Source organism: Typha latifolia, chromosome 1 (assembly GCF_019914945.1).
Source record: "Typha latifolia isolate L0001 chromosome 1, TyphaL0001v2, whole genome shotgun sequence".
Classification (NCBI taxonomy): domain Eukaryota; kingdom Viridiplantae; phylum Streptophyta; class Magnoliopsida; order Poales; family Typhaceae; genus Typha; species Typha latifolia.
Genome location: NC_133086.1, coordinates 22,806,135 through 22,943,088, shown reverse-complemented (window position 1 = coordinate 22,943,088; position 136,954 = coordinate 22,806,135). Strand labels below are relative to the sequence as shown.

The following is a 136,954-nucleotide window of genomic DNA, read 5'->3' as shown; positions in this document are numbered from 1 at the left end:
GCTCGGCCCCTGTTATTTCCATTAGTCCTTTCTCAGCAGGTTTGGTAACCTGCCTTAGTATTTCCATAAGAAGATTCTTGGTCTCAAACGTCTGTGACACCGCAATGAAAGCCTGGCATTTGAAGTGTGCGCTCTTGACTCTCCGGCTTTGGCACGCTCTCCTTGCAAGTGTAGTCTTTCCCAAGCCACCAAAGCCAACAATAGAGATCACTCTGAGCTGAGGGACGCTCTTATCCTTCAACAACTTGACAATCTCTTTCACGGGCTTTTTGATTCCCACATGTTGAGAATTATCCGCGAAGAGGAAAGGCAGCCGAGGGTCAAAGTTTGAATACCCGGAAGAAGGAGCAAGCGTAGTAATAGTGCTTCGATTAGTGGCAACACCTACCGCCAGGCCGTACCTTGAATGCCTCTCGCTCGCATGTAGAGCACGGGCTTTGAGGCTCTGGATTTCGGCGGCAATCCGATGACGAGTTTGTAGGGTGCTCATCAGCCGACTTCCTCTCCTTAGCATGCCTTTTAGGCCATGACCGCAAGGTTTGCCGAGGTGATGCATGAAGTCGTCGATGCAGTCCTCGGCGTCGTACGCCATCTCCCTCACTTGTTTCATCCAGATCTTCACTTGCTTGTCATGATCCGGTACGTCGGACTCGGACAGCTCACTCAGGAAGCCGTTCATGCTCTCCAGCTCGTCTTTGATGTATTGGATCTCGTCTCGGACTCCGGTCAGAAGTGCCGCTTCTTGTGTCAGCAGCGACGCTAGCTTCCCAAGAAGAGTATTCACAGCGCCTTTGGCAGCACTCACAACGGCGAGTTCCATCTCTCTCTCTCTCTCTCTCTCTCTAGATAAAGATCGGAGAAGATGAACTGAGATTATGGCGTCTATACGCTTCGTGCTTCTGTGCGAATGTCAATGGGTCGCCTGGAGCTGGCAAAGGCTGTCTTAGTTCTAGAGTCGTTCCTTTTCTGAGGACCAATAGATTTGAGCAAAGTTGACATTAAAAAAAAAAGTGTTTCTATTCATTTCACCAATAGATTTATTGAGCATTTTTATCGTGTCAAATAGTTCCATAGGAAGTGAAAATATTTTATGTTAATTACATTTCACGACGTGTATTTCTTTAGGAATTTATGTGATCCACTCCTTATCTTTTTAATCTTTATACTTTAAACCCTCTATTATTAATTTTTGTTCTTAGAAAATATCCTAATCAATAATAAAAGAAGTATTCCGTGAGACTTTCCGAAAATATCCTCTTCTATCTCTATAAAACGTATCGGTTGTAAATCATAAATTTGTGAAATACAGTGTGTAAATTGGAAAATTTCCAACTCTTTACTGGAATTTTAGCCAGCTATGCCAAACTATTCGCATTAAAGTCGAACTGACATACGCCCTTCGTGAGAAAGCACATAACATTTTTTTTTCTTTATTTCATGAATCAAATTGTCGTCATCCCTGAGGAATATGGCATTCCCACTTAACATCTATAATTGGGCTTCAACAACCATTTGTACTAGTATTAAATAATTAAATTTTGTCTCTATAACTATTTCTTTTAATTGGTAGGCAATGCTTCGCTATCATTTATTTGGAATAGTTTTAATAGTACAATGCAATTTTGTAGTACTACGTAATAAGACTTAGACTTACTTGGTAGACATAGTCTTATATTATTTAATTTCAGCTAATCGTGGCTATCAAAGTGTTTAGAAAATAGGTTATAGAGATTTGGGAAACGACCCTAAAAAAGTTACACTGAGAGAAAACTTTCTCGGTTTGCCGCTAGTTAATGGCACAGTTTGCTTCACTAAAGACATGGGCTATTTGAACCTCTTCAAAATCCTCAAAGAAACCCACACTCTCTAACACGATGCTTCTGATACGTTAAGGGCAAATTGTTTCCTTTCAAAAAATCTGAACTATCTCAAGGGAATAGATCTCCATACCAGCCTTTGCATTTCATGCATGCCGACGAAGCGTTGGCCAAATCTGAGAGTCCATGCCTCTACCAACAATGACGAGACTGCAGGGGTTGGTTCCCATGTATTACGATGAGTGCACCGGCCTCCAACTTGAGCACTGCATCACGAGAACCCTCAGAGGAAAACACACCATTAGTAATAAGCTTACTCTAGCTTTTATCTAACAAATGCCACTTGACATGCTCTCTAGATCGCCACAACTACGATTGATCGATTTGTTTTGCTCCTGTACTCTTCTGCCATGAACCTCTCCCTCCTTGCCACTACTTGTGCAGGGTCTCCCATCCTGCCGTAGATGGCCATGTTGAGTTGCTTCTTGTGATCACCTCTTTGACGATAGACTCCTTGTGCTTGTCAGCATCCTAACTAGTGCACAGTCAATCCAATGTTAACCTTCCCAAGCAAATCCATGAGTTGGTGGGAGGATGCATCCACATGTGCCCACACTAGTTGTACCTACAAGCAAACATCAAGCAAACATAAGGCACCATCTTGAGCCTCAACATAGTTTTTTTGAAATCATTCAAGAGTTGGAAGGCTAGATATAGACTATACAAATGATCAATTCTTTTTAGATACAGAAGCACTTATAATCATCAAACTTCAGCTAATATAGCAAGCTACTTAATTAAAAATTGTCAAGCTTCATCCTTCTCCTGCAATGCCTTAAATCATTAAAAGACACGATGAGAGAGGACGAGAATATATGTATCTTCGAAGAAGTTGGTTTTCTAAGATAACTTTAAAAATGAGGCTGTTGGCAAACATTCTGGCCACCACATGTTGGAGGTTTCAATGAAAAATTTTAGAAATAATAATGACCTAACATCTGCATCATATGCCAAGGAAAAATAATAATAATATGTAATAGAAACACAGACAGACATCAATTTTCCATCTGTTGTACCTGTACACTAGGGGTGTAATTGAACCGAGCTTTGATTATGTTTGGATTGAATTTAGTTTGAGCCTAACTTATAAAATATAAATTTTGAATTGATTAGAATCAATTCAAGCCTATTTCAAACTGCTTGAAAAGAATATTCAAGCACCAAGTCTAATTCAAGCTTAAGCTTGACTTGAATCTAATTTCAGTTAAGCTTGAGCTGAATCTCGGATGATCTACACTGTCGAAAAATCGGTTACTCTATTGATTCTTATCTTTAGGTGTTAATGAGATCCTAAGGTATAAGAACCTAATATGAAAGTTGCCACTCACTGATGTTGTTAGGATTACCAGAAAGAAAGCCAGTGGATGAATAGTTCTTCCAAAAATAAATTTTGGCCCCCCATGACATTTATCCCAAGAAAAAATTATAATTTTTCTTTAGAGTATTTTAAAAGATTGCTCGGGGAAAAAATTGATAAAAAGAAAAAGTTACTCCAAGTTATAATTTTTATTTGGTAAATATCATCTCTCAAAATATATTTTCGAAATAATATTATTCAAATAATCTTTCGATTATTTTAGCTTAAATATATAGTACGTGGACTTATTTGTAAACCGACTTAAACCAACCCTCGTAACTCTTGTTACGATCCGACGTGTCTCGGACCGTTGGCTAAGTGGGCCAGGCTACCGGCTATAAAAGGCGAGGTCGAGCCGGACGTTGAGGCGCCGTTTCTTTTGGTTCTCCTTTTCTCTTTTCTCCTGCTCGCTCTCCGTACGTAGTTCAAGAAGAAAGAAACGAGAGATCAGGGAATCCGGAGGGAAAGATCGATTCTTTCTTTCGTTCTTCGTGGAATCGATCTCCTCATCGACGTTGGATTAAGGGACCTTTCTCGCGTTCTTTTCTTGATCTCCGAAGTACTCCGGAAGGAGATGGAGTTCGATAACCTTGTGGAGATGCTTCGCATCGATTCAGTGGGTGATCAATGCCTCACATCGTTCTTTTCTTGATCTCCGAAGTACTCCGGAAGGAGATGGAGTTCGATAACCTGGTGGAGATGCTTCACATCGATTCAGTGGGTGATCAATGCTTCAATTTCTCTTTCTTTATCCAATATTTTTTTAGTTTTCGGGATCCTTCTCTTCTAGGGTCCCGTTCTTGGATTCTGTTGCTCGATCTTTTTGTTACGGTTCTTTGATGGAACTTTTGCTGCAGATATTGCGGAGAGGAAGGAAGATACGATTTCCCTCTTTGGTGATCTCTTTTCTTGACGAATTCTTTTGCGTAATGAATAAAAATAAGAGAAAGCTCGTTTTAGCTTCTCACAGTTCTTGCTTTATATTGGAAGTTTTCATATGGAATCAATCGTTACAATTTGGAGGGTTCTTGATGCAAGATTGAAAGTTCTTTTGTGGAAGCGCCCTTTTCTTTTCCTTCCTCGCTCTCTCTGATCAAATAGCTCAAGAAGAAGAAATGAGAGCTCAGGGAATCTGAGTAAAGATCTATATATTCGTCTTTCTTCCTTTTTCATGGGACCGATCATCTCGTCAATGTGTCGATGTTAGATTAGGGTTTTTATGGGATATTTTCTTGTTCTTATCTTGATTTCTGAATTACTTCGGAAGACCTGGAGTTCGATATCTTTTACCTTATTGGGTGATCACAGCTTCAATCTTTCTTTCTTTCTCTAAGATCTTTATAGTTTTCCATATCCTCCTCTTTAGTATTTCTTTCTTAGATTCAATTGCACGGTCCTTTTGTTATGGTTTTTAATGGAGCTTTTTCTGCAGAGTTTTCTGGAGGGGAAGAAGAGGGGAAGAAAGATTTCGAGACGAGAGGACGTTATCTCTTTTCTTGATGAATCCTTTGCAAAAGGAGAAAAGCTTCTCACATATCTTGGTTTATTTGGAATTCTTTATCTGGAATCAGCGGTTAACGATTAGAGGGTTCTTGATGCAGGTTTGAAGGAGAAGAAGTACAACCAACTATCAGAACCGTGGACTTCCAATTAGGTTGGTACACTGTCTTCCCTTTTCTCCTCTTTCCTCTCGGAAACCATGGTTTTCGCTGGAAGTGAGCTGAATGGGCAACATGATTTACTACTGTAGTTGTCTGTATCTCAATTACTCTCTTTCTGTACATCTTGTGCCAGCATATACAAATTTGATTAGTAAGGAGTGAAGCAGTAGCTGTGTTTCTAAATCTTGTCCGAGTTATTGTCCACAAGGAAAAGAAAGAAGAAGATATGTTTATTTGGATTATTCCCTTTCTTTCTTTTCCTAATCACACAACTATCTGTCTGAATCTGATATTTCCAGCAGCTTCCAACACATATTAGATTGGATAATTAAGAGAGGAAAAGTCGGTGGAAGGAGAGGGTGGTCTTCTTGCTATTGTCTTATACATGACCTTTATTTGAAATAATGTAAGTGGTTGAATAATACAGGAAAGTTGCTTATGTGCTTGCATTGTCTCCTGAGATTTGTGTTCCTCTCTTACTTTATTTTTATTTTCATGCTGAATCCTATGAAAAATCTGACTGACAATTAAGTCTTTATAGTTCATAGTTGTTTCACTTCAGGTTTTTGGCCAGCCTCATGGCATTCTTGACCTGGCTTAGAAAAGGTAAATTTGTGTCTAAGATTCATTTTAGTTCTTAAATCAATTTTTTTATTAATCTTAGATAAAGTATATATTGGATAGATCTTGGCACAAGTTTCAGAAATTAAACAAAGTAATCTTGATGAAATAAGTAGAGCAATGTTTCTAAGAACTCTTGCTAAGATCACAACGTCCCGTGACATCTTAGAGCCAAACAGACCACTGCTTATTTTCATGGCTTGTTAGCAGTACCTTGTGGAGTCATACCTAATGGCTTATAGGTTCCTTTATTTTAAGTGCTTCTAATTTCCAAGGTTTTCAGTTTCGGCCGATTCCAATTCCAGCCGAAACCAGCCAGTTTTTGATCGATTCCAACCGAAACGAGTGGGAACGGATCAGATCCGACCCGGAGACCACCCACCTGCCTCTCTTTCTCCCGTTTCTCTCTCTCTCTCTTTCTCACTGGTCTCTTTCTCACCGGCGGCTGAGTAGATCTCCGGTGACCTCGACCTCCGGCGACGTTCTCCGACGAATATCCGACGACCTCGACCTCCGTCCTTGGGTGAGTTTTTTTTTTCAGTTTCTAATTCCTTTTTTTTTCATTGTGCACACTATACCAGCAATGGTAGCAGTATCTGCTGGTGCTGCTACTGCTGCTTATGCTGCTTAGCACCTGCAACTGCAGCAGGTGTGCTGCTGCTGCTGCAGGGTGCGCAACAAACAACAACACCTTGCTGCTGCTGAGAACTTGAGAGTTAAGAGCCTGAGAGGGGTGGAAACCGAAAATTAGAAAGAAGTAAAGAAAAAAATTGAGAGGGTTTTATTTTCATAAAATTTAAATTATTTTATTTTTTATTTTGATTTTTGTTTATATTTTTTAGTCGCAGAGTTAAAATATCAATTGCTTCAAAAGAGAAGTCATATGATACCGATATTAGGTGGCAACATTGCAACACTATTGAGCAAGATAAAATATATATTAAATGCAACTGGTGTGGAAAGGAAATGAGTGGTGGTGTCAGCCGTTTGAAAGAACATTTAGCTGGAAGAAAAAAATATAGCAGCTTGCACTCAAGTGTCCTTGGAAGTTAGAAAACAGATGTTGGCTCATTTAATTGGCAAAAAGAAGGATAAACAATCTACACAACAAAGAGAGTCAATGATTCGTAAAGAATTGATACATAATCCTGTACATATTGATGATGATAGCAGTAAGCAGAGTGAGAAGGATAAGGAGAGATAGATGAGGAGGGCAATGAAAGATAGCAGAAATATGTATAGAGAAGAGGAAGAGATGAGAAGAAGCACTGGTTGTAACTTTCAGAGATCTAGATCAGTTAATATACGAGGAGAGAATTTGTGGGCAACAGTTCTACCCATAGGACTCTTAGTACAACAGAGTCTGAAAATATTGGACCAATGAATACATATCTTCAGAAAAAAATGGGTCATACACAGACTTCCATCAAGACAGCTCTCAAAGAAATTAAAAATGCAAAGAAACATATTGGTAGGGCTATCTCTAAATTTTTCTTATATAACTATATTCCTTTTAATATAGCTAATAGTCATTACTATCACACTATGGTGAATGCTATACAATCAGTAGGGTCTGGTGTTTCGCCTCCTAGAGGTAGATGAATTTCGTTGTTATATTAAGATATTTAAACGGTTTTGGGATGAATTTGGTTGTACACTGATATAAGATGGGTGGAGTACACAAAATAGAAGAAATATAATTAATTTCTTAGTGTACTCTAGCATGGGGACAATATTTTTGAAGTCTTTGGATGCTACTACTTATTTCAAAAATGCAAATTATATTTGTCAGTTGATGGATGAGGTGGTATAAGAAATCGGTAAAAAAAGAGTAGTCCAAATGGTTACTAATAATGGGCCAAATTATAAAGCTGCTGGAAATTTACTTATGATAAAAGGACATCATTTATATTGAACATAATGTGCTGTACATTGTATTGATCTAATGTTAGAGGATATTGTAAAAGAGTCTGAAATTGACATGGTCATACAAGAAAGTCAGAAGTTAACAAATTTTATATATAGCTATAATTGGGTTCTTAATTTACTCAAGCAGATGACTGGTAGTAGAAAAATCATCAGACCCGGCGTCACTAGATTTGTCACTCACTTTTTAGCCTTAGAGAGCATCATGCACTATAAGGATGATATTATGCGGATGTTTACATCATAGGAGTGGTTTATAAAAATTAAGAATATGAAACCTAAAGATAAATCTTTAGGTGAAACTTTGAAGAATATGGCTTTTGGAAATGTATTTTGGAATAATATTACAATTACCACCGCAGTATTTGAGCCTCTTGTTAAAGTATTAAGATTTATTGACAGTAATGACAAGTCTGATATGTGTTTCTTATATGAGGCAATGGACATAGCAAAAGAATCAATAAAAAAAATATGGGCCAAAGTTATAAGAAGTGGTGGAAGATGATTGATTATAGATGGAACAAACAACTATATAGAGATATACACACTGCTGGTAGGCATGCTTTTAAGTTTTAAGTTTTAATTTACTAATTTACTTTTATTTATGAATATTTAAAAACTTGAATGCTTATAAATTTCAAATTCCTACAGAGTATTTTCTTAATCCAAGATTTCAATTCTCTATAAATGTCAATAATAATAGTAAATCTTGTTGGAGGTTAGGAAGGTAATCAGCAGGCTTGAGCCCGATATGCATAAATAAATCATTTATGATAAAGAAGTAAGTTATGATTCAATTAAATAATTTTATTATTATTTGTTTCAAGTTTTAACTTTCAACATAATTAGTATGCAATAATATATTTCTGATTTCAGATGGAGAGATATAGATTGAGAGTTGGGCAATTCAATACTGCTAAAGTTGCTGCAGCTATATCTCATAACACTCCAGCAGAATGGTGGTCTATCTATGAATAAGAGGAGGCACCAAATTTGAACCCAATAGCAAAAAAGATTTTAATTCAAACTGTATCTTTATCATAGTGTGAAAGAAATTGAACTAGTTTCTCCTTAATCCATGCAAAAATACGCAACCGATTGACAATGAAAAGATTTGAGAAGTTAGTTTTTTGTCATTATAATATGATATTGAGGGAGATAAATTTAAGAAGAAAGACAGAAAATGAACAACTGATTGATTTAAATCATGTTTTTAATGAAGAAGACCCCTTGACTCCATGGATCAGAGAAATAGAGGACAAGTTATTAGATGACAGAGATAACCCATGATTAGATGAGGTATTGAGAGAGACCACGACGAAGGTAGAGGCTGGTACGTGTTGTTCAGTAGCGAGAGATGGTATACATACTAGTACTAGTCATAGTCCTGATAATACATATGGTGGTGAGATCGTCCCATCTACATTTGTTGAGGAAAGTCAAGGAGGTATAAGGATTGAAGACAGAGAAACTAAGGATGTATATACATATCAACGATGTTGTCATGAGAATGTTGCTTCCTATGATTATAGTATATCGAATATTTATTGTTTGTAGTCATCACAAGATTTATATGCTAGTTATTATTCTCGGTATCCTCAGTATTCTCAAGCATAAGATCCAAATACTGGTTATTATCCTCCTCAGACGCAAGTCACACAAAAAGATCCATACAATATGACTAATATGATAGAATCACTTTTTAGAGCATCGGGTCCTAGACATCAATATTTACAAACTTATGGTAATTATGATGATGAAGACTATAGAAATTTACGAGAACCGGCTCGGTATTCATTAAAGTTTTAAATTTTGAATAAATTGAGGTCAATGGCGAATAAAAGCAATCATAAGAAAAGTATGAATGGTAGGTAGTCTTCTGAGATGAATGGAGTGTCGCTGCTGTCACCTTTTATAAGCCTCCGCTTCAACCAGACTTCTCAAGCACTGCCACCTTCATTTATTCATATTTTCTTTGAAATAACATTATAGGGTATAATAGTGTTATAGAAATGCTGCTTGTTGACCTCTCTCTTATTTAATTGCTATAGTTGTTTGATAGTAATTTTATGCCCTTTTCTCATTAATTAATCTGATGATTCCTATACTTAATTGCTCTATTTGCCTCTCACTGAGTATCAGAGCCAGCCCAAAACAAAGTTGGGCTATTAGTCTTATGATTCATATATTACTGGCAGCCTTGATGTTCCAAACAATGATACTAGCAATTACTTTCAGAACCTATCTGGTGGAGGTAGCCTTCTTACCTAGTTCAAGTGTCATTCTTCAGGAGGCCTACAGATGGAAAAAAGAGGATGCAGTTCATCCTGACATTCCTTATTGTTCCATTCATCTCACTTGCAGTTTCACAATATGAACTATGTCTTGCGCCGACAAGATAATTTCAATTCTTATTCTGTTGTGCAATCAAGATGCTGGAATTGGGCTGGGGCTCGATTGTTTAGGAAGTATTTGTGTAAGGTGGCCTTCTAACCTAGTTCAAGTCTCCCTCTTCAGGATTAGATTACCAAGAGCTTCTAATTCTTTCAGGACACTGCAGGAAGACGAGAGAATGCTTAAGGGTTAAAGATGGAATGAAGGGCTGCAGTTCTTCCTGGCATTCCTTATTGTAACCTTTTCATACCAAAGTGTATGAAACTATCCATTTCTGTTGATAACTCACTTTCGTTTTTTAGAGGATAAGGACTAACTGGACAGAAAATATTTGTTCCACAGCTTGGCTATGGTGCTCATATGATTGTCCATATGACTTCAACGGTGTGTTTGATTGCCAATGAGGCATGTATTGCTCTTTTATTTTATTTTGCTTTGATGCGAGTACTATAGAAAAGCTGACTGGCACTTAAGATTATTTGAAAGGTGCACAACCTACAGAACTGGGAAGTTGAAGAGAAAATAGTTGACATGTAGACTTTGTGAGTTTTGTCGAAGGAATGCTCCATAGGAAAGCAAGGTAGTGATGCTGCTGGAAAATTTAATTATGGGCAGTTCCTCCATCGTTGGAACTTCCAGTGTTATACACTTGTACTTTTATCTTCCAGCAGCTGTTAGATTAACCCTGAAACTTGTGTATATATATGTTGGTAACTGGTGTGGATGTGGCTTAGCAAATATAACTCGTGTTCCTTTTTTTGAGTATGAATGAAATAATATCGATATCTGAAGTTACTTCAGTTTTCATCAGTAAAGTGTAAAGATGTTTTGGTTTTTGTCTTAATTTTAAAGGGGTCATGTATCTTGATTCCAAACAGGTTTATTAACGCTGTATTTTGACTGCTTACCAAGCTTATTAATATTTATACTTTTTCTGCAGATGTCTGGTAAAGGCTAGCATTTTGTCTCAGCATCTTCCATCTAAATAATTAGTCAGAGTATCTTCTCTTTATGAAAATCCCTTGATTGGCTTGGGTTGCTGCCAATAGCATCATCACCTGGTCAAATTTTTGACTTAATATTTGACTATGCTTTCATCCAATTATTTGTCTATATGGCCCGCCATCTTTTTTTGTTTTTGGTACTTCTACGCTCATAAGTTTCTTTGGATCATCTTCAAGTCAGGTAAGCTCCCATCCATTATTCACTCAATTCTGATTGCTTATTTTGTCATTGCTTCTTACCGATTTTTATGTTCACTCTTCTTTCATTCTCAAAATGCTCCGGCTTGGCAGTAGATGCTCCCACAAGCCATCATGTGCAGTGCACATGCCGCCACAGGTAAGAACAGAGAAGAAAGTTATTTTATGGCACTGCCTTTTGGAGCCTTTACAATGTTTAAGAGGTTAGGGAGATGCCCAAAAGGGATCCATGTGCTGCAGCTCATGCCCCTATGCTTAGCTTCATTGGGTTTTGTTATGTTAGCTTAAACAAATGATTATATTAAATCTAGCACTCTCTCCATTTGACCATGCTGAGTTTGGCTCTTTGGAAGATCATGTTGGAGGCATCATAGTAGTCTAAGATAGCTCTTTTATTATGCTAAGTTCTGTAATAAACTGGAAAAGGATAGGGTATCACACTTCAGTATGAGCTTTGACCAATCTCCGTAAGATACCTCTAGGTGCCCATTGCCTTGACATAAATTACCATTTCAGAGAACTTGAGAACTCAAAGAGAAAAATACATAAGTGGGAATATTTGAAGATGTGCACTCGATCTCTTTGTAATTGGATATCTGGAATAATAGTCAAAAGAGAAAATTAATCCAAAAGATATTCTTGTTGAAATATTTGTTGGTATTAAAAGAAGCTGTCAAAGATGGCTACTCGGCACTTTTACTTCTGAGGAATCCAGAAGCATATTCCAAGGATAAGCTTTCAGCTTTATCGTTTCCCTTTGTGGGCAAAATTCCCATACATGATAGAGATAAATGTGCACCATAATTGTTAAGGTTCTTGTCAGCTTGGGTCCCTTTATAGATCCTTGCTGACAAAATGCAGCTTACAACAAATATAGCTAAATGCAGCTTATCAACTAGAAAAATATTTCTCACTTGCCCCTACATCAAGTACTAGTTTTGAATGCTAATATCCCCTTTGGTTTCTCTCTCCCCCTTCTTGATGGCAATAAAAGTCTCTGGCTTAAAGTGTCACAGGGGGGCCATATATGCTGATTGAGCTGAATAAGATGCAGATCTCGCAGTGCAGACCTCAGGTTTGTCGTGGCCCCACGACCGTTACATTGCACGTCTATGATTGCTTTGTATTGCTAAATAACTTTTCCTCAAAATATTTATATACAGCATCAGAAATTATCACCAGCGATTGATCACACAATGAGCAAATCAAATTCAAATTGTTGCTAGCTGTGTGCATTAATCAGTGCCCCAATTTGGGGATTCAATTAGTCATTAATTATCATTTTGTGACAAGATAACTTACCAAATTCCAACGATGGAATGCATTGGGCCATGAGATTAGCAGTAATCTTTTCTTTCTTATCACCAGAACGCATTGGGCCGTGGACGGAAGAGGGATTCGAGGGATGCTCTTGTCATTTCCAGAGGGGGTGGACATCGACATCAGTGAAGCTGTGGAGGGCATTTATGTCATTTTAGAGAAGTTTGGATCGAGGCAAGAGGCACCTATCTGCAATGACTGGCCCTTTTGCGTCGTGGACAAAACAAATAGCGAGATTGTTATAAATGTACAGGAAAGACTTGGCTTTAGCTTTAGCTTTGACCCTTCTCTTCTTTACATACACTTTGTAGTGCACTCCACAAACAATAACCAAATCCAAGACAGGAATACATGCAAACCCAACACTCCCTTAAAGCCATTCTTTTGCCCCCTCATTTGCAGTTTACTAGTTAGTATCCTCTCTTTTCCCCTGTTTCTCTTCTTTGTGGTTTGTAGGAGTTGGCCTGCAACAACTGTCTCAAAGCGTTGATCTTTGGAAAATAAGGTAATCTTTTGGCTGCCTTTTATCTTTCTCTCCCCCCCTCTTATTTTTTTCTTTGATTTTGTATGTCTATTTCTGCCTCTTTTTCTGTAAATTTTCTTCTTTTTCCCATTTTTTATGGGTTCCCCCCACTGGATCTATGTTGTATTTGCCATTGTTTTCTAGATCTACCTTGATGTTCTGCAAATAGAAATTGCATTTATGGCAATAGGAGCTCATCATGGCCTTCATGACTCTTCCTCTGCATTCTATTTCTATGTATGCTCCCAACTTTTAAAAAAAAAAATCCTTTCTTGGGTGTTGTTTTAGTTCTAAATTGGTTTTGGTTTAGAAAGATTGCATCTCCATGCATACGGCATTCCATTATTTTCTTCACTTCATAGCTTTTGCGGTGTTGGTTGTCCTGGAAAAGCGATCTGTAGAGGTGTGATGTACCGATCCAGGCTGCTTCACTTCTTTTTGAAAGAAAAGGTCCCTTATTTTAGGTGGTTTGTGCCCCCACATTCCATATTCTTATTGAAAAATTACATCTTGAGGTGGCCTTATGTGAGATTTGTTTTCGTTAGGAATTTTGTTTATACCATGCATATTTGTACCTTTATTGATCATGTAGAAATATTCTTACTATTATTGGTTTATTAATTAGCTTGAGTAATTAAGCATCCGAGTTTGGAGTTATATAACTCTCAATGCACCAGTTCTTAATCAATCTTGATGCCTCACAATTTCATAGTCGGGTTCTCTTATATTTACTTATTGAGCACTATTCCAGTCCAAAGTTTTGCTAATGGTTGTAAATTTTGTTTTCCACATGCAGAGAACCCCAATCACCCTCCACAGCTGAGTATTTCGTGATGGATAAAAATAGTAATTCTGTAGAATACTGGATAGTACGTTTGAGACCATTAAGCAAGCTGTGTGTTTTGGATTAGTCAACTACTTTTTAGACTGGCTTCAATGGCTTCAAAGGCTATATCCCAAAATTTTCCTGAACGACAGTTCAAAAGTCTTGGTAGCCAATCAGCTGAGCCAGTGTCGTATAAGTCGTCTCCTTCTCAGATTCCTAAACCAAACAAAGCAGATCCCACTACATCCAAAAGGTTGCCAAAATCAATAAACCACAGCACATCAAAGCATACTACAAGAGAAGCACTGGATGAGCAGAAGCCACATCATTGCTATAAGGAATCTGTTGATATTGTGCCAGACAAATTTCCTTTGGAGACTGGCTTTTCTTCAAAGCCTAATGATATGCTTCCCTCACTTGAAAGTTCGGAGGTGCCAATAGAACAAGGAGATTCTTTGGAATCAAACAAGACCCCAAGTTTGGAAGATAATGGAGTTCAAGAAACGAAAATATCTGAGCAGAGCAGTGTAAGTGATAGCTTTGTTTCTGCTAAAGTTAGTGATGAAATTAGCAGTCTTACAAAGACCAGTGGAAGTGGTAAGATTAGTGAGCAAGCCGACTTCATCGAAAACGGAAAGAATAGCATATGCAGGCCCAGTACAAGTAGTAACCTTAGTGACGAGAGCTCATGTAGTAGCATGAGTAGTAGCATTACTAAGCCTCATAAAGCAAATGATACGAGATGGGAAGCAATTCAGATAGTGCGGACTAGAGATGGAGTTCTGGGTTTAAGCCATTTCAGGCTGCTAAAGAGGTTGGGTTGCGGCGATATTGGTAGTGTATATCTCTCGGAGTTGAGTGGAACGAAGAGTTATTTTGCTATGAAGGTTATGGATAAGGGGTCTCTGGCAAGTCGCAAGAAACTGCTTAGAGCGCAGACTGAAAGGGAGATATTACAGTGCCTTGATCATCCATTTCTACCAACATTGTATACTCACTTTGAAACTGACAAATTCTCATGTTTGGTAATGGAGTTCTGTCCAGGAGGAGATCTGCACACACTTAGACAGAGGCAACCAGGGAAACATTTTTCAGAACAAGCAGTCAAGTATGTCACGATTCTTCTATCTCTTATTGATAGTCAAATTTGCCTTCTGATAATGATTTTTATTGTTTAAAAAGTTTACCTTTTTGTTTATCTAGAATCTATGCATACTCTAACCTAGTCTTGTCCTTACAATAATCATGCTTGAATTATACCACATCTTCTATGTATCCCAACCTTGTCTAATTAATGATTGAGATGTTTAAATCTTGATCAACTATGCTACCTTCCTGCAAGCAATACTGTCAGTCAAAAGATTCATCAGTTGTGTAGTCCTATTGTTAGAATTTAGAAACCAAAAGGTATGTAATTTCAATTGATTATCAAATATGATTCAGAGCTTATTTATCACAAATGTGGGAATTCGCAAATCCGAATCCTATTGGCTGGATATCAATCATTGATTGTAGTTCTGCATCATCATGCTTCTTTTATAAAGTTTAGGCAAGAACTATACTCTGTGCATTTCTTTACATGATCCTAAATTGCAAACAGCAAGGTAAATAATTCTACATGACAATTGGCCATAGCTTCCATGCCAAGCATCTTTCTTGTGGGCTTGTGGCTATAATTCAGCACAAGTTCTATAAGATTGATGTCAGGTTGACAGCGAATCACAATACTTAGTGTCTTTTGATAAAGTATAATCCACTTTGACTTGTATGGTTGTAACCTAGCCAACCCATATGTCCATATGTTAGGCAAGAGCGTCTAGCTTGTGTGCTGATTAGGAGGGATACTGCTTCTTGGCTATTGCAGTTAACCCTTCAAATATTATGGTAAAAAAAATCTTTGGACTTGGAAAAGGCTAGGAACCTTAAAACGGAAGGCTCTTCTTTCTACTGTTGATTAGAAAGTAAGTAGAAATTGATATGCAAAGGAAGTAGTTGTACAAAGCATTTCTATCTTGTATATCCCTTATAAGTTGCTTATTTGGTTAGATGTATGTGCCCGCATCCATAGGGTATGCCATCTAATGGAAGGATCATATACACAATTTTTGAAGTTTCAGAGAGGTGTACAACCAATTTTCACATTATATGCAAATATCAGTCATTTTCTTGATGCAATCATCAATTTTTGGAGATATTCGCACTTGAGCAACTTTAGGGAAGGATATATGTATGGCAGAAAGCAATAAAAGAATGATTCTATTCTGCAACTTTTCCAGGGCATCACTACACTGCATTTCTTTGTGGAAGTTAGAGAAAGATTGCCTCTTGTCTTCTTGAGGATATTATATTACAGATGAGCTCTTGCAAGCAAAGTGAGGGATTGGGTTATGAATTTGGAAACAGACAAATTTTGCTAAATAAGAATTAAGGATGAAATATGAAAGAACTAGCAGCTACGCTGGACTCTTCCTTAGTCTTAAAAAAATGCTATACAGCTCTAGAATTTGGATGATTCTTTTGTAATTTGTTACTTGTTACAAAGGACTGGTACTTGTAGCATATCACTTGGTTGGTATTATACTATTTTAGAAATAAGCACATGTATTATCGAGAGCTTGGTAATGACATGAATTTGGGAAGATACAAATTTTCTTTTCTATTTAGAAATTGAGGATGTATTTGAACAACTATGAGCCACTACTTCTGGACTATTCCGTAGTGTTCATAATGTGGTATATAGCTTATTATGAAGTTGGATTGATCTTAGATGGTATACTAAGTATAGCTAGAATTTAGATGTTTCTGTTTCTTTTATAATTTTTATTTCTACCAAGGACTGGTCTTGTAATGATGATTGGTAAGTCAACACTCATTTCTTTTTTCACTGCAATGTTGTGGTGGAGACCGAAGTAAACATAATTAGGATGTCCATTATTGTTAATTTGCTTCCTTTTTCACTCCATAAGGCTCTGACCTTTTCTAGAAATTGGTGAAGTTTCATTTCAAATATAAAAGGTATGATCCAATTCCATTGTCTTTTACCTGATTTAAAGATCGACTTTGATTGTGTATATATATTTTATTTGTTAAAGTTCATATAATGCTACCCTTGATTACCATTCAGCCACCAATATCTGGCTAGGGTTGTGTCTGTTTACCAAGTTGGAATTTTGTTATTTTCTTAACAATTTGAACTTTAAATGCTCTACCATGATCATTTTTACTTATAGAAGTTCATGACGTGTTAAAGCCGAGGCTTAGTGACACTAGGAATGCCTGTTCATAAATGACATACCACCCTAATTTGCCCAGTGTCACTTAGGTTGAACAGTTGAACTTTAATAGCAATCCTCGATGACCTTGACTAGTCACAAAACAACCTTGTCAAGCTACTAGTTAAATCCATGTTACTTATTATTGGCAGACAAGTTATATATCGTGTACATTATTTAGCAGTTGAATTCTTCCTCCTTTCAATGTTTTACTTGGTAGCTGTTGATGGAGAGTTCCTTGTAGATGGTCAGATTGCTGTGGGCTTCACAGTCATGCTCCAAACGGCTCCAGTAGCCAGCTGCTAGAAACTGATGAGCTGGGGTGTAGCTTTTCCGTTACTTTTTACCCTGTAAGGGGATTGTTATAATTGGGGTAGTAGGAACTAAGAGAAGCTGTTGGTAAAATTAAGAAGTGAATTACGTCAGACTTTTCAATGTTGGGAATTTGTCGTAAAATTAAGAAGTGATTGTAAAGCAGGCCTACTACCTTAGAAAAATACTACTTCCAAAGTTTTAAGGATTTCTTATTAGTCCAGGGACTTATTGTCGTATTGATATCTTTGAAAATTTGTGAAAAGTTCTAAAGGCAAGCAATTTGTTCTGCAAGATGCAGATATTTACATTGACTATTCACATCATCACGTTCTCCAAAATAGTAATCAAAGTATTTGAAACCTGTTACATGCATTCTGTCCAATGATATAGCACTTAATAGAATTGTTTTTGAGTTTCAAACTGAATTATTGACTTTCTTGTGACCCATATATAGTAGTGTTTGTTTGATGTATACTTTTCTTGTGTCTCAAATTGCAGATTCTATGTGGCTGAGGTGCTCCTAGCATTAGAATACCTACACATGCTTGGGATTATATACCGTGACCTAAAGCCAGAAAATGTGCTTGTTCGAGAGGATGGCCATATCATGCTCTCTGACTTTGACTTATCCCTTCGTTGTGCGGTGAGCCCCACACTGGTCAAGTCTTCCAATCCAGACTCTGAATCATTTCGGAAGAACAACCAGGTATACTGTGTTCAGCCTGCTTGCATCAAGCCATCCTGTATTCAGCCCTCATGTGTTGCTCCCACTACATGCTTTGGCCCCCGACTTTTCTTTTCCAAGTCCAAGAAAGAGCGGAAACCAAAACCTGAGATTGTAAATCAGGTTAGCCCATTGCCTGAGCTAGTAGCTGAGCCTACAGAAGCTCGGTCTATGTCATTTGTCGGCACCCATGAGTACTTGGCCCCAGAGATTATCAAGGGGGAGGGTCATGGTAGCGCTGTGGATTGGTGGACCTTTGGCATCTTCTTGTATGAACTTCTGTTTGGTAAGACTCCTTTTAAGGGGTCTGGTAATAGGGCTACACTTTTCAATGTTGTTGGCCAGCCCTTGCGGTTTCCAGAGTCCCCAACGGTGAGCTTTGCTGCTAGGGACTTGATAAGGGGATTGCTTGTTAAGGAACCGCAGCACCGTCTTGCATATAAGCGTGGGGCTACAGAGATAAAACAGCACCCCTTCTTTGAAGGTGTAAATTGGGCTTTGATTCGATGTGCGAGCCCTCCAGAGATACCAAAGCCAGTTGAGGTTGAACGAACCCCAAGGCCCACACCATTAGCAACCGAAAAGGTTGCCTCTACTGCCAATCCGAAAGGTTCTGATAATTATCTAGAATTTGATTTCTTTTAGTGATTTTTCGGAATTGATGCAATTTGTTGTATCAAGGAAAGATACAGAGCTTTCAAATCTCTCCTGATGGCAGGTGGTTTTCTTTTGTTAATGTTAGCTCTGCCAGGCAGCTTCAGTTGCTTGCAAGGAAACCACTTGACTGCTAATCTGTATTCCTTAATGAATGCTGAAATATTGGAACATTTTCCAATTTATGGTGGATGAAAAAATTATGTGATGATTCCAGTCCACTAATAGTAACTACTGAAGAATGCAGGTAAATTTGTTTGACATGTTAGGAGCTTAGGTAAATTGGAGATAATCACAATGAGCATGAAGTAATGAATGAAACTAATTTGGACCTTATTTAAATGGGGTAATAAGTTGGTAAAAAGAAGTGATATCACATGGACAAATCAATTATTATCTTTCTTCCATTTTGAGGCATGCTTAGCTGCTGCGTGATATCACATGAACCTCCAATTAAGCGAAGCATTTTGAAATGAGTTATGTTGACACTTACTAGAGGTATGAAACAGGTAAATTGTTATTTTTAAATCGTCTGTTCATTTCTTCTATAGTTTGTGTTATGCATTTCGATATAAAAATTGATGCTGTCCATCATGAGTGCCAGTTCTCGCCTCATCCAGTACCTTGATTTGATTCCTATATATATATACACAGACTATATTCATATTAATTGCAGGATCATTCTGGGCCAACAATGAATTCACCATATTTCTTCATATATGATCAAACAAATATGACAATCATCAAGAAGGATAAATAAAGAAAGGGAAGAAAAGAATGTTTGCGTGAGGTATTCAGAATGCAATCACAATTGATGTAAACATATGATCAAACAATAATAATTGCTACACTGGGAAGCATCTACAAAATTTTACATTGTTATTATTGTTCTTTTGTTCCTCTTCATTATCCATGATATTTGTATTGTCAGGTAATGGAGAAGATAATGGCGTCCTATCTTCATCATCTTTATTTTTGATACTCGAAGATGGAGAAGGCGGCGGCGTCCCATCGGTAACACTGATTTCTTTACCATCACATATGATTTTTACTTCACAATTATTAGGTGCTTTCTTATGTATTTGCTCTGCTTTTGTGATTCCCCTCCTCCACTTCCTGCCAGTCATCAGATAATCTCTAATTACTTGCACAGTTTCTAAACTTGATGTATAATGATTTGCTTTGAATTATTGCATAGCAATAAGATTTGTGATCATAAAACTGATTATTCTATCCAAATCTTTGCATCATGCATTGCATAGCTTACCTTAAATTAGATTTAGAGGTCCCAACAATCAATGTTCTTATGTTCACCACCGGAATAAGTTCGGCAACGGCTTTTACAATTTCGTCACTCTCAATAAGGTAAAAGTCCACCTGCACCTGAAAATGAATTGAGAAAATGAAGAAAGAAAAGCTGACTTTAAACAAATATAGCATCAACATATGTATCTAGAATCACCTTTGAATTATGGCACATATTTGAAAATTTTTGCAGCATTTCTCGCCTTTTTGCTCTCTCTTTGTTCAGATAAGACTCGACCTGCTGTTTACTTAGCTGGTTCTTTGGCATCATTCCTACTGCATTGCATGTTTTGGAGATGAAAAGATGTTAGATGAGTTCAACAATATGCTCTAGTTGCAAGTAAAAGTTTGTTCAATCTTGTAGCAATTGTTGAGTAGTGTAATGACCTGTAAAAGCACCAGATTTTGGAGCTATTCTAAAATTTTGTTCAATTTGATGGTCTCGGAACACAAAAACTGCAATAATTTAGAAGATGGTATAACTCTAGACAGCTTAGAGAAAGAAAAGACAATTGGTGCATCTCTTATTTCGCCAACCGAGAAGCAATAATTGAAAACTAAAAGTACAAATTTTCACTACGTTAAAAAAAAGAAGATAATAGTTGAAAGGAAGTCCTAAACTAAGTGAAATACGATTTACACAAAATTTTGAAACCAAATCGAGCTAACTGCAGCTCTAATAATAATGGCTAACATATGAGAGGCTCTTCAACAGTGTGCACTTTTGACACCATGAACCTAACCCTCACTAATAGGAAAAAAAAAGGAGCTACTTAATACATATCTAACAATAGGTTAGCATTCCAAACAAGTAGATCAGACATAATTAGATTCCATCATCAAGTCTGAAAGAAAAAGAAAAAGATTATAAAAAAAACTATCTGGAAGATGCTTAATTGGTTCTTATCTTCCAGCAGTGACCCAAACATATTTTTCTTCAATGTTACTTTTCAGACGTCTACCCTTGGCAATTGTCAGTCAAACAACTGGATACCAAAAGATGGCCTTCAACTCTAAATTCATGGTAGATATTGGAGAAAGAGATGCTATGAGAAAGATCAAAAGATGGACGAGACAAGTTGTCACATTTTTGTTTCTCCAAAATCCACCTTTTCCTTTGATATGAATCTTAACAGCCATAATAATTATTATAGATATGAATAAGATATTATGACAACAATATTAAATGGAATCCAATTGCCTTACCTTAGTCTTTCCTTTCCCACGAAAGCTATCATATAATAATACCAATTGCTTAGGTAGCCAAAAATGTCCCCACAAAGTATATAATACCTTATCCAACATAAACTTAGAAAGAAGACTTCTATCTCTTGCACCTTTCAAGTGAAATCAAAGATTCCTGCCGTACTTATTCAGGAAACGCCAATGCAGGGATAACTTTATTCCATCATTTTCGTGAATGATTTCTAGATTTAGGAATCAATCTTCTTAAAACATTGGGTGTGTGATATGGAGAAGAGTAGAGCCATCCTAATCTCTCAGAAACTGAGAAAAGTAAACACTACAGGAGTTATGAAGTGCAACAAAAGCCCAATTATTGATCCTTGTTTTTTAAAGCTAAAAAAAAGGACATTATGCGCTGATAAGGTGGCTTATATGGCGATAAGTGCCCCCTTATCGAGGATCCGAATAAAGTGAGGATAAGAAAGAGAGACGTACATGGAGTTGGAATGTGACGCACCACGGGGAAGACATGTACAAGATAGACGGAGCTCGACGGCTCAACAACGTGGCGGAGGGCCCACGAGAGCGCATCCATGCTCGACTTGCTATTCCCGATCGCCACGTAGACACCTTTGCCGTCTTCGCCCTCCGCCGCCGCTGAGCTAGTCGGAATGCTTGGATCGACGGGAGGCTTCTCCTTCTCCTCCTCCTCCTCTATCTCCCATGTGCTGCTACTTGCACCATGCACCATCTGATGATCATCTAAGCCTTCAAGTGAAGTCGAAGGTTGCATTCTTTCTTTATCGATTCCTTCGATCCTTGGGTGTTCTTGGGAGGAATAAGATTTAGTAGATACTTAGATTGCTTTTGGTAAAGAAGGATGGAGAGGATAAGAGAAGAGGTTGGAAGGAGGAGCAGTGCGTTGATGTAGGAAAATGGAATATTTGGGGTATATGTGTTTTGTTTGACTTTAGTAGGATAGCATATGCATAACTTTCTACAACGTAGCGACAGAATTAAGAACACTTTTTGTCTTTTTTCCATTAAAAACACCTTAGGTTATGACTTTATTATTATTAATTTACTACTAGGGGTGTTTACGAGCCAAAACTCTGTTCAAAACTAATTTCGAGCATTGTAATTCTGCTCTGGTTAAGCTTAACTCAACTTGAGCCGACGAATTAAACCTATTATTAAGCCTTATTTAAGTTGAGCCAAACCAAGCCAAATTGAGCCTGAGTCGAGAAACAAACTATTTATGCTAAAATAAACTGTAAGAAGAGGATGATGATGAGGCGATGACTTGAGGAGGACGAGAATCAGGAGGAGGTGGGTCGACGGTGGAGAAGGATGAGGCGACGAGCCAACGATGGAGAAAAAGGATCGAAGCGACTGAGCGAGTGAGAGCTAGGGAGAGTTGAGCGGCTGTATTTGAGAATTAGGACTTGAGAGTTAAGGCTAGAGTTTCTAATTTGAGAATCTCTTATGTACTGAGTTTAAGTGAGCCAGCTCCAGTTGCTCAGACTCGGCTCAAAATTAATTTCAAACTTTTTAATCTGGCTTGGGCTTGGCTATGCTCTAGCTGAGTTAATTTAATTTATTTATATGGTAAACAATTATTAAGAAAACTAACATTAATATATTTTTGAGACATTTAAAATAAAATACTATAGTAAAATATAAATTATAATAAAAATAAAACATAACATATTTTTGATAAATTTCTTAGAAATAAAGGAGAAAGATATTTGTCTCACACCTACCTTTTAATGATACTACAATTAGAACTAGACATAGTATGATTAATCTGAATGAAAGTGACAATATAACTGTTTGTAATGAATTTATTATTGCCTCCTAATTATAACAGATAAAAAGAAGACAATATCCACCTTATTATTACTATATGCAAACACTTTTCTGTGGATCTTAATTATTAGACTAATCTGGGCTTCACTGGTACCTCGAAAACTAATCAAAAAATATATAATTATTAAAGTGGAGTCAACAAACCTAACTTTGAAAAGCACAAATTAATCTAATAAGGCTAAGAGTGGACCAAGAAGGGAATATTCACACTCTCTGTGAGGGAATAGCGGGGTTATTCGTGGAGGAGAAAGTCAAAGGTCTATGAAATGGAATTAAGCTCGAAGCAAGCTTGAGAGATCCGCCAACTGAGCTGACATTGGCTGCTTAATTAATTTTTGTTTGATTAATTGTGGTCTCTTAATGCAATGGTCTCCCACTAATTCCATCATAAAGAGACAATATCATTAATTTGTATATATGAAGACTATTATTCGCATGATATCTATGAGAAACATGGCCCTCCAAATTTGACCTAAGAATGAGAGCAAAATGCTGACATTGTGCTTCTTTTTAAGACAAAATCGGGTAGAATTTTTTAAAAGAAATTTTGTAACATTTATTAATGCAATTTTGAGATGGAGAAAAGTTTACATATAAGCAAATTGTTATAACTAATGCAAATTTTAATCCAAATCCAAGTGTCTATCGACTCGAGTTGAGGCTTTTGGGCTAATAATTATGTGGGCCAAGATAGAAGATCCGTTTTTTTGTTGGGCTACCTTCTCTTTAGCTTTGGATTCGTATAGAGAACTTGTAGTCCGATAGTTTTTTTTTAAAATAAATAGGAAAAAACTTAAGTTGTGATCTCGATGAGAGACAAAGAGGTGCAACACTAGGACTCCAGTTAAGTTATCTATTAATACGGTTGTCGGTTGCTATGAATGTCACTTGAAATTACGTTTCTTGAATTTAAAATTAAAGGATTATAAATACATTTGTAGTATATACAATTTATGTAACATATTAGGATGTAAATGAGTCGAGTCTGAACGAGCTAATTTTCAGCTCTAGATCAGACTTAGCTCGAAATTAATTTAAGCTAGAGTAAGTCAGTATCCTAAAACTAAAATATTTTCAAGCCGAGGTGAATAAGCTCAAAATTCAATTTGAATCTAAAAACTTATTAAGACTCGGGTCAGCTCAAGCTGACACGGGCGTTGTTCTATTTTGACACCTCTGCTAGCTATCAACATTTCAGGGTTTATCAACTTTGGTTACTCTTAGATTTCATTTGGAGGTGGAATTAGTGGGGATAATTTATCCTCACCTTATTACTTTACATAGCTATAAGAGAGCAAGAATAGAAATAATTACGTTCAGATTAAAGAATAATTACGTTCAGATTAAAGAATAGAAATAGAAGACAAATAATTACGTTCAGATTAAAGAATAGAAAGGTTCTTTTCTTTTCTTTCCGTTTGTAAGTCTAGAATAACGTTCTTGCTTAAAATTTATTCTTCAAAAGTAATCACGTTTGGAATAACTTGAGAGCTAGTTGATCCCCTTCCAATTAAACACAAAAGCGCTAAGCTGAATAACAACTCATGGCGTGTTTAGAACTAGTAAGTTTCGAACAACTTTAGAGCCACTCTATCATTTGGGAATGCATGCAAAGTCGATCATATATAAATGCCGCAGTCCCACTCGATATTTTTCCTCCCCTCCGATCTAAACTAGAGAGAGAGAGAGAGAGAGAGATGGAAGGCGCCGTTGTGAGTGCTGCGAAAGGTACTGTGAGTACTCTTCTTGGAAAGCTAGGATCCCTCCTGGCCCAAGAAGCTGTACGGCTGACCGGAGTCCGAGACGAGATCCAATACATCAAAGACGAGCTGGAGAGCATGAACGTCTTCCTGAGTGTGCTGTCCGAGTCTAACATGGCCGACCATGACAGGCAACTCAAAATCTGGATGAAGCAAGTGCGGGAGATAGCGTACGACGCCGAGGATTGCATCGACGAGTTCATGCAATATGTCGGCAAGCCGCTCTGGTTATGAGGACGCTGAAAGCTCGCCATCGGATCGCCACCCAGATCCAAAGCATCAAAGTCCGTGCACAACATGCGAGCGAAAGACGCTCGAGGTACGGCGTGGTTGGTGCTGCTGCTACTACCACTGGAAGCAGCAGCAGCTATGGTATTAATCATGCGGCTTCCAGTTATACCAAGCTTGACCCTCGGCTGCCTTCTCTCTTCGCCGACGAATCCCAACTTGTGGGCATTGAAGGCCGCAGGGATGAACTCCTAAGTTGGGTGATGGAGCAGAACCAACAACGTCTCAGAGTGATCTCTATTGTTGGCTTTGGTGGCTTGGGCAAGACGACTCTTGCCATGATGGTCTACCGGAGTCCTCAAGTAAACAGTGTAGACTTCCAACGTCGGGCTTTCATCACCGTGTCGAAGGATCGCGACATGAAGGTGCTCCTGAGGGACATACTAACGCAGCTCGTTTAGGTTCCTCGTAAAGCCAGTAATGCAGAAATGGCGGAGAAAGATAAAACGCAGGAGCAGAGGGAATCGCCTCGAGGATTCGAAACTTGGGAAGTGGAAAAACTGATTCCAAAAGTGAAAGACCTTTTACAACATGAGAGGTATGTCATTGTTCTTGACGATATTTGGACTGTATCAGCATGGGAAAGCATCAAAGTTGCATTGCCTGAAAACAAAAATGGTAGTATAATAATAGTGACTACACGCATTGAAAATGTAGCTAACACCTGCTCTCATGACCATAAGTATATCTACAAAATACAACCTCTATCTGAGGTGGAGTCCAAAGAGTTGTTCTTCAAAACAGTGTTTGTCCCTAATCTCGAAAGTAGTCCTGAATTAGAAAAAGTACCTGATGCTATCTTGAAGAAATGTGGTGGTCTTCCGCTAGCTATAAATAGTATAGGTGGCCTTCTCGCTAGTAAGCAAAGGAAGACCATGGATGAGTGCCAGAAGGTGCACGACAATCTAAGTTCCGAGCTGGAAACAAATGCCACGCTCGAGGGAATGAAACAAGTATTGACCCTTAGCTACAATGATTTGCCTTACTATCTCAGGGCCTGTTTTCTGTACCTTTCTGTTTTTCCTGAGGACTATGAGATCAAAAGGAGTATTTTAGAGAGACGATGGATGGCCGAAGGTTTTGTAAGTGAAAAGCGCGGATTGAACATAGAGGATGTCGCCGAAACATACTTTAATGAGTTGGTCAACAGGAATATTATCCAACCCGTAGACATTGATATAGCTGCTGGTAAAGTGAGAACTTTTCGAATCCATGATATGATGCATGAGATCATCGTTTCCAAATCAATTGAGGAGAATTTCGTATGTCTACTAGGTGACCAGTTCACAGCAGCAACCCAGGACAAGGTGCGTAGGTTATCCCTCCATAACAGTTCCAGTACTATTGAACAACAGAGTCTGAAGAGCTTGAGCTTGTCTCATGTTCGTTCATTGACCATGTTTAACTATGTCCAACCAGTACTTCTAGATTCCCCTTGTTCGAGACTATTGAGGGTGTTGGATTTGCAAGGTTGCGAAGATCTAATTGATCGTCATCTAAGTAGAATATGTAAGATATTTCAATTGAGGTATTTGAGTCTCAGGAATACTTGGATTATGCACCTTCCAAGCAAAATAGGGAAGCTAGAATACCTGGAAACACTGGACATTAGTGGCACACGCATCAAAAGGTTACCCTCGGGAATAGTTAAGCTCCAACATCTGAAGTATCTGCTAGTCGGAGAACATCATACATTTTTTGGGACCATGTTAACACCAAATATGCCCAAGGGAGTTGGGAATATGAAAGCCCTGCGCACTCTTGCTCATGTAAGAGTCAAAAACTATGGCGTGTTGCAGGAGCTAGGTGAGTTGACCCAATTGAGGAAGCTGCGTATTGATTTAACCGATCTACCTGAAGGAACCGAGACAGAGTCAGTAGTACAGACTGTTGCAAAGCTGAGCATCTGCCTTCGTTCTCTATCCCTTGAGCATAGTGCCCGTCAAGTTGACATTCTGAAGTCTTTATCCTCACCTCCCCTATTTCTTCAAAAACTACAGATATTCGGCTATTTTGGTAAATTGCCTCAATGGATCTTCTTACTCACTAAACTCACTAGTTTAACTCTTAGTTGGTCTAATTTAGAGGAGGAAGACATACAGGCCCTTGGGACTATACCAAGTCTGCTCTGTCTCAGACTCTACATGAAGTCACACACAAAAAGACAGTTGTGTCTTGGGACGGATAGTTTCCCAAACCTCAAGCTGCTAGTAATTGCAGGCCATGAAGTTTGTGAGGTGGTAGTCAAGGAAGGGGCAGCACCCAAACTCGAAAAGCTTAAGTGGGAATTAGGGGGGGTTGTTAAGATGGAAGGCATGTCGGGCATTAATCATCTCCATAGCATCAAGGAAGTTGAGCTCCATTGTAAAGTCGATGATTATGTCCGAGCTAAAGTCGATGCCATGACAGCTGCCGTTGCAGATCATGAAAACCGTCCCAGAATTATCGTGTCCGCACTGTTCAAATACCCCCGAGGAGTCCCCTAAACTATCCTGGGAGGGAGCAAGGTACTAAAGGCTGCTAAAGATGCGGAAATTATGGTTACCGCTGCTATCTGTTTCTCTGGAGGAACAGGACATAGTACTTGGTTTCATTTTATTAGTCTCTTGTGATGTATTTAATGTCTGTCATTTTAGTTGTGATTCGGTATGCTTTCAATATACGTCGTCAGAAAGCATTCCAGGTAGAGATCTACCAAACTCTCATCTATTGTAAACTGTATGCTGTTCGAACTATATTATATGCTACCACCATTAGTCAGCAAAGAGACATGCGGCAGCTTCAAAATTAAGTGTAATCGCAATTGCGTGTGTGTGTGTCTGTAGGAGAGAAATTGTTATGCATGCCATTAAGAAGACACAAAAATATGAGATTCAAATGCAATCTAAATAAGAACCGTTCCTAATTGCCTGAATACATATGGACCTCCCTTGGAAAGGCGAGATAAATAATATCCCTTACCACCGAATACAGAGATTGACTATGTTTGCCTCTTGACAATCTGATTCCTGTACCATATTAAATAACCAATGTATCAAGAATCTTAAGCTATTTTATCATAAACCAACAACTTCTTGTCTCTTTTCTTAAATTCCTTTTCTTTATGTCAGTAGGACAAACTTGAATAGTTTTGACATAGACTAGTATTACAAGTCTTTGGTACTCTTCTCTTGCCTCAGGATTAAAATCTACAACACTCACCATAAGAATTTTCTGCAGTTGGGTATTTTCCAGCATCTGATTGGCTCTCAAATCATCCAGTAACTATTAGAAGTAAATAAGTTTAGAAAATTACGTTTCTTGGAAGCCAATCACCTACCCGTCGACATGAAGATAAGATAACCACCAATTCTATGGGAGAAAAACCAGCAAGCAACGAGAAAGATGAACATTATTTTCACTGTGATTACTTTATTATTTGGGCCATCTTAAGCACTGCTTAAAATGCACTAAATACAAATTTGTTAATGTCCACAGGCAATCTAAATCTTCAATCCACTAGTAGAAATACAAATACAAAAAATTTTGAAACCTCCAATCTATTCCCTACTACTCCTGATACATTGTAACATAATTGCACTATACTTCTCTTTTCTTAGCATCAATCCTTTGCTTTATGCTAGGAGAACATCCTTGAATATATAGTTAATTTTGATATAGACTAGTTATGCAAGTCTTGATATAGCCTCTAAGAATTTTCTGCAGTTGGGTATTTTCCAGCATCCGATTGGCTCTCAAATCAACAAGTAGTTACAAGTAAATAAGTTTAAAAAGTTTCAATTTTTCAGATGCCAATCTCCCACCATCCACAGGAAGATAAGATAATTATCAATTTGACAAAAACATTAGCAAACAACAAGAAAATTTAACATTATTTTCACTTTGATTACTTCATCTGGGCCATCTTAAGCATTACTTAAACATCCACAAGGTAAAAAGGTTGCTGACTTCTCTCTTCATATATTGACCAGTCAACTTTGTGGAATCGTCTCTACCAACCAATCTTCTACCTGACTTAATATTTAAGCAATCAATACTTAACTTTATAATCTTTCTTGCAACGAAACATATATATATATATATGTTTCTGCTGAATTTGTCTTGTCCCATCAATAGCATAACTGAGATTGTACTTTGATGTTTTTAGTACATGAGGTAGCCTTTGAATAATAATTTGTGAGGCCCAAAATTATCAAAACACAAATTGTGCACCATGATGCCTCGTTGGTTGATGTGATTGTTGAAACATAACCAAGAGTGAAGCGGTAGCTGCCTTTTTAATAGAAAAAAAGTTAGTTGACTATTAAAATGGATTATTTAAGAGTACTGAAACAACGAGGCCAGAGAGAAAGATTTACGTGGTTTTTTTTCTATTGAAAAAAAAAATGAACGTGAAAGAAACTAGATGAGAGAGATAGAAAACAGATTATTACGTTATGAAAAATAGCTGCCTTTTAATAGAAAATAGTAGTTGACTATCAAAAAAGATTATTTAAGAGTGAAACAACAAGATCTAGATCTGAGAGGAAGATTGATGGATCACCAAGCCCATTGAAATGTTGGCGAGAACTTAGGCGATAAGTACGAAAGCCAAACCAGATTTCCGAGCCCCCATAGGTTTGAATTTATAATCTGAAACAAAGAAGATTAAACAAGAAGATTAAACAAGCGAATCTTCCCATGGAGTACCATTTTGCAACTTACACATGGTTTTCTATGTGTAATTTATGCGGATAGTCTGAGCTAATCATGTTTCATAAACTCTTTCTTTTTTACAAATCAGGTTATAATCTTTATTTCATTAAAATTTAATTAGTGATAATCTTTCACCAAAATACACTATAAGATTATAAACAAGAAAATCTATTACAGCAAATCGACGGCAAAGAGCAGCCCTGCTACCAACTTTTAACAAAACCTAATTTAGTATTCATTGTCAATCTACCACCAAAACAAATAAAAAAAAAAAAAAAAAAAAGTTTAGCGAGCAGTAGCTCAAGCTTCACAAACTACATTACATTTAATTGTACTATTATTTTTCTGGTTGGTCCAAGTTGAGGATTAGGATGAGCGATATAAGTGAAGATATCTTTTCAGAATGGAACATATTTTAATAACAAATATAAGAACAAACCATAAAACTGCATTGTATCGCCCATGAGAAAAAAAAATGATTAGAGAAAAAGATAAGAGGGAATAGGACATGGAAAACACGAAATGGAAGAATATATTATTGAACTCCCTTGATTCCTTCAAATGGTAGTCGACCTGCAGTTAGAGGTTCTAAAGAGCAAAAGCAAACAGTTTATCCTTGATTTATTCTTTTATTTGGTCAAAGAGCAAAAACAAACAAGGGGAATAAAATAATTAGAAAAATTACATTTCACACCTTATATTTCAAAATTTTACGATTTATATACTACATTTTTATATTTATATTCTAGCTCATGTTTTGAGACTTTCTAAAACACCCTTGGTTAACAAAATTTAAGATAGAATATTCTGTCATTGCCGAACTTGATATTCTAAATATACCCTCTCATTTGTTTTTAAGACGGAGTATCTTTTATAGAGATAGAAGAATTTTCTTTCTTTTTTTCCGAAGAGTCCAATGGAACATTCTTTCATTGATACCTTTTTATTAGTGACTAGAATATTTCCTAAGAATAAAATTTCGAAATATAAAGTTTGAAACCTAAATACTAAAATGATAGGATGTGAATCATAAATTCATAAAATTACATGGGGTGAAATGTAATTGACCCAAAATATTTTCACTTCCTATATAACTCTTTCACATGACAAAAGAATATAGGACCTTTTTGTATTTTTTTCTTAGTATCAACTTTGCTCAACATCTCCTCCTCTCGCGAAAAGAAAAACTCTAGAATGAAGTAAAAAAATAAAATTCAGACAGCCTTTGGCAGGACTAGGTGGCCAATTCAACTCATTCGCACAAAAGCACGAAGAGTTACTCATGACGTGTCTTGACATCTATGGAAAAAAATTCGTGACGTGATCCTCTGTTTTTGATGCAAATTTAAGGGTAGAAATGCCGGTCTCAGTCTATTTTTTTTCATCTTCTCCAATCTTAATCTAGAGAAAGAGATGGAAGGCGCCGTTGTGAGTGCTGCGGAAGGTGCTGTGAGCACTCTTCTTGGAAAGCTAGGATCCATCCTGGCCCAAGAAGCTCTAAGGCTGGCCGGACTCCGAGACGAGATCCAATACATCAAAGACGAGCTGGAGAGCATCAACGCCTTACTCCGAAACCTTGCAAAGACGGAGGACCACGATGATCAAACCAAGGTCTGGATGAAGCAAGTGAGAGAGATGGCATATGACGCCGAGGATTGCATCGACGAGTTCATGCATCACATCGGCAAGCCGTCTGGCTACCTAAGAAGGGCCACCCGAGTGACGAGGACACTAAAAGCTCGTCATCGGATCGCCACCCAGATCCAAAGCATCAAAGCCCGTGCACAACATGCGAGCGAAAGACGCTCGAGGTACGGCGTGGTTGGTGCTGCTGCTACTACCACTGGAAGCAGCAGCAGCTATGATATTAATCATGCGGCTTCCAGTTATACCAAGCTTGACCCTCGGCTGCCTTCTCTCTTCGCCGACGAATCCCAACTTGTGGGCATTGAAGGCCGCAGGGATGAACTCCTAAGTTGGGTGATGGAGCAGAACCAACAACGTCTCAGAGTGATCTCTATTGTTGGCTTTGGTGGCTTGGGCAAGACGACTCTTGCCATGATGGTCTACCGGACCCCTAGTGTAAACAGTGTACACTTCCAATCCCGGGCTTTCATTACCGTATCGAAGGATTTCGACATCAAGGTGCTCATGAGGGACATGGTAACGCAGCTCGACGAGGTTCCTCGTAAAGCTAGTATTGCAGCATCAACCGACAAAGAGAAACATGCACGGAAGGAGTTGCTTCAACGCATCGAATCTTTGGGATCTGGACAATTTACTGAAAAGCATGGGAAAACATCGAAGCATGAGAATGCAGCAACGGCAGAGAAAGAGAGAGAGCAAGCACAGAGGGATTGTAGCATGAAAGAACTCATCGAAAAAGTGAGAAATCTTTTACAACATAAGAGGTACGTCATCGTTCTTGACGATATTTGGGCTGTATCAGCATGGGAAATCATCAAACTTGCATTGCCTGAAAACCATAATGGTAGTATAATAATAGTGACTACACGCATTGAAACTGTAGCTAACACTTGCTGCTCTCATAACCGTAATTATATCTATAACATACAGCCTCTATCTGAGGTGGAGTCCAAAGAGCTGTTCTTCAAAACAGTGTTTGGCCCTGATCTCAACAGTTGTCCTCCTGAATTAGGAGAAGTACCTGATGCTATCTTGAAGAAATGTGGTGGTCTTCCTCTAGCTATAAATAGTATAGGTGGCCTTCTCGCTAGTAAGCCAAGAAAGACCAAGGATGAATGGCAGAAGGTGCACGACAATCTAAGTTCCGAGCTGGAAACAAATCCCACGCTCGAGGGAATGAAACAAGTATTGACCCTTAGCTACAATGATTTGCCTTACTACCTCAGGGCCTGTTTTCTGTACCTTTCTGTTTTTCCTGAGGACTATGAGATCAAAAGGAGTATTTTAGAGAGACGATGGATGGCCGAAGGTTTTGTAAGTGGAAAGCGCGGATTGAACATAGAGGATGTCGCCGAAACATACTTTAATGAGTTGGTCAACAGGAATATTATCCAACCCTTAGACATTGATATAGCTGCTGGTAAAGTGAGAACTTTTCGAATCCATGATATGATGCATGAGATCATCGTTTCCAAATCAATTGAGGAGAATTTCGTATGTCTACTAGGTAACCAGTTCGCAGCAGCAACCCAGGACAAGGCGCGCAGGTTATCCCTCCATAGCTGTACCGATACTACTGTACAAGAGGTTAGGAAGAGCATGAGCTTATCTCATGTTCGTTCATTGACCATGTTTAACTATGTCCAACCAGTACTTCTAGATTCCCCTTGTTCGAGAATATTGAGGGTGTTGGATTTGCAAGGTTGCCAAAATCTAAGAAATCGTCATCTAAGTAGAATATGTAAGATATTTCAATTGAGGTATTTGAGTCTCAGGAATACTTTGATTTGGCATCTTCCAAGCAAAATAGAGAAGCTAAAATACCTGGAAACACTGGACATTAGGAAGACATTCATCTATGAGTTACCCTCGGGAATAGTTAAGCTCCAACATCTGAAGCATCTGCTACATGGATTTTACCCTGATACTATATATTGGACATGGTGGACAATAGTGATGCCCAAGGGAATTGAGAATATGAAAGCCCTGCATACACTTGCTGATGTAAGTGTCAACAAATATGGCGTGTTGAAGGAGCTAGGTGAGTTGACCCAATTGAGGAAGCTGGGTATTGATTTAACCTTGTTACCTGCAAGAACCGAGACAAAGACAGCTGTACAGAATACACTTGAAAAGCTGAGCGGCTGTCTTCGTTCTCTATCCCTTTTGAGTTTGGACGATAAATTAAAGTCTTTATCCTCACTTCCCCTATTTCTTCAAAAACTACAGATATGCGGCTCTCTTGGTAAATTGCCTCAATGGATCTCCTCACTCACTAGGCTCACTAGCTTAACTCTTAAGATGACTGAATTAGAGGAGGATGCTGTACAGATCCTTGGGACTATACCAAGTCTGCTCTGTCTCAGACTCAACAAAGGGTCATACAAAGAAAAACAGTTGTCTCTTGGACCGAATGGATTCCCAAACCTCAAGCTGCTAGTAATTGAAGGCGATAAAGTTTTTGAGGTGGTAGTCAAGGAAGGGGCAGCACCCAAACTCGAAAAGCTTAAGTGGGAATTATGGGGGAATGATAAGATGGAAGGCATGTCGGGCATTGAGCATCTCCGTAGCATCAAGGAAGTTGAGGTCCATTGTGAAGTCGATGATTATGTCCAAGATAAAGTGAATGCCCTGACAGCTGCCGCTGAAACTCATCCAAACAATCCAAGAGTTATCCTGGGAGCTCTAACTTCGCAGGAAAATGATTTCTCTTGAGCATCTCAAAAAACCCCATGTCAGGCATTGAGCATCTCTCTAAAGGCTGCTAAAGAAGCTGAAATGGTTACTGCTGCAACATCTTTCTCCGGAGGAACAGGAAAGAGTCCGTAGTTGCATTTTATTAGTCTCTTGTGCTGTATTTAATTTCTGTCATTTTAGTGTTACTTCGGTTTGCCTTCAATATACTTTGTCAGAAAGCATTCTATGTGTAAACCCCATCTAGTGTAAACTGTATGTTGTTCGTACTATTTATTATATGCTAGCTCCATTAATCAGCAAAGAGAGAAAGGATGAGGAGATAAATTGTTATGCATGCCATTAAGAAGACACAATAATATGAGATGCAAATGCAATACAAATAAGAACCGCTCGTTACCTGAATAGATATGGGCCGGCCTTGGGAAAGGCAATATAAATAATACCCCTTACCACCAAATACAGAGAGATTGATAAGGTTTGCCTCTTAACAATTTGATTCATGTATCATATTAAACAACCAATTAATCAAGAATCTTAATCTAATATATCATAAACCAACAACTTCAGAACATGATATACATTCGCAAGCCAAGCTTTTCAAATATGTTGTCTGATTGAGTCAAGTCGAGTTGAATTGTTTGAAAATTAAAAGTGGGTCAGGATAGAAGATCCAATCTATGTTGGGCTCCCAAAACACAATTTATCTAAATTACTAAGCTAGTAGGAAATAAACTAACAATATTACGACATGGTATATATTCTTCATCTGCACATGTAATTTATCTAGCATAATCACTGACACCAATTGAATATTACTTTATTCCCAACTAGTATATACATATTTCTACTGATGTACTTGTGATATTTTTTCCATTTTATGTCTAAATCAAGTATTGTAACCTCAGACGAAGCTTCACAAAATGACCCATATTAGTTAATATTTCCATCAGCTTTGTAATGCGACGTGATTGTTTTAAGTTACTTTCAATCTGAAGTCATGGGAAGATGATCAGGAAGTCAGAAAGATAGTGAATGTTGGAGAAATCCCTACTACTCCTCCACTGTGCACTGGTCCAGACTATGAAATGTTGCAGCAACATAATTGAACTAATACTTGCCTCTTTTCTTAGCACCAATATTCCTTCTTCTCTCGCCTCAGGATTTAAATCTACAACACTGACCGTAAGAATTTTCTGCAGTTGGGTATTTTTCAGCATCTTATTTTAGAAAATTACGTTTCTTGGAAGCCAATCACCTACACATCGACATGAAGATAAGATGACTGACTATCAATTATATCAGAGAAAACACCAGCAACCAACGAGAAAGACGAACATTACTTTCACTGTGATGACTTCATCTGGGCCATCTTAAGCATTACAAAATTATCCACGTGTTTGACTTCGATCTTCACTAAATACAAATTTGCTTACTTCTTTTAATCTAATCAAAGTAACAATTTAACATAATGTATAGCCCTCTTGTATTGGTCACTCAACGTTGTGGAATCTACCAATCTTCCACAAGAAAGTATTATCTTATATGCCCTAAAATTTAAGCTACTAATACTTAACTCTATGTTGAATTTGTCTTGTCTCATCACTTACATAATTGACTATATCTCACGTTAGGTAACTATTTGCAACCTTACCACACGGCATTGTAGTTAAGAAATTATTTAAGTTTCTAATACGATATTATGCACTAAAAAAGAACGTTTTAGCTTTGTCAGAAATTATATTTTGGCCCAGTATGTCCTCTTGAATGTTTGACTGAACTACAAATATAAATATCATTAATAGGAAGAGAAAATTAAATTATAGAATTCTAATCGTATTAAATAAATATATATTTGGAGAGAAGGTTCAGACAGATAAACTGTGTTGTTCAAACCGGCAACCTTTTCTATAATAAAAGAATTCACAGACGAGTACTACGCTACTAGCTTTGATATATATATAAATTAAACAATAGTAACTCAGTCAAAAGAAGTTTACATCCATGTCCCAGTGACACTCCACAACGAAAATAGTGCACCCATCCTTTCCTATCCAAATGTGTGGGACTGGGCAGCGTTTACAAGGCCTTTTACGTTGCGAGTGGTTAATGGAAGCCACCGCATACTTGCTTCTCGAAATTTTTTATTTGGAAAAGTCTCGTACATATCTCCTCCTGCATACGCATATGTAGTGTTATAGATAAAGCGAAGCACCAAGACACCAATACACCATCCTAGACGAGAGAGAGAGAGAGAGAGAGAGAGAGAGAGAGAGATGCGTGGGGCTAGCGAAGAGTCTCTCTTTGCAACAGAGAAGGCGAAGGGAAGAATTGCTTATAGATTGTATGCTAGCTCGATGTTAGTGGGGATAAGTTTGATATGGTTGTATAGAGTGACTCATATGCCAGGAGAAGGAAGAGGAGGGAAATGGCTTTGGGTTGGGCTTTTGGGAGCTGAGCTCTGGTATGGCTTCTACTGGATCCTCACCCAATCCGTGCGGTGGAATCCCATATATCGGTCCACCTTCAAAGATAAACTCTCACAAAGGTTCTAAGTTGCAAATCTATTGATGAGTTGATTTTGTTCACTTTTTCCCTTCAAATTATATTTCTTATTTTTACAACAAAAATACCCTCTTTCTTTCTCCCCTTCTCTTACCTTGCAAATAAAAAACATTTGTTATTAAAAGCTATATACAATATCAGGGGGGGGGGGGGATGATTTTTATTTTTATAGGTATACCCATAAAAGGAGGACTAGATGATATAAATATATATGTATATATATACCAGAATTCTAACGTTTTCAAATGCCATTGTGGGACAGATACGAAGCCAAATTGCCCGGCGTGGATATATTTGTATGCACTGCTGACCCGGTCGCAGAGCCGCCGAGCCTTGTCATCTCCACAGTTCTATCCGTCATGGCTTACAACTACCCGCCGGAGAAGCTAAGCGTCTACCTCTCCGACGACGGCGGCTCTGTTCTCACGTTCTACGCTCTTTGGGAGGCATCCCAGTTTGCAAAGCATTGGCTTCCATTCTGCAAGAGGTATCAGGTGGAGCCCAGGTCTCCTTCTGCCTACTTCTCCGAGTTGGATGTCTCTCATGGCACGTGTGACTCCAAGGGCAAAGATTGGTCTCTCATGAAGGTAACAAGATATCTAATAAGAAGTAAAAGTAAAAGAAAGAAGGTTAATTACGAGAACAAGTTGACTTGTTTTTTCTATATATGTTGCAGGACCTGTATGAAGGGATGGTGAATCGCATTGGTTCTGTTGTGATCTTAGGCAAGATTCCTGAAGAACATAAAGGAAAGCATAAAGGATTCTCTGAATGGGATGCCAAAGTGAGCTCTAGAGATCATCACCCCATTGTTCAGGTGGACGCCATATAGAAATCAAGTTACTGCAGTTTAAATTTATCCATAAAAACTATGTATAGACAAAAGAAGTATGATACATTTCAACAATGTAATTATTATCACTATTATTTTCTTTGGTAGGTTTTGATTGATGGAAAGGAGCAAACTGCAACCGACAACGACGGAGAACGGCTACCAACACTGGTGTACATGGCACGTGAGAAGAGACCTGAAAGTCACCACAACTTCAAAGCTGGAGCCATGAACGCATTGGTAAATTAATCTTTGCCTCGTCACAACTTTGTCCTAAAAGTTAATTACTTACCATCTTCTTAACTCAGCTAAAATTTTCCCTCTAAACTAATGAATACACAGTTAAGGGTGTCATCAGTGATAAGCAACAGCCCTCTCATCCTAAACGTGGACTGCGACATGTACTCCAACAATTTCGACTCTATCAGAGATGCTCTCTGCTTCTTCTTAGATGAAGAGATGGGCCACAGCATTGGATTCGTACAGTATCCTCAGAACTGCAACAACCTAACAAAGAATGATTTATACGGCAGTTCTTTCAATACTGTCAACCAGGTTGGTAATTAACAATTTTAAAGCCATCATCTACATATACTATATATGCTGTTAATATTGTACTTGATGGGGCTTAGGTGGAGCATCATGGCTTAGATAGTTGGGGTGGCACTCTCTATATTGGCACTGGATGCTTCCACAGAAGGGATATCCTCTGTGGGAGAAGCTATAGCAAAGACTACAAGGAAGACTGGAACAAAGGAGTTAAGAGGAAAGCAGGAGAAAGTGTTCAAGAGGTGGAAGAGATAGCCAAGTCTCTTGCTACTTGCACCTACGAACATAACACCCAGTGGGGAAATGAGGTCTCTCTCTCTCTCTCTCTCTCTCTCTCTCTCTCTCTCTCTCTCTATCAGTATATAGATATATCAAAGTTAAGCTAATTATGGGAAATAATTTGCAGATCGGATTGAAATATGGATGCCCAGTGGAGGATGTCCTCACAGGACTGGCAATCCACTGCAGGGGGTGGAAATCCATCTACTTTAATCCTCCGAGGAAAGGCTTCTTGGGTGTGGGACCAACAACACTAGAACAGGCATTGGTGCAGCACAAGAGATGGAGCGAGGGGAATTTCCAAATCTTTCTGTCCAAGAACTGTCCTTTCTTAGTGGGCCGTGGAAAGTTCAAGCTGGGCCTTCAAATGGGCTACAGCATCTTCGGCTTGTGGGCTCCCAACTCCTTCCCAACTCTCCACTATGTTGTTGTTCCTTCTCTTGGTCTCCTCCATGGCATCTCCTTTTTCCCAAAGGTGACAAGGACCTCTCTCATATTCTTTCAAATCACTGTTTTTTTTGGCATGTATAGCCTTCTAAATTTGATGACAAAATTAGGTAACTAGCCCATGGTTCATCCCCTTTGCCTACGTTGCGATTGGCAAATACACGTACAGCTTGATCGAGTCACTAAGATGTGGAGACACACTGCGTGGATGGTGGAATCTTCAAAGGATTTGGATGATAAAAAGGATCAGCTCATACCTCTATGCCACCATTGAGGCCTGGCTCAAGTTGCTAGGGGTATCGAAAATGGCGTTCGCGATCACGACGAAGACGAGCAGCGACGATGCGTCGAAGAGATACGAGCAGGAGATGATGGAGTTCGGGTCGTCGTCCTCGATGTTCGTGATCATAGCGACTGTTGCATTGCTCAACCTTCTGTGTCTGTTTGGTGGATTGAGAAGAGTGGCGATGGATACTAGAATTGTTGATCAATTCTTAGTTCAAGTTATCCTGTGCGGAATAATAGTAGCTGCCAATATCCCTATCTACGAAGCACTCTTCTTTAGGAGAGATAAAGGCAGCCTGCCCTCCTCCATCACAGTTGTATCTCTTGGCTTCGTATTGTTGGCATGCTTGATACCTATAGTTTGAAGTTTTCATAAATATATGCCAATGTATTAGAGTTCACAATATCTAGTCTCTTAACTTCACAGTATTATTATCAGAGAATAGTATTGTGATATATTTAGCATTCTTTGTTTGCAAGCAGCATTGAGTCTAGTTTTACTGAGGTGATTATAGAATAAAATTAACTTGCAAATTATTTTATTGGTTTAATTAAATTTTACCCCCTCGTGTTTGACTACATTTCACAAAACCTTTATATATTTTTAACTTAAGCACTTAAATTTAATTAGATTTCGATTAAAGTGTAATTATTATTATTTTTTTTATCATATTTGATGAAACATGGATCGAATTTGAATATTTTTATTAAAAATAAAGTTGTAAAAAATTGAATATATTTTTTGATGTATCTAAAGATAAGATTTTAAATGACAAAGATATTAGAGAACATATATCTATTCAATATATTTTTTATTTTTTTATTATTTAAAATATAATTGGTATTATTTAATTCTCTATTTGTTTTGAGTTTAGAACCTCTCCCTTGAATTGGTTCAATGACCTTTAATCTGGTTCACTAACTAAATTATTTTTTATCTTTATTATATCTAATTAAGTTTAGTCTCTAAAAAGTCAAAACTAAAAAATAATCGAGTTTATGGATTAGACTCAAATCAAACGAGCATTAAATGTATTGGAAAACTTATTTAATCTTTTACAAGTTTGTCTCTAATAAGTATCTATAAATTTGGTCTCTAATTTGAACATGATGAAAAAGATAATGGTTATATTTTAGTCAAGACCAAGGATTAATTAAGTGCTTAATTAAAATCTTGGGGTTTTGTAAAATTGAGTCAAACCTGATGACGGTAAAGTATTTATATTTTTCTCCATTCAAGCGTGTTTTGATCCAAAATTATTAAATCTAAAATAAAGCAGAGTTAGTATTTAGTAGGCAAGTGTAATTCGCTCTAATTAATTTATATTGGGCCTCGGTTTGCGAATCTCGAGGTAATCGGAGGGCCCAGCAACTCATTTGTGACTCGAAGCATATAAATGAGCTTGAACCGGAATCCCATCACCTCCCTCCCTCCTCCGTGTCTTCTCCCTCCGCGTTCCAAAAGGGTATGAGACGGCGATGAGGAGCCAATGGCTACTTTGGTCGCGTTCCAAAACCCTAGCCCTAGCTCGTTCTCTGCCTCTCATCCGCCCCTTCTCGTCGTCCTCTTCCTCCGCCGGCGGCGTGGCTGTCAGGAAGGTGACGAGGTCCAACTTCGAGCCGGCTTTGGATAACCTCCGTGTCCGAGTCCGAGAGGCGGACTTCGTCGCCGTCGATCTCGAGATGACAGGCGTGACGAGCGCCCCGTGGAGGGACGCCTTCGAGTTCGACCGCTCCGACGTGCGCTATCTCAAAGTGAAGGATTCCGCTGAGAAGTTTGCGGTGGTGCAGTTTGGCGTTTGCCCCTTTAGGTGGGATGCGTCCAAGGCCTCCTTCGTCGCACATCCGTGAGCTATTGGATCATTTGTTTATATCTTTGATTGGGTTATTGCTCGTTAGGCTTTAGGGTTTTGATTAGTTAACTAGAAGAAAAGTGAAAGAGAATTGAGTAAAAATGATATTTCTTTGCCAATTCTTGCAATAATTTGGAATCTTTTTTTTATACTGAATTTGGTATTTTGAGCAGCAAATTTGGATCTTGATTCCTGATATTTGGTTTTTTAAACAAGTTTACACTGGTTTGTACAAATTTTGGAGGTGATTATTATTTTCTGTTTGCATACCTCCAAAGAACAGAAAATTAAACACCGATAAAGTGGTGTTTAATTTATATGTAATGCTTGGATTTTAAATATCGCCCATCCATGTGTTCTTTAATGTTTCCTTGTTTATATTCGGTCTGTTTATAGCTCGTTGATTTTGGGTTTTGGATTAGTTGCTGTGAAGAGAACTGGAAAGCGAGCTGAAAAAAGATGATTTTTTTGGAAAATTCTTTCTCTCCAGCAATCTTGGTCGCCGCAATGTTGATTGGTTTTCAGTGGATTTGGTGTTTTGAACAGAAAAATCCGTGCTTAATTCTTATTTTTGTTTCCTTCGCACGTTTTTATGCAAGTTTTGGAAGAATATTGATTTTTGGATTTTGCAGATTTAGAATAGAAAAGAAAATTGAAAACATTGATATATATATGGAACCTTTTCTATGTCTAAATATGTAGTACACTGTGGTTCTTAGAGGTGTTCTTTTGATTCATCCATGAAATTTGATGTCTGAGATGTTTCTTTCATTTTGCAGGCACAATTTTTATATATTCCCCAGAAAAGAGCTTCCAATTGATGGGCCATCATATGATTTTCTATGCCAGACAACGTCAATTGACTTCCTGGCTAAGTACCAGTTTGATTTTAATGCATGCATACATGAAGGTGTTTCCTGAAACTGAAATGATTTCTTGCCTATTTTGTGTTGTTATTATTGCATGATTATTGCTTCCTTATTCCACTTTAGTCCTATGCATATGTTATTCAGCAAGATATGGTCAAATGTCACAGAATAACCTAGTTCAGTAGGGCATTCGTGTTTTCCTCTGCGTTCAAGATATTCTTAGTTTATCCATGTATTTACAGCTATTGGATATCTCAGGAATATCTTATTTATCCAGTGCACAAGAGGAAGATGCTCTTGGGAAATTATCATCAGCATACAAAGATGAATTAGCTTCATCTTTACAGTCTTTGGAAGAACATGGGGACATACCAATAGTGAGTACTGCTGATCTTCTTTTCACTGAAAGGATGAAAGCTAGATTTAATGAGTGGCGTGATGGAATATTCAGAAATCCAAGTGAGGGCTATCATCTGGAAGAAAACCTTAAATGCAACAAATTTCAATTTCAGACAGTTTTCTTTAAGATGCGTCCAGCAGTTTTACTTGATGGGTTCAGCTCACATCAACTGAAGTTAATTCGACTGGTAATTATTTATAATACATTATTGAACTTTTAAAAAATTTTAATAGGACAAAGTATTATTGAACTTTTTGCTAACAGATAGTATTTTGATCCTCAGGTTTTAAGAAAACATTTCAGGGACCTTGTATATGTTCGTACACTTGGTGAGGATGATACATGGCAGAAGAGAGTAGTGTATACAGACACTAATGAGGATAAAGCATCTTTGATGGTAAGAAAATATAAGAAATTCAGTTAAACTTATTTCAATTTTCCTTTCAGCATGTGCAATAACCTAGATAGATTTATGTGGATCATAATACCAGATTTACATTATTTTAGGTTGAAAGACATTTTCTAAATTTCTGAATTAGGATAAATTGCATTATTAAAGACAAGTCAAGGCTATCTCTTGTTTCTCCAGTCAAGTAGTACTTTCTTATTCTAGATTAGGGAATACCGCTCTAGATTTATAACTAAGCATAAAAAAGATTTAGAAACACTATTATGACTATAATGAATTTTATTCCACACATAAACATAATTCTAATTTATCTATGATTTGACTAAAATTATTAAAAATAATTACGATTCAAAATTTCTCCATCAGCGTCTATCTATCTCATTTTAAAAACTAGCATACTTTCTCACTCAAACCAAAAGTTTTGGCTCGATGTTAAATTTTTTATTTGTTTTTCTTGGGTGATGGGTTTGGATAAGAATCCTGCCCAACCATTAGTTATTTAAACATGCCGATTATTCAAGGAAGTAACAGGCAAAAGAAACATAGTTAGATACTTAGATCCTCGCAATAGTCCATTTTAGTTGACAGAGAACCGGAGAATCAACTCCACATATGGAGCTCATTTATTTGCAGGAGAGCCATCTCCACTGCTCCACATACGTAGCAAAAAGGATTTGCAACTGGAGAATGTCATGGATCCTAACACCAAGAGCTAACTTTATTATTTCCTTGACCATAAGTGGAGCAGAATATTGGCTAAGATTATATAGTTATGCTGCGACTATGTGCTATCAATCTTATCTTTATTAATATAAATTGTGCAAGGGAAAGGAGGTTCCATGCTCTTCTCGTAAGGCTGATGCAGAGCATACACCTTGTTTAGACTAATATCAATGGCTCTTTTGTTGCAGAAAGAGGTCAAGGAAGGTTTACTAAGGAGCACAAACTCAAGGGTCAAGTCTGCTGTGGGATTTCGTCATGTTATAGATCTTCTTGTTTCAGAACAGAAATTGATTGTTGGCCACAACTGTTTTCTAGGTGCTTGTGTTTTCTTATAACATATATTTACATACTTATTGAGTGTCACTCTCAGTTGCTTCTTTTTCATGAAACAGATATTGCGCACATCTATAGTAAATTTATTGGCCCTCTGCCTTCATCAATTGAGGAATTTGTATTGGCTGTCCACGACAAATTCCCACACATTATAGACACCAAGCATCTTATGAACAGCAGCCATGCCGTTCAATATCTGATGAAGAAAAGAAGCAAATCACTATCTTCAGCTTTCTCTTTGTTGTGCCCCATGGTCTCTTCTGCATCCCAGAATTTGGCCTCAAATTTGTATGTGAAAGTTGAAGTGCAAACAGATGAATCAGGGTACAACATAATTCACAATTTTAAGCATAAGTTCCTTTTCCTGTGTGTACTACTATACTTACATTTAGTCACTTCACTGGTAGGTAACAATTCTTTGCTCTATATTGTGCAATTATGCCTTCCCTCATGACTGCTGTTTTATTGTAGCTTTACGTTCTTTTAGTTAAAGTGTGCTTGACTCCTATCACTTGTCTTTGTGATGCTTTCTCTACCATCACCTGCATTGTTGAAAAGTTTAGGAAGGCTGAACATGATGAAAGAATTGAATCTGTGTTCTGGGAACTGATTTTGTCTTTGACTACGTAACAAACATGTTGGGGACATTTTACTTTCTTTAAATGAAAATCTGATAACAACAGAGACCGTTGGTTTTGAGTCTTTTGACTGGATGGTCTTACTAAATGTTTTGCCTGCAGATCATCTTGCTTCAACTCAGGTGCTAAGCACGAAGCAGGATACGATGCTTTTATGACTGGATGTGTATTTGCTCAGATGTGCAGTCATTTAAGCATCAAATTTGAGCTCCTTTCACCACCAGCCAATCTTCCAGAAAATGATAAGATTCAGAAGTACATTAATCTTCTATATCCAAGTTGGAACAGCGGAACTGTGATTGATCTAAGCACTGGAACAGAGAAACCAGAGCCAGCTTACAAGAGAAAATATCCTACTGTTGTGTTCCAAAACATTGCCCTTGTCTGGGGATTTCCGTCCAAGTTGAAGCCAAAAGATCTGAGAGAATGTGTATGCAAAGTGTTTGGTCAAGATTCTGTGACATCAATTTTTTTCCTTGATTCTTCTTCTGCACTTATTCAGTTCAGCAAAGAGGAGTTTGTGGATGATTTTTTGCTTTTGAAGGATATATTGGAGAGAAACGATGATCCCATATCAGTTTTGCATCCTCTCTCTGTCCTCTTGGAAGGTGGCAATACACGTGCTGCAAATTATGATACTTACAGAGACATTTGCAGTGCTTCCATGTCGAAGATTTTGTTTGCAGAGCAGGCTGAAGCAATTGGCATAACATGGAAGACAAAAGTCAACTGTGGTAGCCGAGAGGCCCAATATCCTGCAAGCAGCACTGACAGTCCAGCTGAGGATATCCTTTCACCTGCTCACAAGCAGGTTGTGGGAAGAAAACTGGAATCCAAGAAGCAATCTTCTCGCGAAGTTTCATGTGAAGATATCTTAGATTCTCTTTATGCCAAATCATTATTTGGAAATAGAATGACAAGTACATAGCAACTATTTTGGGCAGGTACCGTCTTTGCTTTTGCAATTGCTAGGTTGGTTGGAGCATCCTACTGATCCATCAAAGAATTATTTTGGAATTGTGCCTTCTTGATGATCTTGGTTGCCAAATGGAGCTGCATATTTGTTACATAAATTTAACCGTTGATGTAGTTGTTAGTGAATGGATCGAGTTTGGGCTGATGATCTTTCGTCAAATTTATGCATTGGCCATTGTGGGATGCAGTTGTAGGCATTTAGATCGAGCTTGGGCTGTGAAACTGCTCTTAGCAAGGATTATTTCTGCTGGGTTTACAATTGTACTTTCGGCTACATTTTTACATTATATTTTGAGTCTCTCGAGTTTGATATCTGTTGTTAATTGTTGAGCTGTTATCGGGGTTGGATATCTTTTTTAGGGAGTTATATTTCCTACCTCCACTGTATTTGTGTAATCGTAGAATACTGTATTTGTATAATCATCTGCGATGAACGAAAAAAATCTGCGCAGAGGCTGTCCTGATGTATGCTCAAAACTAGTTAATGTGCCACTAAATACGTAATCTGATATTTGCTAGAGATAACAGAAGTATGAGAAAGGAGGAGGTAAGCTATTATGATAGATTATTCGTTAGAGATATAGAAGAATTACAAATATTCTAGTGTAAAAATCAGCCTAATTTTCTTGAGACTGGTTGTTCCATATAATGGTTTTAATATTTTTCATGATAATTAGTTTATCATCTTAGAATAAACATGAAACATGTCATGCTTCATTCTTCTTAGCATCTGTCTTGCGTGTAAACTATTTTGCAGCAGTAGCATAATGCATCATCGTAACCATTCTTCGTGGATTTCATAGTTCATAACACAAAAGCTTTATGTATCCATATACTAACATTTAGAATTATTTAGTCATTAATTTTCTTAATCTGAACGAAAAAAAGAAGATTCAGCATCAAAGTAAACCTAGATGGTAGATCATTACATGGGTGTACGTATGAATGCATGTGTTTATCTATGTATATGTATACTGATAAATCGTAGCAAAAGGTAAGCAGAACTAGAAATATTTTGACCACATACTCATATCCGCAGTACAGGTATTAATTTCATTAATGCTACATTGATACTCGATAAATCATGGTCCAATCTCAAGATTAAGCTAAAAAATTTAGTTTAACATTTGGAAAAAGAAGAGGTGGATCAACGTCAACATCCCGTGCATCAATTGGGATGAGTACTTGATCAATATTCACATCCCAGATCGTGTTCAAAAATGAAATGAAAACAAAGAGCAAGTAAGGAATTTTATAGTCCTTCCTATGTTACCAAGAAAAATAAAAAGAAATTTTAATGCAATCATGTCTTATAATTGTGCTGTTGTTCATTACCATTCTTTAAGAAATTTCACCAAGTGAATGCTCTTCAAGACAACAATGTTTCTCCACTAATGTATTTATGTGCCAACCTAATTAAACCGTGGCAATAAATAAGCTAAGCTAATTATGGCGTGTCTTAGTAGTTAGGAGGAAATTTGTTAATCAAACTGTGTACACAAATTTGACAAAGTACGTATTTTAGTACATATACACGAGCCATTAAACGAAACTATAAAATCTAAGCTTTCAAAGTGTATATTTGAATACATGAACATTAAGTTGCAGATCAACTATATATCCATTGAATGCATAACGCAAATATGAGTTTTAGAATGTAGGCAGTGCATCGTTTTCTGCAATTAAATTTACGATTGACGAAAGAAAAGACATGTCGCCTGTACTCATGCTTCTCCAATATTGCCAATATCGAAGTTATTATGGAGTTGATCAATCGAATCAAACTTATTCCTATTTGTATCATATCTCCATGTTCCAAATCCAAGACGTTAATTATAGTGAACTTCTAATACTCAAACTAATCACAAATAAGAACACTAAATAAATGCAAACCACAAAGAGAAAAGAGGGAAGAGACAAGATTTATATGATTCGACAATGTGCCTACGTCCACGAGTGGAGCAATCTTTAATTCATTATGTAAATATCTAAATGCAAAGAGTTTACAATTCTAATCCCACTCTAAATAATGGTGGTTATTCCCTACAAGTTTTTCTCTCTTACAAAATATCCACACTAAACCCTAAAACTCAACATTTCTATTTATAGAGCTAATTCAAGTTGGAGATTTCTGCGGGACGCGTTTGAACGCGCTCAGAAATTCTAATACAAAATGCAGACTAGCGTTAGAACAGGATTCGAACACCTACATCAAGTTTGCTCTCGGGTTTAGATTCGCGATCGAACGCCTGCATCAATAGCCTCTGTCTGGAAACTGCGTTAGAACGAGTCCTGGGGGTGTTCAAATGCACTGGCACAGCAAGCCTGCAAAATACTGAAATCTGAATTTAACCCAAACTTCAACAGAGGGGCCTAATATTCTGGAATCAGCATTGACAGTTAAGTGAGGATATCCTTTCAGCTGCTCACAAGCAGGTTGTGGGAAGAAACCCGGAATCCAATAAGCAACTAATTTGGGCAGGTACCGTCTTTCTTTTGCTATTGCTATTGCTAGGTTGGTTGGAGCATCCTACCGATCCATTCAAAGAATTATTTTGGAATTGTGCCTTCTTGATGATCTTGGTTGCCAAATGGAGCTGCATATTTGTTACATCAATTTAACCTGTGATGCTCTTGTTAGTGTTTGGATCGAGTTTGGGTTGCTGATCTTTCGTCAAATTTATGCATTGGCCATCTTGGAATGCGGTTGTTGGCATTTAGATCGAGCTTGGGCTGCGGAACTGCTCTTAGCAGGATTATTTCTGCTGGGTCTACAATTATACTTGCCAATATTTTTGTGGTGCATTTTTCGAGCCTCATTTCTCGTTAACAATGCTTTCTTTCTCCGTCCTGCACCTCTTGTTGTCATTCATACACATTATAAAACGCAGCCAAATCCAATTCCACAAAGATTGCAAGCTCTAAAGCCAATTGGGCCAATTGGACCATTTGGGCACTTCATAACCATCTCCTTCCACAAGGTACGCTTCCTGCATGCAACCATCGCGAGATTTGTAGGCTTCTCTTTAATCAGATTGTTTTATTTTTCTTAATTAAAGCTTTGAATGCAACAAGCTTGTTACTGCTAAATTGACCCTTATTTTACAAATTAAAATTCGACACGGTACGACAAATAATTATAAGAAGAGTGGTGATGATATAGGGATTAAGCCATGCTTGTCCTTCGAATTAATAGATGTGATGGGAATTTAATCCAGTTACTGTACTTAATTAGGTAGGCACATTTGTGTTTATAAAATCCCAGTGGCTGAAAGGTATCTGACTTCATTAGTTCGAACTCCTGGTTAATTAGTTAGCTGCAACCCATAATAATGTTAGATTTCATGGAGCAAATATCACAAGATACTAATAGACTACTGATTAGAAAAGCTATCGATTAATTCAATTATCGGCATCTCCCATTTCTAGGTTTCGCAGATGGAGTTGTTTAAAATATTTTTGAGCCAAAGTGTACCCAGTGACAGGATATATTTCTTTTACAGTCCTATGAAATGAAAGGAAATGGATCTTATTGTCAATGTACAGTTCTTCCACATATATATATATATATATATATATATATATATATATATATATATTCTTTTTTGATTATCTCCATATTTCAACTGGTGAGCTTCCTGAGTTAAAGGTGTTTCTTGTTTTAATATTGGTAAATACTTTGGTGCTGTTTCTATGATATGAAAGCTCAGTTTTACCTACTCTGATTACATTGAAATGGTAAGATCCAAAACCTATGATTCTTGACAGATATCTGCTCGTATCTCTCTTGTGACACAGGATACAGCTTATGTCGTCAGAAAATTGTTCATGCGAGGGCTGCCTGGATCCACCCCTCAATACTTCTTGTAACTCGAGCTTCACTTTTATTTACAATTGGGGATGCAATTATTCCATGTTTATGTATCAGGCCTTCTTAACGAATTGAATGAAACTTTACCTGCGGACTATTCTTGAAAGAAGAAGAAGAAGAAGAAGAAGAGGTGGATCGACCTCAACATCACGTTCATCAATTGGGATGAGTACTTAATACATATTCACATTCATTCCATAGCGAGTTCAAAACAAAGAGCAAGTGAGAAATTTTATAGGCCTTACTATGTTACCAAGAAATTGTTAATGTCTTATAATCATATTACCATCTTTAGGAAATTTCACCAAATGAATGCTTCCAAATAAACTAAGTTAATTAATTATGCCGTGTCTTAGGAGTTAGGGAGAAATTAATTATCGTCTCGTCAAGTTTCATGTGAAGATATCTTATTAGATCCTCCTTTTGCTTCCAAATCATTATTTGGGAATAGAATGACAAACACATAGTAACTATTTTGGGCAGCTGCCGTCATTGCTTTTCCTAATGCTAGGTTGCAGGTTGGAGCATCCTACTGACCCATTCAAAGATAATTATTTTGGAATTGTGTCCTCTTGATTTACATCAATTTAAATGTTTGGATCGAGCTTGGGGTGATGATCTTTCGACAAAATTTATGTTGGCAATTGGATCGAGCTTGGGCTGTGGATCCCCTCTTATGTGCCAACCTAATTAAACAGTGGCAATAAATAATGTTAATTTCTCCTCTAATCCTCTTCAAGACAAACAATGTTTCTCCACTAATGCGTTTATGTGGCAACCTAATTAAACCAAACCAATGCTCTTCAAGCCAACAATTGTTTCTCCACCTAATTAAAACGTACCGTTAAATAAGCTAAGTTAATTATGGCGTGTCTTAGTAATTAGGAAGAAATTAATTAGCTCAATCTCATCGATAATAATTCACCGTCAATAGCTTGCTAAGTTGGACATACATAGCCAACCAAAGTACACAAATTTGACAAAGTATATATTTGAGTACATGAACATTAAGCTGCAGATCAACTATATATCCATTGAATGCATAACGCAAATATGAGTTTTAAAAAGTAGGCAGTGCATCGTTTTCTGGAATTAAATTCACGATTGACGAAAGAATAGACATGTCGCCTGTACTCATGCTTCTCCAATATTGCCAATATCGAAGTTATTATGGAGTTGATCGATCGAGTCAAACTTATTCCTATATAAACCCATCTCCATGCTCCAAATACTGAGGAAAAAAAAAAATCCAATCAAGAGCTGAAGCACATTAGAGCAGGTATTAGTAATATGTCCAACATTGATATGGATCAGATCGATGGTGTTGCAAAGTATATTGAAGACAAGAGCGTGTTAGTCACTGGTTCCACCGGGTTTATAGCAAAGAGTAACGCAATTAATCTCATGCATTGCTTCTCTTCCTATCTAATTGTTTCTTGGTAATTATCTATAGATTGATATTAATCCTCTGTTTCAATTCATTTCTGCATGAAGTCTTTGTGGAGAAGGTGTTAAGAATCCAGCCAAAAGTAAAGAAGCTTTTCTTGTTGGTGCGAGCTAAGAATGATGTTTGTGCCAAGCAACGCGTGGAGGCTGAGGTCTATTATCATAGTCAATTAGATAGCCAGCAAAATAAGAGTAATAAAAAACTAGCAAGGATCAAATTATAAATGAGTAGCTACTGAAACTAACCATTCGTAAATTTCTCTAGGTTATGGAAATTGAATTGTTCAACGTCCTGCGAGAGAAGCATGGAAAGAACTTTTCGTCATTTTTCTGGGCCAAAGTGCATCCTGTGGCAGGGGATATTTCTTCTGAGAATTTGGGAATAAATGATGGCGAACTTAGAGAATTCCTCTGGGATGAGATAGATGTTATCGTCAATTCTGCTGCAACTACAAGTTTCATTGATAGGTACTCTTTTCTCATATCACCATCCTCGTCATCATTCATCATCATCATATATATATATATATAGAGAGAGAGAGAGAGTAGGTTCCTTTAAAGTATAAAAGTTTATTAGTAAATCTGAAAGAAAACTAGACCCTCACTAGATAAGGACTACTACTAATGACACTTTACTAAGCATAAGATAATAACGATGCATTCACAAACAAAGCAAATTTAACATGGAAAAAACCTTTGCCAACCGAGGATTAAAAAACCACGTACCTCTTTCATAAGGTAAAACCAAGCACTATGAATATTGCGGTTACAAAAATACTTACAACTTGATTATAATTACTGTAATTGTCACGATAGTGTTTTGCATGACTCCCCCCTCAATACATCGCCTCTTGTGCTTGGCTCACAACCTAGTTGACCCCTAAGGTTGTAACTTAGCCTCAGTGACTCTTGAGGCTATCTCAAAATGTCTTCTTCAATCTTGGACAAGATTGGTATGGAATGACCTTAATGCCTTCAAAACTTTAAGCACTTCCAGGAGCTCACTACTCTTCCCTTTGGTCTCACTTCAGCTGCCTAGAGTGGTGCCCAACCTTTTTCAAGATCCCTTTTATATCCTAGAAAGTTTGCTTGCTAGAAAAACCTAACCAAAACCAATAGGAGCAAACAAAATCGTTCATACGTGATCTGGTCCATTTGAACGGTTTGGGTTCCAATCAATGACGTTCCACATATTTCGTTTGAACACTCTTCCAACTTTTGAAGTCTTCAACTGGTTCGTTCGAATGTCTTCCCACATTGGATACAGTGAGCTCTCTGAAAAATATCATTCGAACGTTTTTCCGATGTAGGATATAGAGTGTTTTTTGAAAAATTCCGTCCGAACGCTTTTCCAACGTTGGATACAGAGTGCTCTCTAGAAAATCTCATTCTAACGTTATTCCAACGTTTGATTTGCACTTGTTCCTTGTTGCGCATCTCGTTTGAACGCAACATCGTTTTGGGAATCCGTTTGAACGTCTTTCCCATACTTATGAAAATAGCGCTGCGTGGGAGGATCCGTTGGAACAGACTAATCCTGTTCGAACGGAAACACTTCTTTTCTTCTACAATGTGCATTTGGTCTTTACAATTCAAACTAATATGTTACAACTCATATGATTTTGTTTTGTCACAAATTTGCCAATTACAAGTGCTAACAAAATCATCTTTATATGCGTGATGGTAGGTATGACACAGCTTTGAGCATCAACACTTTTGGGGTAAAAAATGTTCTAGTTTTTGCCATGAAATGTATCAATTTGAAGATGCTTCTACATATTTCAACTGGTAAGTGCTCCATTGATATTATTATTATTATTATTATTATTATAGTTCTTTATAAGGAATACACTTTCTATTCCAGTTATAATTCGTTTTCCCCCACAAGGTGCTTATTATTGTTCTTATTCGCCAGCATATGTGAATACGGCAAAAAAAGGAGTCATACTTGAAGAACCACTTTCTTTGGATAAGGCCTTTAATGGATGTTCCAAGTTGGATATTGAGGCAGAGATGGCATTGGCACAACAAACACTAGAGGAGTTAACTCGTAACGAAGCTTCACAAGACGCTATAAAAATTGCTATGAAAGAACTAGGACAGAAAAGGTACGAACAACTTAGTCAATCACATCCTGTAAAAATATATTATGACTATTATTACGCCAAAGATTGCTCCAAAGACGTACACTAATTCCTTTTGAACCAGGGCTCTCCTGTTTGGATGGTCCAACACTTATAGATTTACCAAGGCGATGGGAGAATTTCTCGCCTATCCCTTTGCATCACGCCTTCCTCTTGTAATTTTGCGCCCCACCATGATTACGAGTACTTACAAGGAGCCATTTCCTGGATGGATAGAGGGAGTCAGGTTAACATAATAACCCAAAAGTTGCAACCATGATCTATGTTTCTATTACGTTGCTCTATCGTACGTTTCAATATATTTTATGGAGAAAAAAAAAATTACATGCAGAACAATTGATACGTATATCACCAACTTCGCCATGGGATATGTAAAATACTTTCCTGCAGATTGCACTTCAATCTTGGACTTGGTATGTATGTATACATATATGCGTGCCATCTTCCCCACCATACACAAATACGTTGTTGTATAATTTCTTGCATGCATGCACAATGTTAGCGTTGTTCATGATAACATTTCGATGATCAGGTCCCTGGGGACACGGTAGTGAATGCTATGATGGCGATCCTGGCCGCTCATTCTCATGAATCATTGTCGTTCATCTACCAGATTGGCTCCTCACTGCAGAATCCACTGACGATTGGCGAATTCAACAGCATGGCTTATAGGTACTGCTTGCAGAATCCCTTCACTAAAAGAGATGGAAGTATCATCAAGGTAAAGCAAGCTCAAGCGACAACAATGGCTGCCTTCCGAATTTGCATGTCACTACTGCTCATAGTACCACTTCAGGTTAATATGTCGATGATCGCAGTTTATAAATTTAATTTATTACAACTTATATAAAATATTTCATGACCATTAATATTTCTTTATGAAGGCTTTGCGCGTACTAGGTGTTCTTCATCCTCCGATGAGTAGCAAATACAATCAACTCAATAGAGCGTATGGTTATGTATTGAGAGTGGCCAAAGCCTACGAGCCATTTACTTTCTACCATGGAAGGTTGGTATGTAAATATATTCTTTTAATGTTAGTGATGAGTAATTAACTTTGGTGGGCATGCAGGTTTGATAACCACAACATGCAAAAGCTTATACTTTTAATGAAGGAGAAGGATAGGGAGTTGATTCCCACTGACACCAAGTGCATCAAATGGGACGAGTACATCATAAACATTCACATCCCAGGTCTCTTCAAGTATGGAATAAAAGAGAGAAAATGAATTATAAACAATGTGATGGGATACATGGATATGAATTGCAATTCTACCCAAGTACAAGAAGAAAAAAAAAAAAGTTTTGGAGAAAAAAAGAAGAGATAAAGCAATTCTTATGCATATATTCACACATTGTTATACCTGTATTACAAAGTGGAATGACGGAAAAGATGAGAATGCCAAAGTATCTCTCTACTTATAATTGCAGTCAAATTTCTCTTTTCAATAGTTTGAAGATCTATTAATAATCAAAGTACTTAGTTCCGTTGGAATCAAGTAGCTAGCTAGGAGGCCATGCATTAAAGAACTTAGCTCGAATAATTAATTTCATAGTTGGATTCAACTGCAGCGGAATGAAGTCTATAACCACAGCTTAGAAAAAACGTGCAGTCATAGCTGATCGATGTAATCAAGGCGTGAATTGTTAGCTATAACTGTGAAGAGATTGACAGAAATATCTGTTTACCAGCACGAAGTTGACATCTAACTAGAATTAGGTGTTGATGTTGTGCTCACGAAAGCAGTCTTCTACCTTAAACAAAACTAACCTTAAATTTTTTATTAGAGCCGGAGATAATTAAAGCAAAAAACCATCGTGCATTATTTTTAAGATAGAGGTAATGTACATGAATTAACTATGCGTTGTACAACACTTATAAAAGGGTTCTGTATATTGTTTTGTTAGATAAGTTAAGTTAATTTACATAACCTAACAATATGAATAATGATAAAGAAGAAATATAAGATGTCTTTGATAAATTATAAAAATATTTAAAATTTATATTTTTTATAAAACAATATATCAATTAACTATCAGGTGATAAAAGTAATCATAAAAAAATATTTTTTTAAAAAAAATTATCACGATTATAGAAAACGCCGCCAATAATGAAGAAAATTATGGCTGATTTTAGAGTAGCATGTTTGTAGTGGCAAATAATTAACCAAAGCTTAGAAAAAGAAAACGTGACGTCTAATCGATGCAAGGAATTAATTGCTCGCCATAACTGTGAAAAGATTCACAGAAGTATTTGTTTGCCATTACAAAGTTGACATCTAAACTGTGTGTGGTGTTGATGTTCGTCCCACGAACGTATTCATTCCTTTACCTAAAACAAAACTACGAGGTTCGACTAAAATAATTAAGCTGAACAATTATATATATATATATATATATATATATATATATATATATATACGACATTGTAAGTATCGCAGATTATTTCGAATTAATGTGCCAATGCTTTATATACCATTGGAAACCAATTCTAAGTTCTAACCCAAAATATTTATACAGGGGGTATTTTTATCATTTAAAAAAAAATTACAGCTAGACCATTTAAAATATCTCCTATTTTTATATAGATTATCTTATTTATATTTTGTAATATTTTCACTCACCAAATTGTCTAATATCACTCGCAATGGAAAATATTAAATGGATAATAATTTAGAAGATCTAGGTGTATTTATCTTAATGATCTGTTATCAGCTTTCAATTTTTAAAGACAAAGATAAATAGAAAACGAAATGATACGGTCTCTGCATTCATCTAACAACATAAGTTTTTCCGCCTCTTTGATTGGATGTTGTCACGTTTAAATTAAGTGCTCGGAGTGATGACATTAATTTTTCTGGCTTAATTAATCAAACATCAACTACCCTAATTAATTTCTAGTGGCATCACTTAATTTCCTACTTAAATATCAACTAACGAATCTAAGCCATGCATCAGAATCCAAGTGATAGGAAGGTTGTTAGTATGTCCCTAACTCTTAATTAACTTAATTTGTAAAGTTAATTTAACTTACTTCCTCTGTGGGCTTGCCCATAGTCAACTCCACATACGTATATATATATACAAATATATATATATATTAGCTGGTTGTGATTGATTTAAAGCTAGATACCACAATCAACATGGGATTCCGGTTGCCAGCCATTGTATCAGATAGTCAAGAAGACAAGAGGAACCCAGTGGCTTAGTTGCAAATGGTTTTCTTTAACTCTATATTGACACATTCAAAGCTCCAATAACTGCCTCTCTCTCTCTCTCTCTCTCTCTCTCTCTCTATCTCTCTATATATATACTTTTAAGTCCTTTCCCAAGTCCATATGAATTAAGAACTGGGAAGCAAAAGAAGAGAATCACAATGGAGTTTGGTGGCGTTGCAGAGTATCTTGAAGACAAGAGCATATTTGTTACGGGCTCCACTGGGTTTATAGCAAAGAGTAATACAATCTCTTGCAGTCTCTTTAATAGTTAACTAGCTTCTATTGTTGTTAAACAAAAATTTTGATCGTAATCTTTTGTTTGAATTTATTTTTGCATGAAGTTTTTATTGAGAAGGTTCTTCGAACGCAACCTAAGGTTAAGAAGCTTTTCCTGCTGGTGCGTGCTAAGGATGATGCTTCTGCCAAGAAGCGTGTGGATGCTGAGGTAATGTACAAGAAAATTCTTAAGGCATTATGTGTTTGTTAGTCTATCATCTATCAGCTTAAACCAAGAGTAAGAAAAATATTGCAGGCCTACAAAAAATAGAGAGAAAAATTATGTTTCGCTCCTTAATTATATCTTTACAAATGTTTAATCGGTTAACTTAACAACTATTCTAAACTGTTATACTATTAGATGAGGTATTATCAAAGACGAGATCTTTGAGTTTAGAATCATGTAAAATTTATCTATTGTTTAAAATATAATAACACGTATCAGTTTATATCAAGCCCACTTCTTTAGCTAACCTATCAAAACATCTTAGCTCCCAAGTGAGAAAGAATAGTAAAATATAAAAACTATAGTTTTCTAACTAACTTAATCTTTTAAGTTAGTTGGTGAATCAACAAGATTTACATAAAGCCCACGTTTTGAATTTTAATCTCAGAAAAACTTCTATCAACATAAGAATATTCTGATAGACTTTCTTCTCAAGATACAGTCAACTTCGCTAAGACGGATTTCTCTTACAAATATAACAGTGTATTTTCAGAAAATTAAGTTTGATTTTGAGGTATCATTTTATTTTAGATACATTTTCATCAATTTTATTAAGAAAGAGTGTTTTTAAGATAGTGTGAAGCGTAAATTCAAGAAAATACAAGATGAAAAAAGTACTACTTTTTCTAAAATAAATCTAACTCTCTTGATCTTGCTGCATGACTTTTTCTTTTAACATTTTATTTGCTACATTGGTTGCCAGGACATGAGCAAAAACCTTAAACTGATCAATGTTAGACCTGGAACTTATGATTTATTAATAGGCATGACTTTCTACTGAAGCAAAGTTAATATGCCATCAAGTTAATGATGCAATCCATAGGAACATTGTTAAATAATATTAGAAACAATTTTACATATGAAAAGTCCATCACTAAAAATAAATTATCTGAAACAAAAACTTCAGTCGAAAACCAATAATTTATATTTACCCGTAGTAAATTAAAGTTTCAAATTTAAAACTAAAACTGAATCTTTCATCTCTAGGTTATGCAAATGGATGTGTTCCAAATCCTGCGAGAGAAATATCAAGAGGAATTCCAATCCTATTTTTGGTCCAAAGTGCAACCGGTGGCAGGAGATATTGCTTCTGAGAATATGGGAATAAATGATAGAGAACTCACAGATGCATTATGGAAGGAAATAGATGTCATCGTCAATTTAGCTGCAGACACAAGCTTCTTAGAAAGGTCAACAACGATTTACAAGCATTAATTTGCAATTATATGTCGACCTCTTATAAGTCACTATAAATTAGATATAATTTTTTTTTGTCCTAAATGTTTATAGGTATGATGTAGCTTTGAGCATCAATACTTTTGGGGTGAAAAATGTTTTGGAATTTGCAATGAAGTGTGTGAAATTGAAGAAGCTTCTCCAAGTTTCTACTGGTGAGTGAACATTAATCTTTAGTTACATATGATCTATGGACATCTCAGATCCATGATCTATGTTTTTATATATGCACGCATTAATTGTTCTTATGTTTCCAGCCTATGTCACAAGAGAAAATTCTGGCATCATACTTGAAGAACCGGTGGTTAAGGCTATCGATGGAGGCCCAACCTTGAATGCTGTGGAAGAGCTAAAGCTAGCACAAGCTAAACTAAAAGAGCTAGCAGAAGAGAATGCTTCAGAAGATACTATAAAGTATTCCATGAGAGATCTAGGCATGACAAGGTATATATAGTTAAATAAAGAAGTCTAAGTTTTCTTAGATACGTAGAAGAATTTCACACTTTTAATTAACACTTACATGTTCATATGTTATGCTTCTTTTTTCTGACTCCTAATGGATTTTCTGGTTTAACTAGGGCTCATTACTTTGGATGGCCTAACACCTATACATTGACGAAGGCGATGGGCGAATTGCTTTGTTACGACCTAATATCGCGCCTTCCCATTGTTATTTTCCGGCCGACCATGACTATAAGTACTTGCAAGGAACCATTTTCCGGTTGGATAGAGGGAGTAAGGTTAAGTCTTGGAAAAAAAAAACTAGTCCTACATGTGTGTTAATCCTTTCATTTATGCACTCCTATATATGCATGATCTTTTCCTGAAATTAGACTAATGATCATCGCAGAACCATCGATGAATTAATCGCAAGCTTTGCCATGGGCCATACAAAAGGATTGCCTGCAAATGTCACAACAATTGTGGACTTAGTATGTCATCTTCCACACGTACCCCATGATACAACAAATTAAATGTCAGTAACCTATGACTTATTATGATGTACTGATCTCTTGCGTAGATCCCTGGAGACATGGTGGCGAATGCTATGATCGCAGTCATGACCGCCCACTCCGGTGAATCGTCGTCGGCGTTCATCTACCAGTTAGGCTCATCGGCGCATAATCCTGTGACACTTGAAGAATTATCCAGTGTTGTTTATAACTACTTTTTGGAGAAGCCCTACACTAATAAAGATGGAAGCACCATCATGGTGACCAAACCTTATTACATCTCAACAATGGCCCTTTTCCAATTGTATATGGCCATAGGATATAAAGTACCTCTTCAGGTAGCTAGCTAGTTTAATTAATAACTTTATTGCATGCACATATAATTAATACTTTTAGCATCAGTTAATAATTAATTAATGTTCTCTTCTTTCAAAGGCTATGCGCCTGGTAGGACTATTACATTCTGGGATGCGAAGCCGATACGATCATCTAAATAGAATTTACAACCGTGCGCTAAGAGTAGCCAAAGCCTACAAGCATTTTGCTTTCTTCCATGGAAGGTAATTAATTAGTCAAGCAATTGATGCCATACGCTTAATTATATTGCACTGCTACATTGATGTTGTTGATCAACGAGGATGCAGGTTTGATGACCATAACATGCAAAAGCTTATGCTTTCAATGAAGGAGAAGGATAGGGAGTTGATTCCCATTGACACAGAGTGCATCAAATGGGAAGAGTACATGAGAAGCATCCACATCCCAGCAGTCATTAAGTATGGCATTAAAGAAAAGAGCAAGTGATGTATATTACTAATTTTGAATATACGTGGAATGAAGTTGTGACCCTCTTTGCCACTGTGCACTTTTGTACTTGTATTACGGAACAATAATCTAATAATATTGTTTTAATTACGTTCTATTGGTTCATTCGGTGGTAATGTTAGACTAAGCTGTATATAATCGAACGGTCCAACAGTGGTACGATGTCAGAATCGGACGATGGAAAATGACAGTTCGTGTAACCCGAGTGTGACTGCCAACTCCCACGTGGCAACCTGCAATAGCCAGTCAACGTCAACGAGAGCTCTAATTTCACCCCCGTTATTTATGATGGCCTCATGCGTTTCTCTTTCGGACTTCCAATTCGAGCCCCTGGGAGGGAGGCGAGGGGGCGTTTGGCATATTAATTAGGGGAGTGCAATTAAACGCTTCCAACCAAATGCAACAGTAACCGTTGCTCACTAATGGTGGGAATCTCCATTAACTGCTACCCGAGCTCCAGAGGGGAGAAAGTTTGGTTATCATGGGGTCCACTTCACTGGTGTTAGCCGGTTGTCTCTTTCCCTTGTTGACCGGATGCCCGGCCCCATTCGTAACGCCTATATAATATGCATCTCTTTCATGGCTTTTCCCTGTTCAATTACCCTCTCTTTTCTTTTCGACTAACTTTGTTGTGCAAATTTTTCTTTTCTTATTTCTTTGTTCTCATGGGTTTTAATTATATCTGTGCATGTAGTACTAGTACGAATATTGATGCTATGTAGCATAGCATGAGAATTAAACCATGCAGCTAGCCATGCGTGTTAACGTTCCAAGTGCTAGTTTCATGCATCTAAGCTAACTTTTTTTGTTTTGTTAATGCAAAGGGTTATAGTAAGAGCGAAGAGAGAAGGGGGAAACCATAAGATGGAAGGTGATGACAGAAGAGAGAGAGCACAGCCCAACAATGGTGAAAGAATGGGGTTCGCTTTTGGAGGGAGTGTGCTCTCTGCTCTCTCTGTCATTGCCATCTCTAGGGTCTCTCTCTCTCTCTCTCTCTCTCTCTCTCTGTGTGTAGCTCATGCACAAGGCTTCTGTATGTCACCATAATCCCTTGTTTTGAAGATTAAAAAATACTACTTTATTTTACCAGCTTAAGTTATAATATCTATGAGCATATATCTTGCTGTGGTAGATGCATGCATGCTTCCTCGTCACACACGCATACAATTAAAACTTTAGGTAAATTAAAAAAGATTTGTATCTATTTACTCCCTGGGATTATATTTAAAGAATATCAAAGTGCATCCAATAGCTAAAAACTGTTTATTTATATAGTTCAAGTCTTCAAGATGATGGTAGAGAGATGTATCCGGAAAATAGTGATTCTAAAAGTTATTGAGCACATTAAACTTTGAGGTAAATATGCACTTAAAAGTAAGTTTTAGATGATGTAAAGATTTAAAACAACAAGAGAGTTAGTCCATGGGCCAAAATGATTATTTAAATGGGCCTTAAAATGCGGCCCATTAGAAGTTCACGGGCCAGGGAAGGGCATTAGTGTAATTCGACGTTTCTTCCCTGCTCCAAAAAAGGCAAAAGCCAACGTTCGCGTCTCCTCCCATCAAGCCCGAACCCGAAACCCTACTGCACGCTCGCCGTCGGCCATGGACGACGAGCCGGAGACGATTGTTCAGACTTCCCCTCTGACAGAGGGCGACAACGGCGCCCCGGCGCAGCCGCTCTCGAAGAGCGCGAGGAAGCGGCTCCTGAAGCAGCAGCGGATGGAGGAGCGGAAGGCGGCAAGGAAGGCGGCGGAGAAGGAGAGGAAGCGGCGCGACTTGGAGCGGCGCCGCGGAGAGTGGGAGGCGCGGCTCGCCGCCGCCGGGTCGGAGGAGGAGAGGGCGAGGTTGGTGGAGGAGAGGAGACAGACGAGGAAGGAGAGAATGGAGAAGGTCTCGGAGGAGAGGGAGATCAAGATCGGACGGCTGAGGAGGGCGGCCGAGGTAGGGCAGAAGCTCGTGATCGATCTCGAGTTCGCGGATCTTATGACGGCGAATGAGATCCAAAGTCTTGTGCACCAGGTGACTCCTGAGAACTAGGGTTTACGCATTCTCATTTTACACCCTGCAGTTGTTAGAACTCGATCTCTTTGTTATCCTATATGGAGCCTCACATTTTTTCGTAGAATTTTTCAGTTAACACGCTGTCAGTAGTAGAACCTTAGTTTCTTTATTGTAAAAGTCAAATGAAACGCAACCAATCTTAACTGATAACTCAAACTGCCATTTAAGTAAAAAAGGAGGATCTATTGGTCAGATATGAGATAAAAAAGAATAAAGGAAATTTGGCAATTACAAATATTTACGTTCAAAAATAAAAGAACTTTTCTTCTTTCATCAAGTTGAAGTTACTCAGAGTATCATTTGGACATTATAAGAAAAAAGAAAATTCAAGGCTCAATCTGGAAATCGTTAAAAGGTTGACCCGAGAGTATTAGTATCTGGGTTGTGTTTAAATGATTTTCACTGGATATAACCAAGTATGAATTATGCTATTGGCATCAACTCGTCATAAGGATATTATAAAAAATTATTGTGTTTTTGTATTGTTTTACAAGTCAATAACTTATGGAGACACAGATGATGTATTGTTATGCAGTTAATGGAAGATGTGCTTCACCGGCTCATCTCTGGTTGACAGGATGTAGAGGAGAAATAGAGACCCAAATACAAAGGCTCCCAGGATTTGATAAGTGGATTATTGAGAAGGAGAGCACATCTTATATTGAAGCCTTTCAGGATCAGAAAGAGAATCTTGTGTATCTAACAGCAGATGCAGAGACTGTTGTTGAGGAGCTTGATCCGAAGAAAATTTACATCATTGGTGGGTTAGTTGATCGGAATCGATGGAAAGGGATAACCATGAAGAAGGCAAATGACCAGGGGATTCTTTCTGCAAAATTGCCAATCACAAATTACTTGAAGATGTCAAGCTCCCAGGTATGGCTAATGTAATATTGAGTATCTCTTGTTTCTCCAAAGACTGTAAGTCTGTACCAAGCCCTTACTTTGCTATTACTTTCATATCGAATTGTAAACTGAAGGTGTTTCCAGCTGAAACTATCCGAGCAATACTTGGTGCATCATGTCCAACTAGCGGTCAACCCCTATAAGTAGCCAATTTTAAGGTTTAAGAGTCAAAATGTAGTGAGCATGATAAACATGCCCATATAGAATAGCGTGTCTTAAAATCATGGGATGCATGAAGAAGTTGTTGGCATGTTTGTACCAATGCATATCTCTTGGAAGGCTAACTACTATGTTCAGCATCAGGCAGAGTCTCATTTGCGCTTCTGGAATTTAATGATAAACAGCATTAGTGGCTATCTTGAATCCCTGATTATTAAGCAGAATATGAGTTTATGAAATGACAGAAAGTTTTGATCTTAATATTTTGTTCTCTCCATTGGCGGCTCAGTTACACTCACCTCCTTTTCAATTATTTCTTTAATGAATTAATATATGTTCCCAATATTTAACCCTTGCATAGAGATTCTGGTCCACTGGATCAAATAAATAATCCTATTCTATTCTCCTTTTCTAGCCGCCACATCAGGAACTATGAGATTTAAATTACAAGTTTACAGCATAAAGATCACACGCTTTGAAAATGAAATTACTGAAACCAGTGAGATGAGTGATTTTCTATTTTCAAGACTCTAGAGTACTTGAACTTGGTTCATTTATTAGCTTGCATGATTGCCTGTTATTTATTCTGTATAGTTTCTTTACTCGTATATGTATTGATCTTACAGGTTCTTACAGTTAACCAGGTGTTTGAAATACTGCTAAAGTTTCTAGAAACAAGAGATTGGAGAACTGCATTCTTTCAGGTGATTCCACAAAGGAAAAGAGGAGAGTATGAAGGAGAAGCTGAAGAACCTGAAGGAGAAGTTGAAGAACCTGAAGGAGAAGTTGAAGAAGCTGATGGCGATGTAACTGTGGATGCAGCAGAGGTAGTAACTGCATGTGAAAATGGCGTGGAAGTAGATTCAGAAAATGGTGGTTGCATAACAAAAAAACTGTGCATCAGAGAAGTTGAAGATGGAGAAGCAAAAGAGGAGGATTCTGATGACGCCGCAAGCATGGCAGCCTAGGATCATAAGAAACAGATCTGATCATATTCGTACTATAGTTATCGGAAGGCTATGAGAGATTGCCATGGTTCTGCACTATGCTTCAGTATGACCTCTGATTCTCTGAACCTTCTACTGCTCTAGCAGTACTAAGCACAAAATTTTGCCTTCAGTGTGAAGAACTAACTTGAGAGGAATTTTTGCTTCAGAGAATTTTCCAACTTAAAAGTTTTCAGCCTCAGTTCACTTCCAATTTTCTTTGTAATTGTGGTCCTTTTACCTTTCTTGAACCATACTATCATGTCTCCTACTCTCCATGAGCAATGTTTGGATACAATTCCTTCCAGAAATGGATGGAGTACATTGAAGATTGTAGTGACCAAGAGGCTCTACCCAGTGAAATTGTAGAAGTGTAGATCAACTGAATCTGTCTACTTGTGCAACTTATGTGATCAGAATAAGAGTTTGCTGCTTTGACAGCCACTGCTGTTTTCTTCTATCACCCTAGCCGTGTTTGGCCAAATTCAAGTTTATTTCTGTCAATCTTATCTGGCATTCTATTTGTTTGCATCTAATGCTTGAAAAATCCGATGTCAGTGTCATATTTGTTTGGTGAATGCAGTAAGCAGCTGAACCTTGCATGACAGTTTGAGAAATTTCTCCCTAAGAAGCAGGATATCATACTAAATTGCTTCCCGTTTGGATATCGTTAGCTTTCTCACCAATGACATGTAATTCTACCTGGGATGCATGGGAAATAAAGTAAATCGTTTTTCCTCGGAGCAGGTTTATTTAGAAATGCAAATGTATATTTATTCGACTTCAAAGCCAATAAAAAAAAAGTTATTTTATATAAGCTCTCCATTTTAGTCTTATTATGAAAAGATACCTCTTGTTGACCTATTAGCAAATTGATTCCGGCCTTTTCACACACACACACACACACACACACACACACACACACACACACACACATATATATATATGCAAAGTACCATTATGATGAATATTCCTAAAAATAAAATTGCTCACTCATATGGTGTTCTTTTTCAGAGAGAGAAAAGAGAAATACAAGTATTTTAGTAAAAGTAGGACATATTAATAATATTCCTTGCAAACTAGGAACAGATGATCTTCCGCAAGTATACCTACAATAGTGGTCGATTTGCAAATATATGGAGAGAGAGAAAGAGAGAGAAGCAAGTGTATATACATCCTGCAGCCAAAAATTATTGAAAAATCGACAACATTAGAAGGATCGAGATACATCCCATCGGTTGATCTGTTGCATATATGATATATAGGCCCAGGAACACAGATGATGGCCATCAGACATATTTGGTTTAGATGCACCACATCCTTGTTAAGCCATCACCACGCAAGTAATTCATCAACTGATCATCTCATCACAATTGGTGATGAGGAACACGTGGCGAAAGAACTGCGGAAGGCAGAAGTCAGCTAATTACCATCAGTCCGTAATTGGTAGCAGAAATCACAACCAAGACAAGCATTCTTTGTGAACTAAGCTGTTTTACCTTCATTTAAGTCAAAAGAGCTCTTGCGGCTGAAAATTTCTTTTGGATCTAGATGTTGTTTGGATAATAGAATTTGATCCAAGAATTCTCTCCTGCAAAAACATAACAAAAAATCTCTCATTATTTTAACTTGGATGAAATCAATAATTTAAATAAGAAGTACGAGATTCCTGCAACAAGAAAAGTAGTCATAAGAATTAGCATCTTCGTTTAGCAGGATATGTGCCACTTCAAGTAAGAAACCTGTCTCAGTTAAGAGTAGATGATGCCTATCAGAAATTTTTGGTGATAAAAAGATGCTAAACAACCGAATCAGGTCAAATAAATACAACAAGTTCAGCTGGCAAACAGAGGGAGGTTGTCCCACCAAATTCGGTTTATAAAAGATGCACTACAAAAAGGCTACCAGGAAATTTTCAATGACATGCCTTATCTTAAACTGCAAGTGTTTCATATTGTTTTTTCAGTGAATGATTAAAGCCATATTCACCTTGCCCATGAAGGAATAGATTTCCTCCTCCGCTTGAGTTCCCCTTCTTCTTCCTCCTCATCATCAGAGTCTCTATATGGAGACATTTCATATGACTGAAAGAATTTTGGAAAGAACAATTAAATAATAAGTTAGAGCTCTGTTCTACTGTAAGTATATACTAAATAACAAAACCAAAACAGACCAAGGAAGCAGGGATATACATAAATGCTCTAACCAGAAAAAATGATACAGCTCAGCCTTCATAATCATCATAGCTTAAATACTCTAACCAGAAAAAATGATACAGCTCAGCCTTCATAGTCGTCATAGCTTAAACCAAATTATCATATTGCTTTATCATTCAGCTGAATGATAAAAAATCTCATTCACCAATGCAAAATATACTAAAAGTAGCATTGCTTCCAAGTGAAAAAGAAAAACACAAATAAAGAGACCATGTCCCAGGAGCATGTCCTTGTTTTATAACCAATTTTCTAGTCTATGATTTTAAATTGATAGCCAAACTTGTGAATAGTAATTATTTAACCTTTCAGATTAATAGCCAATGCACAAGATCTCATTCTTGGATATTTACCCTTTTATTGGATATTGAGGCTTTCTTGAAGATCTATATTTGTATTAGTTGCTATTTTGTAAATTTGGGGATTCCTAAAACTCCGGGAATCATCTTGGTGTATATCCAGCATTTGAACATATATATCCTAATTCTTGAGTTCAACTATCTGCAACTTTCTGAAAATTGTTGAAACCAGTTCAAGAAAATAAAAGATAAACCTTCAAGAAAATATAGTAAAGGGGTTGGAATGATGTACAAAGCCCCACATCTCGTCAATTCCGTTACTAGATGCAGTAGTAAATGACTACAAAAGAGTACCACCAAGTTCAGATCAAATTATACCTTCTCAAGATTGCTTGATTCTTTTGAAGTATCTTGAGACGGAAGTCTATCATCGCCAAGTCTCCCATCCCCGACAACCTTGACAGTGCCTGGTCTTGCTTCTTTACACCCAGCAACTTCCTCTTCTTTATCAAGTTTTAATGGCCTCTTTCCCTCTTCTACCAAATCTTTCTTCCTCAATTCCTTCTCATCATGTAAAACTTGCCATAGTCAATGACAGTAACTTGCAAAAGGGAACAATGTGTTAACGAAAAAAATAATAAGTAAAGCACTTACTGAAGCTTTATAGTGAGGATCATTCTCCTCTTTCCCAGCACGTGTTCTTTCCACCTGTTCTCTTTGCGGTTTTCGAGCTTCTTCAATGCATCTTCTTCTTTTTTCCTTTTCCTTCTTTTCTTCTTCTTCTCTCTGCCTCTTCCTTGCGGCAATATCAGCTTCCTTTTTCTTCCTTTGCTCCTCTTCCTGTTTTTGCTTGAGTTCTTTCTCCTGCCCCAACCTTATCCTTTCAACTTTTGCAGCTGCTTTGCGCATTTCACGCTCATTTAGTTTCTTTTCTTCAATGCGTTTTGCAGCTTCAGCCATCTCAAGTGCCTTCACTTTGATGTCTTTCTTTCCTGAAAGGCAAGTTTCATGTTCATATGTTGTATAGGGAACTCTTTTCTTTCTGCTTGTACAATCATATGCAAGCAAAAATCTAAAAGTATAAGCTACTAATGAGTAATGAGACAATAATTAGATTTATCTTTCAGTTGCTCCCTGAATAAAATGATTTAAACTTACATAGTTATATCATGACAAAGGGTCTGAAGAAGAAGGTTGAGGTTGCAAGTTTTCCAAGATATAAGTAATTTTTCATAAAAGCGGTCTTGATAAATATGTAATTGTCAATGTCATTTTATACATAAGCACCTGCTTTGTCCATTATTAGTTACCACTTACTAATTTGTACCTTGATTATTACTAGACAGTGGGAAACATGCTTTGCTGTTTATTTAACTTGGATTTATAAGTTAGATTAATGGTAAATATTTTGGTTAATTTGGGGTATAGCAGAAAAGTCTTGAACATCTCAATTGTATTCTTTCAGTTAAACAGCAAAGTCTTTCGATGTCCACCAGGTACTAACCACCGTAACAATCATGTTAATAATACATATGCATATTCACAGTTTTACATGGAATGCGGTGAAGAAAGATGGACAGAATGAATATTGAAGGAGTATTTAGTAATTAGAATTTCAAAGTTCCAAGCACACAAATAAACCCAATTTAGTCTTCTTTTCCCTAAGGAATTATAATTTCACCTAATGGCTAATATATCAACCATAATTTCCAGAGATCAGAAATAAACAAAAAAGACACACCTTTAACTGTTGCTGCTTGCTGCTTTTGCCTAACCAGTGGGAGAAAAGAAGATACATTGGACACAATATTGTTAGGCCTGCATCCTTTTTCCATGTTTGTTTGGCTCCTCTTCCCTTCATTTGTTCTTCCAGATATTTCCATCTTACTAGACCTGCTGCGAAGTGATTCACCCACTTTTCGAATTCCAATTCCACTTACTGAATAAGTTGAGTGGTTCCTCTTAGACTTCTTTTTGCTAGCACAAGCATTTCCAGGACTCAAATGGCGACCTACTGCAATATTAGAAAGAGCTTCGGTCTTCACATATTTTAGACTACTATTTTCCAGATGGTTGTTGGAAAGAGAAACCAATGCTGGAGCATTTTGATATAATGCAGTAACATCCTGAAGTGCTTTTCTGTTGGTTGGTGACTTGATCTCTTCTGAGCAATCTTTTTCTTCAGATATGTATATAACATCATGATGATCATTTTCTTCTGTAGCGCTGATATCTTCATCAATTCTAAAACATGTAAGTTCCGGATTAGAGCCAAATATCCCTGAACTGGCACCACTTCTTCCTGAAAGCTTTCTCTGGTTGAACTTTTCAACTGGAGGAGTCAAAGGAGGCTTACTTATCTCATGTCCAATCCTAGCACTTGAAAAGGACATACTTTCATAATGTGTTCTCCCCAGGAAAATGCCATTGACTTCTGATCCACAATTTTCATCTAAACTAGAAGCGTTTCTATTTTCACTTGCACTGAATTGTCCAATATCATCAACATCAAGAAGGAAAGGATTACTTATACTCGTTAGATTCAAGAGGCTAGTAGGTAAGGACTGATAAACATCAGGAAGTTTATTGATTTTATACTTTGTGGATGGATGGGAACCTGGAATAACCAAATTCCTAGAGTCACAAAGCTGCTCAATCAGGGAAGCCCTTTCTTTCTCAAGAGCTTGAACCTCAGAATCATCGAAGATGTCACTCCTAACAACTGAAGGAAAACCAATGCTGAACCCCTCATATTCTGGCATTGTTTCATTGCAGTCAACAATATCATCAACACAATGTGAAGATATGGCAATATTAGATGGATACAAAGTATTCCAAGCACCTAACTGGTCAAGACCTTCTTCTTTTGAAGCACAATCTGTGAGTCTAGAAGGAGTGGACTCAATGGTTCTGACATCCACTTTTGAAGATGTCATTGTTATCCCCTCATCCAGATCTCTAATCTGAAAAGAAAGTCCCTTGTGTTGCAAATGATTCACCTCATCATGGTCCTTCGCTTTCACACAAAGACTACCCTGCCAAGGAAAACCAGCACTCTTAGTTCCTATAATAAAAAACATAAACAGAGGAAACATAAAAAAGGTAAGATACAATAAAGAAAAGCAAGAAAACTGAAAATTTGCAGAAAACTAGTACTTGCTGCATAAGAGAATAACAGCATGTTGCAATGATTTTACTACCTCTGTTCGGCATTCTTCCTTGCTTTGAGGTATAACATCCAAACAGCAATCTTCGACTACATTCGTGCTCATATCTTCCATCTTGCTTGGTAGGACAAGTTGAAAGTTCGTACTAGCACAACAGCTTGCTGGATTTCTCTTCAATCTGTCATTTCCCTCTTGAGAGTTCAAGGATGGTCTAACCCCTGTCTTTGGAGAAGTAGCAAGGACATAATTTGACAGACAACTCATTTTTCTTCTTTTATACTCTGAAATTCCACTGGAATGGTCTTCAGTTTCCACTGATTGCTTCGGATCACTTGCACTACTATTCTTCTCATAGCTTCCCAAACTATTGAAAACATATCGAGAACTTGGAGGCAAATTCTTAATTTCTGCATCATTAAACATTGTTTTGCATGAATGACAATTCTTTTCTGCAACACTCATGCTTTCACAAATGTCATACCCATCAGTTTCTACTTGGCTGGAACTTTTCTCAGAGAAAGGCAAATTTTTATTACATGGCGCAAGATTCTTATTAATACTAGTAGGGTCCCCTAGATCATTCCAAAATTTTGGAATTTCATAAGAATATTTTGGTATATTATGAGCAGAATTACTAGGAAAGTTAGTACCCACAGTTCCATCAGCTGATAGGCAGTCACTGGCTCTACTCAAAGAAGACAAAGTGGAACCATTCAATTTAGAAGAACCGGAAAATTTATCCTCATTATATGAACTCAAAATAGGTTCATATGCTAATGCTGCATCTTGGTTTTCAGCAGTTTGTACAAATGTGGGTAGCTGACAATTGGTTTTCTTCTGAAGTTCCACTGTAGAAATTTTATCCTCTTCATTCCTTACCGAAGCTTCCTTTGTTTCAGTAAATAACAAACCATCATTATGAACAGTATCCATCAGTCCAGGACTGCTAGTAATCTCTTTCGTTTGAGCTCCGCCGGATTTCTGCTCTGTTGTACACGAAATTGGACTTGACAAGAAGATATTCTCACTCACATTATTCCTGGATATACTGTCCAAAGATGCAGAGGTAGGTATATCTATGTTGTTACATAAAATCATTTGAGGGTGAAAAACCTCATTGACATCCAAAGTGTGTAATGGGTCCTTTTCCTGAAGGAGCTCTGGGCAAACACTTGCTCCATTTAGTTCCCTGTCAAATGGTTCTTCTTCTGCTGACACCACAAGCTCCAACTCACTAATTGCATTCCCAGAATCACTATCCTTAGTTTCTCTTCCCAAGCAAGTCAGATGGTTTCCGTTCAGATCATGTTGCTCAACAGTATGATGTAACAGATTCTCAGTTTCTACTGAGAAGACCACATCAGAGTCTCTGTTTGCTGCAGTAAGTTCACATTTTTCAGCTTCTGTAGCATTCTCCGGCAGCCTTCCAAATGAACCTTCTGAGTTATCAGTCAGGTGGCCACCTGGATGACTTGATAAGTTTGCAGGACTCATCTTACTGTCCTTCAAAGGGCATGAACGAGATGGGGAGTTCCCTGAGGTCTGCGAAGCTCCCTGAGAAGAAAGTGATCTGGAAGGTACATGTGAAGGTTTACCACATGGAGGGAGGGAAAGACACTCTGGATTCTGTTGTCCGAGCAACTCTGGATCCTCTTGTGGGCTTCCATCAGAAACTCTGTTAGCTTCCCTTATGCATTGTATATCCTCTGTATTATGCGAAATCCCCCTCTGAAGCAGCTGACTTGTTGAAGAGTCACCTCCTTTCATGGAATTACTGGAAAGTGTTTCTTCCTCTACAGAATTTATAGCCCTGAGATCAGGAAGGGCACTCTGGGAAGTAAATCTATGGTCCTGATCTTCCATAATGGAAGAAGTAAAAGAGCTTTCATTCAAAACACACAAGTCAATGCCATCAAAAAGAAGTTTCTTTGGCTCAACCAACAGAAGGTCCTCAGGCACTGAAGCAGATAGGGTACTTGCAACTCTTAACCTAGAATGGTCCGCAACAGGCTCATTAGGAACAGTTCCAGCAGGACATCTTTGTGAAGCCACATTACAGTTAATACGACTGACTGTAAGATTGTCGACATCTGCACCGGTATCGGGGCAGGAATGATCCTCAGTTTCTGAAGTAACGTGAGCATTATCTGCTATGTGCTTCAAAGGTTCAGCAGGTTTTGATAGACTAGCATGAGAATCAAGTGCTTTGAGCACTTGTCTTGGTTGAGTGACCCGACAATCATCTCCCATGTCAGGAATCAATTTCACAACTGGTGATTCTTCAGTTTTGTCTGATCTCATGGAGGCAACCCTAGACCTGGTCATGATGCCTATATGCAGAGAACTTCCACGTCCACTGGTTTTAGCTTTTGCTTTTTCACTGAGACGATTTTCTAGGTCTCGTTGTCTCGATCTGGAACGTTGAATCCTTGAAAACATGTTAAACTCATCATATGCCTCAGCAACTTCCGAGTCTACTTTACGCTGCTCTAGGGGAACTTCCTTAGATTGACTTACAGATGCAGCTCCACTAATATATTCTGGACAAATACATTCATTTGAAAAACATGTTCCAGCAAGGAAGCCATTCTGCGACACTTTAGCACCCTCCTTAGGCAGGGTAAAGAAAGTACTGCAATTTGCTGGAGTGGTAACATGAGCAGGTGGAAATAAGAAGTCTGAAACTATGTGTTTCCTATCCAACTCTGTAGCACAAAAAATTATTCTAAAGCATAAGAAAACAAAGAAAAAGCGCATTGCACAATCAGAACTCATTTCCAGTATCTAACTCAGTTTTCAAATAAACAATTTAGACAATTTCCAAGTTATGCAATATATAACCTGCAAGAATCTAGAGAAAATTGTACAATGATCATAAAATCAGGAATGCATCTCTATTCTCGTCTATAATTAGGATCTATGAAGAATCTGACAATCGTGAATTCAGAAACATAAGAATCTGTACACATAGATCCTAGCAGATACTTCTCAGACATGCATTGTGCTTCTCCAACACATTGATGCTAAGAAAGGGAATGAGCCAAAGGAAAGCGCAGTTGTGTTTCCTAAACTGAGGTATATCAAAAGTTTCCAATGGCATTTTAAAAGTTATTCCACAAAATAAGAATTATGAGAGTACTTCATCTTAATGTTTCATAAACTTGTAGAACCAACAAAGTTTTCTGCAAAAGCAATGAGGGCCTCCTGCAATGTGTTTCAACATTATCAAAAGAAAAAGTTATGTAATCAGATAAGCATATTCTTCTGAACATTTGATCAGCCAAACTGAGTCAGTTTTTAAATTTTGAGAAAGTTCACAGTCAAGCAATTCAATAATGCAAGCAGTTAAAAGAGAGTGGACGCCATAGCTAGAAATATACCACCAGCATACACACAGAAATCACATAAATTCTAACCAAATTGCCCAATCCCTGCACTTAAACTGTTCAAAAGAAAAGCCTAAGACGAATTCAAGAACCTTTTTCAGCTGCAACGCTCAGAAAAGAGAAAAAGAAATCATCTTTAGACCTAACTTACCGATCAATTGATCGAAAAACAAAAGACAAAAGTAAATAACCTAGAGAAAGAAATTTGACATTTGACGAAGTGTAATTGCCAAGAAGTGTACCTTTTGGATTAGGGCAACCAGGGGCGTCCAATCCGGTGGTCCATAGCCAAGGGGGAGGGCGCTTGCCGTCGGCGACGAGATTATAGGCGAGGGATTCGCCGTAGGATTCGATCTGCTGCCGCAGCTGGCACTCAATCCAGTTCTTGCGCTCAAAGATCTGCATGAAGAGGTGCTCCAACGTCGTCATCTCTGGCCTAATTCGGATCGATGGAGTACGAGAGGGATGGATCCGGAGACCCTAACGTACGACGACACCCTAAGGGAATGGGATTAGGGTTTGCGAACTCTTCTACATGGAGAGAGAGAGAGAGAGAGAGAGAGAGAGAGAGAGAGAACGGCTAGTGGAGGAGTGAGCGACGATTTGAAAATTTTGAAACCATAGAGGGCGAGACGGACAACGTTACTGAAGGACAGCAAACGGTATATGATGCATTGCGGAGGAGGAGGAAGATCTGATCGAACGGCTACGATACTTTCTTGGATGTAAGATGAGGAAATTAGTATGCGGTCCCAAAGAATAGTGATGTCGATCGAACCTTCAGAATTGGTCGAGCATGTGATTCAAATTGGATCCGAATCTCGAACTAGAATGATCCGATTATTCACGGAGTGGATATTTAGAACCCATTTTAAAATCCGAATCCGAGCCCAAATTTGATAAAGTTAAATGGGTTCTGACTAGATTTCACCCTGACTAGACCTCAATCCGACCCGAATCAAATGCAACCAATTAGTACGGTTTCCTACTCGGACAGCAAAACCGATTTTTTTTTCCTTTTTTTTCGTCGCTTATCAACACGGCAACACCTGCGTCGTCGTCACTGCTGTGGCCTTCTTACCTCCACGGCGCCTTTTAATGTCTCTCCTTGTGATTCTTGTGAACGTTTCACCCACTGCTTAGACCGACCTTTGTAGGATTTGTTTTAGCGTTAGTGGTGTAGAAATGCTCCGATCTCGGGCTTCAATGCTCCGCCTCGAAGTGCTCGGACGATGCATTCCTTTGAATCGAACGGTTCTTGGATTCCCCTCGGCAAATCCGCGCCTTTTTCCCAAATCCCGCTTCGAACCTTGGACAAGCATTTCCGAAGGTAATTTCTCGTTTCATTTGTTTTCCCGGTCGTGCGTATAGTTATCTTGGGAAACCCTTGCTGTTTACTTGGTGTGACGATAGCTATTTCTATCGTGGTAAAATGCCAGGTTTGAATAGTAGAGCTATGAATCGACTTAGTAGTAGACTGATGTCAAGCAAAGCAAATCCATCACCAGCTACGACACCAACATTAGCTCGACAAGGAGAGGAAGTTGAATTGCTTCCAGGAATGGACGATGACCATGGAGGTATCATTATTGAGTTGAAGGACCCAATGAGCCCTGGAGCTTTTATTTCTTCTTTAAGAGCTTCTTTATCAAATTGGAAGCAACAGGTGATTGTTTTGTTTATTCAACTACATCTTTTTCTTGAGAAGATATAATATAAAGACACCTGGTAGCATGGTTATTAATTGCTTTTGGAGAAGTAGCACCTATTATCAAACAAATAGCACAGATATTTTCAGATGATCTTGATGTGAAAAGAAAAGAAGAAGATTTAAGGGTTATATAATCAGTCACAGCCGTGCAAAGTGAAAATAGCTATGCGTATTTTAAGTCTCACACTTTTCCTTTTTTCAAATACTGTCATTTTAATGCGTTTGTAGTTCCTCATTCGTTCGTATTTTGTACATCTGTGCCCTTCATCCACTGCAATTTGTAAGGTGGCACTGCACTTTTATGTTCTTTATTAAATCCTTTTTTCTTGTTTTCAGGAGAAAAGAGGAATTTGGATGAAACTGCCCATTAAGCTAGCAAACCTTGTTCCTCCGGCTGTTGAGGTAGGTTATTCTTTTAATAATCAACTCTTTGACTGACGTGGACATCATTCACATATTACACAGCCATATGTATCTACGCAATCCCTCCTTCAGGGATTTAGTCTTGAGTCATTTTTTTTACTATGAATTTATTTGTATTAGCTTATTTTTGGTGTTTAAAGTTGTCTTTGATTTTTACAGTTGTTTAGGGTGTTATTCACTTATTGTTATTGGAAGGTCTATATATAAACCCACTTCTTTCCGGTTATGATTAATGAAGAATTTTAAGATTTGCTTCGAGAATTTTGGGTGTGAAATTTTAATTTGAGTGTACAAGTGTGAAACCCTACCTCTCTTTATTCCATTCTAGCCGCTATATTCCCTAGAACCCTAATGATCCCCTTTGTATCATCACATCACTGACTCTTTGTTCTCAGTTGATATGAAAAAAGAAAATCAGACAAGAGAAATGGACTGCAATTAAGACATAACTGCTGTTATAAAAGTAACATGCATAAGTTCATGTCTACTGCAGTTCCTACTGGTATTGAAACAAGAAATAAGTTATGAATTTCATTGAATTGTTTATCTTAATACTGCTCTCTTCTTTTTCCTCGTTGACATAAATTTATGATTGATTATTTACTGAAATAATGATTTAGTTTTTCTTTCTTTCTTTTTAACCTGTTGCAGGAGGGCTTTTGGTACCACCATGCAGAGCCAAGTTATGTGATGCTTGTTTACTGGCTCCCCGCTACTAAACATACGTTACCAGTAAATGCTACACATCGCGTGGGTGTTGGTGCTTTTGTGATGAATGATCAAAGAGAAGTTGCTACACTCTCCTTCTGTTTTTCTAAGTATTATATTGATTCATCTGCATAAGAAATCATGAATCGTTTAGTCCAAATTTTGATATTCTGCTGTGAGGACATGGAAGCAAATAAATCAGTTTTTTTTTTTTTTTTTTTGGTAATATGTCTTGCAATCTTGCATATTTCTTCCTTAACAATTTACAATGTTTGTAGATGTCTTGCAATCTTGTGTTAGGTCTTGCCACAATGATATGTATCCACACTGCTTTGGCAGGTGTTGGCAGTCAAGGAAAAAAGTGGCAAACTTCGTGGCTCAGGTGTCTGGAAATTCCCTACAGGAGTGGTTGACCAAGTACGAATTTCATGCAAACACAAATAAAGTTGATAAACCAATAAACCTTTCAGCTATGTAAATTACAGAAATGTTCTTTTGTGTCATTATTTAGTAATCTTCTCAACAGGGTGAAGATATATTTGCTGGGGCAATAAGGGAAGTGAAGGAAGAGACTGGTGTACGTATTGTATCCATCTGAAAATTATCTTTCACATCTTCATACAGTGGTCTAAAGCTTTCAATTCACGGCAGATTGACACCGAATTTCTTGAAGTTCTTGCATTCAGGTCGTTTATTATTCTCCATTGTGAATGAATGCACTATCGTGCCTGAGCTAATCAGATTGTCAATTGTTGTCATCTAAGCCTTGTAATAAAATGTAGTTATCTAAGTTCATAAGGGCTTTAAAGAATTGCTGAGTTCAGAAGGCCTCTGAAGAATATATGTAGAAAAATATCAGTACTCACATGCAGCCTGGTAACATTTTAAAGCTGAGAGGTCTATTGTGTTCACTACTGAATGGTTAAAGTCAATTATCATTACTGAATTTAGTGTGCTGGCCCTTTTTCCTAGTTTTAAAAATAAAAGATCTATGCTTGTTTGATGACTGTATATGATGAACTCTACATTCTTATTTTGAAGTTCACATAATACAGGTTGTCTTTTATTGCTGATTTGTACAGGCAAAGCCACATGTCATTTTTCGAGAAGTCAGATTTGTTCTTTATATGCATGCTGCATCCCCTTTCATTTGACATTCGAAAGCAGGAATCAGAAATTGAGGCAGCCGAGGTATTCAACTTCATTCGTTTAAGTAGTTAATTTTCTCCTTCTCAGTTGAAGTATGGAACAAGATATTTGAAGTATTACTAGCTTGTTGAGTCAGTTAATGCCTCAATGCAGTTCACAAGCTGCAGATAACCTTGTGAAAGTTTTCTCATCAAATGTAAAGTGGTTCTCTCGGAAGGGATATGCCAAAAGCAAATCAATTTCTTATTTTAGGACTTAGTTTAATTGGATGATGAATCTATTTTTTGATAAAGTGTGTTCCCATCTATTTTGACTTTCTTGTTAATATTAGTTATGAAAGTGGGTTGCAAATGAAGTAGGATTATGCGGATGAAAATATGCAAGGGAAGTTGGGTTTTTCTTTGGATGATATTTTAAAATGCAATGGAATGAGGTGAGGTCTTTGGAGTCTTCAAACTCATAGTGAAGTGGGACGCAAGCCTCATGACCAAATCATAAGCCTTGTGGACATACTGAAATAGAAGATCTTATATATCCAGAAAAGAGAAGGTAAAACATAAACATATTAGAGCAAACTTGATTCATAATTTGACAAAGATTATTATATAGTGCAGAGGATTAAATGCTAACCTTTCATGATTGAAGGGTTGTTATAGCCAGTCTTTACCGACTACTGCCAGTGTAGAACTGGTGAGAGTTAGTAATAGCCATTTGATGGTATGCGGACTAGTGAAATTTAGAGGAGAGAAAATTTGTACTGAATGAAAGCTCACAATAAGATACTTTAACCACCCAAAGTAACAATGTCGGAGACTCACACCAGTCAAATCTTCTTTCATGGAGTATTTATTTTCCTTTCTTCTAGTTTCTATGGCGAGTGAGTTGTTCTTCGATAAGAGTCACGACCACTATTAAATATTTAGTATTATTTCTACTGCTGCTACTTTTTTTTAATGTTTTAGACTATCCTGCTATTTTTAATGCTACAAGAAAAGTTAAATCTTTTAGAATATCATGACAACATGGTTTTTTTTCTTACGTAGTGGGTACCGGTTGAGGAATTTGCTGCGCAACCATTTCTTCAGAAACATAAGCTCTTAAAGTATATCGTTGAAGTTGGAGTAGCAAAAGCAGAGAATAGATATGCCGGATTTACCCCCATATCTATAGAATCAGCATTCACTAAGAGGCAAAGCAATCTGTACATGAACGCCCAGGATCTAAGGTCAGGGAATGTGTGAGAAATATTTGATTCTGTGCATCCAAAGATTATATATCTTCTTGATAATTTAATTTACCGCTGGAACTGATAAGAAGAATTTGTAATGTACCAGCAAACTGGGTTATATATCAAATATTGAGTACAGGATACTCTTTGGAAGTTAACTTGCAATTATATTTGGTATTACTACATTGATGAGTATGAGATGTATAAAGCCAAAACTTTTTTGGATTTTGGACTGGTTATTTATGGCTCTCTAGCAAATCAAGATATAAAGAGATGAATTCAAGTTGCATTCAACCAGGCACCATAGTCTCAAGCAGGAGACAAAATGCTGAATTCAAGTTGCAAGCTTTGTATAAGAAGGATCAGTGCTGTCTCAAAATTCCATCAACTTCGTAAACAATATCAAGAATGATACAAATGGATTTCCATATACATCACGATCTCAACTTTTAGTCGACAAAGAACATTATTTTATGCAAGGATTACACTTAGTCGTTGAGATTTTTTTTCCTTTTTTTTGTGTTTTTTTTTTGTGAGAAAAGAGGATTAGATCCAATTATCCCGTGCTACCTATGGTACTTTAGAAAATTTATATGACTATAATATCAAAAAAAATAAATAAAAACATTAGCATGACAATATGCTTTAATTCTTTCCGAATGCAACAGGTTGTGAATTGTTGTTGACTTTCAAAGTCGTAGGCTGTGGTTGATAATTTAATGGCAATGCTAAGGACATCATATATGAAATAGTTAAATATTCTAATAAATATAAAGATCTAATATATAGAAAGGGGAACGATATTAGGAAGGTAAAATGGTACTAGATAGTTATAAATAAAGCCATGTTAGCATTTCGAATTACCACATAAAATACTCTACTTTTTCTCCTTAATACTTTCCATAGCATTTCAAAGAACATTAGAAAGGAGCTTTTTATAACTTAATTGTATACTTTTTTTATTAGTAATAACGGGCTCACCATAACATGCATCGATTATAAAAATATATAATTCTCAGTTTTTTTTTTAATTTATAAAAGCCCTATTTTAATAATTAAAAAACATATCTGTAATTAAAAAAATATATCTAATTGTACAGCCGTTGCCGCTGATATCAAACGGTAAAAAGAAACAGAAGGGCAGCGGGCCGAGTACGCAATAAAAACGCCCTTGAGTTCAAGGGTTTCCGACCGTTCTTTTCCGTACCCTTCTCCCTCCTGACGCACTCGGATCTTTCCGCGCATTGGAGCTAGGCTTTGATCCGCTCCTCGAGGTTCGCTTCTCTCTCTCTCTCTCTCTCCTCCCACACAGATCTGGAATCCTCCTGCGTTAGGGTTCCGTAATTGGATCTCCGTTTTATTAGGGTTTGTTTCTCTTTCTCTGCTTCTGTATATACTTTTTCTTGGAAGTGGAAGGTTTACAGTTTATTCGTGATCTGGAGATGAAATCTGATTTTTATTCTCCCCCTTGTTGGGTTGGTGGTTCTTTCTTGAAGTTTTGTGACCAGGAATTTGGACTCCTATTTAAGTCTCCGCTCCCCAACTGGGATTTTGAATAGATCGTGCGTGATTTGTGCCTTTGGAGGTATTCTTGTTTCTGAACAAGAATTTGTCTTTTGCCGGAGGTCTAGATTCTTGATTCGTGTATTTCTTTCTCCTGCTTTGTTCTGTTCTTTGAGTGGCTATCATAGTTTGCCTAGTTCTTTCGTTTTTGGATACTTATTAAGGAAACGAATTTTTTTCGAGCTCGTTCTGCTTGGTTTTGTGCCAGAAGTCCTTCCACTTTTATCCGTATACTTCATCCTCATCTTTTTATTCTTGTTATAGATAGGAATTCATTTCTTGGTCAGATATAATGTATAACGATATATTAGTTGCTTCCATTTTCTGGTTGTTAACCTCGAAATCCTGTTAATTCATGAGTCGATAGATAAATGGTTGTTCTTTTAAGAATTACTGAAGCCTTTATCATGGCATAGCCTTCTTAAGAATTATCTTCCCCTTGTTTTGAGGCTGAAATTTCTGTTGTTGGATTGTATTATATTTGTCCAGTTCTTCTATTACGTGAGTTTGTATAGTGTTCTGTTGCAAATAACTAAAATTATACTTGTCAACGATAGTCATCTTGAAAACTTACTTTATCAGCTCTTTCAGCTTCTTCAGTTGGAAACTTGGTAAAATCAGCTAATTCGTCTCTTGGTTTAATCTAACTTGTCATTTTGGACAAGAAGTTTAACATTTTTGAGTTTGCCACCTTTCTGCATGAATATTGCATTCTGCCTCTTGGGACATGTTCCTACAGAACTACAGAGGCATTAGCTGCCTCTTGTATTTTCCATTTAGGAGTTATAGTGACTAAAATGGCACAATATTAAGGAGATGTATATAGGTGATAGGTTGTTCCTTAGAAGTGTTTTAGGAACACACTGGTACCAGGAGAATTTCTGTGACACCCAAACTTTAAACACGTGCATAGCACGAGCCCACACGGCACGTGCATAGCACCTGACCATTCAGTTAGATACTGACAATCAAATAAACCTGTAGTAATATCATGATTTTATCCACAACATTTAAACTAAGAATAACTCAAGTCTAACTATTAACAGCATACAAATAATCCTACATGGGCCCCACACAGGCCACAACACATAATCAAGAGTTTTTCACAACTACATATACACAACGGTGGTATATACATCATTATATAAGTACAAAGTTACCTGCTAGAATATAAGACAAGGATAAAGACATACTTGGAGGATGTCCACTAATACATCAAATAAGAGAACTCATCTAGCGCAAAACACTAATCACACACTACTCTTCACCCACTCGCAAGGTCTCTAAGGGAGTATCCTGCTTCACTCGCTCGCTTGGACTTTTAAAAAGGAGAAAACAAAGAGAGTCATAAGCTAAAGGCTCAGTGATTAGACCTTACTCCAAATCAGTGATGTCAAACAGAGAGTAAATCATATACTGGATAATATGAATCAGAAAGTAGCATTATGCCATGTATGAGCATGTATATATGTATCCTCAATGACATATATATGAATGAGTATATTATATCCTCAACTAAAAAATATATCACATGATGAAATTACCATATAACATCACCGAATATAACGACATATCATGTATAACAATAATGAAACTGGTCACATCAATGATGATGCATGATGCATGCCAACCACTAGATAATCGTATATGTCAGAGTCATATATAATCCACATATCTCTCACTATCACAATCAACCGTCTCAACTCTGAATATCATCCATCATGCTGGACTACGATACCCGGCCCCAAACTCGATATACATCATGTCACAAGCTTAGAGCATACTCTGCCATACGCTAAGGGTATCTTTGTAGATAAATCATATCCTGCCATACACTAAGGGTATCTCAGAAGAAAGTAATCATACCCTGCCATACGCTAAGGGTATATCAATGATAGTTGTACCCTCTCATACGCTAAGAGTACAACCGTTAGCCATCACCATACTCTGCCATACGCTAAGAGTATGTCCAGTACCAGTCCGGACCAGATACCGTTCCAGCCATCACATCATATCACATCACATCACATACACATGTACTTTTATGATTTCTTATATATGATAAATCATATGCATATATCCAGTACGACAACAGATCATGCAACTCAGGAATTTAGGTAGTAAAGAAGCCGAGAGAAAAATAATGCAATACCGACTTTAACCATGTATACTTTTGCTAGTCTATCACATGCATACTCATGATAGAGATCATCCCGACATAAAAACTATAACAGTATAATCATCTCTATATATCACCAATGTACTTATATCTCAGATCAGCCTAATCAAATGTATGATAAAATATGCTTGCCTGAAATCATCTCTAGATAAAATCATATAATCATGCTGGATGTCAAAACATGCGTGTACATAAGATATAATATATTCTAATTTGAAAAAGGCGTTTAGGGGATAAGACTATTCACACCACTGCAAATACCAAACCATCACTCGTTCACGCTGCTACGATAACGATCAAGCCTCGATAACTAGGTCCACAGGGTCTTGAACAGGGGGGTCGGGATTTGAAATTATTTATAACAAATATGTCAGTCTTTCTATTAATTAAAATTAACCCGACAAAAGGATAGTTTCTTGTTGTAATTATGTACTCTTCATTTCTATATTTGTTTTTATTATTTATTAATCATAATTATATTATTTAATAGTGTATTTAAAATATATTTTATCTATCTATTATTCTCTTTGATAATTAAGAAAATAAGAATTAAGTTATCGCAATTAATTACGTAAGAATATACGTACATAACCCTAATAATTACTATTATCTACTTAGGATTAAAATAGTAATTTATATTGCAGACATTTTGCTAAACATGATATAATTAGAACTATATACTAACTATGCTATAATTATATTTAATTTGTATAACATAAATACATTAAATTAACTAAGCTAAACTAATGGTACATATAAGTATATATATATATATAAAATTATATATAATAATATATAGTGCTGGGCTCAGCCCAGCACCATGCACAGCAAGGCACTGGGCTGAGCCCAGCGCCTGGCGCTGCAAGAGGCGCTGCAAGGGCACTGGGCCGAGCCTAGCACCCCTTGCAGGGTGCAGCCAAAGGAGAGAAGGGAAGAAGGAGGAGGAAGAGAGGAAGAAGAAGAAGAAGAAGAAGAAGAAGAGGGTCGGGCCATGGGGGAGGGGTGCGGCTGTGGTGGCCACTCAGCGGCCGGCCTCTCGCCGACGGCTCAATCCTCCGGCGGTCCCAAGAGGAAGCCGACAAAGAGAGAAAGAGAGATAGAGAGAGAGAGGTAGAAAGAGAGAGAGAGAGAGAGAGAGAGAGAGAGAGAGAGAAGAAGGGAAGCTCACCGGCGCTAGTGGAGGTGACGGCGGCAACGGGTAGAGAGAGAGAAAAGGGGTGTTTGAGAGAGAGAGAGAGAGGAAGATGAGAATGAATCTGAGAGAAAGAGAGAGAAGCGGTGGGGAGGGGGCTGCGGCGGCGGTGGCAGGGGCCCACCGCGCCAGCTGGCTCGGCCAGGTTGGCCGGGCCGGCGCTTGGGGCGCGTGGCGCCCATCTCCGCTGCCACTGCATGGCACGAGCTGTCGTGCCATGCAGTGCAGAATTTTTTTTTTTTTTAACATTGGGTTATTACAATTTCAATGCTTTTTGCTGTTTAATTCATTTCCTTGAAATTCTCATTGAGATAATGATATTGTTTTACATGTTATTTGAGGAAAGAACATTTCTGTACTTAGGTAAACATTTTGGATTCATCTTGAGGATAGGTTTTATATTAGTTTCAAGGCTCTAAGTATCGGTATTAGGATTTGTCATTTCAAGATTTTATGTTAATTTTTTATCTCAAGGTCTTAATTTGGTTCTACGTATCAGACAAAAGATCCATTTCTGATTCGAGTTTCATAATCTAACTTCTTTCTGGTTTTAGTTGCTTAATTACAATCTTTTTCTTTGTATTCTTGCTTATATTGCTCAAATGTTTCATTATGCCTTATACTTTGCTATTTGTTCCCCTCTATAATTGTTCTCCGCAGCTGTGCTCATAATTTAGATTCTGATGGCTATGATTGATGAGCCACTGTACCCAATAGCTATCTTGATAGACGAGTTGAAAAATGAAGACATTCAGTTGCGGTTAAATTCCATCCGTCGGCTATCAACTATTGCACGGGCTCTTGGTGAAGAAAGAACCAGAAAGGAACTGATTCCGTTTCTCAGTGAGAATAACGATGATGATGATGAGGTCCTTCTTGCAATGGCTGAAGAGTTGGGGGTCTTTCTTCCCTATGTGGGAGGAATTGATTATGCTCATGTTTTACTGCCGCCATTGGAAGCATTATGCACTGTGGAGGAAACCTGTGTTAGGGATAAGGCTGTTGAATCACTATGTCGAATTGGTGTCCAGATGAAGGAAAGCGATTTGGTGGACTCGTTCATTCCATTAGTGAAGGTATGAAAGGAAAGAAATTATTCTTCTTATAACGAGCCTAATCTTTGCTCAATGCTTTATTGATTGCATGATTAGAACTTTCAAGACTGATTTGAAATTGATTAACAATGTGACTAAACTTTAGGCATGTAAGAGCCTGAAGAACCTTGTGATGATTTTATATGTATGATCATCCTGAATTTACCATCTTATCACGTTTGTATATGAGGATGATTTTTGTTTGATGTTTTGCTTGATTTTTTAACGTTGACTTACCTTTTGAAATGATGTTTCTTGCAATTCAGTGTATTATAATTTGTTGTTTCTTTAATATCTTGTTTGTTGACTAAAAGGTATAAAAGCAAATGTTGTTACTTTTCTCACTATAGATATTTCATATTAGCTTCTTTCTTCTATGTGTTTTTTGGAAAGTAAATGAAGCAAAGAGGGGCTATAAATTGTTAATGAACATGAATGAACTAAGCTCTACCCTTTTTATATTTTAATTATTCTTTTCTTCACCTTCAACTCAAACTTAACGGTTCCATTTACCGGTGATATGGTAAAGTTTCTTATCAATTTCATTAACTTCTCTAGTATTGTTACTCTTCATTTCAGAGACTAGCAGCTGGTGAGTGGTTCACTGCTAGGGTTTCCTCATGTGGGCTTTTTCATATTGTTTATCCGAGCGCACCTGAGCTATCAAAAACAGAACTACGGGCAACTTATGCGCAGCTATGTCAAGATGACATGCCTATGGTGAGAAGATCTGCTGCATCAAACTTAGGGAAGTTTGCTGCTACAGTTGAAGCCAACCATCTAAAGACAGAAATAATGTCAATATTTGATGACTTAACACAGGATGGTACTTGTGTTTTTCTTTTCTTTGTTCATTTTTTCTATGATGACTATACATTATCGAGTTAGCCTTTCATGAAAACATGTCTAATTTTGGCTACTCACCTAAAACCTGCTCGGTGCTTCCTTCTATCATTATGTCATAGTGATGCTAAGCAATGGACATAGGCTTCTAGCTGGTCATTTAGACTCTCAGTCCTGTCATTTCCGAGATTCCCCTTTCATATGCTATTGCCAAATTCTCAACTTCAAGGCATGATCCCCATGGCTGAGATGTCCCATTGCCATTCTTGCTAAATTCCAAATAGCATTTCTCTCTTTTTCAATTGGACTCTAGTGATATGTTCATGTATCACCCATTGGTTACTTTAATTTTCTTTTTAAGTCCATTATTATGTTTTGATATCTTGTTATTGACATCCATTTGTTGAGAAAGTGCTAGAGTTGAACATGGCTCGTACATTGACACTTCATTGTTGTGACTGTACTTAGACCTACTAGTAAAGATTGGCATATGTACTGATAATCTGGTTTACATTATCCTTCTACTAGACTTCACTCCCATACTTGTTGGTCACCTTTGGATTATACACAATAGACATACCTCCATTGTTCACTATAGTTTCATGGATTCTTATGATGATTTTGTCTCATCACCTCTTACTTGTTTGGTTGCTTAGCAAGAGTATGGAGCCCTAACTAGGATAAGTGGAATGTAGAGATAACTTCTGGATGTTTCTATTCAGGATAAATACATTTATGGGTTGTCTTAATTTAGATAATATTTATATTCTCTTCGGATATCTAAAATTGAGGATGTGTCCTAAAGGTGATATGCAAGCTCTTAGATGTGGAAGCTATAGATGGAGGGAGACTAAAAGAAGCTTCGAGCATGTATAAATCTTATATATAGGAACCAGGTTAAGCAAAGATATTAAGAAGCTTGAGGCAATTGGCGTATTTCAAAGTACAATTAGACATTGATTTCAGTTGTAAAAGCATACTTAAACTAGTACATACAATATTTTGTGGAAATGAATGTTCCAGCATTGGCACCATTCATTGGTCTAGTTCATATGTCCAGTAAATTCAAGTGGTTTTTCATGATTAGCCCTCAGGACACTTGTCCCTTTCAAAATATTGCTGACCAGGATATAATTTTGAACATGACTCTTCATGGTTCTGTTCCCAAAACAAACCAAAATCTTTTTATTGAAGTTCATATTAGTCAAAGATTTTCTGCCACGATGTATAGTGAAGTCAAGTCTTGCAATTTGAATTGTTTAGACTTTAGAGCTTCTCTCGATCTTTCTTTGGGATTATGATATTCTCTACCTGGGTCCTGGCTCTATTTTCTAACCTTACCTATGTTATTTGTTGAGACAGTACATGTTTCCTACTTGATCTGGGATAGATCTGATCTTCTATGATGTGTTTTCCATTTATTTTACATGAACACCTCTTACTGTTCTTTTTTCCTAAAATGTTATCATCTTCGTTTGTCCAGATTTACTAATAGTTCTTTATTTCAGATCAAGATTCTGTAAGGTTGTTAGCTGTTGAGGGTTGTGCTGCTCTTGGAAAGCTTTTGGAAACCCAGGATTGTGCAGCTCATATTCTTCCTGTTATTGTGAATTTCTCACAGGTCAGCATGCTACACAAGTGAATGATTATGAACTTCATTTTGATTGGTTACTGTAAGTTAAACGTTTTCTTCAGTTTGAGAAGCTGTCTTTATCCTTCAATGTTATCTAGTGCTTTTTGTGCTTTATTTATCGTTATTGATGACAAAATGTTCAAGTAAGATGTCTCTTTGTCAGGATACTATGTATATTATGCTCATTGTTCTCTTTTCAAACAGGATAAATCCTGGCGTGTGCGCTATATGGTTGCAAATCAATTGTATGAGCTCTGTGAAGCAGTTGGTGCTGAACCTACAAGGTAATGATAGTTTTGCGAGAAGTGATTAGTGTAAGGGTCTCGGTGGATGTCAAGAGCTATAGTGGGTGATATGAACCAAAGTTGTTGTCCTGTAAAACATATGTTCTTAATTACCAATATTCTGGATATGTAGAAACTTGAACAGTTACCTTTTTTGTGTCTATAACTCTATATTATTTTGATCAAAGATATGATACAAACTTCAAACTTTAAGCTAATGTAATGTTGGTCCTGATTACCAGAAAATTGTTCTATAAAAACTTGAAAGATAGAGAGTTGGAATGAAGAAAAGGCCAAATAATGTCTACACATTGACAAACATCATTACAGAAGTATTGTTGACCAGAGACGTGATTTAACACATAGGCTAGCATCCTGCATATGGAAAGATAAAGCCAGAGTTGACAAGTTGAAGCATGGATGGTAGATTTGCTATCATCCAGCTATTCAGGTCTCTGGCCATAGTATTTACATGTATCAGACGTAATAGCGCGCTCCTACATTTTATCCTGCCTGGTTAGCCCAAAAGTGCCATGATGGCTACTTCAGTGTTTTGCGGTTCACAGTTCATCATTACCATTGTTTGGGCAATTGTTATGTCTGTTTAGTTGCTATCGTTATATTCTTTTCAGGATATTTATATATTTTGCTTTGCAACTTTAATCATGTCAGAGCGGATTTGGTGCCGGCTTATGTTCGGCTTCTTCGTGATAATGAGGCTGAAGTGCGAATAGCAGCTGCAGGAAAAGTGACAAAGTTTTGTCAAATCTTAAATCCACAGATTGCAATTCAACACATTCTTCCATGTGTAAAGGTATCTATGCCTCAAATATGTCAGATCTATTCTGTGATATGCATTTTACCTCTGCTTGGATCCTGGTTAGTGCATGTGTAATTTTCTTCCTCTTGGAGTTCTCTTAAGAATATAATATTGTTTCAGGAACTCTCATCTGATTCTTCCCAGCATGTTCGCTCAGCTTTAGCTTCAGTAATTATGGGAATGGCACCGGTCCTTGGAAAGGTATGGTATATTTGCCCCCAAGAATTTAACATTATGTAATGCCTTTCCCTGAACATTATGGGTACCAGTGAATTTACATTGCATATTTTTCTTCCTCAGTCATTCTTCTGAATTGATGAATGACCTGCATTTTAATTTCTATCTGCTCTTAAGACTTCTTGTTCATTTATAAGAAGGTAAACTAATCTTTGGCAATTTTATAGGATGCAACTATTGAACAGCTGCTTCCAATTTTCCTTTCTCTGCTTAAAGATGAATTTCCTGATGTTCGGCTCAATATTATTAGCAAGCTTGATCAAGTAAACCAGGTACACTGATTGCATTTTTTTTCCCATTTTTTTTGTTTTCTAATGTCCTTGTCTTATTGAATAATGTTTTGCATTTTTCTTTAGTTAGGTTTTATTTGATTTTATTAATATATCATCCAATATATAGCTAGAGTTTAATGACCATGCAGGTGATTGGAATCGATCTCCTTTCCCAGTCATTACTACCGGCAATTGTTGAACTTGCAGAAGATAGGCATTGGAGAGTTCGACTTGCAATAATTGAGTACATTCCTCTGTTGGCCAGTCAGTTAGGTGTAGGTTTTTTTAATGACAAACTTGGGGCTTTATGCATGCAGTGGTTGGAAGATAAGGTATGACCACTTTCTTTCTTCCTTCTGTTCCTCTGTTATTTTAGGTACTCCTGTATTATTATCTGTTCTAATAGATTGGTTGCAATTAGTAGCAGTCTAGTGTTATTAGTATTATAATCTGATTGTGATAAAAGACATTAATTTATTTCCACTGATATGAAATTATGACATTTTGATCACATATTGATTTGTCCTTGCATATCTAATAATTATATGCAACACAATCCATTCCAGTTCTTTGTCTTTTTACCTAACTTTTCACCTCCCTCTTGCAGTCCACTTCCACTGATATGAACTTTTGATCACATATTGATTTGTCCTTGTAATCTAATAATTATATGCAACACAATCCATTCCAGTTTTTTACCTAACTTTTTACCTCCCTCTTGCAGTCCACGTCCTTGGCATTTCTAGCATACCTGTTTAGTTTCATTTTATAACAGCGCATGCACAAAATAGTTTGTTGCCATGGGTACATATCCTATGAAATTTACTACTAATGGATTTTCCCTTTTATTCTAGAGACCTAATATGATTGCCCTCAAGGCCAGGCCATTATCCGTGTATTGGAAAATAGTTATGAGAGTATTCAACACCACAAAGCCTCTGAAGAAAAGTCACTTCTGTATACTGCTTCAAATTGAGTTATTCAATATTTTCCATGAAATTAGCGTGGATATGTGGACTTATAGTCACTGCTGTGCATTATCATTCTTGTAGATCTCACATTCAAAGTTAAATATAATCAATGGGCATTAATTTTGCTAATTGTTGTAAATTAGCTTTATCATTTTTGCAGTTTGATCTGCTTAAACTACGGGGATCCAGTATAGCAACATTGCTAGTTGTCTAGATTTCCTTACTTTTGATAAGAAGGCACATGGATTAATTATATGATGAATTAATGGTTGCCGATATACGAAGATGTTCATAACGATACTAAGCACTAACTTCGGATACTTAATAAAAAGTTGCATTGAAACTCAAGACAGAGGAGACAGTGGGCACATCTTCAAGTTTGCCTTGGATGGGTTTTCGAGTCAAGTTTCTAAATCTTTGAACATTGGAAACAAATAATCACAAGCTGTATTGAGATTGTTTTTAAAATAATATCCAAATTTTCGCCCATGTACTGTTTATCGATGGCCGTAATAGCTTTATTTGAAACACATGCTTGAAATTTGCAGGTCTTTTCTATTCGAGATGCGGCTGCTAATAACTTGAGACGTCTTGCAGAAGAATTTGGACCTGAATGGGCGGCCCAACATATAGTTCCACAGGTTTGCCATAATTATATGATTATGTATTTCCACTTTTGTTCTTTTCGTGCAATTGTGTCAATTTTCTTTTGACATTCACCTTTTTTGCATCCATACTTTGTTAGTAATTTTATAGCCAAAAGAAAAGCCCTTATGTTTTAGGAATAGCAAGATTGGACTTTCAAACTAAGGTTCGAAAAATCGGGACTGAGATTGGTATCGGCATTTCAAAAAAATAATACGTATCGGTCGGATCATTCGCCTGGATCGTATCGAATTTTTTATTATGTAATATTCTAAATATGATTTAAAAAATGTAGGAAACTTTTAAAAATTTAGAAAAAAATTACTAAAAATAAGAAAATAAAGGAAGAAAAACTATGGTGCAATAGGAAGAGAGTGAATGAAGAAAATCAAACCAAAAAAAGAAAAACCATGGTGCGGTGAAGAAGAAGAAGAAGAAGAAGAAGAAGAAGAAGAAGAAAAATAAGGAGAAGAAGAAGAAAAGAGAAAAAAGGTAGAAAGTTGAAGAAATTAAAAAAAAACTGAGAGAAAATAAAGAAATAAATTAAAAAATTATATATCAAAATTTATCAGAGTTTGTTGGAGTTAGATTTGCATCGCCGGAGTTTGTTGAAGTTCACTGGAGCTAGATCTCTCTATAAGAGAAATAATGGTTATATGTAAGGAGAGAAAAAGAGAAAGAATGAGAGAAAGAGTAAGAAGAAAGAGGGAAAGAGAGTGAGAAGAAAGAGTGAAAGAGAAAGAGAGAGAGTTCGGATCGAGTCTAGATCGGGATTAGCCGATCCGGCGAACCATGCTTAAAACTGAATGCGTTCATGTTTTATACTAGATGTATACATTTTTATAATAAAATGCATATAATTTATATAAGAGATGCACACAATAACTTATTTTTGCTATTTTGCAAACTAAAGGGTTTGTTTTGTGTAAATGCCTTGTAATTTTATAGAAGAAGATTGGTAAGAATACTACAATTTTCTGGAAGATGATAACCAGGCTATCTAGCTCTATCCCAATTATGTAAGACCAGGAAACATTCATATAGAGATGGTTGATCCATGCTGCACATACAGATTTTGTACAGTCTTGAATTAGTTGGAGTAAGTCGCTTTGACTGTGCATGCTGTGGTCATATAGTTATGTTTGGAAACAGCATGTCCAGCGATTGGGTTAATTGCACACTTCTTGCTCTTTCAGACTGCAATGCTCTTATAGCACTAGTGAGAAGGAAGTGGCATAAATCTTTGTAAGACAATCAAGACTACAAATTACCAAATATTTAGGGCCTGCTTAGGTAAGTCAGGATATTTTTCCTCTGGAATTTTTATATGTAGGAATTGAAAAGACAAGTAGAGAATCCTTTGCGACTTTTTTTCCTTAGGATTACTTTAATTTATCTTGTTGGAAAGTTTATGAAATTTTGGAGAAAAAAAAAAAAGATGGGAGGAGGAGGAGGAGAAGGTGGTCATGGATGGAGGAAGAGGAGAAGGTGGTGGGGAGATGGTCGTGTTGGTATTTGGTTTGAGGAGGTGGAGGAGAAAAGAGAGTGGTGATAGGAGAGTGAGAGTGAGGGAGAGAGTGTAGGAAAAAAAATCCAGCAAAGGAGTGTGTTTCCTATGGAAAAACTTCCCTTCAAAAAATTATCCAAACACTCAAATAGGAAAACTCATAGAATCCTATAGTAATTTGGGCTATCCAAACAAATTCTTAGCTTACAACAAGAGGAGTATTTTTAATTATTTTTAATCTTTTATTCTTTTTTCCTTATTTTTGTGATAGTGGCTAGATTATTCATTAGAAAACGCCAGACATAAAAACTATCTTATCATTTTCTTTCCTTTTTAAGTTATATTTGGTATAACTTTCTTAGTTTTGAATTGCTGCAAATTGAATCCCTATGGGTTGGTGGAGTTGAAAGATTATTGGAGGACTTGCTTTGCCAATTTGGCTTGCTATTCAGATATAATTACCCACTCCTCATTGGTGAGGGAGAGCACGCACTAGACATATGTTTTTGGGGATTACATGTCAGACATGTTGCCTATCAAGCACGGATACAAATATGAGATACGGGGGATACAACAAAATTTAAATAGTAGGATATAGATACAACATAGATACGCCAATAAATAAATAATAATATAATATGGTAAAAAATGAAAATATCCCAGAAATGATGAAATAAGAAAAGAAAGTTACAGATTTAGTATCTATATGTATATTACTTTGAAATAATATTGTAACAGAAACTGATATGAAGTTCAAAATATCAGTGAAACATCTAAACCTAAGTCAACTACTAATCAACAATTAATTTGGATCTCCAATGGCTTTCAAGTTATATTTTTAATGTGTTATCAAATAAATAAAGTCTTTAAAGTATCATGAAAGATTGGATAATCGTATATATAAAGTATTTGTTTTATATCATCAATTAGCATAAAAAAGGATTGGATGATTAAAAAATATACCGGAGTCGTATTTTGCTGTATCAAAGACGTATTGAAAAATTAAATTTATTTTTCTTAATCCGGATACTTCTCCAGTGGTATTCAATATATATTGGGCCTTATCAAGGTTGTATCGAGGTCCTGTATGTACCTAATGTCAGTAGAGGGTTAAATAAAGTATCCGTGCTTCATGGCGTGCTGCATGCACTCTATACTAGTAAGTATAGAAGAATGGTGCAACACCCTTGTGCACCTTAGCCACTATTGTAACCATATCATGGCTTCAAGTCCGTATCAATTTTTTTAATTGGTATTTCATCTTTTATTAAATTGCTATAGGTCTAAGGACTCTTTTTTATGCTTATGGTTTAGTTTCATGATAAATATTTTCTTCCCCTTGTGATTAGCCTAAATAAAAAATATATTTTGCTTTCTATCACTTTGTCCCCCATCTATGGTTTGAACTAAAATGAATCTGGGAAAGTTAGAAAGAAAACATTAGGAAACAGTTGGCGGATTCATTCTTGCCAAGATAATTACAAAATTTCAATCCTCTTGCACAGTAAAATCTCTTATCAATTTACTGGAACAAATGCGAATCTCTTATCAATTTACTCAAACTAATGCAACTCTGTAATACAATAAGGGCCTATTTTTGCATGTTTGCTGTCAAGTCTGATTTTTGTCTACCCTAGATATAATATAAGGAGATTATAGTAATATTGCATCTTCACTAATGTCCATTTGGATTTTTAATTTTATTCATGTGACAATAAGGCCAAGGGATATAAATCAAAATATAGGGGGGCATTTTTAATTTTTAGAACTAAGCTCACAGGGTGTAAAATATATTTAACCCTTTAAATTATTATTCTTTTTATCAAGATATTGTGTTAATGTTGCATGTAGGTGCTGGAGAAGATCGTTAATCCACATTATTTGTATCGTATGACCGTTCTACAAGCAATTTCTCTTTTGGCCCCTGTGTTGGGTTCTGATATCACGAGCCAAAAGTTACTGCCTGTGATTATTACTGCCTCAAAGGACAGGTTAGTTAATTGAACAAACTGCAGATGTTTAATTGATTATTACTACCTTGAGTGTTGCTATTAATTCCAACTTCTCCAGGGTACCAAACATTAAATTCAATGTGGCAAAGGTGATGCAGTCCCTAGTACCAATACTGGACCATTCTGTAAGTAATTGTCAGCATTAGTCTTGTTTTACCATGTTTCGAGGTTAGTTATTTCTGTCATCATGAAAACCAAAATTCGTTGTGTTTGGGGTTTGTTTTTGCAGGTTGTGGAACAGACACTACGACCTTGTTTGGTTGACCTCAGTGAGGACCCTGATGTGGATGTCAGGTTTTTTGCTGGCCAAGCACTTCAGGCATGTGATTCCATTATGATGACAAGCTAATTAACTCTCATCGTAGCATCAAAGTTTTCCATGTTTCTCATGACCCACGAATACCTCTGCTGTTGCGAATGGTGTTTATTAAGTGTGGATAGCATTGTGGTTTCAATTATTGATTTTTTAATGTTTTTTTTCCTTTCTGGTTAGTAAAGGCATTAGAGGAAAGGAGGACTATCTTTTTTTGTATTACCTGGAGATGAAATCATATGGCTTTGTTTCCTTTAATCTCCAACAAACCAGTGGTTTCTGTTGGAGTTAACTATGCATTTGCTCTTGTGCTCATGCTGTATTTTCTTCCATTTTGCTCCTGAAGTATCTCCATGCATCACCACCTGAAGGTCTTGAGACGGGTGCTTTTATTGAAAATCTAATGCTCGTTTGAAATGCCTTTATGATGTGGCATATCTGAGCAACCTCAGTTTGTAGAAGAGCCTGCATTGTTTGTCAGCTGTCTCATGTTTTGCGAACCATGGACTCTGGTACAATGGCTTGCCTATAATACTGTCTGCAGGAGACCTAAAAGAAACTTGTGTGCTGTTGGAAACTTGGGATGCTTGCTGGATGAGATATGATTCTATCACTGTGATTGTTGATGTTCAAAGGTCACAAGTCTCTCTTATATTGGTCGCAACTAGATATTCACTTTAGTCTTATATTAGTATAGTAATACTTACTGCTCTCTCATAAATTTTTTTCGTCTATTATTTTATATTTATTAGTTATTGTTTTACTTTTAAAAAGGCATTACTTTAACTATCATTTCAATCTCTATTTCTTTCATCCTCTTTCTTTTCCTCATTCATTTATTACTTTTATTTCTCATTTATCAAGGTATTATTTTAACTTTTATGTCATATTTAGTGTAATTATTATACTCCACTACTATACAACTAAATACTAAGTTGGTTTATATCAGTATAAGAAGTTGGAATAATTATACTATGGAACCAAAATATGAAACCTGCTGTTGCGTTCAGCTGATGCAGGTGTCCAGTCTTTTGCGTAAGCATGGAAGTTAATAAACAACTTGAATCAATTTAATTTGCGTTCAGTTTCAAAAGGCAAAGATCATGAAAAGAAAATTAAGAAGAATAAAAAATGGAAGTTGCCCACTGCTCCTGATGAATTCTACTCGAATGAGTAAGTTATGTTTCCTCAAAAGCGTCTTCTCCAAATTTTTCACTGATCTACAGAAGACTTCTGCCAACTCCTCTTATACTAATCTAATGCCTTCTTTCAGTGTCATCGTTAGAAATGAAAGTTGCTTGGCCCAACAAAAAGTACCGATTCTAATTGGTAATATTGGCATTGATTACAGAGTTTGACCAAATTAGTTTTTTTTTTAAATTTATTAATCAGAATAGATCGCTCTCTAACCGGGATATGTTTTGGAGTAAAACATGAGCTTTGCTAGTTGTGACAACTATACTTGGCCTGTGTGTGATTAGCATAATTTCGTTCACTTATAAAATAAGCATAAATTTATTCTAGATTATCTTAATACTAGTTTACTAAGTATATTTTTCTCTTTTTTTTATCCAATATGTTTATATTTATTAATTACTATTATACTAAGTATATTATTTTAGATTATCTTAATACTAAGCATAAATCGCTCTCTCTTTCCTCTTTCTCTTCTCTCCTCTTATTCTTCCATTCTATTATAAAGTTTATTTTAGTTATTTACTAAAATCTATCTATTTTTCATAGCACATCAATTATAAATAATTATACAACTCTACTTGTTCACAATCAAAATATTCTAGTAACCTAAACTGGTACAAAGTTTGTCATGTATGAAAGTTATTCCACAAGTAAATGACTCTTTAAAAACAAACCAATTTATCCTTCTAAAGGTCAAGGACTTTGCTACAGTCCCCTAAAGCATAGTGGAAACTACGTAATTAGTATGCCACTGTCACCTAAATGAAAAATCTTTTGCTAGATCATCTACCAAATGCTTGCCTGGGTCATGAAAGATTCGGAAAAATGATATGATAACAGGCAAAAAAAAAAATTTCAAGTAGAAAATGTACTCTTTTATGTCTGGAAGTGGCATCTTTAAATTATCCAGATAACCCAAGCAAAGAGTAATCAATAACGACTTCAATAGATGAATGACCCCATCATAAAGAAATAAATATAACATAAACAATCCGAACCCTCTCCAAAAAGCATAGACATGAAGGAGTTCGTTCTCTCACGACAATCCCAATTGCCAACCCAATTCAAACGCCATTGCTTAAAGGGCCGCGGCCACCAAGGCGGCGAGGACACCGCCCAAGACGGGCGCACTCACGAAGCTGGCCGCACTGTGGGGGTTGTCACCAGCTGCGGGACCCGGCGAGGTCGCGGGCGAGTTGGCGGATAGAGGCGAAGGCGGGCTGTCGGCGGTGGGGGCGTCGGAGATGGGCCCGTCGACGGGGTTATCGGACTGGGATTCGGGAGCCGGTGCGGTCGCCTTCGTTTGCGATGGTGTCACGGCGGCCGGGGCAGGCGTTGGGGATTCCTTTTGGGCCGGCTTGGTAGGGGCGGCGGCAGGGGCTGGGGTGGTGGTGGTGGTGGATTTGGAAGGCGATGGGGCGGCCGCTGGGGAGATGGCCTCCGCGGAGGCGGCGGCGATGAGGAGGAAGACGAGCGCCAGAGTGCGATACATCTTCCCGAGTGGTACGAGGATGATGAGGAGGAGGAGAGGAATAGGGTTAGGGTTAGGTTTTGGGATTTCGGGTGGGGTGATTTGAAGGAGGATGAGAGGGGATGTATATATAGGTGGTGGAGGAGGGCGACGAAGGCGGCGGTGCCGGTAACGTGGCCGTTGAGGTCCGTGGTGGCCCGCAGCATTCGGCGCCAAGGTTTCAAATGATTCTGAACCGTTGGATGAGATCTCGACGGAGCAGAGGTTTGAATTATTCGCCTGCAGCCCAGGATACATGAATTTTCTACATCCGGACTCGGTAGCCCTTGATTGGCTACTATATTTTAGCTCGTCGTTCGTCGGAAACCGTGTGGCAATTCTAGAATTCATCAGGCCAGAGTTCAAAACTCTTGCTAATTGATTAATAGTTTATCCACGTGATCCGAATCCTATCCGGGTATAAATTTAGATTCGTAAATCTAAATTTATGAATAATTAGTTATAGGATAAAGTCATACATGACACAAAAATCACACATGAAATATATGGATAATTATTTAGAGCACTATGTAAGCATAATCTTGAGTAGTGCACAAATCAAATACACATATATTAATGGAAATTAAAAAAAAAATTGGATGCCAATTGTTGTTGAAAAAAAAAGGACCCAATTATTAGTTTTCACTTTTTTCACCACTTAATTAGTAGCAGCCAGTTTAGTGTTACCTATCAAACAGCGGATCCGGCTCAAGTTGGGCAGTAGAAACCCATCTGGTCTAAGGAACGGCCTGGCAAGGACGGGGTCGCGATCGCCGGCACCAAACCACCAATGGTAACAAGTGGACCGACCAAGGGGCACAGTAGAGCGGTGCAGAAGCTCCGGGAGGCACTCACGAAACCAATGGACCGCGACCACGATCCAATGGAGGTGGAAGACCCGAGGGAGGAGTACTGGGCTATAGTATGCACGGAGAATAGCAGCGTCCCTACTAATCCGGGTACGACTGGAAAAGGGGTGGCAGGAGACGAAGAAGTGGAACAGGGGAAGAGTGGCGCAAAGCGCGGTAGGATGGCGTAAACCATTAAACCTGTATCATGTTTAAAGCAATCTATTGGAACTGTCGTGGCGCCTTGAAGAAAGATGTGCTTGATAGGTGCCGCGACATGAGTAGAGAACACTGTCTAGATTTTGTATTCCTGTTAGAAACGCATGCAGACTGGGCGAAGGCGAAGGGGGTCAGTCGTGCGATGGGGCCAAAATGGTCCTCTTTTACAGTACCAGCGGAAGGATTCTCTAGAGGGCTGATACTGCTGTGGAAGACAGCGGTTGGTTACGTCGATGTGGTGGCGGTGTCGTGATACGCGGCACACATGGTGGTCTCCTCCAGTGAGGGCGAGACATGGCTGATGACGGCAATTTATGCTAGTAACCAGCTGGACCAGCAGAAACGGCTATGGGAAGAACTGGTGGGGCTAGGGAGCCTAGGCTTGCCGTGGCTTGTTGGCGGAGACTTTAACGCAATACTGTCTACGGAGGAGAAGAGGAGCTATGCCCGGGTTACCCTCGGCCCGAAATCCTCAAACTTTGCCAAGTTTGTGGAGGAGGCCGGAGTCTGTGACCTGGGGTGTGAAGGGGTGCCGTTTACATGGTGCAACAATCAGACTGGACACAATCAGATATGGGTGAGATTCGACCGAGCCATAGCGAACACGGACTGGGTTCGTAAGTTTCCAGGAAGTCGGGTGGTGCACTTGGACCGATCTGCCATCGACCATGCACCACTGCTAGTCGTGGTCCAAGGAGAGTCGGACAGCAGACGAAGACCCTTCCGGTTTGAGCTATACTGGATGGAGTACCAGTAGTGCCGAGACATTATAGCAAGGACCTGGAGGGGAAATGCGCATGGGAACCCCATGCATGGCTTCAATCACAAGGTATCGAACATGCAGCGGTACCTTAGAAGATGGAGCAAATCAGGTCTAGGTTGCTTGGAGAAAGAGATGGAGTCGGTGAGGGTGGAAATCAACGGGTTGGAGGAAAGAGATGCCAGAGACGAGTTGGATGATGCTGGACTCATCAAGCTACGATGTTGCTACAACAGGAAATCTGCGCTAAGCCGGCAGATCAACCTGAAATGGCTGCAGCAGTCTCGTCTGAAATGGGTGCAAGAGGGGGACAGGAACAATCACTTTTTCCACCTCACGGCAACCTTACAGGGACGAAGGAACAAGATCCAACGGATCATGTCAAAGGAGGGGGAATGGGTTCTGGACCAGGACCATATTACAAAAGAGTTTGTTGACCATTATGAGGAGCTATGGGGACCAAACGAGGAGGAGACGTGGGCGCTGCCGGAGGAACTGGAGCTACCAAAAATATCAAATGAAGAATGGATGGGACTGCTGAAGCCGGTGGACAACGACAAGATCCTAGGAGCGCTTCGAAGCATGCCGAAGGGGAAAGCACCGGGGCCGGACGGCCTACAGGCTGAGGTCTATCTGATGCACTGGCAGGAGATGGGAGCTAACCTGTGTGAAGCGGTCAAGTACTTCTTCGAACAGGAGAGGCTATCACAACAATGGGGACGAATGTTCATAACCCTAATACCAAATGTGGATAAACCAGCCACGGTGAGAGATTACCGGCCGATCTCCTTGTGCAATGTGGCGTATAAGATCATTGCCAAGGTGCTGGTAAGCAGACTGAGGGGTCTCCTTCCACGGCTAGTGGACCAGGAACAGGTGGCCTTCGTTAGGGGACGGAATATTTTCGACAATATTCTAGTAGCCCAAGAGATCGCACATTCGATGAGCAAAGACAAGCACCGGCATCCGCTAATGATGCTTAAACTTGACATGGAGAAAGCTTACGACAGGGTGAGCTGGAGGGCTGTTCTAGGAGTGTTGGAAGCCATGGGGTTTCCGACCAAATGGTGTCGATGGATCAGCGCCTGCATCAAGTCACCAAGATTCGCCATACTTGTGAATGGTTCGCCGACAAAGTGGCTTACGCCCCACCGCGGACTGAGACAGGGAGACCCCCTCTCCCCGTATCTGTTCATTCTAGTCTCGCAATTGCTATCGAGCTTGCTCAAAGAACGGATGGCTCGAGGATTGCTGCATGGATATCGAGTGGGGGAGGCTCACCTGTCACACCTACTTTACGCAGACGACCTACTGGTCACGGCAGAGGCGTCTGTGAGGAATGTGGAAGCCATCAAGGAATGCTTGGATATTTACTTGACAGCCACAAACCAAAGGGTGAACCCAGCAAAGTCAGAACTGTTCCTTCCTGACTAGATGGAGAAGGAGGCAGCGGACAACATTCGCAACCTCACCGGGATGCCGGGAGCGAGGATGCCGTTCAGATACCTTGGTGTGCCTATATCTGGTAGGCGTGTCACGGTTCGGGAGCACAATTGGCTGGTGGAGAGAGTGACTAAGAAACTTGCAGGCTGGAAACGCAATAACTTATCTTTTGCCGGCAGACTAACCCTGCTGCAGTCCACCATGTTGGCAATCCCAATCTATTGGATGAGCTGCTCATGGGTGCCAGAAACAGTGCTGGAGACGATCAATAAAGTGGCGAGGGCCTTTCTTTGGGCCAATGGTAGTAACAAAGGAATGCATCTGGTAAGCTGGAGGAAGGTGACACAGCCAAAGAGGGAGGGAGGACTTGGAGTGCGCAGTCTGCACCTCTCGAGGACCAGTCTGCTCGGCAAGCAGGTGTTCCGTATCCTCAATGGGGAAAATGCGATCTGGATTAGAATCATGAAGGAGAAGTATGGTGGCCTGCACCCGTGGCGTCAAGGTAACTAGAGGACGGCGTCGGGGATTTGGAATGCCTTAAACAAGACTGTGCGAGACATCAGAATGGGCTGCAGGAAACTGATTGGCGATGGAAATGACTCGGCTGCTGCGGACGACCCGTGGACGTCGGCAGTGCCATGGAGATGGCAACCGCGCATCATGCATCGGGACTTACTGCGCACAGATCTTTCAGTGGCGGAGGTTCTTAGAAACAGAGAGAACAGCAGGCACAACTTCGTGGATGTGGCTGGGGTGGAATTGGCGTTTGAGATAGCTAGCACCACCTTGGCGACCACAGGGGTCAAGGACACGTTGATATGGTGGCCACACACCCTGGGGATCCCGAAGACTTCATCCATCTACAGATTTCTCAAGCCTGCGGAGGGCGAAGTGTGGCCGGGCTAGTGGAAGCTGTGGAAGCTAAAGGTGGCGCCTAGGGTACGAATGTTTTGCTGGAAGCTCCTATGGGGAAGATTACCCACGAAAGAGCTGCTGCATGCTATCCGAGTAGGAGGAGAGGACAGATGTAGTCTATGCGGTCTGTTCACTGAGACCATTGACCATTTGTTCTATGGATGCCGATATAGCAAAGAAGTGTGGGCCAAGTTGGGTACGGCAATACCGGAGGCTGCGGAGATGTGTGAGTCAGTGAACCCGGAGTGGATAACTACATCGTGGAAGAGGAGAACTGTAAACGACGACTACGTTAGGGCGCTAATAGCGAACACGTGCTAGGGTATCTAGAAGCAGCGAAATCGGGTGGCCTTTGGCGAGAGCGCGGAGGGTGCAGCAGTGGTGGCGAGACGAAGTCTAGTCATGACTAGCGAGTATGCGGCGGCCACGACAGAAAACGCAACAGTAGGAAGACAAATGCAGGAAGAGTGGCGTAGACCACGGGAGGGACGAGTGAAATTAAACACTGATGGGGCATTCCGGGCTGGGACTTGTCAAGCAGGAGCGGGGGCAGTTATCAGAGATGACAGAGGAAGGATCGTAATAGCTAGATGGGAACTAGCGCCGGCAGTGTCAGCCTTGTTTGCGGAAGCCTGGGCTCTCCGAATGGGATTGAGTTTTCTCGAGGTGGAGCAGCCAGTGGAGGTGGAGTCGGATTCAGAGGTTTTGGTGAAGATAATGAAGGAGGAGATGCCATGTCCTTGGCAAATTAGAAGTATCATTCGCGAATGTAAAATCCAAATGAATGGGTTAGTGGAATGTACTGTAGGGCATGTAGGGAGGAGTTGTAACAGGCTGGCCGACTGGGCCGCGATGAGAGGACTGGTTTCAACTCGGACCGGCACGATCCGAGCCGGGGAACCAATCCCTCAAGAGCTGTATGACTTGGGCGAAGTGGGGTAGAACCCATGTGTGCCAATTATTAATAGCTAACTATAGCTCATTCCATCAAAAAAAAAAAAACGGCCTGGATTGGTTGAAGGATCTCCGAAGGTTAAGCCGCACTCGGATAAAGAGCGGACACGTCACTATCAGAAAGGGCGAAAACAATTAGAAAGCGAATTAAGACCAACCTATTTCCGCCTCCGTTGCTTCGAAAATATTCTAAGATTAGGGTTACGCTCGACCCCCCTCTTATTGACTGCTGTTTCAAACCCTAGCCTTCGTCCTTCTCCTATGGATCCTGGGGGCGAGGGCTTCGCCGGCGGCGGCGGCGCCGGATTCCACCGCAACGAGGCGATCTCTGCCGTCCAAGACGAGGAGCAGTTCTATGGTGAGGAAGACGACTACGACGACCTGTACAACGACGTCAACGTCGGCGAGGGCTTCCTCCACACGATCCACCAGAGCAACGAAGCCTCGGGGTTTTCGAGGGAGGAGGAGGCTCGTCCCCACCAACCGCCGCTTCCGCCACCGCCGACGCAGCTGCCGCCGGCGGTGAACCCGCCGGAGAAGGTTCAGATCCCCGGGGTTGGAGGAGATCCCAAGATCGAGAGGCCCCCAGTCGATAGATCTGCTGGATTTAACGATCAAGGGTTCAGGGGCGGCGGCGGCAGTGAAACGGGAGTCGTGGCGAGGCCCCCGGCGCCGAGTGTTGTTAGGCCCCCTGAGATCCAGGGGCAAAGCGGTAATTTTCAGAGGCAAGGGGGTAACTTTGGCGGCGAGGGCAGACAAAGTGGAGGCGCTATAGTAGTGGGAGGAAACGTTGGAAACGTTAACGGTGGAGGTGGCGAAGGAGCGGGAGGGACGACTCTGTTCGTGGGGGAGCTGCACTGGTGGACCACGGATGCGGATCTTGAGGCGGAGCTGAGCAAGTATGGACAGGTTAAGGAAGTGAAGTTTTTTGATGAGAAGGCGAGTGGAAAATCTAAGGGTTACTGCCAGGTTGATTTCTATGATCCGATGGCTGCAGCTTCTTGCAAGGAGGGCATGAATGGGCACCTGTTTAATGGAAGGCCTTGTGTGGTGGCTTTTGCAGCTCCTCACACAGTTAGGCGGATGGGCGAGGCGCAGGTCAGAAGTCACCAGGCGATGGTGGGCCAGACATCTGCTCCCGGTCAGAAGGGTAGAGGAGGTGGTGGGGCTCTAGTGGGTGGGAATTATGGAAGGGGCGGGGGTGGTGGAGGTGGAGGTGGCGGAGGCGGCGGTGGAGGTGGCGGCGGCGGAGGTTGGGGAAGGGGTGGAATGGGGAACCGGGGACCTATGGGGAACATGAGGAACAGGATGGGGCCAGTTGGCGGCAGAGGGATTATGGGGAATGGTGCCATGGTTGCTCCACCCCCGCCAATGTTGCATCCGGGTGCTATGTTGGGTCAAGGCTTTGATCCAACTGGCTATGGAGCTGCAATGGGGAGGATGGGTGCTGGGTATGGCGGCTTTCCTGGAGGACCTACATCTGGTCCTTTTCCCGGACTGATGCCTTCATTCCCTCCTGTTGTAGCTCCTCATGTTAACCCTGCTTTCTTTGGTAGGGGAGGGATGGCTGCTGGTGGTGTTGGGATGTGGCCGGATCCAAGCATGGGTGGATGGGGAGGTGAAGAGCAGTCGAGTTATGGGGATGATGCTGCATCAGACCAACAGTATGGTGAAGGGAGCCATGGGAAGGAGAGGGCTCCTGATCGCGATTGGTCTGGGGCTTCAGATAGGAGGGTTGAGAGGGAGAAGGATATGGGTCCTGGACAAGACTGGTCTGATAGAAGGCATCGTGATGATAGAGATATGGGTCGTGAAAGGGACCGTGATTGGGAGAGGGATAGGGAGAGAGAGAGAGATAGAGACCGGGAGAGGGACAGAGAAAGGGAGAGGGAGAGGGAGCGAGATAGGGAGAGAGATAGGTATCGGGATGACAAAGATCGTCATGGTGATTACTATAGGCACAGGGAACGTGATTCAGAACGCGATGATGACAGGGACAGAGGACGATCTTCTAGCGTGAGAAGCAAGTCGCGAGAAATTGAGCATTCAAAGAGAAGGCGTCTATCGCCCGAGTGACATCGGCCAACAGACTACTTTCAGTTTAAGAGGAATTGGGAGACTGGGGCAATCGTTCTTGTGGTGTTTGTCCAACCGTTCAGTAGAAACTAGATAACTTAGTGGTCAAGGGAGAGATATTGCCTGCAATTGTTGGAGGGGCCTGTCGTAGCAAATTTTGAAATGTAAGTCTTCATGTTAAAATCTGAACCAGTGCATTGATTCTCCATAGTCATGCTCTTTGATTAATGTACATAATTGTATGTAATATTGAAATTGTAGCATACACATATACTCATGTAACATCATGTACAGGAAATGTGAATTCTTTATTCTTTCTTCAAATTTAGTACATTCTTAATGCACAGATATTGGTATTTCTTTGTTGAATTTAATCTAATTATATCTATTATAGCATGTGTTAATTAGGTAATTGTCTGCTTTTTTTCCGTATACGTTTGTTGAGGATTCATACATTGCGGAAGTTTCTTTTATGAACCCAGCATGGTCTCTGCAGTAATAGTCCACGACATTATAATTAGATGATCTGTTATGACACTGCCGTTTGTCTTCTATATTTATATAAATTTTTTTTTTGCTCATAATCTTGAACTTATAAAGTCTGGCTTTTTGTTCTCGGAAATCTGGTTCTTGGTTTGAATGTTCACATGTAATTTTGCACTCCAGGTTCTCCTTGAATTTTTTTTATTCATGCACAATATCCTTTATTATGATAGTGCTGATCGTGCTAATTGGACTTTGAAATAAGGAGCATGAGATACATGGCCTAGATCTTTGGAAACAGTGTTCAAACATATTTCTCAAACCTCCAAAATATTCCTGTAAGTATGATAGCAACATAGGGGAAAACATTGAAATTAGATTATTACACGCTATTCTTCAAGTTGATCAAAATTTAACTTTCTAAATTTATTTTATCTTTTATTTGTCAGACCGCAGTTTTTTTATTATGTGCTTAATGTGCTAACCTGTTGTAAATTAAGAAAATCATGCTATTCTTCCAATTTGGAGGTTTTTACTTAGGACATACTAAGGCACTGCTAAGAATGAGACTAATTGCCTACTAATGACATATTTGCTTGATATGCTGGGTCTTGTGGACAATTATTTGAAATTGCAGCTATCTAGTGGTTGATAGAGTGAGATAATGAGACGATGGGATATTCTTGAGTTCCATTAGTTCTACTTCTGTGCTCCTTGCAACCTAAGTACCGGCTTTAAATATTAGGCAATGCCTTAGAAGTCAGCCATTGTTCGCAGTTTGGTGGAAGGATCTTGCAAAGCTTTTTATATGAAAATACTTAATGAACAATATGTGCAAAATAGCCGTAGACAGAATTAAAAAGATTTAAAGGACTAAGGAAGATAGACGTTTGCTTCTATGCAGAGATTGTAATTATATGAGTGATTACAGCTGAAAAATAATAGAACTAAGGGTCACCTAAGTCTTATATGAGCTTATGCATGCTGATTCGGTGAAACATATGAAGGGAGCATAGGTTTTTAAACATTGAAGTTAGGCATAATTTGTACCTCAACCATAGAGGTGAACTTAACCGTCAAGCATTGTGGTGTGTATTTAGATTGCATTAAAATTTTGTCACAGTTATTCATTCAGGGTGGCTATTTGTTTAGTTTCCTTCTTCTGTAGGTTCGAAAAATAAGTTCTTAATAATCAAGCTTTATTTTAGAGGCGTCATAATCAATAGCAATAAGAAGAGATCCTTATGCCCAATTAATCTATTGGCTCTTACTATATTGAAATATCAGTTAGAAATATCATCTTAGGGATTTTTATCTTTTGCATAGTATGGAGAGAGATCAGTGATTTGATTTCAGGGCACTTCTGGATCTGATAAATGGATTTGATTTCAAGGCATTTTGGAATTTAACATGATTAATATTCTTTTAACAACAAGAGAAATACATTTCATGAGATTTTCCACTAAATTACTTCTCATTGGGGTAGCTCATGCAAGTTAACCCAAGGAGCAGATAATTTAGAGTTCTCCCATGTCCTTCTATCTGTAATGTAATAACTTCTACAAGTTGCATCATTTTATAGTTTCAACCTCTTGATTGATATACACTGAACTTGTCAAATTATTGTAGGTTACTTTGTTTGAATCTTTTGATGCTTTATGAACCAACATCCCCCCCTCCCAATCCACCACCACCAATAAAAAAAATAAGTTTTCTTTACCTTTTTTTTCATTCCTTGCAGCATCTATTACATAATGTCTTCACTTGTTAAAGAAGTTTCAAGGTTTTGTACTTCCTAACTTCTCTAGAAAATACCTGGGCATGTGTTACTCTATAAAGAAGTATTGGCTAGATTTATTGTAACTCTTTGAGGCTCCTCTTAGAAGTAGGAAAAATAATGTTGGGAAAAATTTTGGTCCTGACTACCTGTTTATGCTAGCATTGCAATATTTACCTCCTGTTTTTCTTAATTGCAGGATATAGGATACTTAATAATTCTGATCTGTCACCCTCACTAATTTGGAGTGAAAGGGGGGATCAATGTATTTTGACATTTATTGTGAAAGTGTGGAACAATTTTTCCTAGGATAGACACTTGTTCTTTATCAAAATCTCAAGTTCTCTTTTTGGTTATCACTGCAAAAGATAGGGTTCTTTGGAACATAAAGTAGGATAAATTACTTATGCCCAGTGGCTGGTGTTATTTATACAAAATATAGATAAGTCTTATTGAGTGTCTTGACCTTAGATATGCTATGGGATCCCTTTTTGTATTGTTTTGAACATAATCTTCTTATGCACTTCTCATATGAATGAACAACTAAAACATTTGCTGAAGTCATCTCTTCTGCATACATGCAACGCCCAATATTTGTCTTAGTTATCCTTACCTTTTTGATATATTCTAATGAAGAGCGCCTAGTCCGCCCTAGTACTGAGTCGATAGTTATCACGTCTTTGTCACACGTTTTTGCCATTATAGACCTTCAAGAAAGAAAACTGCTTGCTTTCTTCTATTGTTACATACCACTCCATATTATTAGGCTTCTAGCTGCAGGGCTATAGCTTAGGTGAAGTCCTGGTGAACAGTTGTTTCATCTGAAGTTCGCCATGTGACATACTCTTGGAATCTTCTCTTCTTGGAGTAGATTCTTATTTTTTTTAGCTACTAATAGACCATCCTCTTATTGTGTGTGTGTGTGTGCGGGGGGGGGGGGAGGGGCGGGTGGGTGTTAGCAGATGCTGTCAAAAGTCTTTCATTTCATTGCAATAGGGCCATTCAACCATATCATGGATGATCAATTCTCATTAATGTTTGACAAAGGTCCACACATGCAACAGTGAGACATTATTGGAGCTTGATATATTTCTGTGACCTTGTATTTTGTTTTCTAGTTTGAACATCTGATGATGTGTTATATATGTTTTTTTAATTGATTAGGTTAATGTTCAGTGAATTTTGATTTCAAGTTTTAAAAAGTGCTTATCTTCAGTTTCTTTCCATCTCATATGGTCTTTTTGCTCAATGCCCTTTTGTCATCTTGCTTTATTGCTAGGTTTTGTCAAGCTGGAAGGTTCACTGTTGCTGCACTACAGCATATTTATGTTTCCACCTTTATGTGCAAAGGTTATTGACTCTCATCTTTTTATTGCAGATAAGAACACTTGGAATCAGTTCAGGCCCCCTCAGCTAAGGTGTTGATGCTGGCATTTCTCAGTTTTTAAATTGAATGAGTGACATTCTCAGTGCATGTATTTCGCCCCAAGACCAAAATACTCTTTGCATCTTTTTTAGTTAAAAACCTCCTGACTGTATTGAAGTGTTGTAGGTAAATCCACTGGTTGTATGAGATGTAGGCCCTTGCTGGTTATGTTAACTTAGTATTTATGTAGTATCCCGCTGGGAATGGCATGATTGTTAATTTCGGTCTGTAATGTAGGGATTTGATGTTGTTAGCTATATAGGCCATGTGTTTACAGTATTTCGCCATTATGATGATGAGCACAAGAACCAACTTCAGATGATGGAGAAGTTCTTCTGAGTTGCTAGGTTCTCATGTGCTAAATTCTCTGTTTCTTTGTACAGTTTTTCTGTATATTAGTGATAGGTTGGCTTATTATGATGGGTCCACAAATCGTGGTCAAGTGTATTTTGGCAGCATTGGTGGTTCTTGGAGCTTGTAACATCTCTCTTCCCCTCTTTAAAAGAGGTTGTGTAAAATATAAGGTTGTGTAAAGTACCCAAAAGATAAGAGTACATATGGCACTGCATCATTGCAACAATTGGGAGAAAAAGAAAATTGTTCATTGCTATGATCTTTGCTTGATCTTTCCCAGTGCTGTATGATAGTTCATATAGCTGGTTTTAATTGAACTGATGTTTATTTTACTTTGTTTGAAGACTGCTTGTAATCTAAAAGGGGATTGAATGTTTTGCCTATAGAAGTAGATTGCTGATCTAGTTGTGTATGACATAGTGAAAGGTCATTATTATTGAGTTAATTGCCAACTGTGAAAGAGGTATTGTGGGAAGCCTCATATTACTATGTATTTTGATTGCTGTTTTGTTTAAATTTTCTAGAGTTTTTAGACCGTTCAACATCATACTTTTATTCACCTCGTTTTGTGGGCCTCACTTATTAGCCTTTCTTGGTGATGATTAGGACCAAAGCTTGATGGCATATGCAAGAAATAAAATGCAGTGCCAATAGAGGTCTGATAACATCATTATTGCTTTCAGTCGCAATTAAGATATGTGCAAACTTTTTAACTGTCTGATGAACACCTGAATTCTTGTATTAGTTACATGTGTTTTACGAGGAAGAGTAGCAATCTATTGCCCTACTCACAGCTACTTTGATGGCTGGATTTTTAACTAAACATTTAATTCATAAGCAAGCATTGAATTTAAAGCTGACAAGATTTATATCTGCCCCTTCTTCCTACCTAAACTATGATGTTGATGGATGCCATATAATTAATATTTACTAAGAAGTTTACACTCAGTTTCACTCTTTATTTACTATTAAGTCAAGTATAGCAATAATCTTTTAAAACAGTATAGAACCAAAAGCTCTTCAAATGTTAATACTTAAAAAGCAACAATTACTCCCTTCTACTCAAAACATACCAAGTTAGGCCCAAGACCAAGAGACGAGGGATTGTGGAATTTTTTAGATCCATCTGCTATCACATATATCAAACATACACGAAAATATAGAAATATTTCTCTCTGTTTTTTTTTTTTTTTGAAAAAAAAAATCTAAACGTGAGAAAGAGTGAGCTGTGATCTTTGAAATAGATTGGCCACCTATGATACGGTGCTGTATAATTTCATGCACGATTTGTACAACATTTGTCCTTTTAAACCAAATTTGGACCGTTGAACCACGGTCCCCTGTTCTTTCACCAGTCCATCACTTATCTTTTTCCTCCAATTCTCTTCCCACGGTTCAAGAAAGATGTCATTTTTTAGGGAATTATTCCTTCCCCGAAACCTAACCCTAACCCTAGTTGTAATCCTAGCTTGCTCAAATCCCCAAAAATGGCAACCTTCGGGTGAAAGGTATTGATCGCTCCACTCCCTTTCGTCTTCTCTCTCTCTCTCTCTGTTTTTTTAAAAAAAATCTTTTGGTAGTTTTGGGGCCGAAAGCATCGGCTCCTTCAACGGAATAATTAATGCCCTCTCTCATTTGACTTTTATACCTTGACAGCAAAACCCTCTCTACATTATTATCATTATTATTAATTTGGTCCCACATCTCGTTCGCACCTCCACCTCCTCTCTGTTCTCTCTTTATAACACGAAAAAAGATGCTTTTTTTTTTGTTTCCACCTTTAAGAGATCCAGGTTCTCGATTTCTGGGTCTCCTTTTTAATCACTACATTTGGTTTCCATGCGGTTAGTTCTGTCTGATATGTTATTTTAGTAGTTGGGTTTTCTTCGTTTTGGATTCCTTCTGCTGATACCTTCTAGTTCTGATCTTTTGATCGGCAGGAGGAGATGAGAAGATTCGATGTGGTAAGTCCTTTCTAATACCCTCTTTTCATATATCTTGTTTTAAAGTTTTTTTTTGAATCTCTTGCTTATGATTATGCATCTTGGGGATGAGAGAAAGAAGTTGGGAATCTGCTAATGGAGCAAGAAACAAAAGAAAGGAGAAAAGTTTTTGGGCTTTGTTCGTTCCTTTTCTTTCTTTTTCACTTTCGTGGTAACTAAGGGTTGACATATTCTATTTAAATGAATTTACCGGAAACTATATATCTAACAGGTTAGGGCCCTAAATTTTATAGACTAAAGGCTTCAGCTATTGGTGTACTTGTACAACTAAGAACTATTCTTTCCTCTTAACTGTTTCACTATCAGATTCATTGCTATACCAAAGGTGATGCATATAGTTAGGTTAATCTATGAAGGCCATTTGTTTTGGTTTGCATGCCATACAATTTATTCTGTAGATTAATGTTACACGATTCTCTGGTAGTTATGTTTCTGATAACATGCATATTCTGATATGCTAAGATAACTGTTGTTTGATTGGATCTATTCTTTTTTAATAAGCACCTTCCTTTTCATCCATCTCAAATTGCAGGATGTAGTTCATGGCACTCTTGGAGCAATTCTCACTGTGTTACTTTGATATCTTTCTTTTAGAATCCATTTGATTCTTCTCATTTTGGTGATTTTGAAGTTGGTTTAAGTTGACCCCACTGTACAAATTTTTTATCTTTGTAACTTGGAACAATCCTTGCGCTACAGAACAAAAAGAAATAACTTACGAATTTAAACTTATTCACTAAGGACAAGAATAAACGCAGAAGATTCTCTCTCTTTTTTTTTGAAACTACACTTTTTTTTTGTTTCCTTCTTTACTTTCTTTTTCTAAAGTACTTTATGATGGATCCCTACACCTAACTGAAGCAAAATATCCTTGAGGTTTGTATTAACTTGCGTAACAAATATTCAAGTTGTGCATGAGCTCTTGGTAAATTCTCTAATTGCACTTTATGGATTCCTTATGATAGGAAACTTATGTAGATTGTAAACATCAAATCTGTCTAACTCTTGGTTAATATTTCTTCTTATGATTTACGCATTTATGGTTGACATCAGATTGGCTATCATTATCTAGATCGCAGGATGTACTTTATTTGTGACTCCCATTTCATACAAAGAGATCAATTGATTGAATGACCATATCTTTTGTTCTATTAAAGTGCTCCTTATATTGTTGTCAGATAGTGTAGAACCATTTTATAGAACTGGGGGAATGTATTTGTGTAAAATTGACTTATATAAGATCAGATATATTTCTCCATTGTGTTATGTAATTGTGATTGCTTGCAGATTTTACTGTGGAGAGCAATCCTGATGAGCTTGCATCCAAAGTAATGACCTAATGACGACCATTTAGTAATTAATATGTTTCAAGCAGAGAATAAGGCTGCAAGGGAATGGGAATATGATATTATATCACCCGTAGAGAAGAACTTATGAATCCTTCACAGCGTACTTACATGGACATAAGTCATTCTAATAACTGGAGTGAGAATATTGGTGAACAGTATTCTATTTGCACAAATATTGCGAGACATGTTCTAAAAGAAGACTTCTCGGCTGATAAAATTCTCACTGAGGTTCAAGCAGTGGATAAGGTAGTTTGTTCCGATGGTGGTTCTCGTGACATGGTGAAGGACATATGCATTGATGAAGGGTTACATTCTGTTGAGAAGATATTGATAGAAAATGTAGGAGAAAAGGTTTTAAGCATTGACCATTCTGCGACCAACAGAAATGATGATCCTAGTAAAGAATTGACAGATGGTGCTACAACAATTGCACATGATTCTCTGTCTAGATCAGTATCTGAACCCCTAATCTGTGTTGATAAGGATACTGAGGAAGAGCACTCTTTTGACAGTTTATTTACTGTTGGAGGAAAGATGAATTCTACTGAACAGAATGTGGTTGATTACTCTGATGAGATCAGTTCGAAAAAGTTACTCCCTCCCGAAAATTATCATGCAGACCCTCAAAAAGGGTGTCCAGTTAGTTCTAGGTGCAGCAACAATGATAGACAAACCATCGTTCAGGTATGCTATATTTTAAGCTGATCTTAGTTTCTTCTGGAAATTGCAAAGCAGCAGGCTAAGTTGAGGAGTGTTTTTCTGTATTCTGAAAATTGTGGACTATTAATTAACTGACATTGAGTTTATCTCCTCTATTTTCATTGTAGGCAACAATCAAGGAGTGTTCTGTATGCACAGCTATGCCATCCGACACTAACAAGGTCGATGAAGGCAGTTTGATCAAGGAGAGTCTAGAAAATGCTTTCTCAGAGAGCATTCTTGAAGAATGTTCTGGTGCTATAGAGGCACCATCCAATGCTACAGAATCCAATAAATATTGCAGGACTGAGGCAGACACTGCTGATGGTTTATCAGAAGATAAACGGGAAGAGGGGCATTCTACCGTCCCATATATGATATCTGATACCAAAGAGAACACCCATGAAAATTGGAATTTGAGTTGTTTAAATATTTCAACAGATAGTACATTGCAAGATGGGACTCGAGTGGCGCCTGCTGTATCTTCTGATGCACAATTGCCCAACCAAAATAGTGGGACCAAGGAGAATACTGCTAGTGTTAATATGTGCGACTTTAACCCAAGAGAAACAGGTACTAGTGGCACTGATGGGGGTAAAAATACTTTAGATGGTCAGCAACCTGCACATGTTCAGAGCAATCTTGTAGTTGAAGAGTCATTACCTGATGGAAGAAGAAATTCAGTTGTAAGTTCTGTTTATCACAATCATGGGGAAGTGAACTTGTCTGGGTCTGATGTTTCATCAGGTCGAACAGCATCTTTGGGTTATATACCATATTCTGGTAGCATTTCTTTTCGGTCAGAGAGCAGCGCGACCAGCACACGTTCCTTTGCATTCCCTATGTAAGTGACGCTTCCCTTTAAGCTGTTTAGGTTTTATGTCGCAACTTTTCGGTTCTTCTTTATGTTTATACCAAATCCCAGTGGATTGGACTGAATTTTCTTTAGGTTTCAGTGAAACAAAGGACCGCACTATCGAATGGAACAAGGGGGTGAATGTTATTAGTATATTCTAAAGCTTGAAATAATATAATTACCTAATTGAGATGTATGATTGATGTAATCCACCGTTGTGCAGACTCTATAACTTGCAAATTATCTGTCCATTTCTATACTCCAATTTGTCTAGTTGATACTATTGGATCAATCATGCATCTTACTATTGTTCCATTAATGTCCAGACTACAGAATGAGTGGAGCAGCAGCCCAGTGAAAATGGCAAAAGCAAAGCGCAGACGTTTTAAGAATTACCAAAGCTGGAAGTCCGGACTTCTTTGTTGTAAATTCTGAAGACTCATTCCATTATTTATAAGCCGATTAATTTTTGGTTTTGTATAATTTTTTTTTTAATGATATCGAAGTTGTTTGTTGTAGTTCTTCCCTCATTTCTTCTCTCTTTTACCCTGCTTTACTCATGGTATAATGTAAGCAGAGCTATCAGTGTGATTCTTCTTCCCCTGCTGTAACTTCTGCCATTAAAGTTGTGTCTGATAATAAAAACCCCAGATACTTTTTATAGCCTTGGACTGGATTACACGAGCATCTTTGGTTTCTAGATAAGTTTGCTTAAAAATTGTCTAGTATTAGTTAAAAATTTGGAGGCCATCATAGATGTGGTAATCAAACAAGTAATCACATTCCAATTCCTCACTATTGTTACACTCTGTTTTCATGGTACTTGGTACTTCGAGGTTAAACAAAGTGGGAGAAAACTATCGCGAATTAATTTGCAGAATAACCCTAATCAAATGAAGTTTATTCCAAATTGAATTGGAATAGAATAAATATATTGCCCATAAAATGCTGATATGTTAAAACTATATGAAAACAAAGGGTTTATTTTAATATAGCCGTCAGTAATACGGTACGTTAAAATACTAAATTATTACTTTTGAAAATCATATATTTCTAATTAATAATTAATTTTGGACGTGTATATGTATATATATATATATATATATCGCTGCAACACATTAAAAAGAACAAAATATAATGTTTTTTTTATCAAAGTTTAATCAAATCTTAAACGAAAAAGATATAAATAAATATATAAAGAAAAAGTTAAAAATTATAACTTTGTGATTAATTATTTATTTTAATCATAAAAATATATTATTGTGAAAATATATAATTTACAAATAAAATAGCGTGACAATTCCCCTTATATAAATGTGCTCTGAATTTTGAAAAAAGATATCGACTCTTAGTTCTAGTAAGGCGATATTAGAAGATCGTCTATTTCGTTTGCAAATAAGATGATGGTTACTCGTTGGAGAATCATCTTTGTCGTTGAATTGTTAGGCATTTGTTTTATAAAGACACTAAGTAGTTCAAAGTTTTACTAAAATATATAGATTTTGGTGATAAGTTGCTCATAAATAAAAGTTTTGGAGAGTGCTAGTTTGGTTTAAAAATAAATAAATAAATAAATAAATAAAATAAAATAAAAACTCTCGTATCATCGGATGGCATAACTTCGCGAGTTGGCGGTAATAAAATTCGCATATGCCCTTGTAGAAAATATAGTCTTTCTTCGTTTTCTTCTTCTCTCTCGGCAAAGACGAAGAGAGCAATCGAGAGCTCGCAATGGATATATGGGAGCGAGCAAGGGTTTTCGCGGGAGAGACGGCGAAGCGATCGCAGGAGCTCGTCTCCAACACGGCGAAGGAGATCGCCGCTGAGGCCACCAAGAAGGCCGACTTAATCCGATCCGAAGCCCTCCGCGCCGCCGGCCAGCTGAAAACCATGGCGAACGAGATCCCCATCCCTCCAATCGTTCCCCTGGCCGCCGGATCTGGATCTGGATCTGGGTCCAGCTCTGCTGCCGTAGCGCCCGACCTGTCCAAGGAGCTCGAGCGCTTCGGGGTTACGGAGGAGCTCAGGGAGTTCGTCGAGGGAATTCAACTCAGCACTTTTCGAGATTTTCCCATGGAAGGTTGGTTTTTCTCGGCCCTTGATTGTGGTTGTTGAGTGTTTATGATTGGGCTTGTTTTGGTTGAAGCATTAATTATCTTCTTTTGAAGAATGTAGTATGAAAAATCTGAATGAAAGCGAGCACTTACAGTCTTTAATGTAGGGTTAACAAAGGATTTAACATATCTTGGTTCGGTTGAAAGATCTGTTTCATGCTACAGTTCAATCTTATTCTTACCTGATGAAAAACGTAAATTTTTGGACCACAATTAACAAAAGCCAGATAGAATTAAACAAAGCAAAAGATGGTTTAGAGATTCTGGTCTCAGACGTTCTAGTTTTTGGAGTCAATTCGGTTCTTCCTTTGCTGAGGCTAGTTTTTTACCATCTTGAGGTTATCAAAACTGCATAATAACCCTTTACAGTTCCTCTCTTATATTAGTTTCCAAATTTATTGGGAAGTTTTCTGCGTCTTTTATGTATAGATGAACAAGAAATGCCCGAGGTTCCCACTGTGTCAAACGTTAGGCAGGATCTTAATGAATGGCAAGCAAGGCATGCTACTCTTGTTCTCTCAACAGTGAAGGTATTTTCCTCCTTTTAACTTTTCCTCGTGCATTTCTATTTTAAATTATATTTTGCTTAAATCATACCAAATACAGAGAAAATGATATATTTATTGTTGTGGATGATGAGCATACAAAAATTCAGGTCTTTGAATAGTAGACAGTTTGTTCTATCTTCAATTCAAGTGGTGATTAAAAAGCATTAGTATGTCAATTGATTCCCAACTTTCATTGACCAGCTCTTTGACTTTTATGAGTATGTGAATTCAGAAAATAACTTGAAACTTGCAGGGAGTGATGAGGTTATCATTCAAACAATTTTTTTTATTGTGGAATCTCCTTTTGTATATCTTGTTGAATGATTTTGGCAGATCAAATTGTTCCTGTGTTTCAGGAAATATCGAAGTTCAGATATGAGCTATGTCCGCGCTACATGAAAGAGAGAAAATTTTGGCAGATATATTTTGTACTTGTGAACACTTATATTTCTCCGTAAGTGTCCTTCTCATCCTCCCGTTTTACTTTACACATGGTAAGTAAGATATTTGAAGTTTGAAATATATTCATCTTGGTTGCTCTGCTTAAGATGTCATTGTATCTATACTCTAGATCTGAATCCGTCAATCTTCATTAGGTTATATGATTATATCTTTCAACAGGAGAGTTAATGATCAAATCCTCAACTGCATTATTTGCTTGATTTATAATTACCGGAGAAGGAACTAGTCTAAGGTTTGACATTGCTCAGATTTTCATGGAAGGCACAGCTCACAATGGAGTTTGACACTTTTATTATTTTGTTAGCATGCAGAAAATCATATTAAGAAATACCCAGCAATAAAGCTGATCATTCATCTCTAACTGGGCACCTCACTTTCGATGTAGTTATAATTCATAATCTACCACTTGCATTCCAGATTGATAAACAACTATGTCATTAAGTTACTTACTTTGGATATCTGTGCAACCATAGTTATGAGAAGCAATATATGGAGGAGTTAAAGATTAAGTCAGCACAAAAGAAAGATGACAAGGAAGGTTCAACGGCCGCACAAACAACTAAGATGGAAGCAAAAGACACAAAGCTGCATAGTAAGACTTTGACCTCATCAAATGTAGAGCAAGATTTGGATGAATTTCTTCTGGGAGATCTTGGAAGTGACGAAGAGTATATAGGTATCCAGTTTATTTCTTAACTGATTGATCTCAAGATAAAAACATATGCATATTACGTAAAATCTATGCTAATATATGGGATATTTTTGTTAGAAATACTGGAAACCTGCATATGTTTATGTTTAATATTGTGCTATCTGCATTTCCCAGATGATGCTGGTGATGGTCTGGTTGATAAGACTGGGAGCACCTCGGTAAGTGTACCTTGAGAGCTTTTTAGGTTCAAATTTGATACATTTGTTTGAGACAAAATCGTTCAAATTAGGATGATTGAGATGTCTCACAAGGTCACCGAACTTCTAGTTTATTTTTCAAGCCTCGAGGCCCTAGACAGAGTATTGTTTTTCTTTTTTCCTTTTTCTCTTTGTTGAGCTTTATGCCATTATCTTGCAAGCAATTCTGTGACTTTTATTCGAGGAAACTGGTTGGCGTTGTATTATTTGAAAGTTTTTCTGAGTTTTTTTTTTTTCACATTATGTCATATATTCCTGTCATTAACCGCACTATGTATTGTGACATTGTTACACCCTTTCCAATTCTCGTTGCATTATCAAAGTCCTTAAGTTCTAGTTCTGCCTCACAGCTGTAGATGCATGTAGTTTGCCTTGATTGCACAGTGTTGAGGTCAATCGAAAGCCAAGGGATAAACTAGATGTCCACCACTGAAAAGGATCCAGATTTGTTACTAACTTTTCATGTGGATTATATTTTGATGATTATTACTATATGACCATTGACCAGTCCCACTGCCATTGCTGCATTTTGCGATGCACTCTCAAAAAAGGAAGAAAATGTACTTATCTGATGCTGTAAGAAATTTCACTTTATTTTGCAGGGTATTGATAGCGATGAGGACATAAGAAAATCCAAGGAGTCTCAGAAGGCCAACAGTGCTGTATAGTTTATTTGACAATAGATGGAAAGAAGCTGCCATTAACATTGTTTTGTGTCCTTTCAGATCTATCCTGGTGGTGACAAAATTGTATCAAGTGACATGAAGCTTGTGTTCTTTGTACATATTTTCCTCTAATCAGTTAATTGTTTCATTGAAACTCAGATCATGTTCAGATTTTCATGTAGGTTGAATTTGATATATCATAATCCTGAGAAAGTTAAAGTGTAATTGAGCCGAGTTTGATCGAGCCTAGCAGCAATGATCAGGCTTGAATTGAAAATAATTTCAGAGTGTGTCAAGCTTAAATTAAAATCATTTTAATTCGACTCAATTTCAAAATAATTTTTATATAAATATTATAAAAATATAAGTTGATAGAAATCTCTATTGATTTTGAAAAGATATGATATAATTAAAATTTAGAACTAAATTTTTATAAGATTAAAATATATAACAATTCAGTTAAGTAAATTTTAAAACATAAGGAGAGTATGGTACAGTAACAGTATATAAAGTATTACAGTTTGGCTCAGTCGAGCCAAAGCCAAGCTCACTCGAGCCGGCTCATTAGACAGCTTATCTGGCAGGTGGTTTTATTTGTCGCTGCTAATGAACAAGTGCTTTACAGTTAGCATGAGCATCATTTGGCCTTTTACACTTATTTTAACTCAAAACTTTCCACTAATCTAGTTTATGGTTTTTTCTGATATTTTCCAAAGAGAACAAAACAGTGCGTATTGTAATTAAAATGGGAGGATCGGCCGAGCGAGCCAACCCTTTAGATTTCCACAAATTATGTCAGCCATATGTCTTGATAGCCATACAGCACCCATCAACGAAGGATGAGCGTGGCATACATAGCCAACTGACCCTTTTAAAATTCCAACGCTGGCGCTCCTTTCTTATTTATAAACTCAGCTTCGATTTCACTTATTCTCATTTCCCGATGTGGGACTATTCTTCCTCTCTCCAACCACTCTCTAGACTCTACTTCAAGTCTCTTCCTCCGACCACTCCTCTCTTATTTCTATTCCACCAAGATGTTAAAGGTTAAACCCTTCGCCTCTTCCCACCTCCCAAAACTCTATTCTCTCTTCCTCACCTCCTCTTCCTTCTCCTCTTCTTGCAAGCGGAGAGCCCCACCGTTCCCTTCTGTAAGACCTCCGATTCCCAGGAAGATCCCTTTCACCGTCGCCGCGCATGGGAAAACCTGGGATGATCCTTACCATTGGATGGCCAACACTGACGACCCGGGTCTCCTCGACCACCTCAACCGCGAGAACGCCTACTCCGAGGCCTTCATGGCCGACGTGCGGGATCTGCGGAGCCGACTCGCCGCCGAGATGAGGGCTCGGATGCCAGCCTCAGTGGCCACTCCCCCGGAGCAATGGGGGCCATGGTATTCCGCAAACCCTTGCTTTAATTTCTTCTATTTTTATATTGTTTGGACTCCTGGATGTATGAGAGATGGCTGTTCGTTTAGAAAAGAGTAGCGAGAACGAATATTTAGTTTCTTAGCACGTTGCTTACATTATATTTCATTATTTTCTTGGTTATTTGACCTTAATTTAAAACTCTTATTGTCTATCGTGTGTAATATTGATATCACCTGTTTTGGGTCTTCAAGATAATATATAGTAATTATGATGCAAGCGTGATAAATTTGTGTTGTCATCACCATCAACAGAAGACGCTAGTCGGATTCCTTCTTATTCAGATTTGATTCTGCATGTAACGGGCTATTTTCAGTAACTTCATATGAAATTTGTTCAAACTATTGTTTATCTAGATATTTGTAGGGGCCGACTTGTGATGGATGAATACATGTGCTTCCAATGGACATCTAGAAATACATCAAATCTTGTTTAGTTGTGATCCTTATTTTAACAGGCTAATTTTAGTAAATTATATGAATTTTCTTGCACTATTGGTTATCTAGACAATTGCATAACTGGCTTGTGGTTGATGCCTAATATGTCTCTTCGTTCTGGAATGCAAGACTACATGTTCTTCCAAAGGACATTTTGAAATACATGAATAGAACTGTATATAAGTATACTTCTTTTGTTATGAAATCTAGTGTTTTTGTGGTCAGGATGCTACCTGCTTGTTAAAAAGCAAGAGGAGAACTATTTTTCTTCAAGAAACAAATCCTTTCTTTGCTGAGGAGCACTGATTACTGTAATTGATGTTTCATAGGAAAGTCCTACTTTTGTTACTTCAATATGATTTAGAAATTTAGTATAGCAGCATTACTTATGAGATTTATTTAACATATACTGGAGAGCGATGATTTAAACTTTACACTGGTACAGCTACATGGAGAATCCTTATCATATCTTGGGAGGTATCGTCATATATGGTATCTATATTGGTGTCTGTTTTCATTGTTATCGTATGCCTTGGTACTCCAAGGCCATTACTCTAATGTGCTTTTTTTATTAAACATTTCGCTTGGAATACTCTTGGAGAGAGTGAGTTTTAGGTCTTCTTTTTTAGGCATATATATATATGTTGAACAAAGAAGGGTGTGACAAAACTGAGATATTGATATCTATGAACTTAATCATATGGATCTATTTGCGTAGAGTTATCTTCAAGTTAATGAGGATTACTAACATACAGCAGCACTGTACTGATCAACTTAGCAACATGGTTTTTTTTTTATAATTGTAGTTCAAATACTCTTCTTCATATTAGTCTACATATGACGATCTTTAACCTTTTTCCGTTGTACTAATTGAACATTTGCACCTTAATTTGTTATCAGGTTATACTATCAGTACATACCTGAGGGGAAGGAGTATCCAATCTTATGCAGGAGGTTGAAGCATCCTGACGGTTTAGCAAAAGCAGTTCTTAGTTATATTCGTGGCATTGGGAAGGAGGAAAAATTGCTTGATTGGAATGAAATTGCAGAAAAATATGGCATGTGCTCCTATCATATATTGCTCAGTATATGGGAATCTTATTTTGTTGTAATCTTTACCCTGGTCTTATGCCATATTAACTTAATTATGTTCATTTTTGTTTGTTCGCTTGTTCTTTCACATCAATAATTTGTGCATCTTGTTTTGAATCTGATTGCGGTCCCACTAGAAATTTGATATGGAGCGTCTTTGTTTAGTTTGAAGTTTAACTAATGTACCTTCTTGATGAGTATAAGAATAGTTGAGTTTGCTCATTGGCCTTAACATGTTATGTTTGGCCCTGATCAAAGCAAATATTACTTTGCCTCTCAAAATTGCTTGCCCTCAAGAAATTTTGGGTTAAAGTCCTGGAAACTTCCTCTATAAGAATGAGAATAAGCCTGCATACATGTTCCCTCGCTAGATGTGGAAGTCTCATGGGTTGGACACCCTTTCTTTTAGTTGTTAAACTTTGTTCATCTAGAACTACATAGAACTTGCAATGCAAAAGTTATCTTTATTACGGACCAAGTTGTCATGTGCTGATTTTAATTTCACATTTCTTTTTGTTGTGTTTTTTCCTTTTTCCTTTCAAGTTATGTAGTTTTGATCTTCTTCCTTATTCTGTAAGCTTAATTTTTTATGTTGTAGACTAATTATGTTCTCGTCTCGACGTTTTCATGCAGCTTGACTAAGCTTATTAACAACTACAAACTCTTTCAGGTTATGTTCATATAGGGAGTTGTCGAATTTCTCCTGATCATAAGTTTCTTGCATATACTTTGGACACTTCTGGTAGTGAATTTTTTGCACTGGAGGTGAAAGACTTTCAAACAAGGGATGTAATTTTAACATCAAAGGTCAGGAGTGTTGTTAGCTTGGCATGGGCTAAGGACAGCCATCATTTGCTATATACTGTTTCTGATGAGACCCAGCGTCCCTGCAGGTAATTTTATTCATGTCCTGAATAGATGTGGGAGAATTTGATTGTATAAATATTGGGGTTTTAATTGCTTTCTATTTTATATGTGTTTACATTTTACAGAGTATTTTGCACAACACTAGGATCAGATAAGACAGATGATTTGATTTTTACTGAAAATGATGTGAATTTCTGTGTTGACATTACAAGCACAAAAGATTGCAAGTATATCACCATTAATTCTAACTCCAGGACATCATCTGAGGAAGGTCACTTTTCAATCTCTCTTCTACATCTTCCATTTTATGTCATGTATATTCTAAGAAGTACCTTTTGATATGCGTTATTATGATTTTCATTTTATCTTACAGGTTTATGTAATTGATTCAACAAATATCAGGGGTGGACTGTGGGCAGTTCGGAAGCGTGTGTCTGGAGTGCAGTATTTTCTGGAGCATCACTATGGTTTCTTCTATATTCTTACTAATGCTCCTCTAGAGAATTTTTTATCACCTACAAGGGGCTATTATTTGGCTAGATGTAGAGCTGAAAAAGCAGCGCTGGACAAGTGGCAGGTAAGCAGTAGCATAATTGTTGTAGAAAATGTAAATTTTGAGGTATATAATTCCCTCTCTGCAGAATTATTTCTTTGCACCTTCACCTTAGCCTGTTAAACCAAGACTGACTTGAAAATTTTCAGATTTTTTGGTTTAGTAATGTCTTTGTTTACAATTAAGCCACTTATTCATGTTCTCTTCTTCAATCAAATTGCTCATATTTCCTATTTCAGGCAGTTGTTCTTCCAGATGAAAATGTCACCTTTGAGGACATGGATATTTTTCATGGAAGTTTAGTGCTTTTCCTTCGCCAAAAGGGCCTGCCCTTGTTTTGCTCCATTGATATGCCAATTGATGTCAATTTTAAGGTATTGTCAATCATTAAATCTCTTATTTAGTTAGCTGGCATATACTTGAAAGCTTAATTCGACCTCTCTCTATGATGTCTTAGAAGGTCATTTTTCTAATTTCTATCTTGGTTTAGTTTTTCTTTTAAAATAAACTGATGGAGCCTAGTAGGTATGTATTATGGAATATATTATTGGATGTATTATGTGCTTCGTCTTTATGCATTTCCACACCAGGATATCAGAGGAAGTGCTTTTGATATCCAATCATTTTATTTTATCTAATTAAAGGCTGCTACACTAACCTGCAAATGAATTTTGTGTATAATGCTATTCTTGACAATAAGTTTGATTTGTCCACTTTTTTGGGGCCTTAGCTATTTTTATATGTTAGTTCCAACTATGTAAGATCTGATCCTGTAAGTTAATGAAGTAAACAGAATGCAGGTATATCTGCAATTCTGCAGCCCTGTATTATGTTGGCTAGAACATAGTTATCTTGTTGGTAATGATACTTCCTTTTTGAGAAATTATTTTAACAGCAACAACCACACCTAACTTTTTGGTTAACTGTCCTTTTTGTGTTTATATTTTTAACTCATTGCCCTTCAAATGATCTGCTACTTCAGGAACCTAAGAAGGTAGAGGATCTTAATCCGTGGTTCTTCCCTCTACCCTGCAGCTTGTGCACCATGATGCCTGGTTCGAACCATGATTTTATGTCATCCATTTACCGTGTGGTCCTATCATCACCAGTGGTACAGTTTTACATGTGTTTCATATGATCTGTAATATTTTTCTTTATCTATTTGAGCTAGATACTCTGGTATGAACTATACTGACTTCTATTTTGGAAATTCTTTGATTATACTCTTTGCTAGTTGAAGAGATAAATGGGTATTTTTACTGCCTGATTGTAATCTGTTGGTAATATTCTGCAGAGCATAAATTGCATGTCCATTAGGTTAGTATATGTTGTGAGGATACTGCAGGAAATATGGAAGGAATTGTGTTTGCACCTTTTGGTTAAACATTTTATCTTGTAAGGACCTTTTTTTAACCTCTCAGTACTTCAGATCCTTGTTAGAGAAGGAAGTAACATTTCACTAATAGATTTTCTCTGGTTTTGGGAATGCAACTAACTCTAAAACATCCTCTAGACTTGTGGGGAAAGGATGAAGACTTCCAACTAGAGATCAGGCCATCATCCTGAAGCTCGGCATTTAGCTTGTGTGGCGAGCCCTCTATTGCTCGTCTTTGCTTTAGTTGGGAATTCCATAGAAGTTTCTAGAGTTGATGTCAGGATGATGGCCGGTTGTATAACTGTTAATCCTATTGGAGATTTGAAGCATCTCATTCTTGTGTCTGTTGATGACCCATGTTATTTAAAAGGCATTTTTTATTATGATGATGAGATCGTCTATTGCTTTGCTGAAATGGCTCTCAGAATGTTGATTTTGTGGGAGATCTAATCTATAGTACTTTGGCTGACTACCTTGTGCCATTCTCGAGTTATTCTCACTATTATATTGTTATTATTGACTTCATTTCTTATTTTTCTTTGTTCTTTCCAGATGCCTGATGTAACAGTTGACTACGACATGAAAAAGCAGGCACTCACTATCTTGCATCAAGAAGAAGTCATGGGATTTACAGACGGTAAGGGGACAAATTCTCATGGCCTGAATTTGCAACCCAATCTTCTGAATACACAATCTTGGCAGTATTTGCGAACTGTACAAGATTCACAAAGGTGGAGTAGTCTTTCTAAGGTATTTTCTTGTGAGAGGAGAGAAGTTGCTTCACATGATGGATTTTTAGTTCCTTTGACAATTCTCTACTCTCCGAAAGCACATTGTCATGGAGGATCTCCTGGAATCTTACATGGTTATGGAGCCTATGGCGAAGTTTTGGATAAGAGCTGGTGCTCTGATCACATATGCCTACTTGCTCGAGGTTGGGTTCTGGCATATGCAGATGTTAGGTATGATGATCCTTAGATGCTTTGAACGTTGCTATATATATATATGTGCATGGTAGTGTGGGATTGCTCAAGTAAATTCTTAAATAAATCACCTGTAAACATTTTCCAATCAACACTCATATGCTAAATCAAGCTTCTTAGCATTACTTATTTAACATAGAATGGTGCTCTAGCTCAAAGTGTTATTTAGATAGATAATGCAGATAAACCATGTTGTGAGCTGTATTATTGGTTTATCTATGAGGTAATTTATGAAAAAAATATATTTCTCTGTTATCATCTTGAATGCATGGATGATGCGAAAAGGTATAATTTGGTATTGAATTCAAGACTTCAATTGAGGATTGACAAGTATTTTAAGTAATGGATCCAGTTTTCTGCTTAACTGGTAGATGTGGATAACTGGATATATCTCTTTTCACTCATGACCCTGTTATGTCCTAGGGTCTGCAAAACTTGTTAAGAATTGCCATTGTCAGATAAGGGAAGTAATGAGTACTTGTTAGGTTGGTTTTACTCATTTAAGTGGCTTCTTATTCTTCACATTCTCACTTTTTTTTTTCTTTCTGCCTTATATTTCTTGAATCTGAGATGACTCGGATGTATCTATATTTCATGCTGCACAGTCTAGATTTTGGTTCCTAATCTTTAACAGTACCAAGAGTGTTGTGTGATGTACTAAGTTATTGTCATCAAACAATGCCATATTAAGTAAAAGATTTTGAGTATGTCTATGATGCAAAATTGAAATATGTTAGATTTTCCAATGGGGTGTTCTGACTAATGTTGCAGGAAAATGCTTGGGCTATGATGGATGGTGTCACTTTTTGTCATCCTTCAGTCTTTTTTGTTGTAGATGATGGGTTGTAAACTTGTATTATGCTGAGGTTTCTAAGGATGTAGGCAATTATGGCCATATTATAGGACTTCTTTTTTATTATTTATTTTTCGGTGCACCGTCAGTGAAAATATCTTCTCCTCCTATATTCATGCCCCAATCCTGACTTCCATTAAGAGCTTGTTTGGTCTACTTTTAATTGATAGGTTCTTGCTAGGTTAAAATTTCAGTTACTCCCATCACTAGAGAAAGTGAAGGTACATCATACCTTTTGTCCTCTACCAATGGATTCTGTTATTTCCATTCTGCGGACATTTAGGCCCTTTACCTATGGATAAACATGTTCTGTCCTTCATTACTTAGTAAATCATGCTAGATTGCCAGTTTTCTCTAATTTTGGCAGTTTTGGAAGCATGCCCAATTTACTTGCAGTAGCAGGTAATACAGGATTTATGAGGTTTTACTTTTATGGTATCACTTGATCTTTAAGTTGAAAAATCAAATCATTATGCAGGGGTGGAGGGGACGAATCATGGCATCAAGCAGGCACTAAAGAACACAAGCTCAATTCGATCTATGATTTTGCAGCATGCGGCATGTATCTTGTTAAAGAAGGTTTTGTTCATAAAGAGCAACTCTGTGCTATTGGCTGCAGTGCAGGGGGTCTGCTTGTCGGTGCAGTCATCAATATGTATCCTGATTTGTTTTCTGCTGCAATTTTGAAGGTAAATGTTGTTTGAGACTATTTATAGTATTCAACCATGATTCATAATGTGCTTAGCCTTATTTTCTTTCCTTGGTTTGAACTTTGAACCTTGTGGTTTCTTTAATGCTTCCTCATGAAATATGTGCTTCTGTTAGCCTGATATTATTTTTTCCTGAAATTGAAATGGATATTAAAGGAACAATAACCGACTTACATGCAGTTGCACATGCACTCACACATGAACACACATGCATAGGCACACACATACGAACATATGAACCTGCATTTCCCCACGTGCGCCCTACACACATGCACGCATGTGCACACACGCATACATGCACACACATCATTTCAATGTAACCAAATTTATTTAGGTTTGTTATAGGTGGCAGGAGATTGTTCAATTAAAATAGCTACAGGATCCAGGATTTCAAATAAAATATAATTATTAATTAGTCAAGACATATACTTTTAAAAAAATTGTAATTGCAAAGACAAGCATTATACTCTTCTATTTTGTTTACTGAATGGTAAATGTAAGATTCTTTTTTGGGAAAAGACCATAGGTAATTATTATCCAAGAAGGCAAGCTGGTCCCTATCACACAGTTTACTGCCCACTTACCCACAAAAAAAAAAGTTTACTACCCGTTCATGAAGGTAAAGTAGAATGCCTAGTGGAACTGCAAGTGCAGCTTTATATTACTCCATGCAGATCACCTATTATTTTGGCTTTTGTTGAAATGTTTGTTTTCAATCTAACCTAGGAATCTTTGTTTTAGCTAGAACTTATAATTGTCAGTGAGTTCTTGAATAAGCCGTTGAGCTTCTATTCTTAGATGTGTGATAAGCATTTATAATTGAAGCAGGTTCCATTTCTTGATATCTGCAACACAATGTTGGATCCTAGTTTACCTCTCACTGTTTTGGATTATGACGAGTTTGGTGACCCTAGAGACAGAGATGAATTTGAGGCAATTCTTTGTTATTCTCCTTATGATAATATATCTCCAAGGGTATGTTATCCTTCGGTGCTGGTTACAGCATCATTTCATGACTCAAGGTATGCCTCAACTCAACTTTCATCATGCAATATTTAGATTTATTTTGCAACCATTTCTTGTAAAATAGGAATTTGTTGATTTTTTTCGGAAATTGACTTATTGGTGCAAGTATTAGATCAGTAATAGTGCACTGTTGACTTCCTTCTTTGGTTATCTTTCGTATCTTGAAGGTTCTTTCATGTGCATCAAAGAGTACCTCAGTTTGTAGATACACTAAAACAAGTTTTTTTTTCAAGGGAGTAGCACGAAGTTGCTCCACGTTTCTATATGATTGATTTTTTTGTATTAAATATTCGCCACAGTAATCTCATCTATTCAGCTTGACTGATATCATATGAATTTTCAATTTGGCTTGAATTTGTTACAGTGAATCGACCCTTGCTCAGAGAATCTACCGTTGTCACTATTTTCATTTTCTCTATGGTATAGCACCTAGTTCAGACGGAATCTGCAGTTTACTATGTTCTCAAACAGGCTAGGCATCAAATTTTGAGACATGAGCATTATATCAAAGAACTATCTTTAGGTCTGCCTAAAACAGGCTTATTAGTCTTCTTATTGAATAATTAGAGAGCGCATAATTGCTTGTCTGTTATCTGGTTGAATCAGTGATTACTAAGTCATGCATAGCACACAATTTATGCACCTATGATACTGTCTAGCAAATTTCAGTCTATTTAGTTTGTGATGCTATACATGAGGAGAGTCAGATACATGATCACTACAACATGGATTAGAACCTCCACATGGGTGATTCTGAACTGCACATTCGAGGTAGACTTAGATCTATAAATTGAAAGACGAAAGCAAGTATAAATGATAGCGTGATGAAGGGCATCCCAATGTACGAGGGTCCTGCGTAAGGTGGGGTGTTGGAAGGGAGAAATGGATGTATGCGCAAATTTACCCTTAACTTTTGCCTCTAACACAACAGTGAAATTCATCGGCTCAAAGTACTACACAGAATAGCACCATATCTCATGTTAATATCTCTTAAGGAATGAAAAAGGAGAACACAATTTTGCAAGGATGACTTAATATTCCAATAGTACTTTCTTGTATATTGGCTGGTAGCTTTTTTCCTGTGGGTCAAAATATGGTACAATTGGTAAGTGGCCTCTTCTGCTTACTACCTGATGCTTATGTTTTATGAATTTCTGGGTCAATCACTTTGTTATGTTAATGCAATAAAATCATGCCCCTATTTGTTATATAAAAACTTATAGTAGATTTTTATACAGAGTACTAATTGGCTCCCCTTATATCTAAAAAAGTTGTCCATATACTCTTTTGTTTCTAAATAAATACATTCTAGTATTGAAAACTGAAAAATCTTTTAGGTATATTTCCTCCTTTTTGTATATAGATTATGTTCAGTTGGATTACTATAACAATAAAATATTTTCACAAAGTACATCTAGGTGATTAGATATGTTGGCCCCCTCCCTAAACGAAAATTCTTGGCTTCGCCTCTGATTAAAATGGTCCATTATCTCAGGGGGATGTTTCAGCTGTGGAATTAAGATAGAGCTCTCTTGTCCATGGAGCACACCAATGTATTGTGAAAATCATGAATGAGAAGAAAAGAGGAGCTAGAGATGTGAGGGATATTGCATGGCAACTCCATTTTGGATTTTTATGACATGACGATCCATTTGAAACCTTATTAAAAAAGTCAATATTGATATATCGCTGTATTCTTTCATATTATCTGGGGACTCCTTTCTGTTGTCAAAGTTAAGATACTTTAACTTGGATATCATGTTAAGCTTGTGAAATAATGCTTGTTTTGGTTGTCTTTTTTCTTTCAGGGTTGGAGTGTGGGAAGCTGCTAAGTGGGTGGCAAAGGTGAGGGAGATCACATGCACCTCCTGCTCACAGTCAGTCATTCTCAAAACAGACATGCACAGTGGCCATTATGGTGAGGGTGGTCGTTTCATACACTGCGAAGATGCTGCTTTTGAGTATGCCTTCCTTATCAAGGCAATAGGGATGCATGATCATGGGAATCAAGATTAAGGCTTCTGGGAAACCTATGCTGCTGTCAGTTACGATTGCAAAGATACTGATTCAAGTCCCTGGAAACTTGAAGCATCTTCTCTTTGTACCAGAACAAGCTTCCTCCAAAATTAAGCATTGCCCTCCCTCTAATATCTTGACCGTTGCATTCATTCAATCTCTTAATTGAGAGGCAGGAAATAGTCGTGATGTGGATACTTTTCTCCTTGCAGCTCTTCATTTCCTCAGAGATAAAGGACTATTTTCTCCAAAAAGACAAAACTAGGATGCAGTACCCTTTGATTGTTGGAACAATTTTTGTATCCATATCCACTCTAACCATCAGGCTGTCATTGTGATCCCTCTTTCAGCTCATGTCCCAAATTTAATTAACAAAATAGTGTTAATTAAATTTGTAGGAAACTTGCAGCTCTTTGCGAGTATTATTAGATCTGAGTTAGTCAACTATAACTCATCACATTTTGGTTTTCTATGATATTAATGTTTAAACCTATGGCTAACCCAGTTCTGTACATTGTAAACCATATATGAAGCTTTTTGACATATAAGAGTTCATTACATATTGGTCTGAAGTCATCCAAGTGTGGCATGACTAGACTCCTTTTTTAATTGGAATTCTCTTTCCTGGAAGAAAAGCTTTAAGAAATGGCAATATGGTATTTATGGTGCCCACTAAAAGTCAATTACTTTCTTCTAAGTGGTATGACAACACATGATTACAAGCATATTATGAGAATCAAAAGATCAACAAAAATCTGGTCAGTCAAATGCTTGCGCACTGCACAAGTGCATGTTGATCTGGTTGTTCCCAGATAATAGATAATAGAGGATTAGTCTTAAGAAATAGATAATAGAGGGCTATAGTCTTAAGAATGTTCAATTTTATTAATATTTGTTCTTTTCTGTACCAGATGAAAGTCATCCAGCCGAAATTTGAGAATATCAACTCACTACCAGCATATAGAAGTAAAAAAACAAGGAAATGTCTCAAGAATGCCATCTCTCCTTCTCAGCCAACAAGGCTGAGGCTGAGGCTGAGAAGCTAAACAATGGCGAGGAGATCGAGATCCAAGAAAAAGTGACAAAGTCTTATCAAAACATAAATTCTTATGTAAAGCTAAAAACTTTATTAAAAGAATTTCTACAGATCGAATTTAATAATCAACTAGATATTTTTCTTTGTAGATCCAATGTGACTAGGGAACCTGACAATTAATGGTAATGAACACAAACATGATCTCCAGTTTGGAAGGTGGGGCCATTAATGAAACTTCTTGGGATCTGAGATATATAAAATAGCTGTAGAACATAGTGCATTCATTGGATTGGCCCAGATTTTTGCTCTGTATGAGACCCCTGTGTGAGTTTTGTGTGTGAATACTTATCCCATTCAGTCTCTTCTGCCATCCCATTTTAGCCACAAGAGACAAGGAGGCAGTTCCTATCCTCCTCCCTGTAATAATCACTTTCTTTTAATTGGTAGTGGGTCAAAACAAAACTGATGGAATCTCCAAATAGAGAATGTATTCTTATAATACTAGAAAGTTTTCTTTAGAAGATTAAATACATTTTGACGGTGAGTGATTTGGATGAAAATTATTTTACCCTTTGAACTTTATTTTGTATCACTACGGCTCGATGTAATTTTAACTAAATTTTAAATCCAACTATTATTAAACAAAAGTAAAACTAAATCTAGATTTTAGGTGGCTTACCGATACAAAATATAAGTTGAAATACTAGACAATTTTTAAATTAAAAAGACATAGATACTGTTAATTCTAAGCGGATATCTTAACGGTTACAAATTGTTCAAAAGTGCCGAAAAGCATACTAGTACAAAACAAATCTCGAAAAAAAGTAAATAGATTTTTGCCCAAAATATAGAGAGTTAAAATATATTTAACTCTTTCTTAACAAAAAGTTAAAAATATAATAATATCCTAATTAAATCGATGCCAGTTGAGATTCAAATTTACTACATCCAAGCACCATGCCTACTTGCCTAGTATATATATATGTATGTATATATATATATGTTTAAGAATTCAATGCATTTTTGGGCTTATTGTAGTTTAGCTTTCCATAATTTTGTCACTATTTTGGCTGTGCAAGCCTAAATTGGGCTCCACTCTTTCTACATGTAGGAAATTTCTATATGTACAAGTTTCATTCTGTGGACTGCTGGTTGACACTAACACTATCCATATAATAATAAGCGTCATTATTTTGGCCCACATAAATACCATTGGTCGATTTGATCTTTTAATTATTCTTCGTGGGACTACATAACGCGTAATAGCCCTTATATGCCGACCACCTCCACCTAAAAAGAATGTTTTAGTCCTTATTAACAAACTAATCATTTTATTAATTATGAAGTAAGCATGGACGTCATCTTATTAACTTTAGTACTGTTAAAAACTATTAATCTTTTTCTAACACAGAATCACTAATCAAATTCTACGCATAACTTACATATATAAATAATAAAAAATTGAGATAATCTAATGAATTACGTGTGGAGGACACCCCCAAAACTTTTATTAATTAAATCTCAGGCTTGGACTAGATCTTCAAAATGTTGAAAAACCTTGGACAGTCACGCAAAACACTGGTCTTAGAGAAAATTTCTGGCCGGTTGATCGGTGATCAACGGTCGAAATTCCATCGAGAGGATCATATTTGTGGGTGGATACTGAGTCCTTGTTTCCTAATTTGACCAACTTAAGATCGTGTCAACTACGAGCGTCGGATTCGGAGGAGCACGCGTGAAGGCAACTGTGGATCCCACCGTCATGGTGGCCGTCCAATTTAATCATGATTGATGGCGACACCAAGATCGCTTTTAATCCGCCCTTTCTAGTCTGCGCTTAATTTTTTTTTTATTTTAATTACGACAATTAATATTTGTTACAGGGACTTCCCAATGACCCTGAGGTGAGCTTATCACCTTCCACGAAAAGAGTTTTTTTTTTTCATATTATTAATTTTGGTAATTTTAATTGGAAGGTGATAAAATAGTCCAGGTTGATTCATGATTGAGATTATTCACGGATAAATTTTTTAAAATATTATTTGGAAATTAATAGAAGGGAAAGAAAAGAAAGTTCCATCCTTCCATTTATAACGTCCCCCCGTAGCCGTTACCTAACGGCTCAGCCGACACGAGAACAGCGCCTCACGGGGGCGAACGGAGCGACCAAACGGTACCGGTCACGGAAGCGATAAATCCACCGCCGCGAAATCAAGGCCGTTCATCGTGGTTGACATCAAATCCACCTCCCTAAAATTCGTGAATAACCCAATCATTTAGCCGTAACTGACGGTGCTCGAAACATCCAATGGACCACTAGGATTCTGCCACGTCGCAGACATTGGTGGGTCCCGCAAGGGATTAATGCGGGGGCACACGCTGGTTGGGTGTGCCGGGGGGGGTGTTGAGATCAATGGTTAGGATTAAAAGTGGCTTCATATATACGCCACCCCAAGAGCTGCTCGTATTCCGTCTCCTTCGAAGGGGATCGAACTCTTCTTATCTCGCCATCTCCGAGCGGCTGGCCGCATCTCTCGCGGAACATTTTGGCCCTACTATTTCTCTAAATCCCCATAACTCACGAATCGAGCTCCCGATCTCGGTATCTCCGGGAAGACGGGGAGCATCTCTTTTTGACCGTCCGAAGAAGGAAATCGGGTTGGCGATTCTTGCTTAGCAGTAATCGCAGTAGAAATCGTGAGTGGGTGCCGAGATGGGCAGAAAGGTCACATCTTTAGTAACTTTTTTGGCGGATTCGAGGGTGATTTCGACGATTTGGGATTAAAAGAATAGAAGGTCCCTGCTTGTGAACAAGTTTGGAGTTCATTTGTTGTTCTTGGTGTTATTTTACCTACATTGAGTGAAATCGAGGAGATTTTTTTATTCTTTCTGTTGCCGTTGAGGTTTGAATGATTTGGCTTTAGGGTTATATGTTCTTTGAATGGGAATCAAATCGCTGTGGATTCCTAGGATGTGCCGGTTTGAGAAGGTGATGGGATCTGAGTACGGGAAGAGGCCGATGGTCTTGAAGCCTGGGGCGGAGAAGCTTAAGGCTTCGCGGATGAAGCTTTGGATGATTCGAGCCACCACGACGGTGCTGCTATGGACGTGCGTCGTACAGCTCACGGCGCTCGGGGAGATGTGGGGGCCGAGGGTTCTTAAAGGCTGGCCTTCTTGCTTCACCCCCTCGGATTCGCCTCTCTCTCCGAATCCCTCGTCGACGGCTTCTGTCATCTTGGAGAAGGTCGTTCTTCCACCCAAAAGTAAGTTGCTTGGTAATTAGAGAAGAACCCAACTTTTTTGGGGTGGTGGTTTGAAAATTTTAAGACTTTTTTTTTTCGATTCTTTTCTGGGTTAGCTACTTTTTGTTCTTGAAAGAAGAAACTCAAAATTGATATTCCATTTGTTGGTTTGTTTACGTATTGGAAATTTAGAGTTGTACACGGTGGGTCTTATAAAAATACCGTAGCATTTGTGCTGTGGTTGGTGGCCTTTTTTTGATTGGCTAAAAGTTAATATTGGGTTTCAACTATTGCCCCTTGTTTCTTTAGGTTAGTAGATGTGGTATTGTTTGATGGCGAGTTAAAATCGTTGCTGATTCTGTGTCCAGTTCAAGAAATTAGGACCGTATATTGTGATTAATCCGATTCTGCATTACTCCAATGTTGATGATCGAATCCAAATTCTGGCAATATCTTTTCCTATCTTGTTCCGTTTCCTTTTGACGGTGAATTCTCCTATTAAGAAGTGCATTTGATTAGCTTCGGCCTGTTGCTGTCTTCTTCTTCTTCTTTTTCATTCATGCATGTGCTTGTTACATATATGTTGCTTTGGCTAAATATTTGATGCTAGTTTTCTTTCTAGGAATGTACAAGAATAATGGTTATTTGATGGTTTCATGCAATGGTGGGCTTAATCAGATGCGAGCTGCCGTAAGCATTTAATCTGACTTTTATTCTCGTTGCTCTTTTCTTTGCCCTTGTGCAATTCAATTGATCATATAACAAGAAACTTATTCTTTGTTTTTCTTCAGATATGTGACATGGTTGCTATTGCAAGATACTTGAATGTGACTTTAATTGTGCCAGAACTGGATAAAGCCTCATTTTGGGCTGATCCAAGGTGAGTTATTCTCTCTCTTAGTTCAGAAAATATGGTTTCAGCATTTTGCATTTTCTCTTAATCATTAGAAATACTATTTTTGCAGTGAGTTCCAAGATATATTTGATATGGACCATTTTATAACCTCATTGAGAGATGAGGTTAGGATATTGAGAGAACTGCCGCCAAGGCTAAAAAGAAGGGTTGAACTAGGAATGGTTTATTCCATGCCACCTGTTAGTTGGTCTGATATCTCTTATTACCATAATCAGGTTCGTCGCATCTGTATGGTTTGTTGAGGCAGCGGTTATTATTCATCTTAGAAAAGAGGCTAACGGTTAATTTTTTAAAACAGATTCTACCTTTAATACAGAAGTACAAGGTTGTTCACTTGAACAAAACTGACTCCCGGCTGGCTAATAATGGTCTACCACTCCAGATTCAGAAACTGCGGTGTCGAGTGAATTATGCAGCCCTGAGGTTTACCCCTCAAATAGAAGAGTTGGGCAAACGAGTGATCAGAATGCTCCGTCAGAATGGCCCATTTTTGGTTCTTCATTTGCGTTATGAAATGGACATGTTGGCTTTCTCTGGCTGTACCCAAGGTTGCACTGATGAAGAGGCCGAAGAGCTGACAAGAATGAGGTATAGATGATCTTTATTTGTTTCCCTTTCTCTCCTGGATTGTGTAATTCTGTCAAACTACTTCTTAGGATTAAACACATTTAAACTGTGTAAATTGTGGGGCATGGTTATCAGATATGCTTATCCATGGTGGAAAGAGAAAGTTATAAACTCTGATCTGAAAAGGAAAGATGGTTTCTGTCCGTTGACACCAGAGGAGACTGCTCTGATTTTGAGAGCATTGGATATTGATCGCAGTGTCCAGATATACATTGCTGCAGGAGAAATATATGGTGGACAAAGAAGAATGGCTGCCTTGACTGCAGCTTATCCAAATGTGGTCAGTTTTGCAACAGTATATATTTGACTCTTAAATTTATCAATATCTTTGTAGTCTCCTATTTAGTGTTGATCGAGTTAACAATGCTGTAGGTGAGAAAGGAAACACTACTTGAACCTTCAGATCTCAGATTCTTCCAGAACCATTCATCCCAAATGGCAGCGTTAGATTATTTGGTATCATTAGAGAGTGACATCTTTGTTCCTACCTATGATGGTAACATGGCAAAAGTGGTTGAAGGCCATCGCAGGTATTTTATCTCTATCATTTAAACTGTACATTGCTAGTGACTTTTAGCATGACATTCATGATGATGTGATTCAACTTTGTCTGTGATAATACGACTGGTACAAAAATTTAATATGTTTATTTAGCTCTGTTGTTATTCATCAAGAAATTTAAATCATGACGTAATTTTGACGATGACTAATCTCATCAACATCTTTTTAAGCCATTACTTGGCAGTATTTGCTCTTCTTGCAAATAGTCATTTCACTCTGTAGTGTGTACCCAAGTGAATTGTCACTAGAAATATCTGAAGTGTTCAAACAGTTGTTTTTCATCTCTGCCAAAGAAAGCTTCTGGTTGGGCTTATAGTAGTTTATCCTATTTTGACATGCCTTTATTGTTCTTCCTATTATGTTTTCAGATACTTGGGTTTCAGGAAAACGGTCCTATTGGATCGAAAGCTTATAGTGGAGCTGGTAGATCAGTACAACAATGGCTCTTTGGGCTGGGATGAGTTCTCCTCTGCAGTAAAGGCAGCACATGCAAGTCGCATGGGAATGCCATCTAGGAGGGTAGTGATTCCTGACAGGCCAAAGGAAGAGGACTACTTCTACGCCAATCCCCAAGAATGTCTACAACAGGCCGATGAGCGAGGGACTACATGAGATTCTTGGCAAAGTTACTCGACTTATATACTGCTATTCTTTCATGAAAGCAATTGACCTGGATCATGGATTGGGCCTTAGCCAGACTGATTTAGGTGGAGGCAGGATTTTGCATGAAACCACAATGAGATTGATAAGTGGCTATAGCAGAAGAGAGAAGGGTGTTCTTCTGATGCAGCTCTTAGATACACATATTTATATTATAAGATAGCTTTATTTATTCTCTACAAATAAAATTCGATATTCTTGTATAGAAGGGGGTGGGTGGGAAGGGAAAGATAAGAGGGGAAGAGGTCACAAGATGAGAGTTGAGGATATGTTCATTGCAGTGAATTCCAGCTGCACATTTCACAATAGTTGATTTAAGATTGAGATTTTAGATGTATATCTGGATTCATAGTTGCAGAAGGTTCATTCCCTCTTCATCTCTGAAAATGATCATTCAAAGTCCCTAAATCTTTGCATTTCTTTCTACTACTGCTACTCCTAATTTGTTTATAATTCATTTCCTGATATAATTATGATTACTTGCATTACAAATTTATTCTCTATGGAAGTTTTTGGTGGTCTCTTTGTTGACCCTATTGGAATGCTCATGATGACTTGCTTCCTACTTCTTGAATGAATCATGAGTGCATAACTCCATCATTATATTATTAGGTCTTATGCATTATCCTATGAAAATATTCGTTGTGCTGAATTATTGAAGAAAGAACATCCTTTATACACAAGATATTCGTATCAAAAGAAAAGAGAAAGCCACGAGGCTAATCCTCTCGGCCAACTCATCCTCCTCTTCTCTCCTGTACCCAAAAAAAAAAAAACCCTCTGCTGCAATTATAATTACCTTTATTATCACAAAAGAAAAAAGAAAGAAAAGAAAAAGCTCTACTTCGATCATGTGTATTCCATGTTGTGATGTTAGAATCTCTTGCTTATAATGTAACTTTTTCTCAAATTATCATGCATTAAATATACCTAGTACATATATTAGGTGCAGCTAACCCAGTTGTCATACTCATATGCGTGTGTATAGATGACTACTCTTTACTACTCAATCAAATCTATCTAACAATGACTGTGACCCAGATGATGTAAAGCATTATTTGGGCATTGTATTTAGCTGCATGTCATTTCGCCAACTCAGCTTACCATATTCTAAACTCAAGCATTTAATTTCTTTTATAATTCAACATTGACGTCTAATATAATCAAATAACCAAACTATCTCCATAATATGCCTATCTAGTATATACTACAATTTACATATATATACATGTATGAGAGAGAGAGAGAGAGAGAGAGAGAGAGCCATTACAACCTAAGGTCGTCATGATGACAAAATCATGCTACAATATTTAAGGCTATGCATACATAGTAACTACCACTTGCCACTTGGCATAGTGGTGGGGAAAAGGCGAACTCTAATATGAACATGTGTATAAGTCGGCGTTGAAATTGCCGAGTAGTCCATTGTATAGTTTCCATTCCACCAACTACTTTTTTTTAAGTGTAGGATAAGCTTTTAATGCACATAGCACCGAGTAAGGCATCATATAATTTTCCTCCTCTTGTGGACCTATCGTACTGCTACAGCCTACATGGCCATTGGACGGCCGAG

The 136,954-nt window shown here is 37.8% G+C and overlaps 19 protein-coding genes and 1 non-coding gene across 50 annotated transcripts in view; 16 read left to right on the top strand and 4 right to left on the bottom strand.

Moving 5' to 3' along the window:
- LOC140798975 (disease resistance protein Pik-2-like) overlaps window positions 1-820 on the bottom strand; it is a 2,610-nt gene extending 1,790 nt beyond the window's left edge. Inside the window, exon 1 of the mRNA XM_073153102.1 lies at window positions 1-820. This exon is cut by the window's left edge and continues 1,790 nt beyond it. Coding sequence (XP_073009203.1) covers window positions 1-820 — 820 coding nt within the window.
- Window positions 821-3,595: 2,775 nt separating this feature from the next.
- On the top strand, window positions 3,596-18,893 carry LOC140787234 (serine/threonine-protein kinase D6PK-like). Of its 25 annotated transcripts, XM_073136105.1 has the most exons (11): window positions 3,596-3,951; window positions 4,092-4,888; window positions 5,198-5,301; window positions 5,458-5,501; window positions 5,800-6,039; window positions 10,777-11,021; window positions 11,132-11,177; window positions 12,047-12,113; window positions 12,407-12,863; window positions 13,678-14,815; window positions 17,793-18,893. In XM_073136105.1, the coding sequence occupies exons 10-11, from the start codon at window positions 13,818-13,820 to the stop codon at window positions 18,661-18,663; spliced, it is 1,869 nt and encodes a 622-aa protein (XP_072992206.1). In that variant the 5' UTR covers window positions 3,596-3,951; window positions 4,092-4,888; window positions 5,198-5,301; window positions 5,458-5,501; window positions 5,800-6,039; window positions 10,777-11,021; window positions 11,132-11,177; window positions 12,047-12,113; window positions 12,407-12,863; window positions 13,678-13,817; the 3' UTR covers window positions 18,664-18,893. The 25 variants fall into 25 exon arrangements, 14 of the variants coding, with proteins under 14 accessions (XP_072992206.1, XP_072992215.1, XP_072992234.1 ...); XM_073136114.1 differs by lacking the exon at window positions 5,800-6,039; XM_073136133.1 differs by lacking the exon at window positions 5,800-6,039 and having other exon boundaries at window positions 5,444-5,501.
- A 474-nt stretch (window positions 18,894-19,367) lies between these two features.
- Window positions 19,368-22,104, bottom strand: LOC140787329 (U-box domain-containing protein 35). Its single transcript, XM_073136201.1, has 4 exons — window positions 21,658-22,104; window positions 20,135-20,253; window positions 19,940-20,055; window positions 19,368-19,788 (listed from the first exon to the last, which is right to left on the bottom strand). The coding sequence occupies exons 1-4, from the start codon at window positions 21,953-21,955 to the stop codon at window positions 19,518-19,520; spliced, it is 804 nt and encodes a 267-aa protein (XP_072992302.1). The 5' UTR covers window positions 21,956-22,104; the 3' UTR covers window positions 19,368-19,517.
- Window positions 22,105-24,983: 2,879 nt separating this feature from the next.
- On the top strand, window positions 24,984-27,805 carry LOC140798890 (disease resistance protein Pik-2-like). Its single transcript, XM_073153009.1, has 2 exons — window positions 24,984-25,474; window positions 25,532-27,805. The coding sequence occupies exons 1-2, from the start codon at window positions 25,022-25,024 to the stop codon at window positions 27,563-27,565; spliced, it is 2,487 nt and encodes an 828-aa protein (XP_073009110.1). The 5' UTR covers window positions 24,984-25,021; the 3' UTR covers window positions 27,566-27,805.
- A 3,382-nt stretch (window positions 27,806-31,187) lies between these two features.
- On the top strand, window positions 31,188-34,352 carry LOC140798807 (disease resistance protein Pik-2-like). The gene has a single exon (XM_073152909.1). It carries the CDS (start codon window positions 31,188-31,190, stop codon window positions 34,134-34,136), a length of 2,949 nt encoding a protein of 982 aa, XP_073009010.1. The 3' UTR covers window positions 34,137-34,352.
- Window positions 34,353-36,254: 1,902 nt separating this feature from the next.
- LOC140780631 (cellulose synthase-like protein E6) lies at window positions 36,255-39,537 on the top strand. Its single transcript, XM_073126304.1, has 8 exons — window positions 36,255-36,663; window positions 36,943-37,267; window positions 37,357-37,497; window positions 37,621-37,752; window positions 37,855-38,067; window positions 38,145-38,369; window positions 38,468-38,815; window positions 38,898-39,537. Exons 1-8 carry the CDS (start codon window positions 36,392-36,394, stop codon window positions 39,435-39,437), a joined length of 2,196 nt encoding a protein of 731 aa, XP_072982405.1. The 5' UTR covers window positions 36,255-36,391; the 3' UTR covers window positions 39,438-39,537.
- Window positions 39,538-40,512: 975 nt separating this feature from the next.
- Window positions 40,513-45,740, top strand: LOC140780597 (poly(A)-specific ribonuclease PARN). 2 transcript variants are annotated; one of them, XM_073126249.1, is made up of 7 exons: window positions 40,513-40,919; window positions 41,705-41,835; window positions 42,053-42,381; window positions 42,478-42,591; window positions 43,515-43,641; window positions 43,719-43,983; window positions 44,400-45,740. In XM_073126249.1, the coding sequence occupies exons 1-7, from the start codon at window positions 40,552-40,554 to the stop codon at window positions 45,223-45,225; spliced, it is 2,160 nt and encodes a 719-aa protein (XP_072982350.1). In that variant the 5' UTR covers window positions 40,513-40,551; the 3' UTR covers window positions 45,226-45,740. The 2 variants fall into 2 exon arrangements, with proteins under 2 accessions (XP_072982350.1, XP_072982351.1); XM_073126250.1 differs by lacking the exons at window positions 40,513-40,919; window positions 41,705-41,835 and having other exon boundaries at window positions 42,075-42,171; window positions 42,246-42,381.
- Window positions 45,741-50,396: 4,656 nt separating this feature from the next.
- LOC140798255 (probable fatty acyl-CoA reductase 4) lies at window positions 50,397-54,160 on the top strand. Of its 3 annotated transcripts, none has more exons than XM_073152058.1 (10): window positions 50,397-50,530; window positions 50,638-50,741; window positions 50,855-51,057; window positions 52,277-52,377; window positions 52,505-52,697; window positions 52,798-52,959; window positions 53,065-53,146; window positions 53,266-53,529; window positions 53,618-53,742; window positions 53,806-54,160. In XM_073152058.1, the coding sequence occupies exons 1-10, from the start codon at window positions 50,434-50,436 to the stop codon at window positions 53,960-53,962; spliced, it is 1,488 nt and encodes a 495-aa protein (XP_073008159.1). In that variant the 5' UTR covers window positions 50,397-50,433; the 3' UTR covers window positions 53,963-54,160. The 3 variants fall into 3 exon arrangements, with proteins under 3 accessions (XP_073008159.1, XP_073008168.1, XP_073008175.1); XM_073152067.1 differs by having other exon boundaries at window positions 53,618-53,746; window positions 53,806-53,927; XM_073152074.1 differs by lacking the exon at window positions 50,397-50,530 and having other exon boundaries at window positions 50,654-50,781.
- A 1,843-nt stretch (window positions 54,161-56,003) lies between these two features.
- Window positions 56,004-59,524, top strand: LOC140791461 (probable fatty acyl-CoA reductase 4). Its single transcript, XM_073142056.1, has 10 exons — window positions 56,004-56,188; window positions 56,293-56,396; window positions 57,441-57,643; window positions 57,744-57,844; window positions 57,947-58,133; window positions 58,268-58,429; window positions 58,540-58,621; window positions 58,711-58,980; window positions 59,078-59,202; window positions 59,287-59,524. Exons 1-10 carry the CDS (start codon window positions 56,110-56,112, stop codon window positions 59,444-59,446), a joined length of 1,473 nt encoding a protein of 490 aa, XP_072998157.1. The 5' UTR covers window positions 56,004-56,109; the 3' UTR covers window positions 59,447-59,524.
- Window positions 59,525-60,082: 558 nt separating this feature from the next.
- On the top strand, window positions 60,083-64,044 carry LOC140791469 (tRNA (guanine(9)-N1)-methyltransferase). Its single transcript, XM_073142066.1, has 3 exons — window positions 60,083-61,488; window positions 62,047-62,406; window positions 63,222-64,044. The coding sequence occupies exons 1-3, from the start codon at window positions 61,072-61,074 to the stop codon at window positions 63,561-63,563; spliced, it is 1,119 nt and encodes a 372-aa protein (XP_072998167.1). The 5' UTR covers window positions 60,083-61,071; the 3' UTR covers window positions 63,564-64,044.
- Window positions 64,045-64,619: 575 nt separating this feature from the next.
- LOC140791451 (uncharacterized) lies at window positions 64,620-73,227 on the bottom strand. 2 transcript variants are annotated; one of them, XM_073142033.1, is made up of 8 exons: window positions 72,889-73,227; window positions 69,294-71,965; window positions 67,835-69,128; window positions 66,748-67,085; window positions 66,472-66,654; window positions 65,571-65,665; window positions 65,081-65,172; window positions 64,620-64,983 (listed from the first exon to the last, which is right to left on the bottom strand). In XM_073142033.1, exons 1-8 carry the CDS (start codon window positions 73,073-73,075, stop codon window positions 64,949-64,951), a joined length of 4,896 nt encoding a protein of 1,631 aa, XP_072998134.1. In that variant the 5' UTR covers window positions 73,076-73,227; the 3' UTR covers window positions 64,620-64,948. The 2 variants fall into 2 exon arrangements, with proteins under 2 accessions (XP_072998134.1, XP_072998144.1); XM_073142043.1 differs by having other exon boundaries at window positions 69,294-71,902.
- Window positions 73,228-73,647: 420 nt separating this feature from the next.
- On the top strand, window positions 73,648-78,018 carry LOC140780714 (nudix hydrolase 2-like). The gene is made up of 9 exons (XM_073126435.1): window positions 73,648-73,976; window positions 74,086-74,312; window positions 74,694-74,759; window positions 75,432-75,569; window positions 75,828-75,905; window positions 76,015-76,065; window positions 76,140-76,174; window positions 76,571-76,679; window positions 77,681-78,018. The coding sequence occupies exons 1-9, from the start codon at window positions 73,832-73,834 to the stop codon at window positions 77,876-77,878; spliced, it is 1,047 nt and encodes a 348-aa protein (XP_072982536.1). The 5' UTR covers window positions 73,648-73,831; the 3' UTR covers window positions 77,879-78,018.
- Window positions 78,019-78,967: 949 nt separating this feature from the next.
- LOC140790740 (uncharacterized) lies at window positions 78,968-93,745 on the top strand. 2 transcript variants are annotated; one of them, XM_073140966.1, is made up of 13 exons: window positions 78,968-79,139; window positions 83,460-83,875; window positions 84,473-84,719; window positions 86,245-86,357; window positions 86,574-86,653; window positions 87,326-87,467; window positions 87,594-87,674; window positions 87,878-87,982; window positions 88,132-88,314; window positions 89,502-89,594; window positions 92,957-93,096; window positions 93,176-93,242; window positions 93,347-93,745. In XM_073140966.1, the coding sequence occupies exons 2-13, from the start codon at window positions 83,483-83,485 to the stop codon at window positions 93,464-93,466; spliced, it is 1,764 nt and encodes a 587-aa protein (XP_072997067.1). In that variant the 5' UTR covers window positions 78,968-79,139; window positions 83,460-83,482; the 3' UTR covers window positions 93,467-93,745. The 2 variants fall into 2 exon arrangements, with proteins under 2 accessions (XP_072997067.1, XP_072997073.1); XM_073140972.1 differs by lacking the exon at window positions 78,968-79,139 and adding an exon at window positions 79,367-79,490.
- A 3,724-nt stretch (window positions 93,746-97,469) lies between these two features.
- LOC140798730 (uncharacterized) lies at window positions 97,470-97,961 on the top strand. Its single transcript, XM_073152788.1, has one exon. It carries the CDS (start codon window positions 97,470-97,472, stop codon window positions 97,959-97,961), a length of 492 nt encoding a protein of 163 aa, XP_073008889.1.
- A 3,448-nt stretch (window positions 97,962-101,409) lies between these two features.
- On the top strand, window positions 101,410-107,410 carry LOC140802090 (uncharacterized). The gene is made up of 2 exons (XM_073157524.1): window positions 101,410-103,516; window positions 106,991-107,410. The coding sequence occupies exon 1, from the start codon at window positions 101,538-101,540 to the stop codon at window positions 103,350-103,352; it is 1,815 nt and encodes a 604-aa protein (XP_073013625.1). The 5' UTR covers window positions 101,410-101,537; the 3' UTR covers window positions 103,353-103,516; window positions 106,991-107,410.
- Window positions 107,411-108,711: 1,301 nt separating this feature from the next.
- On the top strand, window positions 108,712-112,962 carry LOC140780465 (uncharacterized). Of its 2 annotated transcripts, none has more exons than XM_073126045.1 (5): window positions 108,712-108,900; window positions 109,333-109,356; window positions 110,683-111,428; window positions 111,572-112,287; window positions 112,626-112,962. In XM_073126045.1, the coding sequence occupies exons 3-5, from the start codon at window positions 110,829-110,831 to the stop codon at window positions 112,732-112,734; spliced, it is 1,425 nt and encodes a 474-aa protein (XP_072982146.1). In that variant the 5' UTR covers window positions 108,712-108,900; window positions 109,333-109,356; window positions 110,683-110,828; the 3' UTR covers window positions 112,735-112,962. The 2 variants fall into 2 exon arrangements, with proteins under 2 accessions (XP_072982146.1, XP_072982145.1); XM_073126044.1 differs by lacking the exon at window positions 108,712-108,900 and adding an exon at window positions 109,097-109,236.
- A 984-nt stretch (window positions 112,963-113,946) lies between these two features.
- On the top strand, window positions 113,947-117,155 carry LOC140781863 (uncharacterized). The gene is made up of 6 exons (XM_073128139.1): window positions 113,947-114,379; window positions 114,843-114,943; window positions 115,318-115,415; window positions 115,897-116,099; window positions 116,250-116,293; window positions 116,935-117,155. Exons 1-6 carry the CDS (start codon window positions 114,031-114,033, stop codon window positions 116,998-117,000), a joined length of 861 nt encoding a protein of 286 aa, XP_072984240.1. The 5' UTR covers window positions 113,947-114,030; the 3' UTR covers window positions 117,001-117,155.
- Window positions 117,156-117,744: 589 nt separating this feature from the next.
- On the bottom strand, window positions 117,745-117,871 carry LOC140780815 (U11 spliceosomal RNA). Its single transcript, XR_012107577.1, has one exon. It is a non-coding gene; the product is annotated as a U11 spliceosomal RNA (small nuclear RNA).
- Window positions 117,872-117,950: 79 nt separating this feature from the next.
- On the top strand, window positions 117,951-128,985 carry LOC140790718 (uncharacterized). Its single transcript, XM_073140960.1, has 11 exons — window positions 117,951-118,393; window positions 119,765-119,922; window positions 120,627-120,849; window positions 120,949-121,132; window positions 121,197-121,400; window positions 121,616-121,750; window positions 122,359-122,487; window positions 123,304-123,713; window positions 125,066-125,276; window positions 126,126-126,319; window positions 128,132-128,985. Exons 1-11 carry the CDS (start codon window positions 118,035-118,037, stop codon window positions 128,337-128,339), a joined length of 2,415 nt encoding a protein of 804 aa, XP_072997061.1. The 5' UTR covers window positions 117,951-118,034; the 3' UTR covers window positions 128,340-128,985.
- Window positions 128,986-131,852: 2,867 nt separating this feature from the next.
- On the top strand, window positions 131,853-135,768 carry LOC140780605 (rhamnogalacturonan I rhamnosyltransferase 1-like). The gene is made up of 8 exons (XM_073126256.1): window positions 131,853-132,638; window positions 133,240-133,307; window positions 133,409-133,497; window positions 133,583-133,748; window positions 133,832-134,121; window positions 134,236-134,440; window positions 134,533-134,690; window positions 135,090-135,768. Exons 1-8 carry the CDS (start codon window positions 132,317-132,319, stop codon window positions 135,331-135,333), a joined length of 1,542 nt encoding a protein of 513 aa, XP_072982357.1. The 5' UTR covers window positions 131,853-132,316; the 3' UTR covers window positions 135,334-135,768.
- Window positions 135,769-136,954: the final 1,186 nt, after the last annotated feature.

What these genes read in the sequence shown, in the direction of transcription:
- LOC140787234 (XM_073136154.1), top strand. Translation starts at nt 13,818, where the DNA reads ATGGCTTCAAAGGCTATATCCCAAAATTTTCCTGAACGACAGTTCAAA. An exon ending in TTTTCAGAACAAGCAGTCAA is followed by an intron (nt 14,816 to 17,792) that starts GTATGTCACGAT and finishes CTCAAATTGCAG; the next exon opens with ATTCTATGTGGCTGAGGTGC.
- LOC140787329 (XM_073136201.1), bottom strand. Translation starts at nt 21,955, where the DNA reads ATGCAACCTTCGACTTCACTTGAAGGCTTAGATGATCATCAGATGGTG. An exon ending in GCGTCACATTCCAACTCCAT is followed by an intron (nt 20,254 to 21,657) that starts GTACGTCTCTCT and finishes CATGCAATGCAG; the next exon opens with TAGGAATGATGCCAAAGAAC. An exon ending in ACCTCTAAATCTAATTTAAG is followed by an intron (nt 19,789 to 19,939) that starts GTAAGCTATGCA and finishes GATGACTGGCAG; the next exon opens with GAAGTGGAGGAGGGGAATCA.
- LOC140798890 (XM_073153009.1), top strand. Translation starts at nt 25,022, where the DNA reads ATGAGGACGCTGAAAGCTCGCCATCGGATCGCCACCCAGATCCAAAGC. An exon ending in GGGACATACTAACGCAGCTC is followed by an intron (nt 25,475 to 25,531) that starts GTTTAGGTTCCT and finishes GATAAAACGCAG; the next exon opens with GAGCAGAGGGAATCGCCTCG.
- LOC140798807 (XM_073152909.1), top strand. Translation starts at nt 31,188, where the DNA reads ATGGAAGGCGCCGTTGTGAGTGCTGCGGAAGGTGCTGTGAGCACTCTT.
- LOC140780631 (XM_073126304.1), top strand. Translation starts at nt 36,392, where the DNA reads ATGCGTGGGGCTAGCGAAGAGTCTCTCTTTGCAACAGAGAAGGCGAAG. An exon ending in AAGATTGGTCTCTCATGAAG is followed by an intron (nt 37,268 to 37,356) that starts GTAACAAGATAT and finishes TATATGTTGCAG; the next exon opens with GACCTGTATGAAGGGATGGT. An exon ending in ACACCCAGTGGGGAAATGAG is followed by an intron (nt 38,370 to 38,467) that starts GTCTCTCTCTCT and finishes AATAATTTGCAG; the next exon opens with ATCGGATTGAAATATGGATG.
- LOC140780597 (XM_073126249.1), top strand. Translation starts at nt 40,552, where the DNA reads ATGAGGAGCCAATGGCTACTTTGGTCGCGTTCCAAAACCCTAGCCCTA. An exon ending in AGGATAAAGCATCTTTGATG is followed by an intron (nt 42,592 to 43,514) that starts GTAAGAAAATAT and finishes CTTTTGTTGCAG; the next exon opens with AAAGAGGTCAAGGAAGGTTT. An exon ending in TGGCCACAACTGTTTTCTAG is followed by an intron (nt 43,642 to 43,718) that starts GTGCTTGTGTTT and finishes TTCATGAAACAG; the next exon opens with ATATTGCGCACATCTATAGT.
- LOC140798255 (XM_073152058.1), top strand. Translation starts at nt 50,434, where the DNA reads ATGTCCAACATTGATATGGATCAGATCGATGGTGTTGCAAAGTATATT. An exon ending in AGCAACGCGTGGAGGCTGAG is followed by an intron (nt 50,742 to 50,854) that starts GTCTATTATCAT and finishes AAATTTCTCTAG; the next exon opens with GTTATGGAAATTGAATTGTT. An exon ending in AAAGAACTAGGACAGAAAAG is followed by an intron (nt 52,698 to 52,797) that starts GTACGAACAACT and finishes CTTTTGAACCAG; the next exon opens with GGCTCTCCTGTTTGGATGGT.
- LOC140791461 (XM_073142056.1), top strand. Translation starts at nt 56,110, where the DNA reads ATGGAGTTTGGTGGCGTTGCAGAGTATCTTGAAGACAAGAGCATATTT. An exon ending in AGAAGCGTGTGGATGCTGAG is followed by an intron (nt 56,397 to 57,440) that starts GTAATGTACAAG and finishes TTTCATCTCTAG; the next exon opens with GTTATGCAAATGGATGTGTT. An exon ending in TCACAACAATTGTGGACTTA is followed by an intron (nt 58,622 to 58,710) that starts GTATGTCATCTT and finishes TCTCTTGCGTAG; the next exon opens with ATCCCTGGAGACATGGTGGC.
- LOC140791469 (XM_073142066.1), top strand. Translation starts at nt 61,072, where the DNA reads ATGGACGACGAGCCGGAGACGATTGTTCAGACTTCCCCTCTGACAGAG. An exon ending in TCCAAAGTCTTGTGCACCAG is followed by an intron (nt 61,489 to 62,046) that starts GTGACTCCTGAG and finishes ATGGAGACACAG; the next exon opens with ATGATGTATTGTTATGCAGT. An exon ending in TGAAGATGTCAAGCTCCCAG is followed by an intron (nt 62,407 to 63,221) that starts GTATGGCTAATG and finishes TTGATCTTACAG; the next exon opens with GTTCTTACAGTTAACCAGGT.
- LOC140791451 (XM_073142033.1), bottom strand. Translation starts at nt 73,075, where the DNA reads ATGACGACGTTGGAGCACCTCTTCATGCAGATCTTTGAGCGCAAGAAC. An exon ending in TGGTTGCCCTAATCCAAAAG is followed by an intron (nt 71,966 to 72,888) that starts GTACACTTCTTG and finishes TTTGTGCTACAG; the next exon opens with AGTTGGATAGGAAACACATA. An exon ending in ATCCTCACTATAAAGCTTCA is followed by an intron (nt 66,655 to 66,747) that starts GTAAGTGCTTTA and finishes CATGATGAGAAG; the next exon opens with GAATTGAGGAAGAAAGATTT.
- LOC140780714 (XM_073126435.1), top strand. Translation starts at nt 73,832, where the DNA reads ATGCTCCGATCTCGGGCTTCAATGCTCCGCCTCGAAGTGCTCGGACGA. An exon ending in TTGGACAAGCATTTCCGAAG is followed by an intron (nt 73,977 to 74,085) that starts GTAATTTCTCGT and finishes GTAAAATGCCAG; the next exon opens with GTTTGAATAGTAGAGCTATG. An exon ending in CTACAGGAGTGGTTGACCAA is followed by an intron (nt 75,906 to 76,014) that starts GTACGAATTTCA and finishes TCTTCTCAACAG; the next exon opens with GGTGAAGATATATTTGCTGG.
- LOC140790740 (XM_073140966.1), top strand. Translation starts at nt 83,483, where the DNA reads ATGGCTATGATTGATGAGCCACTGTACCCAATAGCTATCTTGATAGAC. An exon ending in GTTGGTGCTGAACCTACAAG is followed by an intron (nt 86,654 to 87,325) that starts GTAATGATAGTT and finishes TAATCATGTCAG; the next exon opens with AGCGGATTTGGTGCCGGCTT. An exon ending in TGGCACCGGTCCTTGGAAAG is followed by an intron (nt 87,675 to 87,877) that starts GTATGGTATATT and finishes GCAATTTTATAG; the next exon opens with GATGCAACTATTGAACAGCT.
- LOC140798730 (XM_073152788.1), top strand. Translation starts at nt 97,470, where the DNA reads ATGGTGGTCTCCTCCAGTGAGGGCGAGACATGGCTGATGACGGCAATT.
- LOC140802090 (XM_073157524.1), top strand. Translation starts at nt 101,538, where the DNA reads ATGGATCCTGGGGGCGAGGGCTTCGCCGGCGGCGGCGGCGCCGGATTC.
- LOC140780465 (XM_073126045.1), top strand. Translation starts at nt 110,829, where the DNA reads ATGAATCCTTCACAGCGTACTTACATGGACATAAGTCATTCTAATAAC. An exon ending in ATAGACAAACCATCGTTCAG is followed by an intron (nt 111,429 to 111,571) that starts GTATGCTATATT and finishes TTTTCATTGTAG; the next exon opens with GCAACAATCAAGGAGTGTTC. An exon ending in CGTTCCTTTGCATTCCCTAT is followed by an intron (nt 112,288 to 112,625) that starts GTAAGTGACGCT and finishes ATTAATGTCCAG; the next exon opens with ACTACAGAATGAGTGGAGCA.
- LOC140781863 (XM_073128139.1), top strand. Translation starts at nt 114,031, where the DNA reads ATGGATATATGGGAGCGAGCAAGGGTTTTCGCGGGAGAGACGGCGAAG. An exon ending in TCGAGATTTTCCCATGGAAG is followed by an intron (nt 114,380 to 114,842) that starts GTTGGTTTTTCT and finishes TTTTATGTATAG; the next exon opens with ATGAACAAGAAATGCCCGAG. An exon ending in GTGAACACTTATATTTCTCC is followed by an intron (nt 115,416 to 115,896) that starts GTAAGTGTCCTT and finishes GTGCAACCATAG; the next exon opens with TTATGAGAAGCAATATATGG.
- LOC140790718 (XM_073140960.1), top strand. Translation starts at nt 118,035, where the DNA reads ATGTTAAAGGTTAAACCCTTCGCCTCTTCCCACCTCCCAAAACTCTAT. An exon ending in TTCTACATCTTCCATTTTAT is followed by an intron (nt 121,133 to 121,196) that starts GTCATGTATATT and finishes TTTATCTTACAG; the next exon opens with GTTTATGTAATTGATTCAAC. An exon ending in TGGTCCTATCATCACCAGTG is followed by an intron (nt 122,488 to 123,303) that starts GTACAGTTTTAC and finishes TGTTCTTTCCAG; the next exon opens with ATGCCTGATGTAACAGTTGA.
- LOC140780605 (XM_073126256.1), top strand. Translation starts at nt 132,317, where the DNA reads ATGGGAATCAAATCGCTGTGGATTCCTAGGATGTGCCGGTTTGAGAAG. An exon ending in GAAGAGCTGACAAGAATGAG is followed by an intron (nt 134,122 to 134,235) that starts GTATAGATGATC and finishes CATGGTTATCAG; the next exon opens with ATATGCTTATCCATGGTGGA. An exon ending in GTGGTTGAAGGCCATCGCAG is followed by an intron (nt 134,691 to 135,089) that starts GTATTTTATCTC and finishes TTATGTTTTCAG; the next exon opens with ATACTTGGGTTTCAGGAAAA.